The sequence below is a fragment of the Stegodyphus dumicola genome, chromosome 11 (assembly GCF_044657685.1).
Source record: "Stegodyphus dumicola isolate Sdum_Otavi_A_Nest chromosome 11, ASM4465768v1".
Classification (NCBI taxonomy): domain Eukaryota; kingdom Metazoa; phylum Arthropoda; class Arachnida; order Araneae; family Eresidae; genus Stegodyphus; species Stegodyphus dumicola.
Window position 1 is genome coordinate 8802185 of NC_140778.1, and position 144179 is coordinate 8946363.

The following is a 144179-nucleotide window of genomic DNA, read 5'->3' on the forward strand; positions in this document are numbered from 1 at the left end:
TTTTAAAAAAGTTCAAATTTCTATATGAAATGAACCTGTCACGGAAACAGTTTTCGATTTGATGACGCTATGGATTTTCAAAATAATGTTTACTATTTAAGATTCTACATGCTATGAAAAAAAAACTGTAATTTCTTACAAACTAGTTTTTTCGTATACTCCTGCGCTATATGTAGTTTACAAATCACAGAAAGATGTGTCTGACATAGTAATACCGTCTGCTTTCTTAAAAGAAACTCTCTGTTTCCGGGCAGAGCAGTGGATATGTTGTAAATAGTTATTTCTCTGTTATTTCGTCTCATTCCTCTGATGTGGAGGTGATTGGTGATAGTTTAAGGGAATGTATTTAGGTCGTACAGAAGTGAATGACACGAATGCTGCCGCGTAGCGGAATACAATCTATTAACAAAAAACTGATAGTACATCAGTTGGGAATAATTCCCGCACAGGTCAATACACTTCTGCCACCTGGCAAGGGGGTTCCGAAGAGGCTTTGGTAAGTTAATCTGTTACGTGTTAGCGCACCACAAATTGCGCGCAATTCTGCAGAAGATTAAACATGTTGGCCATTGACTGCGTCCTTCATTTTGTCAAACAAGGCGTAGTCCGATGTCCACCCAGTTTGCACGCACATTTGTCATCCCCAAATCACTCGATTGCCTGGAGTGTTCCTTATGCAATCCCTGACTCTTCCTGCATATTGTTGAACGATTTGCCATGATCAAATAGGACACAGCTGCCACATTTGCTGCTGTATGTTATATTGAAAAATATTCGCTGCTGATGTTGCTGGTCGTCCCGCGCTGACACCTTTGACTGACGTCTCCACTCTACTGCTGAACGTTGGCGAGCAACGGGATACGGTACGCCTTAAGGGAATTTTGTTCTCGCACACTGACACCATGCGACGAATGATCTCACTACCCTATGTGCCTTCCTTCCATAGGGAGCAGGCTGTCGAAAGCTGACCGTGATAATCATCTTCCATCATTGTTGCCCAAGCTCTCAATGACGACGGCGAAAGGTACGGGAGCGAACTTATACCGCTCGCTAGCTCCATCTATGCATTCTGAGTAGCTCACGCCTCATTTGTGTCTATTTCTCTTGTTTTTCTTTCGCAAAGTGTGATAGTTTCGTCGTGAGGGCCGTTGTGTCAATCACTTTTGTACGATAAATGTATAATTCTAGTTAAATATATTTGAAAGGCATTAACTCTTCAATTCATAAATCGACATCAGAAGACGAGTTCCGCAATCAAAAATGCCTTTGCTTTAAATTTGCACATACCTATCGGTAACATTCACGAGCGGAGACTACTTCAGCATTGCACTACATACCTCATTACACCCATTTGCTTTCCAGCTTCTTGCCAAGTATAACGCTTTTCCACCACATCAGCACTTCAGTTACAATTTATAGACTGCTTCAAGCTCAAATTCAAGCTATCGGCAAGCTCCTAGGCGGAGGCGACTCAGGTAGAATTCGGATGATGTCCCTTATGTTATTCCACCGACTTAAATGCTATCTGCATTGTTACTATAGAAATGCGACTCCACTGCTGCTTATGATACAAACTCTCTTCAAAATACTATGAACTTCCAACCCTCTACTTATTCATTCTTTGCATATTATCATTTGATCGGAAATCGTAAAACTAACTGTATTAGAATACACTGGTGTGCAAAAATTAAGGACGAGACGGTTTTTTTTCAATATAACTTTGTACAAAAGCTTTCCAAATCAACACATTTAATACCGTAAGATCCCCAATACGTAAGGACATGAATAATGTAAGCAACACTTACTAAAAGAGAAATCAGAGGGATAAAAAGAAGCTTTATTGAAAAAGTAGCATGGAGCGCAATGCGACTGAAGGCCGAAACATCCCTTTGATGGGTGTCCAGCAAGAAACATCCGGTCTTTAATAGGGGATATGATCTCCCCTGACTGCTAGGCAGGTTTCACAGCGTCTGCCCATGCTGAGAATGAGGGTGTCAATGAGTTGTTGAGGCATTGCTGCCCATTCGTCTTGCAGCGCCAATCGAAGCTCCGTTACTGGTGGTAAGGTACGAGCTGCCAAGCGTCTGCCTAGAAAATCCCATACATGCTCGATGGGATTGAGATCCGGAGATCGTGCCGGCCAATCCATACGTTCAATATCTTCACTCTCTAAGAGCTGTTCGGCAGCTACTGTGCGATGTCATGGTGCATTGTCGTCCATGAAAAGGAACTGCGGACCCATAGCGCCTCTAAAAAGACGCACATATGGAAGAAGAATCTCGTTACAATAACGGGTCCCGTTGACTGAACCTGCGACGAAGATGTGAAGGTTTGTACGACTACCAAGCATGATGCCTCCCCAAACGAGAACACCGCCACCTCCATACCTGTCCCTTTCAATGATGTTCGAGGGATGATTGCGGCTTCTCCGCTCTCTCCAGATGAGTATGCGATGAGAATCGCTACTCAGACTGAATCTGCTCTCATCTGTAAAGAGTACTCGTCCCCATTCATTTTCTCTCCAATTCCGGTGTTACCGGCACCACATACAGATCAAAATCGTACATCCTTTTAATTATATTGGGATCCGTAAAATATAGAAGCTTTCTTTCCGTTGGTTCTGAATTTTCTTAGTTACGTTTATTTTTAACTCATTTTGTAAAAATGTTAAATTAGCAATATTAATTTGTCACTATTAAAAATTAAACTACGTTGGTTAACTCATTTCTTTTACACACCCGTTTTTAGCACAGTTATTTAAATCTGGTTACGAAACTTTGATACATTTAAAAAAACAAAGAATGAAGCTGAATCTTTCTTCAGTAAATGAGATGTTTTCAGTAAAAGGAGTTATTTTTATTTAACATATGCGATGTTACGTCCATTGGATAAAAGTTTGGACAATCTTGATGTTGAAAGTGTTGCTGAGAGGTAAATGTTTGAGTAATAATTTAGGGACTGTTTCTACTTCTAGCTTTATTTGCAAGTCAGTCTAGAAAATCTTAATGTTTTTGAAGATTCTTGGCATTATTAATCAGCATTTCAATAACAACTGGCAGGTGTCAATTAAAATGCCGAAATTTGCTCGCACAGTAAATATAAATAGTTCTATCAGAAATCCGAATTCACGTTTGGAAAAAATAAATAATAATAATATCTATTGATATTTAATAGGGCTGTTTGATAAATCAACCCATTTATCGTTTAGTTTTAAATAAATTTCTGAATCAATCGTTACTCAGTTTTATATGCAGCTTAATTTATTTTTTGAAAAATAATGTCTATATTAGTATATTCCGGTAAGTTTTAATTAGCTGAGTTGTCTATTCTAACATTGCAAATTCAAGTTCCGGAATACATCACGGACAAATATAACAGCAAACGCCACCTACACAGGAAGCAAACTATCTTTCTTTACTAAACCAGCACTTTGCCTCAAAGAAGCAGTGCAGTTTTATTTATAAAGTGCTCCACCTAAGCTATTTTCTTTAGTTTTTACAGCTGTTTTTAAGTATTAATACCGCAAAAAAAATACGAAAAAACTGGTGGTCAAGCATGCAACAATTCTTTATATTATCTATTAGGTTAGATAATGTTTCATATTGTTTCATTCTATTCGTGTGAGCTTGCTTTTCTTTCGTTAAATGTTTTCGGTTAAAATATATGTCCTGCTAATTGATCTTCATTTTTTATTTCAGCAAACATGTTGCGGCCACAATCAAGTTGACGCTGTAATTGTACCTATTCCAAGAGTTTTTACATTTTACATATATCTGCATGGAGAAAGAAGCAGACAGCAATTCAGCTAAAACAAAGCGCAGGAAACAAGTACGTAATGTTCAAAATGAAATCTTAATTCAGACTGAGTTAGTTTAGGTTCTCGATGCATTTTGATTGGATAGTTAATATTACTATAAAATTACCATTGGCTGTTAGAGTTTCAATACCATTTACATAATCTGAATTATGTAAGCGTAATATGACATGGATTAATCTAGAATAACGCAGTGCAGAGAAGGGTTGCTATTTTTGGAACTGAAAAGAGAAAGTTACGTTGCTAAGTTAATTTTTTATATATTCTGTATTTTTCTTACATATTTATGATTATAGTGAAAAAGAAGAAGGAAAAAAATTTGAAGGCTTTCAGAATTATTACTACGCCCAAATGGGCGTTTTTTAACGCTTTGTGTATTACCTTTATTTATTAAATATCATGTTGTTTGCATTTAAACCATGAAATTTTATTCTACAACTACATCGCAAAATATTTTAAAAAGCATATCTTTAGAATTTCCGATACACTGTATTGCGCGCTGAAGATAAAAATGTCCCTCCGCCCGCACACTGCCAATGATGCCAATGATTATAAGTTATGGAGTTGTCATTGCTTGCTTTCAAAACGCTGAGTTTCTTAATCAAAAACTACTGAATGCTTTACAAAATAATTACAAATTGTTTCCTATTAAAGGACACTATAGTGAAATTCCATTCCTTAATATCTTGCTAGTTCATAGGGACTTAATATTTTTAAAATACTCTCATGTACAATATATGCAAACATAGCTTTAATAATCAATACTTTAATAATCAATGTACTTTTGATTTTAGCGAAAACTGCCAAGCAAGTCTATTATCTTTATCCTATTTATTTACTTTAACATGAAAAACAACTGTATCTTGGCGTAAAACAAATTTATTACTCTAATTCATATTGGAGTTTAACAAGTGATATTTAAATCGTTCAGCAACTCTTGTTACTATATGGCTTTTGTTAGATTGTCAGACTGAGTTGAATGTTATTGAAAATACCATTCTTTGGTATATTTCTTCCATGTTAAATTGAATAATTCCAAATTGTTAATTAGTTTTTAATACATTACTCTAGAATTTAACAACCTAGTAAAGGCAAACGTTTGCTGATTGATAATTTAAACTTAACGAATGGGTTTCTCAGTTCTTAGTGAAATTTAATGAAATGCCTTAAAATGAATAACGTGTCTGTCTCATATCCATTTTGTATTTCCTATATTACATCATTTTCCAAAATTAATAACGTTAAGTCTACTTTTCATTTGCTTTTATGCAGTATAATTCTCTAAAATTGTTTTTCCACTTTACTATATAATTTCGCATTCATTTCTAAAACATTTAGCTCAGAGATTCCTTAAGTGTCGGCCTCCAGCAAAAAAATATATGTAGCGGTGAGAGGCTTCGAATCTCCTCCTCATTTTGGAAGTACCACAGCGGCCGACCGGCAAAGTCGCTGAACACTGGTGGTTCAGTTCGAGGTTCGAATCCCTCGAACCAGCTGTCTGCATGGGCGTTTTCGTGGGTTTCCCCGTGTGCAACGAGCCAGTTTTCTTAGAAAGTCTGGCCCGATGGCATCCCTTCCCTTAGGCATATATCCCTTTAGGTTTTGCCATAATCACATAAACCAAACCAAATGTTCCCGTTTTGGCAATAATCATACAGATGGGCCAGCCGACCGACAGTAAAATCATTGAAAATTACTGGTTAGATCTGGAAACAAACCTCAGAGAACCTTGTCGCGTTTTTCCTGTTTTTCTCCACGTTTTATCATTAATACGAGCCGTGTTCCTTAGAAAGTCCTTCACGAAGGTATACCTCCTTTTATATTAATGTAACGCGCATAGTCAAATACTTCGCGAACTGGGAAAATACTGCTTCAGTTTGCTGGTAATACCAAAACTCATTCGGGGGGAATCTGGGAAATAAATTCATTACGAATCTTCGAGGTCCGTATTATAGAATATCAAATATTATTATTATAGGATGTCATTGAGTTTGTTAAACAAAAATTCGTTAAAGTGTTACAAAATATGAAATCGATAGTAATAGAAAATTTAAATTCCAAGTCTGGGATTCCAGATTACCATATTCTTTAGAAGATTACGGTATTAAAAATTTGATGGCTCTAGGTACCGCTGTTTTATCCCAATGCGAGAAGCATACATACATTTATGGAGATTCTTCATTATTTATTGTCTTTAACACAGGGCGATAATATTTGGTGGCAACAATGTGAAAAGCAAACCAACATTTATAGTGAAAATGCCAAAACGAAATTAATAGTCCTTCAGGTAAAATTGCCCTTTTGAACTAAAAATAAAAAGTCGTTTGCGATTTCCATGGGAACTTTGTTTTCTTTTTCTTGATCGCGCTGCCACAATAGAAACGCACAACTAAAAGATGTCACAAAACTGTATATTTTCACGAAAATGAGTTTGTCTTGTTGGAATGAAGCTTATGCAGGTTGGGCTGTCAAATACTTTGGGTCTGACAAAGAAGCAGGTTCCCATCCGATGATGCAACCGATATTTAAAATTATATTCACAGTTTGAAATCGTAATTATTATAATAAAAATTATATAAACAATTTGTTACCCACTAGTTTACTCATACTCTATCACGCTTTATGTGCTTTAAATTACAACTTACAATTTCAGGCAGAGCGGTGGCTAGGAATAATATGTTTTTCTTCTATCTACTGCTTTATTTTCTGCTTAAATTGTTTCTTCAGTTTACTTTCCACCGAAAAAGCGTTCAGAAAGGTTATTCAGAAATCTTGATTCTGAACGTGTGTGGCGATGATTCAGAGATGATTGATTATTTTTTATTGAAAAGTAAAATATTCTGCAAAAAGTGCCAATAATTAAATATTAAAGCAATGGAGATTTTTTAAGCCGAGTTTGTTGGTGTACAAGTAAATAAAATGCTTGCACAAATGAATAAAATAATCCTCATAGTTACCATTTCGATGTTTCATATAGAGAAATTTGAGCTGTGACCTAATAATAAATTAGAGTTGCTCTCTCAGTGTAATGTTTGTTTAAACTCTTATAAAATTTGTTTCACACAAATGCTTCCACGAATTGTTACAACATTTAAGCATTTCATCGCCTTAGTCATATTCACGTTCACTTGGCTCGAAAACTCGCTGAAGGACTTCTCACTACAACGCCCACAGTTGGATAATCTGAGGTTACTGGCAAATAATACCTAAACAGCACAAACTCAGTATAATCACATATGTGACAAAGTATGAGTTATCTTTCACTTCATCTGAGCTGGTAAAGCGTAAGACACCAACAATAAAATGATTCACATTGAATTTTCCAATTTTTGGCTATTTTCTCCTTTCTGTTAACTTTTTGAATATCGGATATGGAATGAAACGATCTTTAAAGATAGTAGGTGCTTCGAAATTTATAATCGTCGGTCTTTTGGTATTTAATTAGGAAAATTCTCAAAGCAAGATTCAATGTGGAAGTACTTCAAGTTACTGAGAAGTACTGCTATGTGCAGTACAATTACTTCTGCATCAAGGTCTAAAACCAGCCCTTTAATCGCTCTGTCAAAGTTTTCATATAAACGTGGATTGCAGTTGAAATTCAACTAGTTGCAAAAGAATAAAACTTCCAGCTTTATTTTGCGATGACGTGAAAACAATATGTATGTGGTTTCAAGCCACGTGGACATATGAGGAAATTATGTTCCTGAACACTGGTACTTCGACCTAAGCTCGATTCTAAAAGGACTGATTGCATGGGTGTTTTCATGACAGGTCCTCTGTTTAAGGAATATACTAACTAATTTCGTTTGAAACTCCCTCCAAGAAGGCATACCTCTTTGGCAGACAGCCAACGTTTGCTTTGCTATAATCAAATAATACACTTATTATGTTACATAAATGACCTTGCCAGTGGATATATAGAATAGATGGATAGATAAAAAATAAAAAATAGGTAAACACTTTATTTGGCGCCCTAATACATAAATGTAACCTAGTAATTAAAATGTTCTTTTCAAAAGACTTAGAAAAGGCAACTAAATATAGATTTGTTTACCGGTGTAGTACACTGCTGATCGAAAGTGCATACTGAATGCAAAGTCTGAACTTTAAAAAGTCCTTAAATTTTATTCGTCGAAGCTCAACTGTCATTGCGGAAACTTTTGTGTTTGTGGAAAATGTACAGGAAAAAATGGAGTAACTATTATTTGGATAGGTGATACCTGCCGAAGGAAGGTTATTTGAATGAAACCGGAATAGACGTAAATTCTGAATAATTTTATAAACTGCCGAATAGATTTCTTGAATTCTTGTTATCGTTCACCCCAGATAGGTTGCTTTATTTTCTATATATACAGTCAATAGTCTATATGTCTATTCGATATACGATACAACTTGTTTCTGCCTAGAAACTCTAATTTTAATTGTAAAAATAATTTTTAAAATATTTTAACTGAATGTGGTGTTTTATACTTTTTATATTTTTCAATTTTTAATGAAGGTATTTTGAGGATTTCGTGTATTTTTGCCTTGCAAGAATTGAATTAATTGAATGAGAAATATATCTCTAATGAAATTAGAGGAAAAAAAATTAAATGAAATGCACCACAAAATACGTATAAATTGTATATTCCCTACAAGAAATTCATGTGGTGTACACATCAGATATTTTTTAGCTTCGTGATTTATTGGAGTACGTGGAAAATAAAAAGTTCTTTATTTTATTACAGTGGGGAACTCACTGGAAGCTGAGGGATGAAATTGCTGATCACTAGAATGTTTTATCCAGTTCGAATCAACAAAGGATGTAGCATGGATTTTCGTTGAGACGAAAAAAGAAGAAAATTTGCTGACAAAACTAGATTAATACGTAAAACGTTTAAAATACGTTTGAACATTTGAAAGTTAAGCAAGAAGCCTTTAGTATTTTAAATACTTTAATTTTTTAAATTTTCCGGTGAGGCTATAGAAATATGCTTCTGAGTGAAAAATTATTGAACTTTTTTTTTAAAGCCTTAGTAAGTGTTTTCAAAAAATTTTTAAATCTTCAAACTGTTAATTTTATTTCACTTGAAGAATGTGCATTTACACAAAGGCTTTAGAATGTATCTCTAGAGAAGGTTTTAAGAAGTGTTCTAGGCACACCAGCGGCCGAGCGGTAAAAGACGCTGAACACTGGTAGTTCGGTCCGAAGTTCAAATCCCGCGAACGGGCTGGCTGCATGGGCGTTTTCGTGGTTTATCCCATGTATAACGTGCATACGAGTCAGTTTCCCTTAGAAAGTCCTCCCTCCCTTTAGGCAGATAGCCCTCGCGTGCTTTGCTATGATTAAATAATCCATAATCCAGACCAGAAGTGTTAGAGAGAATAGAATGACCGTCAAACACGCTCTAAATCAAATTTCGTAAACACTACAGCCATAGCTCTGCATAAAAAGGCAAAGCAGCTTAATTTAAACACCTAACGTCCACCGGAATAACTTCATCTAATTTGCAGTTTTAAAATTTATGTAACACATGAGGATATAAAAAAACTGGTAAGCAACATACTGGCTATAAATTGTTTTCTTAATGTAAATAATCTCAATCTAAATTTAATTAAAAAAATATATGGCTTTATCGAATTCAAACTTGTTTCCATGTCAGATACATGTAATGAAGAAATTTGAAATTTTTTTAACTTGAAAAACTAAATTTCCGAAGTATTTGAGAGTCCAACCTATATAAGCTGCCTTCATTTGTTTAAAAGTACGTAAAGGATAACCACAGATCTTAAACATTTATAAAAAAACAAGATAAAAGCTAATTTGATCGATACTAATATTGATCGATACCAATGAACGTTTTCCTTTCAGAGGATAACGGATCATTGGATATACATCTTTGAGAACCTCCTGAGAATTGCAACCACTTCAATCGAAGCAGACATCAATACATTAGTTTCTCAAATGCAAAAATACTAACCTTTCCACCGCCTAACTTATTCCACGGCCTCACCTTGAGCATTCAACTCGCGGCATCGCTCGTAGACGCACCATACTTGACGGCGGCTGGAGCAAATTTGAAAACTACTCGCCGCTTAACGTTGAAACTGAAACCGTTTGAGTGCTATATTAATTTAATGATTCACTGTAATTACAATTAGAATTTAGAATGAAATTTTATGTAAAAAGTTTAAAAGCAAATATTAGAATATTTCTAATTTGTCATTATATTTAATCAAGCATAAATTAATAAAGTTTTTGTGTTTCTGAAACATATTTTACTTTTTTTTTTTTTTTTTTTTTTTGTCATCCGCTATCGTTAGGCAGTGAGGGCACGTCAAATAAATCAAGTAAATCATTGATTCACTTAAATGCTCCATGTATATGTGTTATATTTGCGCTTGTTACATATGGACATATAAATGTAGTGCAAACTGAGCAAATTTGAAATAACGCAGTCTAACCCGTAAAATTGTCTATTACAGGTGAAATTAAAAAATTTCTTTTAAGAGTCAAACGTGAGAAATCCGAGAATTTTCAATGAAATCCATGCAATTATGTGATTTGCTTACTTGGAGATCACGAGTTGCCACTTATAATAGACGAATTTTGTGTCTCAAAATATCTCATCTGCTTTCTAAGGGGCCCAGAGTAGCTAAAATGTTGGACTCATTTACGTTAATGCGACAAAAAGTAAAGATCTATGCTATTGAATCTACGCTGTTGAATGCTTGACTATCAGAAGTTCTTGTTTCTTTGGTTATTTGCTAGAATAAATATACAGCTTCGTGTACTAGTGCAACTCCTGGTAAATTAATGTTGTTAAATCTTTTTTGCTTATAGTGGGGGCCCCACCAGCAGCCGAGGTGTTGTACTTGTGAAAACAGGTAGTTTGATCAGTGTCGAATCACAGAAAGAGATGGGGCGGATCTTCGTGAAGTTAAAAATGTTAAACAAAATTGCTATCAAATCCCTATTAGTGCTAAACACGTTAGATTTACAATACGTTTTAACATTTGAAAATTTAGCAGAAAGCCTTTACTGTTATTTAAAACTTTAAATGTCAAACACTTCCTGTCGGGATTTTGAAAATCGCTCCGGAATGAAACATAATTTCGGTTTTTAAAGCCTAAATTACTTTTTCAAAATTTCCGAGATCTTTAAACTGTTAATTTTATTTCACTTGAAGAATGTGAATTTACGCAAATGCTTGAGAATGCACCTCTAGACAATGTTTTCGGAAGTGTTTTAGAAGTTTAGAGTCATTGTCACACACGCTGTCCTGAAAGGTTTTGTCATGAACAGCAAACTGAACAAAACCATTCAAGTACAAAACAAACATGAAACATAAAAGCACTACAATTAAATTCAAAGCCACCGCTCTGCATAAAACAGGCAAAGCAATTTGATTTAAACAAACGTATTTGACACTCGTATTAGTATTGCTGTTTTGTAATTTTATACCTTGTGTAGCACATGATTATACGAAAAAACTGGTACTGGCTAACAGTTATTTTCCTAATATGTATAATCTCAAACTAAATACAATTTAAAAGTCTGTGGCTTTATCGAATTGAAACATTATTCCATGCCAGATGCATGTAATGAAGAAATTTGAAAGTTTTTGCAACATGAAGAACTAAATTTCCGAAGTATTTGAGAGTGCAACTTGTATAAGCAAGCAGCATTTATTTTTTTAAAAGTACGTAAAGGGTAATCACAGACTTTCTTAAAAAATTATTAAAGATAAATAATGCTAATATTGATCGATACCAATAAACGCTTTATCATCATGTTTTCCTTTCAGATGAATAAACAGCACTTTTTCATCGCGTAAGGAATCTCTACTTTGAATGTTGGAGAAGTAATTTTCAGGCAATAGAAACCCCAAATATAAACAACAGTATCACCAATGGACGAGCGTGTGCCAATGATTTGATATTAAACTCTATGAGTCTAGCATAATTTACCTGACTAAACTAGGTAGGGATAATTGAATCTATTGCAAAAATATTGATCTACATTTCATTAGAAGATTTTGTCTCATATATAGCGATTTCAATCATCAGTATACAAGCTGTAATAAATGTTTAAAAAGCAAATGTGAAAGATTAGGACCATTGGAGGGCGTTAGTTGAATATTTCTTCAATTTTCATGGAATTATCAAAACCATTAATCCTGTTAGTTACCCTTTCAAGTTTTGTTTCTTGGAAGATAAAGTGAAATCTGCAAAAAAGCTTGAACAAAATTATATTCTTTTATACATTCTTTGCAGTTGACAGAATAGGAGAATAACTTCTGGATGCCAAGTTCTTCTTGTTGTATGTACAAACCTTGAAATGTGCCAGAAAAATATTTGATAGCAGCGTACAAGTAAACAAGCCAGCCATTGTGGTAATTGTTAAATATGCTTTACAATTCGCCCTTGCACAAATTATGCACTTCAGACGTATTAAATGGCTTTTTGAGAGCTTTCAGTCGCTTAGCTGATATTTTTAAATAGAGTTTATTCCATTTTGAAACATTAGCATATTTTTAGAACTGAACCAAATTTATTTTCTTGTTTCTTATTACATTTTTCATTTGATATACATGTAAATATGCAATTTCATTAAAATATTAATATCTCAGTTAGCTTTTAATGAACATTTGTACTTGAAAACTCTTTGTAGTGAATTTTTAAATTGCGACGTTTTGATAAATAGTTCTTTTAGAATTACATATCACGTTTAGAATATTCACGACTTGCTGAATACAAGAAATCAACAAATCTTTGCAAATTATTACCCTGGTCAATTACCTGAGTTTAAAAAATTCAGCAGCTTTACTTGTACAATCGCCCATTAGCTGTCCCGTCATCCGATATATTTAGAAGCATGTTCTAAGTATGATTATTAAGTTTACTATCAAATAAAGTAAGATTCAAAGCATGTATCTAATGGACCGAAATCAGACCAAAACTCTTAAGGATAATTTCAAATGTTGGTCAGGATTATAATGAAAATATAGCATTCTCCCATTATGATTATACTGTGACTCCAGGGATAATCTATATATATATATAAATTTTTTCCTTTGAGAACATACAGACTCACCGTGCACCACATATGTACAACACGGGGCTTACAGAAGTAAGTTAACTAGAACATTAAAGGTTACATGTATAAATAAACATTAAAAATTACATGCATAAATAAAGCGAACAAAAGCAGAGAACAGCAGTCTGGACTTCACGAAAACAGATAAGTTCACTGGCCAAGTCACTCCGAACATTTTCAAATCGTTCTGTAAGCATAATCTAGGGCCATCAATAATCTATATATTTATTATCTATAATCTATATATTTATTTCACTTCCTGGACCTCAAAATATCTTTAAAATATTTCTTTTGAGCTCATTTCTGGTATGAAGTTAGGGTTGTCGTTGTAGTCGGTTGCCAACGGTTTGAATTCGTGATCGAATCCTGTAAAAGGCATGGTTCTTTGTTAAGTGTATAGTTCCTATGCGCCATAGAGACACTTAAATTGATGTCCTTTAGTGTGGTTTCGTTTAGTTGTTTACCTCAAAGAAATAAGTTCATATGACTAAGAGGAAGAATGCCTTCGTAGAGGACCTTTTAAAGGAAACTGCCTCGTATAGACGATACACATAGAGAAATCGTCCCCTCAGACAGCCCGTGCGTCTGGAATCGAGTATAGCTGGGGACTACCAGTGCTCAGTAATTTTGACGCTCGGCCACCGGTGACGCGAACTACTATCGAGGATATGACTTATAGACAGAGAAGTAAATCAAGGGCTGGGTGACCTTTAGATCCATCCTCTTAGGTATTCTTTAGCAAACATGGAGCTGAATTTCCTCTTTATCGCGAGTGTGATTCACCCCTTCCGGCGCTCTTTCCATAATTTCTTCCGTTGTAAGACCTCTAAATGACTGATAGGTTTAATCATACTGCCCGAGCCTGTATATGAATGAGTAAGCACCCTTAAAAATTTTGTAGAAGCTGAAAAAAATAAAATCTAGCTAAGAATATCTTTGTGATATGAAATTTACTGCGAACATGCATACTTCATTACCAAAATATTGTTCCGGTTACAGTGAATTATCTTAAGATGATTATTAAAATAAGAACTTTTTTGCAGCAGGAATTCAAGCGTTTATTTTAGTTACCATTTCATCCATTTCTTTTCACTTTATCTCAGCTGCAAAGAGTTTCTAAAAGAAAGGTTAAAAAACGAAAGTTGTTAGAACTGCTAAGTGTATAAAGAATATTCTATGGATCTGAGTTTAAATTGAGATAATCGAGTAAGAAATGAAGAATAATTTGACACAATTGTTTATTAGGTTGATTATCAATTTCGGTTTGAACGAGGAAGTAGCAATTTTAGCTACAGTTCTAGCTCTTTCTCACTCTAAATTAATCTTTAAAATACGTCGTCTTTGAAGATAATATAATAGATAAGACAAGAATTTTACCTACGATGAATCTCAAAAACGCACTTTGAAGCAATTTTATTGAGAAATTCATTCCTCGGCGTATTTCGTAAATTTTAGGAAAATTTAAGAGAATTCGCGAATAAAATTGTTTCCGCGGCTACGAAATAAAATCACAAATTTACGATATATGTCTCATTATTTTTTAATTTTCATTATACATGTTGTCTTAGATTTTATATTTAAATAAACAAACAATTATTTTAATAAAATTTATGAAGATAATGTATATCAAAATTTTTCTACACGAAAATGGAAACTTTAAATTTCCCTTAATTCCTTAAATTCAAAATTTCCCTTACTTTTGAATCACAGAAATTAAGCTTAATTATAAGGTTAAATCCATAATAATATACGTATTTAGATATTTGTAGAAGTCCAAAAAAATTCTAAGAAGTCTAGAGTCTAAGATAAACGTTTACTTCGATTAACTGCGTGTGAATTCTTAAATTTCTCTTATCGAGAAGTAAAAATTAAGCATTCTATTTGCAAATTACAGGCGTAAAGTTGTCACGCTGATATCCCCACTGCGGTTCGTAGTGGGAAAGCCATTGAAGTTTCTGGGGCAGGATCTGTACTTCGGCAGTTTCGGTCACGGGGGTGCAAAATCAGTCTTTAAAAGACAAAATCTTCCATTTATTCGGGGATAGTTCAGGCGCGGCAGGAATCATATGATATTATATTGTCTGTTCTTTGTTAGTGGGGTCGCAACAAGGCTAGGTATGAGGATTTTCTTGGGTCATTTGGCACCATGCTGTCCTCTGCTGACTGACAGACTGAGCAGATGGTCATGATGACCTAAGTGTTGCGGGAACAAAGCACCCTTAAGGCGTGCCGTATCCCATTGGTCGGCCACGTTCAGCAGTGTAGTGGATACCGAAGCCGAAGGCGTAGACGCGGGACGACCAGCAACATCGCATACAACAGCAAATGTGGCAGCTTTGTCGGATTTGATCATGGCGAACATGCGCAAAACGTTCCGCAAGATGCAGGAAGAGACAGGGCTTTCGCTAGGAACATTCCAGGCAATTGTGCATGGTGATTTGGGGATGACAAATGTGCGTGCAAAGTGGGTGGACATCGGACTACGTTTTGCTTGACAACATGAAAGGCGTAGTCAATGGCCAACATGTTCAGTCTTCTTCAATTGCCAATATGTGATGCGCGGACTCCTCAAAAATTGGTTTACCAAAGCCCGTTCTGGACCTCCCAGCCAGAGGGCAGAAGTGTATTGACATGGGCTGTGATTATTTCTAACTGATGTAATACCACTTTTTTGTTAATAAATCGTATTCCGTTCTGCGGTCATGCATTTTTGTACGACCTAAATGTATTTGCTTTAAGTATCCCCGATCAAATCGACATCAGAGCTGCGAGCAGAAATAGGAGAAAAGATGAAGAATTAACTATTTGCCACATATCCACCGCTCTGTGTATTATAAACAAAGTAGTTTCTTTTAAAAACTGGACAGCATTTAACGATTCGTGTAGCTTTCCCGAGATTTTAAACTATATATAGTGCAGGAGTGTGTGAAAAGACTACTGGGTAAAAAATTAGTTACAATTTTATCAAAAGTAGAATCTTAAAAGTGCAAACATAATTTTGAAAATCCATAGCGTCATCAAATCGGAAACTGTTTCCGTGATAGATGCATTTCATATAGAAATGTGAAATATTTTTAATTTGAATGTCTAAATTTACGAAGTATTTGACAGTACAATCGCTATACGCAGCATAATTTTTTTAGTAACGTGTTATGAGAGTTAAGTTAGTAACGTGTTATGAGAGGTTTACTCTTACAGTTAAGAGTGATGAATACAGATGGGTGCTTGACTCATATCGCACTCATTTTCTCTACATTTTAGACACCGTTTGCCGACGGTCTGGATATTATTATGTTAAACACACTTGCGGCAAATGTATCATTGAGCTGGATACATCGCGAAATTACAGCGATTTCTCTGCAATACATGCATGGATGGACGGATAGCAATGAACGAGAATATCATGCGTTTGTTTAGAAATAGAAGCGAAGTACTTGCGAGATTTCCTGCATAACAAATGTCTCAATTTTATTACTTTTATATTAATCTCTAGAAGACTGACATAATTTACTTGTATCTTACAATTACCTTAATAAGGTACGAAAACTTGATACAGACAGTTAAAAAAATTCATCTTCATTTTGTTTAAAGGTTTTCTTTTTAAAATTCTTTTTTTTAAATTACAAGTCTGTAAAAGATTTGCACACTGTTTTAATGAAGGAAGTTCCCGCAGACCTCAATCATCTTCCCACAAACTCTTGTAAAAGTAAAATGTAATTATGAAAATAAAATATTCTAACAACTATTGTAATGTGAAGTCATATAAATAATTAAATGTGTATCATCAAATCTTTGAATATAGATTTTGAGAGGCAATTAATTTAATGGCAATCATAAAAGTGTAAAACTGGGGAAAAATCCCTAACATCTAAATTAACTGCAAATTCTTGTCATAAAAATTAACGTTGTAATAATGCTAATTAATGGAATGGAAAATGTATTCGCTGGCCACGTACGTTTGCTTCAATACCTCTAGATTCAAACAACTACCATTTATGATACGTGTTTTTTTCGTACTATAAAATGCTAATTATTAACAGTGTTTCAGAACCACCAGTGGCGGAACCGTTAAATCGCTGAACACTGGTAATTCCCTCCTGGCCTCGAATCCAGGCGAGCGGTCTAGCTGCATGGGCGTTTCATAACGTTTATGCGAGCCAGTTTTTTTTTTTTTTTCAGAAATTGCACTACGAAGCCGTGCCTTCCCTTAGGCAGACAGCCCTACTGTGCTTGTCACCGTATTGAAATAAACTAAAGAAACTTGATAGAATTTCTTTGGAGAAAATAATAGCTTACATAACATAGACTTATGCAAATGTTTAATTGGTACAAAATTAGGGAATTCAGTCAACAATTAAATTTAATTTCTCTGACTCAAAATTTGGGGGAAGGATGATTGAAGTTAAGGTTCACACTGTGAATTATAGAAAATTTGATATATTGCATCTTCATAAATTTGATCAATATAAGTTTTAGATATATTTAAATATAAAATGTAAGACAACGAGTATAATGGAAATTAAAAAGTAATGAGAAATATATCAGGAATCGTGAATTTATTTGTTAAACGCGAAAAAATTATATTCGCGAAATCTCAGAGTTGCACTGAAATTTTCGGAACATTCCGGAGCACTTTCTTGGTAAAATTACTTCAGAGAAAATTTTTGAGATTATTTCTCCATAAAATTACTGTATTGTCAATTACATTATGCTATAGTTTAATATATTTTAAAGACTTTTTTAGAATGAGACAAAGCTAGAAATTTAATTGAAGCAACGCGCTTGGTAAAATGCTACTGCCTCGTTCAAACTGAGATCGATAATCAACCTGAAAAACGTATACCGAATTATTGCGCAGTCTCTTATCTCAGTTTAACTATAGATTCTTAGAAATATGTTTATAAACCTAGCATTTCCATCTAACTTCGTTTTTTTAATCTCTCTTTTAGAACCCTTTTGCAGCTGACATGAAATGGAATGAAAGAGTGCCTAAAATAATTGTTTTTAATTCCTGCTCGAATATAGTGTCTATTCTAATAATCATCTTAGGAAAGTACACTCTAACTAGAAAACATTTCGGTGCTGAAATACTTATATTCGCCTTAGATGCCATATCAAACAGAGCTTATGTGTTGCTTGGATTTTAATTTTCATGTCTAGCAAAATTTCGAAGGATGCTTACCTCAGCAACTAGGCTCTTTGCTCTGAAAGCAAAGTATGATCGACGCTATTGGTCATTTAGCATCTTATCACCGAGAAAATAATCGAAGAAGCAGCGAGAGGAGCGAATTACACTCGTGGTAAAGGGAGGAATTCCACTTCAGTTTCTCTGATGAGCATCTCACACGACACATCTAAAGGTCCCTCAACTCTTTTCTATCATCGCCCACTTTAGAAGACTTTTGACTTGATAGTATTGTGCAATCACCATCGGTCGGACAGCAAAATTGCTGAATGAGGGTTATTCCGACCGGTCTTCGATTCCAGGCGAACGGGCTGGCTGCATATATGTTTTCGGAGCTTCCCCAATGTGTAACGGTAATACGAGACAATTTTCATTAGAAATCCTGCCACGAAGGTATCCTTAACCTTAGGCATGTAGGCTTAATGTGCTTTGCCCTAAACAACTAAACGAAACCAAACCAAATAACAAAAGTTCAAGCATCTGCATAGCGCAAAGAGACTGTGCACTTATTGAACATATATGCTTTCTTCAGGTTTCGAACTCGAATTCAAGGCTGTGGCAACCGACCATGCCAGAAAGCGGCTGAACAGAAAATATTTTAAATTTCGTTTGATGTCAGTAGGCGAATGAAATTTATAGATTATACATGGAGTTACATATTAATCATGATGGGGTGATGATATTATTACATTATAATCCTTAACAATACTTGACATTATACGTGAACGTTTTGGACAGAGATTTGAAACAATAAGTTTCAAGGTAGAATTAGTAGAATTGAAACAAATACTTAGTTACAACATTCTTATAAATATAGCACAAGACTGCTCCAAATAAGAAGAGTTTGTAGAAGTCAAGTTCCATCACGCGGACTATTTCTAATGTCAGTAACTTGGCCACGTTAGGAATTTGCATTTATGACTTTTTGATTTCTTTTATTCAGTAAGTCAATTAAAATGCTAAAAGTGATCTTTTAATACTAGGACAGCATTTTTTCGGAACGCTGCAAAATAAAAAATTTTCAAATTGAATATTTTACTAAAAACTAGTTGATATGTTCGCATATATAAAAATTGCATATTTACACGTATATGAAATGAAAAATAGATAAAATGTAATAAAAACAAGTAGCTGAATTTGTCTAAAAAATAAACCTTTCAATTTGCTATAATAAATGTTACACAAGAATAGAGCATTGGCGATTTTATTGCAACTTGTTATAGCAAAAAAGTCTTCACTTTTAAAAATATGCAACTGTTTTAAATAGAATAAATTCGGTTTAGAAATAATAGATAAAGTACATTACTGAGAGCTCTCCATAAAACGTTATTGCGTTAGAAGTACATAATTTGTGCAAAGAAAAATTGGAAAGCAATTTCCCCAATAATTAAAATGAGGAAATTTAAGCTGAAATTAGAAATGACAGAAAAGTAGCTTTAAGTAACATTAACTTCTAGAAACGTAGGATAAACCTTACGATAACTATCAGGAAAGTAACAAGATAAAACCATACAAAAACTTCATACCATACAAAAACTGCATTTTCAATTAAATGTCATATAAAACCTTCACACTGGTGTGCAAAAATTAAGGACGATGTCGAAAAATTAGCATATCAGCTGAACGAAGAGGCAGAGCGGACAGAAAGACCAATCAGGAGATTAAGAAAGGTGATGTACGGTAGCACATGTGCAGGTATGCAGATAGACGTAATGGGGGAGTGTCTGAGTAGTATGAAGCATGTTGTCGGTGTAAGATCAGTATTCCTGGCAAAGAGATTGCACGCCGTATAGCAGTTAAAATCACACCGAGTTGCTGCCTCAGCGAGAAATGGCGAATAATCAATCTATTAGACGACATCTGGATGCTTTTACCCGAGGTCGAATCATTGGGAAGTTGGAGGAAGGCCGCAGTGTGACAAGTGTGGCTGCAGAGTTCGGAATTGCTCGCAGCATCGTTTCACGACTTTGGAGACAATTTCAAACTACAGGAACAGCTATCCGGGGGTTTAGTAGTGGTCATCCACGAGGAACCACACCCGTAGATGACCGGTATATTGCCTTACAGGCCAGAAGAAACAGGCGGCAGACAGCGGGAGAAATCGCTAGACACACGACACAGGCGACTGGACGACCGATATCGCGTTTTACCGTGGCCAGAAGACTGCACGGTGGTGGTATGTTTGCACGACGCGCTGTACGGTGTGTACCTCTAACGCCTGCCCATCGGAGAAGGCGTTCTCTGTGGTGCCGGGAACACCGGAATTGGAGAGACAATGAATGGGGACGAGTACTCTTTACAGATGAGAGCAGATTCAGTCTGAGTAGCGATTCTCATCGCATACTCATCTGGAGAGAGCGGGGAAGCCGCAATCATCCCTCGAACATCATTGAAAGGGACAGATATCGAGGTGGCGGTGTTCTCGTCTGGGAAGGCATCATGCTTGGTAGTCGTACAGACCTTCACATCTTCGACGCAGGTTCAGTCAACGGGACCCGTTATTGTATCGAGATTCTTCTTCCATATGTGCGTCTTTTTAGAGGCGCTATGGGTCCGCAGTTCCTTTTCATGGACGACAATGCACCATGTCATCGCACAGTAGCTGCCGAACAGCTCTTAGAGAGTGAGGATATTGAACGTACGGATTGGCCGGCACGATCTCCGGATCTCAATCCCGTCGAGTATGTATGGGATTTTCTAGGCAGACGCTTGGCAGCTCGTACCTTACCACCAGTAACGATTCCGGAGCTTCGATTGGCGCTGCAAGACGAATGGGCAGCAATGCCTCAAGAACTCATTGGCACCCTCATTCTCAGCATGGGCAGACGCTGTGAAACCTGCCTAGCAGTCAGTGGAGATCATATCACCTATTAAAGACCAGATGTTTCTTGCTGGACACCCATCACAGGGATGTTTCGGCCTTCAGTCGCATTGCGCTCTATGCTACTTTTTCAATAAAGCTTCTTTTTATCCCTCTGATTTCTCTTTTAGTAAGTGTTGCTTACATTACTCATGTCCTTACGTATTGGGATCTTACGGTATTAAATGTGTTGATTTGGAAAGCTTTTGTACAATGTTATATTGAAAAAAACGTCTCGTCCTTAATGTTTGCACACCAGTGTATATTAGAACAGGTTCTCACACTGCGCCATGGAGACAAAGAATAATTTTGAAAATTAAATATTTTTACGTATATTCAACTAGAAAGCCAGGCGGTCATACGAAATGACCGCTATTCTAGATATTGTAAATTATAATTAAAATGATTTGTGCAAAGGTGTCTGCTAATTCAAACTGAATTACCCAGGGCAGGCGGTGAGGACGCCCCTTTGCTTACTGCCCCAAGGGGTTTTCCCCTTCTACTTGCTTAATTACTTAAAGTATAGTGCAGTGAAGGAAACCACTGGCGGTACATTTTTTAAGAGCCACCGCTGACTCAATAAATAAAGGTGATTTAAATAATAAAATGTTAATTCCCACGTCAAAAATATGCAATTTTGTGCGCAACATTCTTGTGTAGATCTTCCCGTCGTTTTTAAACTCGCCATGGATTATTTTTAGTTATACGTCTGTTCCTTTACGAATCCTTTACGAAAAAGCAAATAATTTAAAGTGTTATTTAGCTAAAATGAATTTAGAACTGTTTGCTACAGTTGTTTACTAAATTTAAATGTATGAAATCAATTTAGTAAAAAAAATGTAAATGAACGATAGCATTAATTGATTAAAACTTACAATGAAATTATGTTTATGAAATGTTTATGAAATTTATTGCATATTTTGTAGTCACTTTGAAATGAAATATTAAAAGTAATTTTTACCCTTTAAGTGTTACGTAATTTTTGAATAGAAATTAATTTTTTTTGCATTTAAATTTTCCAGTTGTATATATTCCATATTGCTGTACATACCTAAAAGGTGGATATGTAAAACTTTTGATTCAAATTAACATTTTATCTTTTAATCATAATATGCAGAACATTTTTGCATAGATTTATATAAAAAATAAGAGATTAAAATAAGCACATTTTACGAAAAATGCAGTAAATAGGTAATTGGAGATTTATGCAAATTTTTTACCAAAAATGTGCACTTATACACAGTAAAGAGGAGAAGACATCGGACTAAATTTTTACCAAAGTCATTCGCATATACAAAGAAAACATAGGGAAGATATAGGACAATTACTATCAAATATATACGTTTTTGTACCGTAAAATACGGGGAATATTTACGTTAATTTCTATCTAAGGTACAATATAGTTAATTACCGAATTCAGTAAACGACTGTAGTGCAAAAGAAAACATCATACATTTAGATTATTTTAATGAGTATGCTAAATTTTAAAATTGTTATAGACCAGGAGGGATATTTTATAAAACTTACCTTTTCCAATAGTTACTTCCAAGTTGAAATTTGCTTATTTTCCTTGAAGATGAATATTTAATGTCACAAATATTGCATTCATATCTTCAGATACTTACACAAATATATGTATATCCATTTGTTAAAATTATGTTTATCAAAAACATGTTAAAGAAAATATTATTAATTTGCATGTTCGTTAATCGAGTAACTTCTCTTTTAAAAATCTGTTTTAGTTACACACATAATTATGATATGTAAAAATTTTAAATTTATCAGTCAATCTTGCAATGTATTGTAATCTATTATTGTTATCTTTCTCAGTTTAAAATCTTATAAATATATTAGATCAGTACTAAAAATTCACCTCTACAAAAGAAAAGCTTTATCGAAGCATTTTTAAAAAGTTCCCTTTTCCCCCGTAACTGTTAATTTCATAAATACGTTCATAAAATTATGCAAATTCAAAATTACCTAAATATGTTCTTTATTTTATCTTATATACCAGATAAAATTTTAAAAAGTTAATTTGTTTAGGAATACTGAATTTTTTAATATTTATCTCATGTGACTTTTTGTATAACATCATTATAATTGTACATGTTGATGTGGACATACCAATTATTTTTTTTTCATCAAATAGCTTTATGGTATTGAAGGATTTAAAAGGAGGCAACTGGACAAAAGAAAGCAATTAGAAGTTGGCTAATTTTTGATTAATTTGTTGTCAAATGCTGTGCATTTTAGATTATGCTCATATGATGACAATGAGTTATTTAAATTATAAAATTATTATGAAGATATCCCACATAAATTAACAAATATAAAATTTCAAGTTGTTCGAAGTATTGTGAACTGTAATACTTGCAAAAGAAATACACATGAAATTAGTTTAAGAATTAGGTTTATTTTACAGGTATTCGAAAACTGCAATTACTGTTAAACAATAAAAACTAACATTAAATCTGAAGAACATAATTTTTTTCAATAATAAAATTCAACATAGATTTCATTCAGCTTCGCCATATTTGTTCTATAGTTCGTTGTCTTTAATATCCTGCTCCATTTTTGTAAAAGTAAATTCTTTGTCACCCAATGTTTTGAGAACAGCTCCTAAACAAGAAAAAGAAAAATTTGTAATAATTTCACACTTCAGATGTTTTCAGTTTTTAAATATAGTTGAAGTATTAAAAGATGCATATAAAATGCATTGAGCATTTTATATTTAAAAATTTACTTTTCAGTAATTAGAAATTTAAGTTCATACTATCACACAGTAAACTTGAATTACATACCCTATACAATGCCTATAATTTGAAGTAAATACCTAAAGATTTTTTAGAATTGCAAGGTTAAGAAAGTCTTCAATGGCCATGTTTGTATTTATGTACATGCGAAAAACTTAATTTTGTATTAATTATATTGCATTAGCCTTTCCAATTTTACTCGTACATATAGTAAAGAATATTCGCTTTCTTACAGATAACACTTTTCTTAAATAAAGAGTAAGCAGAAAACCAATAACAACACCATATACATATAACAAAATACTTCATAAACATATACATGTCATTAACAGGCTATTTTACACACTTCAATAAACCAGAAACCAATACACAATGAAAAGTACTATCAGTAAATTCCTCCATAATCGGAACACAAATCTTTAATTATGATAACAATGACAACTCAGTTTGCAATATAAAATATTTTAAGTCTCAATTCATGTGCATTCTAGGCAAACAGAAAGTTGAATAACAATAAAATTATAAATACCATAAAAGGTTAAAAGCCAAGTAGAATGATAGCAAGACTAAATGAAGAACAAAATGAACACCTGTTGCTTAAGTTTTGCACATCAGTGTAGATTGAATTCACATAGAACCATGATATTTTGTCATTGGCCAAAGGAAAACTTTGCATTTCTAGAATTTTCTTCAAAAGCACTCATGCGACTCTTCTCAGGATCACAGAGCATGATCAGAAGTTACACTCGAAGCTACTAAAAATGTCAAACACAACGCAGTGCAAAGCGAATCTAAAAGACAATGTTCTGACGCATATCCGAATGCTGCGAAGTCGCTCTGAACTAACAACTGAGAAACTGATACTCTCCCGGGTCTAATACAAATTTTCCTCCGCAGCAGAGAAATCTCTATTACCTTACACTTCTCGAAATTACTGGAAGACATATGAGGGTCACATAAAATTACAGATACATTTGGGGATCAATTAGAGTAATTCAATTAAAATGTCAGTTACAATTATACAGGGACTAGAAAAATATTTCACCAAATGTTTGCCGTTTCTGGCGACTTTGGGTCACTTCTTACCAAATTTGTGTACACTGTCTACAGCATTCTTGAAAGTGATTACCCCAAAAAAGATCTGTTAAGAAGAAAATAAACAAGTAATTAGTAATTGGTTTGAATAAGTTTATTTTTTCAGAAAGATTACAGGTAAAATATTGTCGCTGCATACGCGAGAGGAAGACAGACTTCAAATGCTTTCTCTATATCGGACCTTTCTTCAGTACGATCACATCCATTACATGTTCATCCTTTCTATCTTCTGGATAATTTTATAACATCATTTCAGTCTTTAATGCCTGGAATTAGTTATCAAATTGTACTTCGTATCAGATAAAAATGCATCCCGGAAAATTGGACTGCTGAAAGTACGAAGGACATTTTGTAACATCCCATTGCATTTATAAACGATACTGTGCAAGGTCCGAGAGTAGTACTATTTCCCTTCAGTTCAAAGCTACTGTACTGATTGTATACAGACAAGGAAGTGATAATTTGCTGAAAAACGGGTTTTTCTCAAATTTAAAAAATTGCAAGCGGATCAATCGTATTTTCGGAGCCGTTCTCGTCCTTCCAGATTTGATGCATTCAACTTTTCATGGATGCTGCTGAATCAGTTTAAATTCATTTTTTAAAAAATGCTGTGAATCAAAGAACATGATTCAATAAGTATTATTTTATTTTATTAAGTGCTGTAGAATATTCGAAGTTACTTTTTTAAAGAGAAGATTTTATTTTCCCGCAAAAACAGTAAATAAAGTGAAGAAATAGGATTATTCGATTATAACCATACTGTGCTGTCTTTCCGTGGCATAAATTGGACATTTCGTGCAGGCCGTTGTAATGAAACTCGTTCCCTAACTGGCTGGAAAAACCACTTAAGCGAATAAACAAAATATCTCTTCACTGGGATTTGAATCTGGTCAAACTACCATAGCCTGCCGTGGTATCTACTCGCCCAAATTTGCAAGGAAAAGTTCAGAATAATTTTACGAATTTTTCTTATGTATTAATTAAATTTTCAAAATATTGTTTCAGTTTGTACCAACATTTTTTCAAAATATTCTTATTTGTTGAATTGCATTGAATTTGTTGAATTGTATGTTTAATTTGATATTGCTAAGACATTGTTTACCGAATCCATGATGGAGTATGCGAAAAAAGCTTGGTCTTAAAAACCCAGTTTCTATCTCTAAATTACAGGTCTACAGTTACAGACACAGATTTATTTGGAATTTAGAAAAGAAACCTTCAAGACTAATGTTAGAAATATCTACTCCAATTCATATATTCATATATTCAAATACATTCATATATTCAAAATTTGCGTTTTATTAAAGTCGTAAAGAAATTCATTTCCGGGTTAATGGCCTTAGACACAAGGGTACCTGCAGGCGAGACCCTACCCCTATTCGAATACAATTAAAAATTGGGAATAGATTCCAATATTAACTTAGGTAAAAAATCTTAAAACTCTTTTATACTAATATTTTAGGTAAATATAATAATGTAATTAAAAATACAAAATTTATAGAGAAGACGCATGGAAAGCTGCTCAGCTGGTACATAAAGTACCAACCACTCAATGCCAATAAAAGAGCTTATTACATGAAAAATAATGAATTTACTACAACACAGTATAATAAAAAAATAGATACGATACAGGTTCAATAAATATATTTAAGTTTCAGCGCAATACTGCGCTTTAAAATTGCCTATGGACTCTTATTGTTTTCCGTGCTGCAATAATTATAATTACAAATTCTTATTTCTGAATTAGGAATGCTTCTCATTTTGATATGAAAAATTTTGTTCGGATAGCTGTATAAGCTGTTCACTTTTGAACTCTTCAAGAATTGCAATATTATGGAGATACTACGGTACCTCTGCTCAAAGACAAATTATATTTAAAAACTATTTTATAAATTCTTATATTTTTCTTTGCTGAATATTTAATATACAATATATTTGGCGGAGAACAGAGATCTGAGCTGCTTGTAATATTTTCTAAAGGATTTACACGATTAGGCCTAATAATCACCATTTCAATAACGATTGGCATTTTTTAAGTAAAATGCTGAAATTTGGCTGCGATGAAAATATAAAATTAGAAATTTCAATTTATGTTTAGGAAAAATGTAAACAGGCTTGATTGATAAATCATTGCATTTAGTGTTTAAATTAATTCCTGAATGAAACGTAGCCGTGTTTCACATCTAGAGTAACTTCAGTTTCTGTAAGGACTTCCAAAATTCTCCACTCGCTAATCGTATGTCAAATGAAAACCGTGCTGTTTTAAGAATATTTTTTAAAAAGAACTCTAGATTAGAATTTTGAATTTTGTTGCAATTTCCTTCAATTTCAATTTAAGTGACGAGTCGTCGGTCACATTTCAATTCAAATCTCCAAAATAGATCGCGACCACCATTCTAAAGATAACATAACGATAATGATCTATTCTTTGTTTCATAACCACCGCTTTGCACAGAGACATCGCAGTTTTATTTAAAAACTTCTGATTTTAGAAATGAGAACGTTTAATTTCCAAAGTAATTTCTGGGAATTATGTACCACAAAACATGACGAAAAAACTGGTGGTCAACAACTTTATGTATTACGTGTTACATTTGAGAAGTTCGTTCTTCGTATCAAAGTTTGTTTCTAAAAGTTCGATTTCAAATTTTTTATCCAAACTGAAAATGCAAATCTTAAAATAAAACTCAAACAATAAATTTGTCTAGTTTTAAATTCACGAAATAACGTAAGCTTGCTCCTCCTTCATTAAATATTAATAATTAAAATATATATATATTGCATCTTATATATACATATATGAAAAGTCAGGACAGGATTAACCTGGTGCAAGTTTTCCCGAATGGATTTCGACATCTGCTGCCTCAAACTACCAGTGAATCATCAGATTTGTTTCCGATGTGTGATTTAACGGCATATTTTAAAAGTGCTTTGAAATCATCAAGTATCTGTAAGTTCAAAATTGAAAGTGTTCGGAATCAAGGTCAGTGTCGCCAGCGTAGTGAAATATGGTTAATCGTCTTTGCTCGCTTCGAATATTCACAATGTTTATGCATCTCCGATCATCGCGTAGAAAGGAAATTAAACATCCAAAGTGCTTTGAAGGTCATCAAAGTGAAATATGAAATGCCAAATAGTATTTTGTGCTCTCTTGCATGTTCAGTGCTTTATTCGGCTAATTTTTCATATTCAAAAAATGCAATATTATCAAAAGTCATGAAATGTAATCGTGAAGTGATATTAAGTTCCAAATTGAGTTTATTTCGTTTCGGAAAAGGAAAAAAAAGTTGCATTTTTAAGTTATTGTATTATGATTTATTGATGGTAATATTTTGCTTTAATCATTTTAAGATCAATGTTAATAATTCAAAAATATTATGATTTATTTAAAATGTAGTTTTGTATTTCTGAATTGGGAAAAAGAAATGATTGAATTTGGTAAATAATGATATTGTCCAAATAGATCTTCCCCAATAACAGGACATCTTTGCACGTTCGAATTATTTAAACGCATAAATGAAATTCCACCCCTCTAATATCTAAGCCAACTCCTTAATATCCATTTAGTAAAACAAATGTGTTGAAGTCTTTGTAAGAAACATATTTACAACTGTGGCATATAACACAGAATTTATTCTTTGTTCATTTATCAAGATTTATGCGAAATAAAATAAAATATCAAATTACTAATCTGCTGTTTATAAATTTCAAATTATGCCTTAAATACAAATTTTTGTAGAACATATATACGAAATTCAGCATTTTAAGGAAACGACTTCCGCATTTAATGCATAAGATGAATGATTACAGTTTCACTTAATCAGATATTCTTGCAGGAAACAAAAAACTGCTTTTAAATGTCAAATCAAAGTTTTGACATATCATTGCAAACAATTTTAAGATAATTATTGTTAGACAAAAATATTTTTATTCTTTTCAATCGCACCATATGTTTCAAACCAGTCTGTCTGATATGGTCTGGAACTGTTATAATTTATTTTTAATTTTTTAACCTCCGACATAGTACAGGGCTACAAAAATATATTTAAAATACAAAAATTTTAGAAAAAAGTTAACGTAATAAATACATAAATATAAGCAGATAAGAAAATCTAATAATAAAAATGGTATTGTTTTTCACAAACATACAAAACTCTGATAACACTGAACACTCGACGCAGCAGCCGGCTGTCACTCAGACACCAAAAATTCAAGCACCACCTCCAATTTTCATAAAACCGCGAGCTGATTGGTTCTTTCTCCTCAATCAGCTACGCCGACACGCACCAACTGTTCTTTCCAAACAAAACATTGATTTTCTTAAACTAACAACTACTAATGAAACCGACTATAGAACAGTTGTTAGATTCCTCACAGACAATAATATTGAATTCAAGTCCCACACACTCAAATCAGATAGACCACTTAAAGTGGTCATTAGGGGATTACCCTCAAATACACCTCTCAACGTTGTGCAGACTGCGGTTGAAGTGCTTGGCTTCAAAATTCACAAAATCTCTCAACTAAAGAAATGGAAGACCAAAATGCCAATGTCTCTCTTTTATTTACAAATCTTCAATAGCCTCAAAGCCGAAGAAATCTATTCTATAACTGAACTCCTTGGAACTGAAGTATCCATGGAGCACTTCAAAGGACAGAAGGGTCCCTCCCAATGCTGGCGTTGTCAGGGATTTTTTCATTCATCTGAAGTTTGCACCTTACCAAGACGATGCGTCAGATGCGCTGGGCCGCATCAAGCCAAGGAATGCACTAAACCCTTTGAAGAGCCGAACAAATGTGCAAATTGTTCGGGAAACCATGCTGCTAACTGGCGTTCCTGCCCGAAGTTCCTAGGCTCCAAAAACAGACAACCTCCAAAGCCAAGTACCAAACCCAGTCAGACCGTTGACAACACAAACAAATTTAACTTACAACATAATACATTTCCAGTTCTGCCGGCTGCACACACTCCCAGTGCAAATAATACTCGCCCTGGAGTATCATACTCTGCTGCCCTTACGGGTATGCAACAGACTGCACCCCAAACTCTTCCAAATTTATCGGTCCCCTTAGGAGCAAATTCGACTCTAAATTGTACCGAGATCCTTTTGGCTATAATTTAAATTTCAAATCAGCCTGGCTTTGACCAGAGCAAACTACTTCTGGCATTCAAAAACGCCTTACCGCAGCTCAGAGTGGCTCCATCTGGTGCTGACGCGGCCTACTACATCTTTGAGAGTTATATTACTCTCCAATTCTCTGATTCCCACATTCATTAAAATTCAATACTTTGAAAGGGTTGAAAAATCTTAAACTATGCACCTGGAATGCAAATGGCATTCTTTCCAAATTCCATGAGTTTAGAGACTATGTAGAAGAAAAGGATTTTGATATCATTTCTGTCCAAGAGACCAAACTCCAGCCAGGGAGAGCTCCCAAGCTTGTAGATTATGCACTATATAAAAATGACAGACAAGCTTCAAATACACGTGATGTTTATCATGGTGGCACTTGTATTTACATAAAAAATTCCATCCCGCATCGTAGAATTGACACACCAAATATGAGCAAACTTGAAGCAACAATCATCGAAATTTTTATTCAAAATTCACCATCCCTAGTTATGATCTCTGCCTATCTCCCACCAGGTGGAAATTTTTCTGTGGTAGATTTCAATAAACTGCTCAATTTTTCAAATAATCTTATCATAACTGGTGATTTAAATTGTCACCATCAGCATTGGCGTTGTCATAGATCAAACCCTGCTGGTCGTGGCCTTCTAAAATGGGCTCAGTGCGCCCAAATTAAAATTATTGCGCCGGATTCCCCTACTAGATATGGTTCACGGGGTGCCCCTTCATTCATTGATTTGGCACTCTTTCGAAACATCCCTTTTGGATATCACGTGACTGTTGAAAACTGTTTATCTTCAGATCACAACCCCGTAATCATAGACCTTAACTGTACTACTTTTAATCAAAATTCTCCGGCACTCGTCTCTACAAACTGGGACAATTTTGGTTTCAAACTTAAAAGTAAAAATTTGCCCTCCCTTGAAATTAAATCCAGCCATGATATAGACTCGGCAGTTGATCACTTAACGACCATTCTAACAGATACTTATAAGGAAGTATCAAAACCCACCCTTAGACCCAATTTTCGTAAATTACCTCAAGAAATTAAACTCAAAATTAAAGAAAAGAATAAAGTACGGAGACCTTGGCAAAGAAATAGAAATCCAGGTTTAAAAATTCAACTCCGTGCTCTCCAAAATGAGATCAAGCCATCATGTGACCAGTTCTTCCAATCACAATACACGAATTACATTCAGTCCCTAACGACCAATGATAACAGTCTTTGGCGCGCATCAGCCCGCCTACGCAAACACAAATCTAACATTCCGTCCTTAGCTACGGACGCAGCGGTGGCTCACACAGACGCTGAGAAATCCGAATTAATTGCGGATTCTCTTCAAACTCAATTTACACCACATAATGAAGGAATTTTTGCGAACAGCGCAAGTTCTTTCCCACAAGATGTTGAACGTTTCCTCTCCTCGCCTTTCGCGAGAGATATACACTATACATCCATGAGCGAGGTAAGTGAATACATTACCAAGCTCAAACCCAAAAAAGCCCCTGGTATGGACTCTATTTCTAATCGTATGATTAAAAATTTACCCTCCAACTATCTATTTTTCTTAGTAATGCTTATAAATTTTATGATACAGCATTGCTATTTTCCTCAAAGCTGGAAACAAGCACTTATTGTGCCTATTCCAAAACCAGGTCAAAGCCTTTCTAATCCTCAAAATTATAGACCTATCAGCCTCCTATCCTCGTTATCTAAGATATACGAGTTTGTGTTACTTAAACGCCTGAATGATTTTCTCCGAAATCACAACGTTCTGATTGATGAACAATTTGGATTTCGAGCAAAACACTGCAGCACGCACCAGCTGCTGAGGACAGTGGAGTTCATTCACGAAGGGTTTCGTAACAAAATGCTTACTGGCGCTTTATTTCTTGACATAGCCAAAGCATTTGATAGGACTTGGCATTTAGGAATTATTATCAAGCTCATACGACTTGACGTTTCGGCCCATTTAATTCATATAATTAATTCGTACCTCACTAATAGATCTTTTTCTGTACGAGTTAATTCTTTCATTTCGGCACCCCGTCCTATACTAAGCGGCGTCCCCCAAGGGTCACTTTTAGGCCCAATGTTGTTCAACATTTTCATAAATGACATACCAAAATCACCTAGTATCACTCTTGCACTTTATGCAGATGATACGGCCATCCTAGCTCAACACACACGCCTTGAAAGCTTGGTCCATATCATTCAGAGATATCTCTCTAGCCTTGAGCACTGGCTCATCACTTGGAAAATAAAAATTAATGTTGCTAAATGTGCTGCTATGATATTCAAACGTAGCCCCCTCCCGTACCCTTCCATTAATATTAAATTCTTTGATGACTATGTTCCCTGGTCAAATTCTTACAAGTACCTAGGAGTTGTACTTGATTCAAAATTAACCTGGCGCCTTCACATTGAAAATGTTCTCAACAAAGCGAAAGGTGCCAGAGCCCAACTTTACCCATTTTTAGCTCGAAAGAGCAATCTGTCAATTAAAAACAAAATCCTTCTCTATACATCCATTATAAGACCTGTCTTTATGTATGCATGTACAATCTGGGGTACTGCTGCAAAAACTCATGTGAAAAAACTTCAATCTTTTCAAAGTAAAACCTTACGTATGGCCCTGAATGCAGCCTGGTACGTCCGTACAGATGTGATTCATTCGGACCTAAATATTAAACCTGTAGATTATCATATTAAAAAGCTTAGTCAAAATTTATTCCTCAAAATTGAACAGATTGATAACCGAGCACTTCAGCAGATTCCAGCATACGATCCTGCTATTCGCAGCTCACAGAAGAGACCGAGAGCCGTGATTGGCCGAGAGTTTGGCATCTATCCGCCATCTAAAAGGGCAAGACACGCCCTCTCAACTTCGGAGTTACTGTGAGCTGGTCGCTTGGTGAAGTGTTCCTGATCGATCGTGCGCGTAAGTAATTTTCGAGTTTGGTTTTTGATTTTTGCAAGTGTTTTCGTGATGGACTTGCCTTTCCGTTGGGGACGGTAGGCTTTTTGGACTGTTGCAATGAATCCAAATTTAGAGTACATTCAGACTTTAAACTTAATTAATGATAAAAATGTTATCGAAAACCTTATTGAAAGTGGTTCAGAAGAGGAATTAGATGCTATATCTACCTATTTGCAAATCCAAAAAAATCTTATTGATAGTGGTCAAAAAATAGTTGATCCAGAAGTTGAAAAATTATTTCAGGTTATGGTAGCCAAACTCTTCAGTAAACGGCAATTAAAAAATGTTAAATCTTCAAAGGAAATTGATGAGATTGTAGGAATTGGTCAGATTCTTACCCAACAAAACATGAATAATGTCAATGTGCAAGACAATAACTCTCTTAAGCAGGGCGAAACTTGGATTAAACCCAAAAAAACGCACAAGCGTACTTTAAGTGATAGCAGTAACTCATCTGTTACAACAATAAAAAATAGATATTCTACCCTTAGAATAGATGACAGCATGGAAGTCAATCAAACGCCCAACACAAACCCTCAGGATATGGATCAATCAGAAGAAGGCGAATTCATAGCCCCTAGAAAAACTGCAAACCGTGTACCGCCGATTATAATATCTGATGTTACGTCTTGGGTATGAGATGAAATTAAAAAATTTACCACAGCTATGGAGTGCGTACAAAAAGGTGGAGACATCCACATAAAAGTCAAATCTGACGATGACTATCGCTCAGTCACAAAATTTTTGGATAATAAGGAAATACCTTATCACACTTTTTCCCTACCAAGGGAAGAGCAGTAATAAGCTTCTTTATTACTGCCCATTAGAGCAGTAATAAAGAAGCTTTCAGTGTATACTAAACCTGAAGAAATATTAGAAGAACTCCAACAATTAAAAATTCCAGTTAAAACGGTTAGACAGATAACCAAAAAGATTGACAATGAAATTGTCAAATTGCCAACTTTCCTTGTAGAAGTCCCACGGACTGTTGAAGGAAAAAAGATATTTCAGGTAACACATATCTTGGATCTTGCGGTCAAAATTACCTCTTTCCAACCAACCCCAGGACACAAACAGTGCCATAACTGTCAGAGATATGGACATAGTCGCTCCCACTGTAAACATAAACCAAGATGCTTAAAGTGCGGATTAAACCATATCACCACTAGCTGTACAAAAGATAGAAATCTTCCAGGAAAGTGTTGCCTTTGTGGGGGACCCCACGTCAGTTCCTGCAGGGGTTGCGAAATGCACCCTGACAATATTAAACGTAAGATTGCTGAAAAAGAAAATCAAAGAGATGCCTGGAGAAAGACAAGAACAAATCCTCCAGAAAACAACTTGGAGAACTTCCCCCCATTACCGAGTAGGAGAAACACTAACGAAAATGTTAATGAAGCCAGTCCCTCATCAGTCAACCAGAATGAAGCTCACGAAAGAGAACAATCAGGCTCCGCCCCGGATTTCCTGAAATGGATCAAAAATCTATTTACTCAAGGCAAAGCGCTATTTGAACGCTTTTTTAAAGCCAAGTCAATAATGGAAAAGCTCCAAATAGGGTGGGAAGCCTTTGAACTTTTAGCAAATTTAGATTATGAGTGTTAATATTGTAAATAACTATGCAAGCATCCAACTTACTGCCTCCAGCAGTTTAAATTTCGCCTTCTTTAATGCCAACGGAGTTCGCGGCAAGAACACTGAGATCATAAACTTTCTTAATTGCCATGACATTGATATTTTCTTAATTAACGAGACACATCTTCTAGCTAGTGATAAATTTAACATCCAAGGTTATAGAACCTTTAGAAAAGACAGAGAAAATAACAGGGGTGGTGGCACCCTGATTCTCATCAGAAGACACTTGCAGGCCACCTATTTTAATCTCCCAAGTTCTAGTAATATTGAAACTACTGCCATCATAGCTCACTCTCGCACTAATGAACCTATTGTGATTATTTCTGCTTATAATCCCCCGGGACATAATATCAGCAACAGTGACATGAGCATCTTTAGCGGCATTATGCTTCCCACAATACTAGCCGGAGACTTAAACGCGAAGCATCACTCCTGGAACTCTCGACGTGCAAATGCAAACGGGAACTTCCTTCATAATTATGCCCTTACAAATGATTTAAGTATCTTTGGACCAACGGATCCCACCAGATACAGCCATACTGGCAGCGCTGAAGTTCTTGATATTGTTATCACAAAAAATATTGCACAAATTCCCTTCCTACAAGTTTCACACCAGCTAACTTCCGATCATCTCCCTGTCAGATTTACTTATTACGGCTTTGAAAAAAATATTCCACTTAGAAAAATCACAAACTGGGATAAATTCATTCATTCTCTGGAAAAACTACCAGCGCATCCTGCTTTAGCCGATATTACTGACATTGAGTATCAAATCACTAAGGTCAATAATTGTATAAAAAGTGCTCTTGACAAATCTACTAAATATGAAGAACATAAAAAAGAAAAACTTCCGGATGACATTATTGACAAAATTAAGGACAAAAATCGCACCGCTAAAATTTGGCGCCGTACTGCTGATCCTAATATCAAAAGAATTCTTAACAGAAAAAATAGGAATATTAAAAATCTTCTAAGTGAATACAGATCTGATAGTTGGAATAATTTATTAGACTCAATGGACTTCAACCCTGATACAGTGTGGCGTATTAGGAAAGCGCTCAGTAAAACTCATAGCGACAACATTGGACCGTTGCACACCGATACTGGAATCGCATATTCTGAAAAAGATATGGCAGAAGTTCTTGCAACACACCTTGAAAAAACCTTCACGACAAATAACTCACAAGATGAAGATATAGAAGAGGAAGTTTTTAATTTCATCATTCACCTTCCTGATAGAACAGATGGACAGCATATTGGTTACACCTCGCCCATTGAAATTCAAAACATTATAAAAAATCTGAAAAATAGAAAGGCCCCCGGCTACGACGGGATAACAAATAAAGTGCTCAAAATTCTCCCCAAGGGATATATTGTCCTAATTACCAACATAATTAATGCCTGCATAAGGCTTAACTATTTTCCGCAGCAGTGGAAAATGGCACATATCATTACTTTTGTTAAACCTGGCAAAGATCCAAAAAATGTTAACTCTTATCGCCCAATTAGCCTGCTTCCAAGTCTTAGCAAAGTTTTTGAGCGAGTTCTACAGAAACGGCTGACGAGACACTTGGAAGATAGAGGGATAATTCAAAATGAACAGTTTGGTTTTCGCCCACAGCATAGCACAGTACATCAACTTCTCAATGTTACTGAATTTATTGCCGATTCCTTTTCCAAAAAAAAAATACTATTGCAAGCTGTTTCCTAGATTTAGAAAAGGCATTTGACAAGGTGTGGCATGAGGGACTCCTCTTTAAGCTACACCTTGCTCATCTGCCTATAAATTTTATCAAACTAATGCAAAGTTATCTAAAAAATCGCAATTTTCATGTCAAAATCAATAACACTTTATCCTCAAGAAAAAGAATCAAAAGCGGCGTCGCCCAGGGAAGTGTTTTGGGGCCAATTCTCTTTAATATCTTTACTAATGATATGCCAATCCCACTAAATTCAAAACTTGTGAAATATGCAGATGACACCGCTATTTTTACAAAATCTTTAAAACCACAGTTTGCCGTAGACAAATTAGAAGAAGCAGTTAACATCATCGCACATTACCTCAAATCTTGGAAACTTAAAGTCAATCCGGCTAAATGTCAAATTCTGCTCTTTAGAAGGTATAGAAAATTTACTCCAGTAAACGTAAATATAAAGATAGAAGATCAGCCACTCCCCGTCGTCAATAGTACTAAATACCTGGGTGTCATTTTCGATTCACAACTCCTCTTCAAGGAACAGACTGCATATGCCTTACGGAAAGCTACAGTCGCAAAAATGGCTCTGTACCCTCTCATCAAAACAGACTCAAAATTAAACATTCAATTAAAGAAAAGAGTTTACATGATGCTGATTAGACCGACACTACTTTACGCAATTCCCATATGGGCTACAGTGTTCAAAACGTACAGACAAGTTACAAGTCTTTCAAAACAAGATTCTAAGAGAAATAATTAATTCTCCTTGGTTCATTAGAAATTTGCAAATACACAAAGAATTAAAAATCAGACCAATTGCTGACCAAATTATTTCAACCTGCCACAACTTTTATAGTAAAATTGAACAGTCTCAATATGATCATATTAAGGAACTAATCAATTATGATCCAACACTTGAAAATGCTGCTAAGCGTCCTAGGAGCATTTTTCATAATCCAAGGTGGTGAAACTTGTAAATAGCTGTACATACTGTAAATATTTCCCCACTAGAGACTTTTGTGTTTTTTTTTCAACTTATTTAGGACTTAAAAAAGCTCAGTGGATTACTACTTTATATCATTATTTTCAAGAATTTTATATTTTATTAGTGTTCCTATAAAAAGACTTTGTTAGGGGCACAAAAACTGACTTAATTATGTGTGTTTCACCATCCCGCCTTCTAAACTGTGACTTATGCTGAAATATTGTGTCTTTTAAAATTTCAAGTGTTTCTTAAAAAGTGTGTTTATTCCAGGACTTTGTACAGTGTGAACTGTTTGTGAATACTGTTAATTTATATGACTTTAACATTTCTCGTACGAGAACTCTTGAAATTCACCAGAAATATGTTACTGTTGACTTATTCCTCATTTGAGCCACTCCCACCAGTATAATTACGATCCATTTCATTCTGAACCTGTTTCAAAAGCATACTTAATTTAAATTACTTAATGTTTATTTTTTCAAATGCTTTATTAAGCAAACTTTTCAGCTAGTTATATCTTTCGTCACAGCTCGAACAGCTCCCAGATGCTTTTTCATTCTATATACCTTTGTATTTGCTTCAGCTTCGCCTAGTAGGCGCGGCGTTACACGCCCATTTTTGCAATCATATATACCAACGCCTAAAGGCATTTTTTCAAAAGCGGTGGTTAAAGCAGCAGAGGCTGCTAATTACCTCCTAACCATTCAAAAGACAAGACAAGACAAGACTCTCAACTTCAGTTCCAGCCCCCGCGCCATGAAGGAAGGACGTCTCTTCAGCGAGCTGCCATATAATTGCTTATTTCATCCTCTGCTACTACTATCAAGATCTTCAAGCAAAGTTATCAATCTGTTTACTTAAGAATCACATCTCCCGCAGATTTCAAATCAGCCTATGAATATTTTCATCGCGATCTCAATAATTATTTGCACTCTCCAACACAAGCCACATGCCAATGAGCCTATTAATCGTAAAATCTTTCCTATCCACTTTTTGCTTTAGTGTTTGTACTGTGTATAAAAAACAATAAAAAAACCAAAAAAAAGTATAAAATATAAAATACAAAAAAATTTTAAAAACTTATAAAAAGATTATGATACTTTAGTTTTTATTTCTCATCTCTATCCCTAAACTCTCTTGAGCCTGTGGCTCCCTCTAGTGTGCATCAAGTAAATCACTTATGCAAAATTTTTCCTATTTCTGCTCGCTTTTAGTAATTCTGATGTGGAGGTAGATGGTTTTGAACCATAGGAACTCCGAAATTTTTAAATCATTGGCATTTTATCTCACATTGCATTTATTATTTTTAAACTTCACTTCTAGTACTAAAGTTATAAACTTTTTATCCAGGTGTAAAACGCAATCTACCAAAACAAATTTTAATAAAAAATTGATTTTATTCATGTAAATTTGAGTTATTTTAAATTAAATTTTTATTCAATGCAATTATGAAAATTTGACGAAAATTGAGAGTACTTTAAAATATGAATATCATTCTTTACTTTGTATAAAAAAGCTGATCTGTATACCACATGACTTCCTTGTACGGAATATTAAATTATATGCATTTTATTTAAAATTTATTCGATTGAATTAAATCTAATTCATTGATAGCGCATAAATCACAATAGAATAAATGCACTTTTTAAAATTAACTATATCTGTTTACCATGGCGACACTCTGGCGCTAGATTCACGTAATAGCGTTACATTTCGTTCATAACATAACTCAGAATGCATATAAATTTATATTATTAGAAGAATTATCTAATCGTTGCCACATGTTCTATTATAGTACTATATAAATCTAAAACGATGTATAAAAGAAATTAAGGAAACAAAACAAAAAACAAGCACTTTTTCACAGACGATTAAGTATTTCTCATTCAATTAATTCAGTTTTCATTTCCCGAGAAGGCAAAAATACATAAAAACTCAAAATATCTATATTAAAAATTACAAAGTAAATCTTTTGCACTTATTCCCTCGAATAAATTTCAGAATGGATTAAGCAGGAATTAATTCGCAATAATAAAAGAAGGCGTTATCTTTGTTTATTGGGAAGCTTAGTTTCTCCAGATTTACAACAGTCCGCTATTGTGCCAAGTTTGAAATGTAAACAAGCATGTCTACCATCGCAAAAATAATTAGGGTTAGCTGTACTTAAGCAACTTTTAAATTGTTGATAACTTTACAAGTATTGCATGCAGATTCACTAAAGGCATAAAAAAACTTAACCGTAAGATAAGAACTACCTAATTCAATCATTTTTAAACCGTTCATGACCAGCGTCGCGTATACGTGACGCAACTATTCCACTCCTACCAGCCCAGTGTCCCGTATACACGACGCAACGATTCTGCTATTACGAGCCTAGCGTCGCGTATACGCGACATTAAAACGGAACAATTTATTTGAATTTTTTAAAGCCAGTAAATGGAGCTAAGTGGTAATTGTTTTCACATAGGTTCATTCATACGCCATTTGACCTTCATGTACTGGCATTAGTTTCTGTTTTGTGCTTCTAGTTTTGAAAGATTTATTAAAATAAGCAAACTGAAAATCACGGCTCTTTATAAGTTCGCCTGTGAATTAAAGGGGCACAGGCATTTTTGTCTATTTCGTAGAATTTTTTTTTTTCTTCTATTTAATTTGAAACTCAACATAAGCTTTTTGGTTAACTAAAAAGTAACATTACAACATTATTACAGAAGGAGAAAGATTATCAGCTTTCTCGACGCGTAATGAGTCTTGTTCACATTTCTCAGGAAATAGCCAGCGTTTTTGTTTTATTTCCTCAATTTAATAGGTCATTATATATAATGCCCTGAATGGTCTTTTTATATAATGACACAGGCACACTATTTTGATATATAATGTATTTACATATAATATATAGATTGACGTGATCAGTAATGGATATCCTGCCAGCAGGGGTGTTTCCATGATCACTTTCCGGTCATCGTGGACGCTGTTTTCGATTTAGAAAAACAGGAAGTTTTCTAATAGAAACCTGATGTCACACAGGGTTTGGGGATGAAATATTTCTGAGTGTCTTTTGAAGAAGATTTGGGACATGCTGGGGTTATATTCAGTTTCATTCCGCTAGCCATGCCTAAGAGACCTTACTTAAGAACTTAAAAGTTTGTCCAAAATCACTGGACACTCCACCTTTACGTCTAACTGGAAGACAGATTTCGAAAATTTACGTTGAGGGAAAAGGTAATAAAGGCCCGGAGAAAGATGCGTTGTGTGCGGTAAAACTAAGGAAATGGAAAGCAAACAACGTATTTTGAGTGTGAAGTGTGCAATGTAGGACTATGTGTCAATCCTTGTTTTGAATTATTTCACACACAGCAGAATTTTAAAATTGGAATTTAGTTACCTACAGGTAATTCTTGTTTATTTTTTTTTTTAATTTCTTATTTGTAATTTTTTTCATGTTTATAGTACTTATTTCTGAGTGTATAGTTATGATTTTAGAATTTTGCCTGTTTAATTTATTTCTATTAATGCGATATTCTTTATGTTAATACACATTAAAAACAAGTACATTAAATACGCAAATGCAAAAATTCAAGTCCTAATAACAAAATGCCGATTTTATACGATTTGTGTTGTAAAATTAGGCTTAAATCCTGAAAATACGCGAGCCGGTGGTGGCGATCTACTTTAGCGGGTCCGGTCCCGTGACTGCGCTTCGTTCTCCCGACGCTCGTCCTTGAGTGGTTAAAGCAAAAACTGCACAACTTACAAACATATAAGAGTAAAGAAACTGAATTTACTGAGCCGGGTAACAAAATGGATATATATATATATATATATATACAATATATCAATATATTTATATACGGTTTGTGCGGCCTATTGCAACCCAAATATGAGGTGCAGATCTCCATGTTATAGCAGTCCTATATACAAAATTTAAACGTTCTGATTATACTCGTTTTTGAGTCATGCGAGATACATACGTACGTACAGACGCCACGAAAAATTCTCTTCAGAATTCATTGTAAATCAGTTTTATAATTTTTTTGGGGAAAAGAGTCTTATTTTTTTTCCTTAGGTAGAGATGTCACGCAAAAACATCTTTAAATCGCATTGGATAGCTGTCAAAATGGATATTTTCGTTGAAATGTGATGCCGGAAACTATTCGCCATTACAATACTTCCTTTTTACTTCGTACAAGGAAGTAAAAAAAAATAATATGAAACGTTCAAATGGCATTTTTATAAGTTAATACTTGTATATATTGTACTTCGGAAGAAATATAATAAATATTAATCCTTTTTTTTGTAAATTTTGACGATATAATGATATAAATGATTCATTATTTTGATGATTGATGATATAAATGATTCATTAGTTCACAATTTCATATTTTTTATTTTTTAATTTCTTCATGCTATTTTACTAGATTTAAACTGAAGATTTAATATACGGAAAAGTGCTAAATATGCAATCGCTAAAGTCCCGACGAATCCGGATTGTACTGTATATAATTTCGTGTTTACTTTTTATGTTAGTACGTGTTCATCAAATCATTTTAATTTGGGGAGCTACGTATTTTGCAGCTGTCACTTATATTTCATTCTTTGCATACAAACTGTGTTGCCTGGCGACGAATCTGCTTCTCGAGGGGGAACTTTTATGATCAGTATGGATTTCATCTCACTATGAAATGAATAGAAACCAGAAAGTTTACTTGTAGAGTCTCATAATATATTATAAAAATAGCATCTGCTTGATCTGTGAAAACGCTTTCTGTTATCATTTCCTTAGCCTTGAAACGATACTTTTATTCTGTTTTGCGCTGTTAGAGACGTACGCATCAGTCATGCGATATGAGAATAATCCAGTTGAGATGATCTTCTCTGATATTTCAGTATCCCTTTCTGGAACGGCAGTTGAGTTTCGAAGAATGAAATTCAAGCACAAGGTTTTACTTCAGGTTATGTTTTCAGTGGGAAATTTTGGTCAGCTGTGTATTATACCAATAAACAAATATACACTTAATTGTATTTAGCTGCATAGTGTCTCTTTTAAGGTTTCTGTGGGTATACCATTTGGAGGTGAGCCAGGGAGTGTTGAAAGTTTCTCAAAGAGCGTTGTTTTGCAAAATCTGGATTTGTTCAATGCTTTCGGCAGCATGACCGCAGACTAGACCAGAATAAAACTATGAACAAACTTTTGCAAGTTCTATACATTAGGAAATGCTCTGTTATTCCTTCTTCCAACTAATGGTCGCATTGCTGTAAGTGTTATGTTGAATTTTTGAACAGTTTCTCTTAGCTGTTTGCGAAATGTTACATTTTATCTAGGATAATTCCTAAACATTTAACTTCATCATTCCTGTTTGTATCATTATCAAATACTATTGCTCTTCATGGAATAAAGTTTGAGTGACCTTTTCTAAAAATAATTGCTTTGTATTTTTTAGTATTGACTGCGACCCTTCAGAGAGTAAACCAGTTTCCCAGAAGATTTAGGTAACGCTATAGTTGAAGCAGTACTATTGTAATTGCAGACGCTTGGTCATAATTCAAGTGCATGGACCTTATAAGAAATAAACTAACTCAATGGGCGGTGCTCGCGTCACCGACATGTCCGCAAGAAAGAGTAGGGACGATCTGGTTTACTTTAACACTGAAACCTATGGTTTGTACCCCATAACTGTTTTTAATTATTAAATGTGATACGTTGTATAGTGATGAGATTATGAAAGTCACAGTTTTTTCCAAAAAGGATTTAATAAATCTCATTAAACCATTTTTTACTGCATTTCGCGCATTTTTTTCACGCGTAATTTTTGTACAAACATCTTGACTTTGGTAAAAAGGTAAACACTCTAAACACAAAATTTATGAACTTAATTTTGCGTAAAAATAAAATTAAATAATATTGATAGTATGTGATGCTTTCAAATAAATAAGGTAAAATTAAACAAAATCTGATATTTTTTTTTAAATTTAATTCTATATTTTCAGGTAGTGATTTTCAAAACTATAATAACATTACAAAACGATTATTTATTTGAATATATCATCATTAAATTTATTTTATTTTAGGAATTTATAAAATTCGGAGCATGAAACTTTTCTGAGTGTAATGAAGGGGAAAAAAAAGATAAAATAAAATAGACGCACTCAGATTTTATATTACGTCCAAAAGGAACCTTTTTTTAACGTTTCGTGTGGTACCAATATTAATTGAATATCATGTTCTTCGCCCGTAGACCTAATACATTTGAAAACAGCATATCTTTAGAATTTCCGCACTGGAGATAGAAATGTTATTTTCCGTACAGTGTTACCATTGATCGCTTTGAACTCGTTGAGTTTCTTAATAAAAAATTCATTAAAGTTTTACAGAATATGAAATAGATTAAATCAAATTCAACCGTCCAGATGCCCATGTTCGGGTGGAGGATTACATTATTCAAAATTTGATGGCTCTAGATACCGTCGTTTTTGTCACAGTGCGAGAAACATACATGTATTCATGCAGATTCTTCATTAAATTTCTATAAATGTAATACAAGGCAGTAATATTTGGTAACAACAATTTGCAAGGAGACACGGACATTTATAGTGAAACAGCGCAGAAATGTCGTTTCGAGCTAACAAAGTAAATTAAAAGTAAATAAAATAAAATGAACTAAAATAAACTAAAAAACATAATCATTATAAAATACAAGCAAAATTAATTATAACGGTTAAATACAATTTTAATATTAGAGTTAAGTGCATAAAAATTAAGGAGTCAAAAGTGTTTATCACTTTGATGTATCAGAGATATGATTGAAATAAAAGTCCTTTATAGAGATTGCGCTATAATACTCATCTATAATTTTTAAAAAAGCAGCACAATTTAGAATTTTAAACACAACTTGCAAAAATTCGTTTTTAAATATTTTAGTATTTTTATTTTCTATTTACACCAACAAAAAGCATAAAAATTGCAAGAGAAAATTGTTTGTTTGTAATTTTTTATTAGTTCAGATTTAAAATACTATTTTCTAAAAGAAGTAGTTACAAATTTCCTTCCAGCATAGGAAAAACTAAAAAAATATCCAGCCCTGAAAGCATGCAGTAGCTTTATATTATTTGGAACGTAATTATGCTCGATAAATATGCAAAATGTTTTTAAATCAATTTCAGTTTCAAAAATAAAAATATGGAGAAATTCTAATTTGTGAAATGAGGGGCTACAACCAGCTTTTTTTTTTGACAATTATACACGCTGCAATAGGCAACCACTGTTAAATTTCTGCAAGTCGTCCCTACTCCTCCGGATGTGATCAGGGTGACAGCCGGGAACGCGTAAGACGAGGGAGAAAATCCATTTGGGCTGGTCTATTTCTTATAAGGTCCATGTTCACGTGCCATCCGCGAAAAGAGCAATCGTCATCTGTGGATCATTTGAAATATCATATGCATACATGTTATATAAATAAGGAGAAAGACCAGAGACCTGCGATACACTATCAGACATTTTTCTGGCAGTAGAAACCATATTCACGGATTCTACCGTTGTAACTCTACAGTGCGAACAAAACACTAATCCTGTCAACCAGTGCTCTGAACCAAGACGACGTCCAAGCAATCTTACGCGGCCAGCGAATACATTTTTCTTTCCGTTAACTTACATTATAGTTAAATTAATTTGTCTAGCAAGAATTTGAGGAAAGTTTAAGATTTTAATGGCTTTAAGCCCAATTTTACATATTTGTGATTCCATTAAAAACAAACATGTGTAACGCGTTTGAATATTTGCAAACGGTGATATAATTATTATTTCAAAGATCTGAATGTAGACTTGGTTATTTACATGACTTGGCATTACCATCGTTACTAAAACATTTGTTTTCATAGTTGCATTTTACTTCTTTTGAAGCTTGTATAATAGTGACCGATATCTCAAGGAACTTTCGGCAATAATTCAATACATAAAGAATTAAATTTAAGAAAAAAGGTCTTGTAACAAAAAGCAGATGAATTTTTTCATAGTCTGAATCAATTTTCCGTACATACACGCAAATTATATCAGATTTTTAGATTTAATATAAAAACATTAAATCTGATAATGGGTCGAGCAGCAAATCTCATAAATACTTCCTTTCGTTTTTGAAAAAAATGCATGATATTCGCGACCTTTTAAGAAAATCTGTGGTAATCCTTCACAAACATTTATACAAACGAATGCGCCTTATGCAGGATGGACAGTGAAGTCGTCCCGAAAATTCGTTCTTCAAATTTCAAGGAGTTTAGATTTCTTCATGAAATACATCTGACGTGAAAAGATGTTTCAAATGTAATGGCGCCATGGATTTTCAAAATAATGATTACTGTTGGAAATTATGTTTATTATGGAAAAATTAATAATAAACTTATTAATCAGTAGTTTTTTCGTATACGCTTTCTCTATATGTAATTTATATTATGGTAAGGATGTTAAGGAATCTGCTATCCTGCCTCCACGAGAACTACGTTCGGCATTTCCTTACCTACAGCGCTCCTAGAAGCACCAAAGTTCGATAGCCAGAACACAACCTGCGATTTCGCAGGTTAATCGCGGCAAATAAAGCAAGTTGGAGTTGGAGATGGAGGATGTTAAGGAAATAAAGGATTGATTACTTGTTAAACAAAACTGCGTTGTCTGTATGAGACATTGCGGTGGTTATGTAATAAATTGTAGTTTTTATTTATTTAATTACGAGCGTATTTTTTTTTTTTTTCATTGCAAAAGCTTTTAAAGAACGAACTTCTTCCTTTTGATTTACAGCGTGTGCGAGGCTGATTGAAGACTTAAGTAAAATTAGCAGAATTTTAAAGAAATTCTAAAAATCTTTATATTAAGTTGCATTTTCAAGAAAATACATAAAATCGCATTCTTATAGAGAAAATAATTAACAATTTGGAGATTTTTAAATTTTTGAAAACATTGACCGAGGCTTTAAAAAGTTTAATGTTTCATTCAGAAGCATATTTCTATAGCCTCACTTCCGTAAGTTTTAATAATTGGAGTATTTAAAATACTGTAAAGGCTTTTTGCTAAATTTTCAAATGTTAAAATGTATTTTAAATGTGTTACGTAGTAATCTAGTTTTGTCAGCAAATTTTCTTCTTTTTTTGTCTCCACGAAAATCCATCCTACATCCTGTGTTGATTCGAGCTGGATCAAACCTCTAGCGATCAGCAATATCATCCCTCGGCTGCCAGTGAGAGCCCCACTGTAATCAAAAAAAGAATTTTTAATTGTCCATGTACTCCAATAAATCACGAAGCTGCATATCTATCCAATAAATAATAAAAAAATATCTCACCACATGAATTCCTTGTAGGAAATATCCAATTTTACGTATTCTGTGCTGCATTTCATTTAAACGTTTTTCCTCGAATTTCACTATTACATTTTATTATACTCTCGCTTTCTGAATTATGTCTTGCGTTCACAGTCTAATTTTAAATTCAAATTTTCGATGTGTGGAAAGTTTTTTAGAAATTATAAACAACGAAAAATTTACATATTGTGTATAATTTGTTTGGTCCATATCCACAGAAATTTTCTTCTCTAGCAGTCCGTGGCGAGTAATCAAAATAAAGTATAAACATAAATGCTAAATAATTCTGAATGAATTTTATTTAATAATAACTCTGTTTATAATTTAAATAGTAATACCTAATGACAAATATGCCACGAAAATTAATGAACATATAAACAATAAATGAGAAAAGTATTGATTGTTAAAAAGGTCTATTCTAAATTTGCATTTTTGATTGAAGGTGTCTTGAGGAATTCTTCTAAGAATTAATGAAACTATCATTTCAGATGAAAAACGAATTATTTTAAAAACGAATTACGCATTCTAAATTACATAAAGATTTTAGTTTTATTGTCGCATTTTTATAAAGGAATCTTTACTTATGTTGAAAAACATTCAAAATTCTTTTAATTAAGAAGTTTAGAATATCAATGGATTTTAGAAGCCTGGTCTGTTTAACATGAAATTAAGAGTATATTTATATCGAGTCTTTTATTTGGCGAGACATTCGAGAAACGTTTGATTTAAGATTATGCATTATATTTATATATTCATACAAATGTGATACAGTGTTTGTGATATATTGTATATCGTTTAAAATTCACAGTTTTACTTCTTTAAAGGCTGTTAATCTCGCTTTTTTATTTAAATGCTTTTGATTTAATTCGGTATTTATTTCATTTAAGAAAAGGTAATTTTAAAAGAACTCGATATATTTGTTAACTACTAAAGACAGGAAATTAGACTCTAATCAAACAGTTGAAAACTGTAACTGAATCTGATAGCCATTTACCTTGGTGTTTACGAGACACCTCTATAATCTTAATTTTTCCGCAAAGCTTCGTCTCCTGAGGCATTTCTTGTTAAATTATAGAAAATATACTACTGTTTCACATATAGTTTAACTTAAATTATTTACATATATGCAAAATTCGCAAAAGTATATTTCCTCCCTCTTGCCATCATTAAGAAATGCATGCCCGGACAATGCATTCGTGAATCAGATATTGTCTTTTCTATTTACAAAATGTTCGTTCACCGAGTATAAATAAGGAGATGAATCTTCAGTCATTTTGCTTAGAAGTACTAATCAATGTTTTACCAATACAATCATAAAGGGAACGGCATTGATTTCGTCCATGATCAGTCTAACGTAAAATATAATGGGATTATAATATAAGTTAATACATATTTTGATTACATAAAATTGAGCATTTATTAAGTGTTTGTCACCCCGATATAAAAATTATTATTTCTCTGCCGTGAATTACTGAACATTTCAATTAAAATATTAAATTTTGTTGAATACCTCCACTGAAAGACGTATCTTAATCTTGAAAACGTGCGTACCATGAGTTTTTTAAAAAAAAAAAAAAAAAAAAAAAAACAGATGTTATGTTCTAAAAGTACGTTTTAATTTGAAAGTATTTTCTTAAAAGTTCCAAGAAAGTTCTTAACGTATTGCTGTTCATAATATTTTGCAAGTCAAAAAAATTTAAATTGTCCGAAAACTCAGAAATTTTATTTTTCGTGATCCAAGAAATGCACATTACAGATCCAAGAAGGCAAATCAGCACTTAGATGAAATAAATTAGTGTTACTTGAGGGAGTGTTACTTGAGGGGAATTAGTGTTTTCATTAGTACTGGGTTCTGGAAAATATAAAAGTTATCTTTCTGTTGCTTCTGCTTATTTTGCAGCTAAGTTTATGTTTAACTCATTACTAAAAATACAAATGAGTAATATAATTTGTCACAATTAAGTAAACGGAACCATATTCGTTTAATTCATTTTATATACACATCCATTATTAATAGAGTTATGTAAATATTGTGTGTAAACTATTGATTTATTCCAAAACGTAAAGATGTGTGTCTTTCTTCAGCAAATGAAATACTTCCAGAAAGGGAAATTATTATTTTTTTTCCAAATACAATATTACCTCCATTGGATTAAGGTTTGCAGAGTACTTGATATTGAAAGTGACTTTGAGAGATAATTTTTTGTAATTACTTATGTATGCTTCTAGCTATAAATGTAGCACTAGTCTCGAGAATTTAAATCCTACCGATGATTCCTAAAATTATCATTCATCATTTCAGAAATGATTGGCAGTTGTTAATTGATATACCGAAATTAGCCTTCAAAGTAAACATAGAAAACTGTATTAAAAATCCCAATTTATATTCGAAAACATGAATAGTAATTGCTACTGTTATTTAACAGGGTTGGTTGATAAATCACTCTGTTTTTTAGCTTTAAAAAACTTCCTGAATGATACGTATCTCTATTTCATACCTAGCCTATTCTCGTTTTTCGTAAAAGCTTCCAAAACCCTGAAATTCGTAATTTTAAGTCAGTTCAAAAACCGTGCTGGTTTAAGCATATTATGTTTTTAAAGAAAAGTCAAGACGAAAATTTTTGAATTTGTTATGATTTTCGCCAATTTCAAATTAATTGAATTTTTGTCACTGAGGTTGGAAATCAGTGTTCCGAGAGTTATTGCGAACATATCTGACAGTGAGGAAAAATTCAGGAAAGGCTTCTCAAACTACAGAAGACAACAGATATTCATGAACAATGAGTCCCGGAGCACTGCGACATCACAGTAAATGAACAGGCGGGTAGTATCTACAAGGATGGAATGTTCAATGCCTCAAGCCAACGCAACCTCTAATGCAGAGAACCATATGCAACAAAATGACATCGACAGTTAAGAAGACCATAAACTACTCAGGGTAGAAGATGGGCAACGATAATAAAAAGATCCATTCCCAACAATCTGCGCCACGATTCCCTTCTGACCCATTTCCATAAATCCAGTATTGTGAGCTCCCCCTCATGCCCTCTGTATAACTCAGGAGATGGAACGTTGATCAGCTCCTCACCAGCAGCTCTCTGGAGGTAAAAATCCGAGAAGATACAATAGAAGCTTTCGCACGAATGGTGTAGTGTAAAATAGCTGACCTGCAAAGACGAGTGTTGTCTGAAGAACACATTTGGCAGCTAAAAACATTCAAAAGACAACCCAGCTACAAAATAAACAATGATCTAATACAACGATGGTGAACCGTTTTGAGAAGTATGCCAAATTGTTTACAATTGCCTTTTGTATGGATATAAGAAAAGTGAATTGGATTATTTGCACTTTTAAATTGACTAAACTTCTCTTTAAAACCTTGCTTTACTTCCCCTATAATGATTCAACGTTTATTAATTGCATTTTCTGGAAAGTCAAGTGTACTTTTAAAATCTATTGTGTTTTGAAAATGGTTTACTTTCGTCCATGGCTAACGAATAAAATTTTAAATTGATGCATTTGCTATTTAAAGACTTTTTCAACTGAATTCCCCGTCTCTTAAATTTCTGTGGCTATAGTTTGGTGTGATAAACTGATTTTAGAAAATTCCAACTTTTTTTTAGGGAAAATTATGTTTGCTAATCTTTCCAAACATTCTTTTATAAATTCACCATCAATAAACGGTTTTATATTTTTCGCTATTAAATTTGCTACGACATAACTTCCTTTTGGAATGTAATTGAGTAGCTGTCTTTCTCAACAAATTTTGTTTGTTCAGACGATAGCTCTTTCTTTAGCTCTGTTATTTTATCTTTACTGCAAATGCCAAGATATACATCACATGTTGCGGCACGCTTTTGATTATAATGTCGTTTCAAATTGTAGTCTTAAAAAACTGGCACGAAGTTCCTACAAACCAAGTAAAGTGATTTACTATTCTCCTCAATAATAAACTATTTCTCCATCCAGTTTTCATTAAAACTAGTTTTTCATCTATAGCTTTTCTGTTTTTATATTCGTCTTGTTTTTTTAATTGCATGGAGGCCATCTCAAATATATATATAAATTTTGCCTTCTATAGAGGTCAAAACCTATGCACAAAGACACTTATAGAAGGTAAGATCCAAATACACTATCGCTTCGCAGATGCTCCTACAGTTCCGGAATTTTGAAAATAATCTGGACATGAACCCAAATTCGAGCTTTATTTTTTGAGAATACAGCTGTAATGATAGAAATCTGCAATAAATAATAAATATAAGAGAGCGTTTATATGATTCTCTGTAAGTGTTATTTGTATACGAGCGTTTCCCATTAGAAAAATCCTCCACTAAGACATCCCCCCCCTCATACAAAGAACTCCTGCGCGCTCTTCCGAAATAAATAAAACCAACTAAGTCAATATCAGCATCATCCATATTTTAATCTTAAATCTGTATCTATGCAGAAACGGTCACTCTAAATTTACATTCAGTATTTTCTTACCTTCAACCCACTAACCAAATATCGCCACATTAAAATCTCCAGTAAAAAAACGCAAGCTGAGTTAAGTTTATTTATTTATTTTAGAGAAAGTTTTAGTTATTTATTTTTGTATATAGGAACCTCGCCTAAAACAAGAACATAACATTCGCAGAGTATTCGTAAATGTCTAACTCTCTCTAGTGCTGTAACTGGATGTCCAGCAAAATTTATTTGTAAAACCTTGTAAAGCTTGCAAAGTGTTAACTCTGTAACGTGCTGTTTTCGTAAAGTGAATTAGTAATACAAAGAGATTTGGAGTATCTGAAATTAAATTATGGAGAATAATGCCCTGAGGCAGAATGGTAAAAATAGCTTGTATATGGTTATTTGATGTAAAAACTTGTGTTTCCAAATGCTAAATATGCTGGATGCGAGACAATAGCACTCAAACTGTAGGAGACTGAATTTCTCTTCGCTTACCTGTAACTGTTACCTGTATATATGAAAAGGAAAGACTGGAAAAAATAGTTTGCTGTCACAAATTACATAAGGTACATCGCGCTGTTTTGTATATGTACCACCAAAAACAGAAGAATATCTGAGCATGCGCATAGAAAGACATTTCTGTTTTTTCGTAGAAAATTTGGTTTATGAATTCATTACAAAGGAGCTCTAAAGGTAAATTCGTTCAATTCAAAATTAAATTTATTTCAGATAATAATTTAGATGCTTTTATAGTTTGCTAAAATACGAAGGAAAAAAAACATGTAAAATCTTGTTCACTAGCCATTGTCAAAACAGGAAACATCTCTACTCTCTTCCGATTGTACAGAAGTGCATGTTAAATAATTGCTGTGTTTGTAAAATGATCATCATGCTATTTAAAATGTTTTCTCTTTAGATTAATTCAATTGGATAAATAATGTATATTAAAATAATTTATAAATATTTAAGTATTTTCGAAAGAAGAGAAAAAAAGCAATTCAGTTTTCGAAAATTTGCTCATATGTTTCTGTTCTACAAATTCAGCTTGATTTATTGCATCTTTCTGTATTATAAAGTAATTCTTTTTATTGAAAATACTACAACTTAAGTGTAATTTCATTGTAGCAAAAAACTACATATCTAAGAGATTATTATATGGAATTTAGGATGTAATAACTGTTGTTGTAAAGAGCGTAGAGTCAGAAATGTTAACATCTGAATATCGTTTTCTCTTCTTGAAGGGATGCTTCATAATGATTTTAATACTTTTATTGGTCCAAAAGATATTGAAAATTCTATAATTACAATTATCCAAATTTTTATAATAATATAATAATACCTTGGCATAAAATTCAAAAATCTACTACCTATGTCGGAAATTTTGGAAGGTTTCTTTTTACAAGTTACAAACTGTCTTTATAAGGGTAGGAAAATCCTTTTATAAGAACATCCTCATGAAAATTTCAAACAGTGGCCGTCTTGCATAAAGGGGTTGTCACCATTATGAGCTGTTCCTTCTCATATATTAAAGAGTCTGCATTAGTATTAAGTAACCTTTGACTAAGAGACTAATAATCTAAGGCGTCTAAAATATCCTTAGAATAAAAGAATCGAGGAATTAGTGTTGAAAGAGGGATTACGTGGAAAATATTTTAGAGCATATTATTAATTATTTTCATTTAACAATATAACTCGCAACACTTAAAAAATTGAATGTTTAATCCCATTACCTGAACTGACAATGAGAAATGAACGTTTCTTTGTTAATTAATTATTGACATTGTTATGAAAGGGACAAATTGTACCAGAGTATTATTTATTGGCATATGTAGCACAAAGATTACATTCAGATTGCTACAGTTTTCATTACTGCTATAAACTTGCTTATACCAGTTTTGCTTTCGGAATTTGAATTTAATATTTATTACTTTATTTAGTAGAATTGAAATTAAAAGTGAAAAAAAAAACATATAGCACTTTAAGACCTTTAATATTTTGATAATGTTCAGTTTACTAATGGCTGTCTTCAGTTACGTTTTGGAAGCTAAATTTGGAAAAATAAATTAAGTTTTCTGTTGCTTTCATATATTTGCGAGGACATCTAAAATTTTTAATTTTAATGTAAAATTAGATAATTAAAATAATGTGTATTATTATCATGACTTTATCAGTTTGATTTTTATAGTCATTTTCCGAATTCGATAAGAAAAATAAGCTGTAAAGATATTTTCTTTTTATAAGCAATGGGGAATGCTACTAACTCATTATAGAAACACATTTAATATGTCAACAATCAATCATTAAATTATAAATTAATGCTTTCCAAAAGTCTTAGGAGTAAGTCTAAGATCACAACGTAGATAATGTTTACTAAATGGTGTTCCGTATGATTAAAATTTATTTTTAAGCAATTAAAGATAGCCTTCATAAATGAAACACTGATTTATGAAGGATTAAGAACATAAAATCACTGCTGTTTAGTGTTTCTTTCAAGTTTTCCTTTTGTATTTATTAACGTTTCGAAACCAAATTTAATGATGCATTAGATATTACAATTTCTGTTTAAAATAATGTTTTACTTTCGGTTGCCTACAACAAGTGAAACTTTATTGAAGAGAAATGTAAATGGCATATTAAATTTTATGATTAAGGTTTATTATTATCATTATTATTATTGATAATGAATTGAAAAGAGAATTCCTCCGCCCTTTCAAGGTAAGAAGGGTAAAGACTCTGCCCAAGATGCATTTTAGCTTCTGTTGAATGGCATTTAAATTTCATTATTAAAATCTTTTGTTTTAGCTTAACTACTTTCAATTTATTTAGTCTTTGTTATTATTGATTTTAATTGGCTGTTCAATTAACATGAGATGCATGAAATTAAAATACTGAAAACTGCAATATATACTATATGAATTAGTGCGCATTGTTTTTTCAGCGGGTGAAACGTTTATAACATTAAAACATTAGCTTTACAAACGTACTTTTAAAATCACTTAAATAGAAACATAAAATGTTTAGAAATATAGAATGTTTGATAAGATCCAGCTTATACTGAACACACTATAAATGGATCCTAATAGCTGTTCGAAAACCACTGCTTTGCTTCAAGAAGCGATACAGGTTTATTTAAAAAACAAAAAAAGTTGTCCTAATGCTTAGACGCTCAAGCTTTTCCACATTTTTATACCAGAAAAGGTGAAGAAAATACTGGTGGTGAGAACTTTATCAATCATTCATATTACGTTTAAGACAGAACTATTTTGATTTTAAACTTTATTACTTCTTCGAATCATACTTTGTGTCTATAAATTCGATTACAAAATGAAATCATAGAAACTAGAAATTCAATATTCACTAAATAAGTTTGCTCAGTTTTGCATTTACCAAATAGTGCAAGCTTGTTTCTTTTTCATTAAATAGTAACAATACAATATCTATCTTACATGTTATTGTTTCAAAAGAATAAATTAAATAAATACATTGAATAAATACAAATTTCATTAATTTTTAACAAACATGTAAATACGTAAAAAAGCAAATTTAAAGCTAAAGTAATGTGCAAACATATAAAAGAATTAATTTTCGAACTAATCTACAATATCATTTAAATTCAGATAGCATAAGTAAATCAAGTGCAAAACCAAAGCATGAAAATAAATTCACCAATTTAGCAAAGTAAAATTAATCTAAAAAATTTTTTTTAAAAATGCATAAGTGAATGACTATTGAGCAGGCAGGAGACAGACTTATCAAGGGGAAGTTGCCTCCTAACGTAACTCTTCAATCATTCAATTCGTGTTTCGTCATTCATGCAAGCAAGGGTAAAAGTGAAAACCAAAAGTAGTGAAGAATGTCCAAAAAAATACCAACTAGTGGTACCTTGAGTAATTAGCAATTAAAATTAAAGGTCTAAAGGAAAATACCAACAATGAAGTATTTTGAGAAATAAGCAAGGAAAAGTTTAGTATTAAACTTACATGTTATATATAAAGCTATAATTTAAAATTAGAAGAAAAAGATACCACGAAAAAATTTAAAATTAATTTAAATATAAAAATTGTAAATATGGAACTTCAAAATTTTAGAACAAAGTAAAATGTAAATAAATTGAAACGTTAACATATTTTTACGTTTTTAACAAAGATCTTAAAACAAATAAAAAAAAATTTAACTAATAAAAAACTAAATGAACATTATACGAAAATGCAAATTAAAATATTTTGAACTAATAAAAACTAAATGAACCCCATACGAAAATGCAAATTAATTATTTAATTTTAATGCTTCAAATCGACTCGTAAAGGGCTAATGATTTAAAACATTAAAATTAGAGCTAAAAAACAGTACTGCCTCTAGTTTCGTCCCACTTGATTTTTTTTGACCACCAACAAATTTAAAAATAAATATAAAAATAATAATATTAATAAGATATATATATATATGTCATAATAAAAGCAAAGGAAAAACGGAACACTGTAGATGCGTAGTTATCCTATATTGAAGAGGAAGTAATCTGATTGCGTCGTAAGCTAATGTGTTGACTTCGTAAATAAAACTTGGCAGTAGAAGCGATTTTAATTCCATTTTTATTTCCAATTGATATTTGTGGCCACAATCACTTGGCACTCTAGTCGTGCCTTTCCACAGAAGATTTACATTTTTGATATTGTTGGGATAGAAAGCAAGCCAGCGAAATCACATCTTAGCACAGTAGCGAGCAAAAGCTGAAGTGCGTAGTTATGAAAGAAGGAAGCACGCGAAGAGAAAAGTTTAGGTTTACAAGGACAGTTTCAGTTCTTAATTATTACGTCATCAGAGCTGCGCCGATCATAGGGTGATCTAGAAATGACGCAATGCAGAGAAGTTATTACGATTTTAGAATAGAGAGGAAGAATTAATGTTTATAGTTATTCTGATTCATACATTTTTATCTTACATATATATATATATAGATTGATAGATAGATAGATAGATAGATAGACTGATACACAGACGGCAATGCAGGCGTGAATCTCGAGTACATGCAAGATTAGTTACAAGTGAAAATAGCACACGCATGAATAGGTATTAAGATTAAAAGTCGGAATATTCGTCGTTTAACTAAGAAGCTAACTACGTCAAACAAAAGGAAACTTTTAGAATTTTAAAAACTCTTCTCCTTTTGGAACAGTAAGCAAATAAGAGACTTATAAGTCTTCGTTAAACATGTTTCGTGGGTAACACAAGTCGTAGTAAAGACGTTGCAATTGCCAAGAGAGATTTTTAATTACTGGTATAAGCCGATACGATTGAAAGCCTGGAAACTATCCAATATTATCCCTTTCAATAATGAAAATCTATGAGGTGTTTTCTTAGAAATATTTCTACTGTTTGTTTTCTTTTCTTTCTTTTTTTTTTTTTTTTTTTTTTTGTAGCGAGGGAAAATTTCCGGTTTGCGGATTGAGAGACAGTCGGAATTCTTTTTACCAAATGATGTAGCGAATGAAAAAGCGCAATGAAATAATAATTTTGCACTTTGATTTAGATTAATTTCGCATGAATGTAAATACTTTCGTAAACATTTTTTTGGTATCGTATGTAGAACACCAGGGCAATGTTTCGATATCAGGGAAAATATGACAGATGTCAACGATAGCAAATACAGAGCTAAGTGATTTTGTTAAAGGACATGGGTTTACCAGCGACGTCTATTATTTGTACACAACTTCCATTCACACAATACCAATTTATTTTCTGTCACGCCACCTCCAACCCATTTCAAGATGCTTCGTCATGGCTTGGATACCCTGCGCGATCATTTAAAGCAGGGCATGACAAAAGCTTTTCAGTCGCGACCCTTTTTTATCATTGAGATTTTATCGAGAACTCAGGACCCCATAATATTTAAGAAAATTAATTTAAGAAAATTTTGTGGGACCTTATAAGGATTTCTCATATCCGACACACGCGTGAATGAAGCTGTCAGTTTCTACCCTTTTAGTGTAATATACTATTGCAGTTTTAGGTCATTAACTTTAATTTCTAATTTTAAGATATAGAACAATGTGAACATTTTAAACAAGTAACAGACAAAATGACAGCGTCGCGTGAAAAGTAAGTAAAATGAATTTTTAGATTATAGAAAGAATGCGTCGAAACGTTTTCGTTTTTTTCTTTGTTTGTATCGTCTTATATTCATATGTTTTCAGATACACTGTGTAAAACTATTTTGTATATGTAATATTATTATAGTTAGTTAAGGAAATATCAGAGCTGATAAAAATTTTGCGTCTCCTGCTGCAGGTCCTGCGACGCGACCCACAGTTCAAGGAACTCTGATCTGATTTAAAAGCTGAACGTTTCGGAGGGGCATGTTCAAACAGGAAATTTCTTACATCAGTTGCTAATTTATTTAAAACAAAACTGGCGGCAAAGTTTTCTGACGTTTAAGATAATGGAGGTAAAAAGTAAACGGTTTACTAGTTAACCATTCTAAGTCTCCTCTTACCACAGAAGACATCCACCTTTTGTCCGGAATTTATGCAGAGCGCTTGCTGCTCAGTTCTAAGCGTGTGTATGATTATGGCAAAGTCTCGTGAACTATCTGCCTAAGTTAAGTGTGTGTGTGTGTGTGAGTATGGCAAAGCCTCGAGGGCTATCTGCCTAAGAGGAGGGATGCCTTCGTGGAGGACTTTCTAAGGGAAACTGGCTCGTATACACGTTATACATGGGGAAAACCACGAAAACGCCCAAGCAGCCAGCCCGTTCGCGGGATTCGAACCTCGGACCGAACTACCAGTGTTCAGCGACTTTACCGCTCGGCCGCTGGTGGGCCCCCTAAGGGAAGAGATGCCTTCATGAAGGACGTTCTAAGGGAAACTCGCTCGTATACACGTTACACATTGGGAAAACCAGAAAAACGCCCATGCAGTCAACCCGTTCGCGGGATTCGAACCTCGGACCGAACTACCAGTGTTCAGCGACTTTACCGATCGGCGGCTGGTGGGCGCTCGGTTGTAAGCAATTTAATGTTTTCATTCTTGTGTCCGACTGTGTGCCTGATATTCGAAATAGGTGCTTTCCGTTTCTGTTGTGAAAAAAAAAAGTAATCAGGAATAGTTTTGTACCAGTATGCTGGATAATTTTCCTTCAATAAATAAAAATCAACCCCCAAAATTAAAAATACCAAGTTTCTTTTAAACTTCAAAGTGCATTTTAATAAGTTAAAATTATAAATTTATGCCTAATAAGTAAATCTAAATTCTGAAGAGTAAGTTTTGAAGAGTTAACTTGCATACATCAGTACTAATAAGTAAATCTAAATTCTGAAGAGTAAGTTTTGAAGAGTTAACTTGCATACATCAGTAAAAGATGATTAATAACCTCATCTATGAACATTATACGAAATAGAATAAATGAGTGGGCGGGATATACTGTCCCCACATGTAGGGAATCTATCCTGTGATGTATAAATAATTACGCTAGTTGATATCAGTATTCCATAGGACAGTCAAACACAATATCACATACAAAATAATAACAATAATAAAACTAATATTTATAATAAAAATAATAACAAAATAATAATCTGAGAGTTTACATATGTTATATTGCGCCCAAAGAGGTGTTTTTTTTTTTTTTTTTTTTGTTTTTTTGTTTTTGTTTGTTTGTTTCATTTACACTCTCATAATCATTCCGAGAGCATTGGGCTAAATTTGCGATAGACAGTCTTGGGCAGTGGAGATAAAAATGTTTTAATAAGTCCTGTCTAGTACTAATACTAGTGACAGTCAGGCTACTAATACTCATTTCGCGCAGTTGCAGTTTCATGGGTTATTACAGGATACACTACTTAAAATATTCATTTTAAACTATGGATCCAGAAAGTAACATTTCTGTTCTTGCTGGTATCGGGATATCGCCTTGAGCTATGATTTGGTGTCGCTACAACTGTTGTCAGCTTGACGATATCTGGCCAGTTTAGCGAAATAAGCATTTATCTCAGTGGTAAATGGACTTGATCCTGTAACCTTAATTTTTGTACTGGTCTTCGTCTCTTTCAACGCTTTCTTGTTCCATTATATGAAAAATACTAAAATCTCACATTTGACTAAAACTATTTAACTATATTCAAAATTCGTAACAATATATGTATGTGCATATATGCACTTAATTACTCTGATTTATTATACAAAATTTTGTTTAGAACAATGAAAATTTGATTAAAATAATGAAAATTTCTATTCAGTGCGCATCTTAGGGTTTCCTTCATTACCAAGAGTTTTTCGCGTAAGATACACATGGCCTGTGTCTCGCTGTTCGTCTGTTCCGAACATGGCTGACAAACTACAGCGTGTCTAAACTCTTGCAGTAATTACGTAATACTACTATAGAATAGAGAGAGTTTATATGTGTGGTTCGTAATTTATAGTAGGATCGTAAAGTGAATAAAAGTTCTAAAATCTGAATTGATTGCATATAACTAAGCGCCGAGTCTCCAGTTGTGGTAGTGAAATAGTTAGTTGTGTCTTTTGCATTTTTCGGAGGTCAGATTGCCATAAAGTTTGAATACGACTGGCTTAAAATATTTTATATAGGCTAATTTGCAATGCGCTAATTGGGTTTAAAATTTTGGTATAGTTTACAATTTTGATATTTATTTCGCGAATTAATTAATTTTTTAAGACACGTTTAGATTATCAGTAGAAAACATTTAATTCTGTAAATTTTTAATTTCATTTAACGTATAATGAGATTTATAGACTAACGTGGTCTTTGTTTGTCTGTTGCATCAGAATGCACATGCATTATATAGAGCAGTGTTTCTAAACCGCCGGTCCGCAAGAAATATTTGCCGATCCGCGAATTTGCTGGTTATTTTTGTCTTCATGATTTATTCATGAAATCGGCTCGGTTTAAAAAGAGTCTGAAAATACCATTTTTTTTTTTCAGTTTTCAATATGCAAATAAAATGTATCAAAATGTTTAGTATATTACCGAACGATCTTATTGTTAAACTATTAACGTAAAATATTAAGTTCGTGGTTCAATAGCAAGCGCGCAGAATTGTGCTGAACGTCAAAACTAATGACGGAGCGTAAAAGACAGCACTGAGAACGCGACCGCAAGCAATAAAATTGCTATTCAAAAAATTATCGTGAAAGTTTTGGGTAAATATTAAAAGTCCGCCACATCGTTGATGTAATATTTTACTATCGACATGCAAGCTTGACGTTCAAGATGGACGGCCTGGCTATTTGACACACAAATGGATTGAAATAAATTGCTCTCTGAATGGGAAGTTAAAGCAAGCTCAAATAAATGCATACAACTGTTTACATTTCAACAACCTAGACAAATATAACTAAAAAAATATGCAGCCTTACTTTTGTGTTTGATAAAAGAATATGAAAATATATTCTAAGATTTTCGGAAAAGAAATCCAAAATATTTGTATTTTTGGGATTCGTTTTACAGCTGATATAGATATTGTCAATAAATTATCAAATAGAATACACATATTTGCAATCTGATATTAAGGTCAGAGAAAATTTTATAATATGTCCTTGTTGAAATTTTATAAATCATGCCTACCGAAAGATAAATATGCTCCACTATACAGTGATGCGTAACTGGTTGTCATCATGATTTGGCAATACGTGCATTTGTGAACAAATGTTTTAATAATGAAGCATACTAAAAGTAAAATTAGCGCCAGAACACTGAAGAAACTTCTCGAGAACTCGCTGAGAATTACAACCCCTTCAATAGAACTAGATTTTAAGGAATTAGTTTCGCAATATTTAGTAATTATTACTTCTGTGGTTCTACGAATTATTTATTTAGTTAGGAACAGTTAGGTTATCAGGAATAGTTTCGCAAGTTTTATGCTGAATATGATATTAATTTTATGATTTGCTGTAATTAAAACTAAAATTTACAATGAAATTTTATGTATCAAATGTCAAATAAAATGTTAAGATACTTCTCGATTGCTGTCACTATATTAAAAGAATAATAAATTAATAATTTTTTTATTTACTTTTATATATATATTAGCTAATTTTTGTCATCACCTATCGCTAGTGTTAGTTGGTGAAGGCTGGACGTATGAATCAAGAAAACTATTGATACACTTAAATTTTCTATATATGCGCTTTCTTATGTATATAGTACACTCTAAGTAAATTTGAAATAACGCAGTCAAACCCGTATGTTTCTCTCGAAGAGGTGAAATTCAAAAATTAAAAATTTGTTTCCGCAATCAAACCTATGCAATTATGTGATTTGCTTATTTGAGAGTTTCCACAGATAATAGAAATTATTAGGGTAGCAGAAAAAAATCTCGTCTGCTTCCAGTGTAGCTAAAAGGTTGGACTCCTCTTCACGAAAGCATCAAACAGAATATAGAGCCTCTGCGCTATGTATGCTGAATGCCTGTATTCAAGCGAGTATCCAAATAAGAGAGGTTTCTGATTATTTAATTATTTGCCAGATTATATATGAAGTTTTTTGTTTTATTGGAGCAAGCAAACTTTAAATGTAAGGGCATTTTTTGCTTATAGTGGGTGATTTGCCAGCAGCCAAGTGTTTAAAATTGCTGAATTTCACTGGTAGTTTGGTCCGTGCCTGATAATACGACGATCTTTGTGAAGTTAAAAATATAGTTACTTTGCTGCCAAATTAAATTACTCCTTAAAACGTTAGACTTACAAGATGTTTTAATATTTAAAAATTTATCAGAAAGCCTTTACTGTGATTTCAATACTTATAAAAGCTTCAGGCGGCGCTTGGAAAACCGCTCCTGAATAAAATATAATTGAAATTATTAAAGCATAAATCGATTTTTTTTAAAGTTTCGAAACTGCTGATTTTGTTTCACTCGACGAGTATGGCATTCCCCTTAATATTGAGAAAGTATCTCTAGATAAGGATTTTAAAATTTCTTTGAAATTTATTCAAGTTCACGCCAAATGTTGAATAGACGTCAGACAAGCTTTAAATCAAATATCTGACGGAAAAGCTAACGGCCTGATAGCTTTTTCGAGTAATATCACAACTAAGAATATGAGTACTTAAATGCTAAATCGAGCAGATGAAATAAATGCAGACGAATTTATTTGAAAGTCACCGCTACGCCAAACAGGGCATCGCAGTTTTATTTGAGTATTCGGTCGCTAAAACCTCAATATACATTTTAAAAGAGCTCAAAATTTTACGGAAGTGGTCAGTAACGAATAGTTATAATTTATTTTTTCGAAATAAGTATCTTCTCAAACTGCAAACATTACTTTAAAAGTCCATGGAATCGAAACCTGTTTCCATGTCAGATGCATTTCTTGAAGAAATCTGAAATTTGTGTAAACATAAAGAACTAAATTTTTGAAGTATTTCACAGTACAAACTGTATAAGATGAATTTCTTTGTTTACGAGTTAGTAAACGGTTATCAGAGATTTTTCAAAAACGTTATCAGAGATAAATGCTAGTATTGATTCATAGGAATGAACGAGAAATTCATGCATTTGTTTAGAAACAGAAACGAAGTATTTGTGGAATTTCCTTCGTGACAAAATTTCAGTTTTTAAATTTTTTTATCTAAGTCTACATGTGTGACATAATTTACGTGAATGAACTCGGCGCGGAAAATTTATTCTGACTGACGAAAAAATTGATCTGCATTGTGTTACAAGATTTTGTTTACTTAAATTTATTTTTTTTTAAATCTACATGTCTGCAATCAATTTGTGCACCAGATTTCAATTATCATTACACAAGGTGCAATAAAACTAAAACTTAATTATGAAACTAAAATCTGCTAACAGAGGCTTTAATGCCAAGTCTTCTAAATAATCCATTCTTCATCTTCAACTTTTGAAGGAGATTTCTGCCAGAGTTTTTAAATTTTCATAGGTGTTGTCCATGTTCATTTTTAATGCAAATCAAACTAATATAAAACTGAACTCAAAACCATTAAAATATTAAAACTTCTCTAAACATTTGATAAAAATTAGTGTCATAATACTGCAAATTAACTGAACGTAAAAATGTGTTCGCCGACCAAGTAACATTACTTCGACGGTCTCTTGTTTCAGACCGCTGAGTTACAGGATTAGTGTTTTTGTCGTTTGAAATGCTAATTCGTAACAGACTTTCAGTTTAATACATCATGGATTTTGATGAGAAATCCCATTTCTTTTGTTAGCTCAAAGATAGCGCAAACCGCACGGGAAACTGGTTTACAAACTGAGCTCTCGAGTTGGGTAAAACTTATTACAAATTTGAGTTACCTGTAAGCACTCTATCGAACGACGAACATACGAAATAGTTTTATTATTATTTTAAATTATAGCTGCCCCTAATTCTAATATAATCTTTAAAATATGTTGAACCAGAGGACAATCTAACAAATAAAAGAACAAATTTATTGGAAAAAAAAATTCCAAATTCTCTCCAAAGCAATTTAAAATTTCAGGAGAATTCCTAAGGTTTCGCAGACTAAATTCTTTCAGTGGATACCCAGTGAATTAACAAATTTCAGATATACGAGGGGTGATCCAAAAAAAAGTTTACAAGGCAAATGAAAAAGTATTTATTAACAATAGAAACAAGATACAAATGGGAATCATGAGACACATCTGGCCTTCACTTTTCCACATAGTCGCCAAACCTGTTTAGGCATTTGTCGGAACGTTCGACCAACTTGTTTATCCCGTCTTGGTCGTAATCAGGGCCCTGCTCATTGAGCCATTTCTCGGCAGCTGTTTTCACTGCATCGTCTGAGGTGAACCGTGTTCCGGATAAGTATCGCTTCAACGCCGGAAAAATAAAATAGTCACTTCGGGCCAAATCGGGATTGTATGGGGGGTGATTCCGGACCTCCCACTTGAACCTTTGCAGCAGGCTTTACGCAATTTCGTCAAGGTGGCACAATAACGATCGCCCTTAATGGTATGGCCACGCTCCAAATACTCGATTAGGATAACACCAGTCGTATCCCAGAAAACGGTTGCCATCACTTTACCGGCAGAGGTTGTGACCTAACTTCTTCCTGATCCAGCGTGTTTCCACTTCATCGTGGCTCTTTTGGATGTGGGGGTGAAGTGATGAGGCCATGTTTCATCACCGGTAACAATGCGATCAATGAAGTGTTGGCCGTCTGAATGGTATCGCTGAAGAAATGTGAGGCTGCACATCATTCGAGTGGCCTTATGCTCCGCGAACAACGCACGTGGAACCCAGCGGGCACAAACTTTGGGAATATCGCAAATCATCGGTTACGATACGCTGAATGTTACCATAACTCAGGTCCAACTCTGAGGAAATTTCACACACGGTTACTCGTCGATCCCCTTGGATGGTTTCTTCCACACGTGCCGTGTTGATATCCGTCCTTGAAGAACTTGAACGGCCGCTCGCTTCCATATTGTCATTTTCCACATGCTCCCTGCTCGCTTGATAAGAATGACACCATTTCGCTACCTGTTGTATACTTATTGCTTCGTCCCCGTATACCTCAACGATTTGTCTGTGAATTTCGGATGCGGCCACATTCTTGGCTCATAAGAATCGAATTACGGCTCGCACCTCTATGCGAGACCACTTTTCTAGACATCGTGCCATTACTGTCGCTCTTAAGTGTCTGCGTACTGACGCTACTTACTCGTAGAACCGCTGTAGGACAACTAGCGCCATCTGTCAACCACCCTGGGTGGAAATATTCGCTCCACAATTAATACGTTTCAAATGCTTCTGCTTGTAAACGTTTTTTTGGTTCAACCTACGTACTTTTACTTATTTTTTAATTTCCGCTACACATGGTGCCTAATGATTCATGTTCTAAAATATTTATATGTTATCTAAATTTACAGGTATAATATATTTCAATGTCTTTCTACTCCAGTCTGAGCCTTAAATGTGATCAAACATTATTCAACTTCGCAGAAACGAAACTCTACTTACCTTAACTCTGAGCAACCTCTACTTTATTAATGGATAACAAAATTTATGTTGAATAGTTAAACGAACTCCATAATTTTATACGTACTTAGACATTTGTCTAAGTAATTATTATGCGACTCATTACGTCTTCAAAGAAGTGAAATCTAAGTAGAACGTTTACTTCGATTGCCTGGGAGTGAAGTCTGTTAGGAGACGTATCTGTCCATTTTTTGACGAATAAAAGGCTAAGAATTCTTTCAGCAAATTAAAGATGTAAATCTTGTTATGTAGATAACAAATTCTATATCGTTACTGATTGAAGTCCTTGAGCTTTTTAAATAACAGTAAAGATTCCTTTATTTCCAGTTGAAACTGTTAAATTGCTTAAGTTCACGCCGGGAAATAATGTTATGAATCTTACTTCACGGCACCAATGTTATATAGAAGAAAGTTTCGACCCCAACGTTAAATAGCTTTACTTCAAGGTACCATGTTATATCTGAAATTCCTATATTGTTAAATGTTAAATATGAAACTACTTGCCGTGAAAGGTAGTGATCGTATAGTGAAACGTGTACAGCATTTTTGCGTTGTGAAAAAAATGCATCCCGGGACCGCGCCGTGAGAGGATCGAAAACATAAGAAAAACATATACAAGAAATATAGCAAAAAACATATTAAATATATAAAGAAAACATACTGTAAGAGGTTCCAGATTAAATGTCAGTTTATTCAATTACATCACAATAAGAAAAATCTTAACCTCATCTGAGAGTCTTTTCATTTAAATTCATAAAAAAAACTTAAGGTTTGTCTGGTAATTTAAAAGAAAGGAAAGGGAAACAATTTAAGGCATGAGAGTTAAATTTTAGATTCGACGTTGTTTTTTACTGCTAAGGACGTTTTTGAAAAGCTTGCCTAAAGTTCAAACACACCAAAAAAAAAAATAAAACTTATCTTGAGGGGACATCTTGAAGTGGAGGACTCTTATCTTATCAAGCGTTGATGTCGGCCGGGCTCATCTTGACACTGGTTCTAAAAATGTAGACTCCACTTCACCACTGTAGAACAGAAACAGGAGCACTGCTGCCCAGGACGGCTATCCGCTTGGTCCTGAAAGTCCTATGTCAACACGCAGGTAACTCGTTCAAATTTCGCCTCTTTACCAGCACACCGCAAGGAAGAGGGTTTTCAGCCTCAGGTCAGAAACGTTGTTTCTAGGCAATTACGGCTCGCCTGTTCTTACTCATCCCAAGAGCAAGCTTCACGAGTAACGTCCCAAGTAAGTTCCACCCGCCAGTCAGTAAGAGAGAGAATCCAACTCGAATTTCCTTCAAGCCAGTTTTCAAGAGCAACGTCCACAAGTCCAGCAAACCCGAAAGTCAGCGAATCCAAGCGTGAGTGCGTAAGCGAGTGAATCCAACTCGAATTTCCTTCGTCTCCTTCACAACGCGGGCTCCCACTATGGCTTCACTTATCGCCCCCTTAATTAAGCCAAAATCTTCGTTTTCAACTCCAGAATGCGGAAATAAGGGTGATCGCGCATGCGCGCCCTTCTTCACTTAGCCAACAACCGGACCCTTAATCGCCAAAAACCTGAATGACTTACATTGAAAGACAAGTAGCAACCTTTGACCTTTCTGTCACGTACTTTCCTCTCTTAAGGTCAACTAACAATGAAAATTCTTTCCCGAACATTCTAAAGGACAAAGCGCGCGAAATCCTGACTTGGCAAAAATTGCCTCCCTTTCCCTGCTTCTTTCACAATGAATAAAAGTTTGTACAAGATTTGCAAATAAAAGAAAATAAATAATATTCATTTAAACTAAATAATATTTCAAGAAGCATCTGTTTTTCCCCAAAATTAAAGCCTTAAAATAAATAATTCATAATTAAGACACAATAACACGCCGAATAAATACTAATTCAGAAGTCAAACAACAAAAATCAGCGTTAATTTACAAAATTTTCACAGGACTAGTTTCGATGGTTTTACCGAACCATCATCTTCAGCTGCAAAACCGCAAATGAACAAGATAGGAAATAATGTTTAGATAAGATAAGAAAGCCTGGACAAGAATAAGCAAGTGGCGCCATCTGTTGGCGAAACCAGAACTAAAACATAATTTCTCTAAAAGCCGAAGGCAAATTTGGATTGGAATTAGGATCGTTAACTAGAACAGAAAGATTTTTATGAATGTGAAATTCCTCTAGAAAATCCAGTTCTCCAATGGAAGATGTTTTTTGAATAATTTTGGCAGCAGAAAAATTGAAAGTGTGATTTTCGGACCAACAATGTTGAGCAACAGAAGACTTCTGTGTTTCCTTTTTTCTAACATATGCCTCATGTTCTTTGACGCGAAATTTTAAGGCTCTCTTAGTTTGGCCAATGTAAATTAAACCGCACTGGCAAGGAATCCTATAAATACCCCAGGAATTCATATCCGGAATGGGGTCCTTGAGTATAGAAGTTGGAATTTTATTGATGGGAGAGTAAACAACCCGAAATTTAAATTTCTGCAAAATATGTGCAACTTTATAGCTAATTGATTTAAATAGAGTTCTTTCAACAATGAATTCTATTGATCCTGCTATTCAGTTCACTTTTGAACTTGAGACTTGCAATTCTCTTCCGTTTCTCGACATTCTGGTCACACGTAACACATCCAACTTCAGTACTACAGTTTACCGTAAACCTTCATCGGTTTGCCTTCCACCACACTTTAAATCATGTCATCCGACTAAACAAAAGTTAGCTTCATTTTATTCCTATGTTTTCCGTGCTCTTCAAGTTTGCTCCTCCAAACTAACCCTTGATGAAGAACTAAATTATTTAAAAGCAATAGCTATTGACAGGGGCTTTTCACCCAACATTATTAATCAAGCAGTTAAAAAATTCTCATCTCAACACACTAAAAGCCACACTCTTATTTTAGGAGATTATAAAAATTCTGTTGTCATTCCCTTCTTTCCATCAATTAGCTATAAAGTTGCACATATTTTGCAGAAATTTAACTTTCGGGTTGTTTACTCTCCCATCAATAAAATTCCAACTTCTATACTCAAGGACCCCATTCCGGATATGAATTCCTGGGGTATTTATAGGATTCCTTGCCAGTGCGGTTTAATTTACATTGGCCAAACTAAGAGAGCCTTAAAATTTCGCGTCAAAGAACATGAGGCATATGTTAGAAAAAAGGAAACACAGAAGTCTTCTGTTGCTCAACATTGTTGGTCCGAAAATCACACTTTCAATTTTTCTGCTGCCAAAATTATTCAAAAAACATCTTCCATTGAAGAACTGGATTTTTTAGAGGCATTTCACATTCATAAAAATCTTTCTGTTCTAGTTAACGATCCTAATTCCAATCCAAATTTGCCTTCGGCTTTTAGAGAAATTATGTTTTAGTTCTGGTTTCGCCAACAGATGGCGCCACTTGCTTATTCCTGTCCAGGCTTTCTTATCTTATCTAAACATTATTTCCTATCTTGTTCATTTGCGGTTTTGCAGCTGAAGATGATGGTTCGGTAAAACCATCGAAACTAGTCCTGTGAAAATTTTGTAAATTAACGCTGATTTTTGTTGTTTGACTTCTGAATTAAATAATTCATAATCAAATAAAAATTAAGATTTCCATAAATCATAAAATCATTCACCTAATTTTTATAACGCTATCAGATAATTTCTCTACATAACAAAACCTTGCGTTGAAAATTGAAAACTAATTTTAAGTTTCGGAAGCGGATAAAAGAATTTCACATTTAGGAAGTTTGAGACAACTATTTATTTATATGTATCACTAACACATACATTTCGATGTACGCAATTCTACGTTAACGCCACAATTTTTGTTCAGATGAGAAAGTTTTAATATTTAAATGACATGCGGCATTTAAACTACACGCGGCAAAAGTTAGAATTTAGCTCGGTAATGGGGTGTTCGTCACTAACTCAGTAAAATGTAGTTAAAGCTAAATCCATTTGAGGGCCAAAAAATAGTTGCACTGCTAACTGGTAAGCTAACGCAAAGAGTTAAAAGTAGTGTAAACCTATAATATGTTAATCTTTCAGTTAAGCTTTGCGTTTATAATATTTCAAACTCAACTGCAAGCGAAAACAAACTCATCCTTGTCATATTACTTTTATTATGAGTCAGCGTGTTTGATTTGTGTTGTATTTTCGGTTATAAACCAGAAAAATGGCTTAATAATGTTTTATTTGATTTTTCACCAAACTTACTTACATTACATTTAGTAGTTGTTAAATTGACTAATATTTCAAAAGTTAGGATAATTCTGAATTTTAACCCGTCATGTTGTGTGTTCACAGTTTTACAGTTTTTTTTTCATTGTGAAAAGATTTACCCAACTCAGTTTGCAATTATGCTCCCTTACATTTCCTGCTATCTGAGGTTAAAAACAGAAAGTAATTTCTGAGTTGATGATACAATATATTAGACTGAAACTTTCTTAAAAATTAGCATTTCATAGAACGAAAAAACACAAAAACTAAAAGCTAGTGGTCTTAATCTAGAGGCCGTTGGTGAAATTTTCACGACCAGCCAACACGTTTTCCGTTCAGTTAATTCCCATTATTAACATATTAAGTATTATGACAATGAATTGTAGAAATTTTAAGATTTTAATGGTTTTCTGTCCTCTTTCACATTAGTTTGATTATCATTAAAAATGAACACGAGTAACGCCTCTTCAAAATATGCACCTTGTATAAGATTACAATCAGAGTTATAAATCTTATTTAAAGATATGAAACCACCTGTTTGATTATTTATACGACCTAGCATTATAGTCGTTTCTAGAATACTTCCTTTTCACAATTATATTTTATTTTTCGTTAGCTTGTATAATGATGATTGAAGTTTCAGTGCTTTTCCAGTATTAAATCGGTGCGCACATTGATTACAGACATGCTGTTTAAAAAAATGAAATTTAAAGAAAATAAACGTTGTAAGAAAATGCAGATCAATTTTTTTTCCATAGTGTGACTGAATTTTCCATGCATGTTTGAGTCACCTAAAATATGTCTGAATTGTAGCGGAATGCAGCTTATACAAGTTCGACTCTCAGATACTTCGGAAATTGTGTTCTTAAAATTATTAAATATATTTCATATTTCTTGATGAAATGCGGCAGACGTGGAAACAGGTTTCCATTGGATGATGCCATCGATATTAAAAAATGTATTTACTGTTTGAGATCATAATTATTATGATAAAAATGCAACCAATTCGTTACTCACTAGTTTTCTCATATATCCGTGCGCTTTATGTAATTTAAAATTACAAACGGATGCGTAATATTTTTTATTTTTCGAACCTTTTTTTTATGAAGCTGCTTTGCCTATTTAAGGCAGAGCGGTGACTATGGAATAAAAGATCTTACATCTACTGATTTGTGTTTTTTAGGTTGTTATTCTTCGCAAAATCTTTCAGGAAGTTAGTTTAGAACGTGTGCGACGATGGTGCTGCTCTTGATATAAATTCGAGGGAATTTTAAAGAAATTCTATAAGTTCTTTCCTAAGGATGCATTCTCACAATTAAGCGTAAATGGACATACTTCAAGCAAAACAAAATTAGAAATTAGCAGTTTCAAGATTCTAAAATATTAAAAAAACGCATTTAGGCTTTAAAACTATGTTTCAATCAGGACAGCTTTTCAAAATCTTCACAAGAAGGATTTATTAATTAAAGTTTTAAATAACCGTAAATCCTTTCTACTAAACTTTCGAATGACTAAGCGTATATATTAATCATTAATAAAGTTTCCCCAGGAAAATTTCTAGATTTTTTAATTTCACTAAAATCCGCCTGATTCCTTTTTTCCCCCCGACCTGGATCAAACTTGACGTATTCAGCAACTTTATTCCTTGCCTGATGGTGGGTTCCCCACTAGAAGCAAAACAGAGGTAATCTTCAATTTTTCACCTGATCCAATAATAGATAAAACTGCATATTAATCTGGCAAATAATTAAAGCGGCAGAAATTCTCATAAACTGATACTCGCCTTAATTCAGAAGTGTCCAACGTTTCAGCTTGACTGCTGAAAGAATCTTTTTCTTAATTCCTCTATAAGAGATAAATTCACGGGGTTCACTGCATTATTTCAAATTTGCACAATGTGTACTATATGTAAAAATCACACATATAGAAAATTTAAGTGACTCAGTAAAGTACTTGACTTATCTGGCGAGATGTATTAAATCGGCTCTATTACCTAAGACGTATTAAACCTTCCTCTAAAAATGGGCGCTGACAAAAAATAGCTTAAAAATATATTGAAATATTTTTAAAACTTTATTAATTTATTATTCTTTTAATGTAATGATAGCAACATAGAATTATTTGGACATTTTATTTTATATTGTATACATAAAATTTAATTGAAAATTTTGTTTGTCGTTGTGAGAAATAAAATGTATGTAATTTTCTCTTTAAATTTGTGAATACCTGGTTTGATTGAAGTGTTTGCAATTCTCAGGGAGTTTTCAAGATGTTCGTTCTGTTCTCTAAATCTGATTTCCTTCTTAGTATGCTTTACTATCGAAAATATGTTTTCTCAAATGTACTATCTTCCAAATAATGATGACGATAAATAACATATGACTATGAGGCATATTTTGTTCTCGTTAGGCATGATTTATAAAATTCCATTCAAAGGACATCATCAGTTTTCTCTGAGCTGAAAGTCACATAGCAATTCTGTGTATTCTGTTGAAAATGTGTTGGCAATATCTATATCGACTGTAAATACAGTCTCAAATGTGCATAAAATATTTTTTTTCCGAAAATATTGAAATGTATTTTCATATTTTTGTGTCAAACCAAAAAGTAATTCTGCCTATTTTTTTCCCGTTTTTAGGGCTATATGCACCGCACGGTTGAAATGTAAATAATTATATGTATTTATTTGGGCTTCCTTTATATCCTCATTCAGCAGGCGATTTATTTTATTCCAAATCTGAGGGCCAAACAGAACTGTGTGCGTGTTGAAGGCCAATTTTACGATCGCCAAACGTAAAATATGTCATCGGGGGTGGATTCTTGTTACATCTCTGACGCTTCTTCCTTCGCTTCTTGGGTCGCACTGATACTTGATTAGAGCCGCGCTTTGGTCAGAGACTCATTGTTATATACCATCAATTAAGACTTTTTAGGACTTTTATTCACTTTGCGATCTTGCTCGAAATTTTCGAATGGAAGTAAAATTAAGTCCGAATGTGATCGCGAACCGTGGTTTGTATACCACTGTTTTAAATCATTTGCAATTGCAACTTCAACAAAGGTGAACCCAGCGATCAGTAAAGTAGTTTCATAATGCAGTTATGTTATTCGCATAACTGCATTATGCATAACTGCATTATTATATAAATTATTATTCCAGATTTACTTTTAATAAAATTTTAAAATATGGGCGATAAAGTAACTTTAGTCACAGATAAAAAATTGGGAAATTAATTTAGGATACGAAGAGTCCGTTCGTATTTTCAAACAACTACGATTCTGGTATTCGGCAGTTTGCGTTCATTTCTGTTATGAATGAAAATTCATATTTGCTGTAATGAAATATTTAAACAAAAACATCATTTATATATATTCATAATCATCTGTTCTTAGACTATTTTATTTTTATCACTAGGATTACTTTTAACGCAGATTAAGAAAAAAGGTTAAAAGGTCATTAAAATCTGAAATTATATGGCAGAAAATATATTGTGAGAGGTTTGTGAATTTTGGTTAAATTTAAAAGTGCAGAATTAAAAGCGTGTATTTGCTACCATTCTATACCTACATTACCAAAAGTGGCTCTTTTAGGTATAACTAATAATATCTCCGTTAGTTTTAATTTCATTCGATTTATATTTGGTATTATTAATTTTCGACATATTTTAGGAAAATACCAAAATTTGTGACTTCTTAAAATAAAGGGTTTTTAAGGAATCCAAAGTCAAATGACGAAAGCAGTCAAGATGACTGCTCTGGCGCTTCTAGTGCTAAGCGCCAAGCACTCATCTGTATTATCACTCTTAACTGTAAGAGTAAACCTCTCATAACACTTTACTAACTTTTAAGCAAACGTAAGCAGCGTAGAGCGATAGTACTGTCAAATACTTCGTAAATTTATACGTTCAAATTTTAAAAGAATTTAACTTTCTTTATGCAATGCATCTGTCACTGAAAAAGTTTTCGATTCGATGATTTCGATTAAGATTCTACTTGTTATAAAAAAAAATTTAACTAATTTCTTATATACTAGTTTTTTCGTATACTCTTGCGCTACATGTAATTTAAAATCACTCAAATATTGCTGGAGCCATATGTTTCCAATCCTATTAAAACAAACTGCTTTGCTTATAATAGGCGGAGCGGTGAATATGTAGCAAATGGTTAAGTCTCTGAACTTTTTATATTATTTTTGTCCGCTGCTGGAAAGGAGCAACAGTCACCGCACCTGATGGATCCTACTTGGCTGTAGGATTGAATGTTTTCAACAACCTTACAGAACTTTATAATGATGTAAATATGAAATTGCAAATAGAGGGGGAAACTGTAAATAGACTCATATCGTAAGATCCTTTAGTATTAACTTCATGTATTCTTTAAAGATATTGAAGAAGTTTAAAGATTTTTCCGCGCTTAAAAGACACTCCAAATTGATGCCCAGGTTTGTCGATAAATTATGTTCCAAAGACAGGGAAAATATTTTAAGAGGCCATTTGGGTATTTTAGAGAATTCGAAGGAAATATTATCAGCACGATTTTATCAGTTTCGGAATTTCGAGAAAAAAATTGCAGATTCTTTCAAACATTCACTTTTCTAAAATGGATTTTTGAGTGATGCGACATTTTTGAGTGGGTAAGTGTTAAAAATTTGAAATGGAATTGACAGAATGTCAAGAAATTTCTACAGGGGGGAACAAAAGTTGGTAAAGGGTTAGAAGTGATATTCTAGATTCCAAATCGTGCATCTAAATGTCCAAAAACATAATCCTTGAACAATAGAATGATCTTCCACAAAAGAGCGTTGGCCATGGAAAAATCTGCCATAGCACTGTTTATGACATATGGGTGATCATAATGCTTGGGAAGAGGTGGTTTCGTTAACGAACTCTAAAATCCACTGTAAGAAACCGCCCTAGTTTATATTTGACTGGATCTTGTGTGTTGTTAAAGACAGCAAGTTAAAATAAATGCCAAAATTATATGGCTCAGCAACAGGTGTCGCAGTAAAAGGAGTTAAATTGCATGTAGGCTTTGAATGTAACACTGTAACATGTGTATATTATTGAGTGAATATATTTTGAAAAGTAAAAATTATATTAAGTGTCTTAAAGAGGACACCATTTTTTAAGTGAAAAATGAAGGCAATCGATAATACATTTTGAATTGTATTCATATACCTAATTTTCCGTACTGTAAAAAATTTAAAACCCCTAACATTAATTACTTTTATTTTATTTTTTTCACCTATAATAAAGAATTTCTGCTTAATAATAAACTGTAATATTTTTAAAATATATTTTATTCAGTTTACATTTGGTGTAAGTAAATAGCTAAGCAGAAAATATAGTTACAGAATATAATTCAATAGTTTAGAATCAAAGCAGGATTTTAAAGATAACTTTTAAAAAGAAATATTACAATAAGTTCCTCACTGGGTACCTCAACATAATAAACCGTAATTTAGCTGGCACACAGATCAGAAAAAGCTCCTCCATCCTTAATCTAGCTTGTTGTGCGCATTCTAAATTGATGTTATCGATAGAACATGCATTTGTTTAAGTAGAACAACCGAAAATCCAAAACGTAACGTAAAATATTTGCAACGCCAAGTAACATCCAAGTTAAAGTTTGAGGTGCTATAATATTTGAGTTTAAAGCAATCAGACTAATTTTAGAAATACATATCATATAATTCTATTATCTTTCTTTAGTATATGCGATCTGATACTTTAAGTAAAGTGACTTTCTTTTCCTGCTATTATATTACAATGAAACCTCATTTTAGATTGAGACAACCTATTTTTTTCAATATTTGTGTAATGTTTATATAATCACCGCTTAGTGCGTAAAATTTTAATAATTATTAATTCTCATTGTTATCAAATAAATGTTCTTGCTGTAATTACGGTAATCTCCATCACGTAAAACGCAGTCACAAACTACTGAATGCGTCAGTCTTCTAGATCAGAAAAAATTGGCCAAGCTTCAGGGTATCATTTCCTTGTTGTGTTTTATGTGTTTGAGCACCGTGTTCAATGATAGTTTTGATTGTCTGAATTCGGCAAACATATGAGCGTTATTAGCATAGGAAAATGCGAGAAGTTTTCTTCAGTCGTTCCGAAGAACAAAGTAATTTTTTCACTTTCTGGGATTAAATATTGAATTTATTTTACAAACCGCGTAAGGATATTAGTGGGATAATTATTGTAATTCGATTCATCTGAAAATCAGCTGTTGGTTAACTGTGTCGAACTCATCTCTGACTTAGTCTATCCGATGTTAGTGGGATGGTATCGAATCTATTAACACACATTTCGCCGCGTTATTAAAGATGGTAAGATAACTTGGGTTTCGCAATATATACATCATGGTTACGTTCCAGTTAAACACATTTCTGCTTATGCAACAATTCACCGAAACTACCAAACTACAAGGTTTGATCTTCCGCGACGTCCCTCGGTTTAAGCCAAAAGCATTCGCAATTATGGGCTACCCATGTAAAGTCGCCAACCCGGTATAACTGCGTTGACGATTATCTAATGCATGTGAGTTTCGTATCAATAGCACCAGGTTAAGATGAGTAGGATGATGATGCAGCAAATAATTGTCATATCATAAATTCGAGGTTGCGGAATGAAAAACTCTTCCTAACTTCAGCAATTGAAGATGGCATAAAAGCGACAAGCTACTCCTAAGTGCCACTAGTCACGTCTGGCTAGGAAAATCTAGGAGCGTTCGTGGAAAAAAGGGTGTGCGATCAGCCAGTGAAAAGCAGAGTTTAAAACGTAATGTCAATAATTGAAAGAAACAAGTTTCTCACAATTAATCATACTGTTCTTACAGTAGCAATCAATGTTCGTAATGGACTCAGTGTCGGATCATAAACTATTCTCTTATCAACTGAACTTCAGCAGTGAAATAACTTCAATCATGCGCTTCAACATCGCCTTCAGCTCCAGTAAAAAAACTCATTAGTTCAATAAAACAAGAATATCACAATGAAATTATTTCTGCACATAATAGTAAAGAAGGAAATGACTTCACTGAAAAATTTATTGAAGAAATCCAAGATCATAGCAACATTTCATTTACAATAAAAGACCCCCAATAAAAAAATAACAATTAATTGATGGACTAAGGAGCTGAGAACGAAGAGGAAGAAGACTAGAGCATTGTATCGTAAAATGAATAAACCTCCGTCCCAAGGAACAAGAAATAGAGCTGAAATTTTTTCCTGAGAACAGAAGACCTTATATAAATAGAAAATACTGACAGCCAAGAATAATACTAATTGGAAAATATACTGCACAATTAAGACACATATGGTGTTATATATAAAATCTGAACAAACAAGGTCTTCAACCCCACCCAATTTAGAGTCCCAATGACAAGACAAAACAGTTCATCACAAGATGACACCACGATAATGGAAATAATGGACAACGTTTCCATTTCGGATGATTCATCACAAGATAATGAAGACCAACAGTTTTTGATAAACGATAAAAGAATGCCTAATACTCTAAAAGGTATCCCATCCACAATAAACGAAATTACAAATACAAAAATAATTTCCCTATGCAAAGCACCAGGCCCAGATGAGATCAACAGCAAATTAATTCAAATAATTCATAAATCGAGCAGAATTAATTTCATAAACCCATGCAATAAATGCTTAAAGCTAGGAACGTTTCCAAACTGCTTCAAAATATGACAAGTAATCCTTTTCAGCAAGCCAAATCAAGATCCAGAAACTCATATAGGCAAATAAACCTTCTACCAACAATTGCAAATGATCTAGAAAGAGCAATAGCAAGGCTCCTTACGTCATCATCTAACAAAAAACAAGATTATAAGTGAAAACTAGTCTTGATTCTTCCCTAGAAAGACTACAACAAACGCAATTGACAACGAACTGGCTCAAATACAGAAAAACAGAGCTCAAGGTTTACACTCAGCATTAATTTTCCTGGATTTGAAAAAGGGCATTCGATTCTGTGTGGTGGCGCGCAGTTATGCAGGCCCTCAGGGACGCGAAATGCTCGAAAAATATATTCATCATATTACAGAATTTTCTACAAAATAAGAAAAGCATAATTATTCATAATTTTAGAATAAATGAAAGGTACCAAGAAAGAGGTTCCGCTCAAGGTTCATGCCTAAGTGCGGATTTATGGAACTTAACTCTAAATTCTATCACCAACTATATTTGGTCAATCCATTCGAAAGGAATAGCGTTTGCGCATGACGCTGCATTTACCATAGCAGGAAGAACCAGAATTTTATTAAAATTCTTTGAAACATATTTGAAACTCTCCAAATCTTTGCCATAAAATATGTTTGCCAAATAGTAGTGTTTGGGGACTCTGCTGTATTGTATCATCAGCTCGGAAAAAGCGTAAACCGGAAGGGAGCCTAATTTTCAAACTATGTTCGCTTGAGTAAATCTGATTACAAAGCTGAACCATCTGTGAAAACTCCGCGTATATCTAACAGTCCTCAAAGACGCGCCGTCCATGTGGGCAATGTCAAGCTACGGCAAGGCCTTCAATGCTCCTGGTTAATTTTATTATCAACTAGCCGCTACGCGACATTCTCGGTCTGGCTTTTAAATGTACCGGATAAACGACTAGAAGGAACGCGAAACATTCAATTAAAAACTTCATAGTTTTACTCTGCAGAACAACTTTATCAAAAAAAAAAAAAAAAAAAAAAAAAAAAAAAAAAATCAGATTTTAAATTGCGTCTAAAGGGGCGTTTTCTTAACGTTTTGTGTGTTACCTTTATTTATTAAATATCATGTTCTTTGCACTTAAACCATAAAATTCAGTTCAATATCAATGTCTCAAAATTATTTTAAAATGAGCATATCTTTAGAATTTCAGATACACAGTTACGGGCGCTGGAGATAAACAGTCCCCCCCCCGTTGAGTGTTGTCAGTGCTTGCTTTGAAATCCTTGAGTTTGTTAATCAAAAATTCGGTTAAGTTTTACAAAATATTAAATCGATAATAAATCAAATTCCAAATTTCATATTTGGCTCATAATCGAAGCAGGATTACGTCATTCAAAATTCGATGGTTCTATGTACCATCGAATTTTGAATATGTTTTAACACAATGCGAGAACTATGCATACATTTATGCAGATTTTTCATTATTTAATTTCTTCAGATATAATGCAGCACTCTTAACATTTGTTGGCAACAGCTTGAAAAGTGAAACGGACATTTATAGTGATTCAACGCAAAATCGCAAAACAAAAACAATAGTCCTTCAGGGACAAAGTCCCTTTAAACTAATAAATCTGTATTATATATAAAAAGAAATTACAATGAAATAAGCAATATTCCTTAATACAAATATTAATTATCCTAACAAATAAATTAACAAACTTCCCGATGCAAAATCTTAAGAATTTAAATGGTATAAGAGAAGTTCCAAACTTTGTTTCATCATGCAAAACTGTCCACTATCTTAAAAACAGTGAAATAAGCAATAAATAACATGAAAGAAACACAAAATCAAAAACTTCTGAAAAGGAAAGTATAATGCATACATATATATATATATATATATAAAGAAGAATGTCAGTTTGTTCTCTATAAAAACTCAGTCTTTACTATAACTATCTTTAGCAAACTTTCTACAATTCTTTTCTGGGTCCTGGAAAAGGTCGACGTCCACTTTTTTCCAAAAAAAAAAAAAAAAAAAAAAAAAAAGCTAAAATTAGATATATTTATTAAAAACTCGGAAAAATTATAATTTTCGCCCGCATTTTTCTGAATGGGAGCAGTTTCGCATGCTAGAGATGAAAATCTGTTTTATTTCGAAAGTTGTTGCTGTTGCCACTCCTCGCTTTCAAATCCTAGAGTCTGTGAAAAAAAAATTTCCAAGTTTTACGCTGAAATAAAAAAAAAACATTGCCAAAAATTAAATACATTATTCCCTATTCCAAAAAATTCGTGAGAATCTATTTCGACTATTCCCATCTTTGTACGACTTTAATAGACTACTACAAGAACTACATTACATTTTGTTACAAGAATTATCCTTAATTACTTTTTTTATTTATTTTTTTTATGAACACGCCTATAATCAATGTGTGTATTGATTTAATGCTGAAACTTCTGTGTGACTTCGATTATCATTATACAACTTCCAATAATAGTAAAACATAATTATGAAAGTAAATATTCTAGCAATTATTTTAATTCTAAGTCACATAAATAATCAAATCTGTACCTTTAAATCTTTGAATAAGATTTGTATCACAGTCTAGATTTTTAGAGGCGGTACTCATGTTTGTTCTTAATGGTAATCAAAATAGTGTGAAACTGACCTCCAAACCAATAAAATCTTAACATTTCCTCAAAATATTCGCCATAAAAATAATTTTCTAATAATGCTAATTAATTGAATGAAAAACACATTCTCTAGCCACATAACTTTAACGACCTCTAATTTCAGACCACTAGCTTATAAGATTAGTATTTTTTCGTAGTGCAGGTATAGAATAATAGCAAAAACACGTTTTCAATTCTGGACTTTTTAAATTAAACCGAAATTCAAAAACGTAATATTTTCTGCCATATAATTTCAGATTTTTAATGGCCATTAAATCTTTTTTTTTTTTTTTTTTTTTTTAAATCTGCGTTAAAAGTAATCCTACTGATAAAATTATAATATTCTAAGAACAGATGATTATAAATATACATAAATGACTTTCTTTTTTAAAAAATATTTCATTACAGCAAATGTGAATTTTCATTCCTACCAAAAATGAATGCAAACTGCCGAATACAAGAATCTTAGTTGTTTGAAAATACGAACGGACTCTTCGTATCCTAATTTAATTTCCCAATTTTTTATCTGTGACTAAAGTTCCTTTATTTACTTTTGCATACTTAAAAAAGGTTGCTTTTAATATATATGGTTATTTACAAGTATGAGATTGTAAAGAAATTACACACAGTTAGTTGGAAAATTATGCCAATATCAAAGAGAACTGGGGCTAAACTTCTGACACAACAGAAGTTATATCATCGATTTTAAAGTTATGCGAATACAATATATACATGATTCGTTAAAATTTCTTGAAATTTTAATCGGCTAGTTCAGAGAAATCACTCATACAGGTATGAAATTTAGATTTTTTATGAAATTTAAATGGAAATTGGAATTATTTTACAATCTTGTCAACAGCTTACTCCCATAAAATTAATATGTCATGTGTAACAGTGTATTTGTATAAAACTGTACATGAAAACATTTTATGTATTACTTTATAAAAAAAGTTTATTAAATTAAATTAAAGTATCAAACTAAAGTTATTAATTTAAATCAATATAATTTGGCAAAATATAATATAGTCGTGTAAAGAAATATATCTCTTGATGGCGAAACGTCCCGACTGCGAAATGGTCCCATTCCCATCAGAGAAACGTCAGAGAAATATCAAGAACCCGCCTCCGATGACATATTTTACCTTTGCGATCAGGATTTTAGGTTGACCTTCAACAAGAGCAAAGTTCTGTTTGACGCTCCGAGCTGCAGTGAAATAAAATATGTGCTGAATGGGGGATAAAGCTCACTGAATAAATATATTCCCAAATAAATGCATATATTTACTCACATTTTAAACATGTGGGGGCACATAACCCTAAAAATGGGGATTTAAATCGGCAGAATTACTTTTTGGTTTGACACAAAAATATGAAAATACATTTCAATACTTTCGGAAAGAAATAAGATTTTTTGCACTTTTGCGACTCTATTTACAGTCGATATAGATATTGCCAACACTTTTTTAATAGAATACACAGAATTGCTATGTGACAATCAGCTCAGATAAAACTGATAATGACTTTCTTCTGGAATTTTATAAATCATGACTGACTAACGAGAAATAACTATGCCTCATAGTCATGTGTTATTTATCGTTATCATTATTTGGAAGCTCGAATATTTGAGAAAAAATATTTTCAACAGTAAAGCATACTAAGAGTGAAATCAGAACCAGAGCACAGGACGAACATCTTAAGAACTCCCAAAAAAGTGCAAAAACTTAAATCAAACGAGATAATCTCAAATTTAAAGGGAAAATTATATTAATTTTATTTCCTGCATGGACAAACACAATTTTCAACTACATTTTATGTATACAATGTAAAATAAAATGTCAAAATAATTCTATGTTGCTATCATTACATTAAAAGAATAATAAATTAATAAAGTTTTAAAATTATTTTAATATATTTTTAAGTAATTTTTTGTCAGCACTCATCCTTAGAGTAAGGCAGTTACGTCTCGTCAGATAAGTCAAGTAAGTCACTGATTCACTTAAATTTTCTATATGTATGTTAATATTATTATTATGTATGTTATGTTATTATTTTCTATATGTATGTTATTATTCAAATTTGAAATAATGCTGGCAACCTCGTAAATTTATCTCTAACAGGGGAATTTAAAAAATTTCTTTCTGCAGTCAAACCAGAAAAAAATCGGAGAATTTTTAGTTAATATTATGCTAATATGTGATTTGCTTATTCGGGAGGTCATGAGTAGCTAGTGACATTAGGAATTCTTTGTGTAGTCCAAAATAGTATCTTTTTTTCCAGTGTGGTCCAGGAAAGCTGAAACGTTGGACTGCTCTGAATTAAAGCGTCAAACAGATATTCTCTATAATATAGCTGCTGAATGCTGTATTAAGGCGAGTATCAGTTTATCAGAATTTCTGCCCCTTTGATTATTTACCAGATTACGAAAAGCAGCTTTGTCTATTATTGGAACACGTGCGAAATTGAAGGTTACCTCTCTATTTTGCTTATAGCAGGAGACTCACCATCAGCCAAAGAATAAAACTGCTGAAGACTACAAGTTTGATCCAGCTCGAAACAAAAGAAGCAATCAGGCGGATCTTCGTGAAATTAAAAAATCTAGACCTTTTCTTGAGGAAACTATATTAATGATGAACATATACGCTTTATTATTTGAAAGTTTAGCAAAAGGATTTAGGGTTATTTAAAACTTTAAATGGTAAATCCTTTTTGTGAAGATTTTGAAACGTTGTGAATGAAACATAATTCAGCTTTTTAAAGCCTAAATGAGCTTTTTTAAATATTTCAAAATCTTGAACCTGCTAATTTCGTAATTTTGTTTTGCTTGAAGTATGTGCATTTATTTTAGGAAAGAACTTTTAGATTTTCTTTAAAATTCTCTCGACTTCATATCAAGCGCAGAACCATCGTCGCACGCGTTCTACTTGAGATGTCTAAAGTACATTTCTGAAAGTTTTTGCGGGAAATAGCAAACTGAAGTAACAACTTTTTAAGCACAAAACAAAGCAGTATGTATAAGATATAGTATTCCAAAGCCACCGCTTTGCCTCAAACAGACAAAGCAGTTTCATCGAAAAAATATATTGATATCCAGTGCAATTCAATTTTAAAATACATAAAGCCCAAAACTATACGAGAAAACTAGTGAGAAACAAACTAGGAGGTTATATTTTTTATTATAATAATCTCAAACTGTAAATACATTTTTGAACATCGATGCCATCATCGAATGGAACCCTGTTTTCATGTTAGACGCATTTCATGAAGAAATATGAAATATTTTTATTAATTTAAGAATACAATTATTAAATAAGTTTAAATAGTATTTGAGGGCCCAACTTGTATAAGCCGCATTCATTTATTTAAAAGCTAGTAAAGGGTTGTCACAGATTTTCATAAAATGTTATCAGAAATAAATGCTAATATTGATTATAAGCAATGAACGACAATATAATACAGAAACGTTCTAGAAACAGAGGCGAAGTATTTGCGAGAATTTCTGCCTGGTCAAATCTTAGTTTTAATATTTTAATACTAATCGCTACAAGTCTGACATAATTTACGTGACTCAAATAGGCATGGAAATTGAGTCACACTGTGAAAAAAATGATCTGCATTTTCTTGCAAGGCCTTTTTTCCCTCAAATTTTATTTTTTAAACAACATGTCTGTAATCAATATGCGAACCAATTTAATACTGAAAAAAAATATTAAATCTTCAATCACCATTATACAAGCTAGCGAAAAATAAAATATAATTGTCAAAATAAGGTGTTCTAAAAACGACTATAATGTAAATAAAGTCATATAAATAATCAAACCTGTAGCTTCATATCTTAAATAAGATTTATAGCTCTTAATAATCTTATTCAAAGATTAAATCCTTGAATAAGGTGAAAATTTTCAAAGGCGTTACTCATGTTAATTTTTAATGGTAATCAATGTAATGTGAAAGAAGACTCAAAACAAAAGAAATCTTAAAATTCCTACAAATCATTGTCTTAATATTTAATGTCATAATAATGCGAATTAACTAAACGCAAAATGTATTCGGTGGTGGTGAAAATTTTCCCAATTTTTCCTACTAGCTTTTAGGCTCCGTATTTTTTCGTCCTGTGAAATGCAAATTCTTTAGAATGTTTCAGTCTAATATGTTGTATCATCACCTCGGAAATCACATTCTATTTTTTACCTCAAAAAGCAGAAAATATAAGGGAGCCTATTTGCAAGCAACGTTCGCCTGAGTTGGGTGAACCTTTTTACAATGCAAAAAAAAAAAAAAAAAAAAAAAAAAAAAAAAAAAAAAAAAAAAAAACCGTAAACCTGAACGTACAACATAACGGGTTAAAATTCAAAATTATCCTAACCTTTTGAAATATTAGTCAAATTAACAACTACTGAATGTAATCACAAAAGTAAGTTAAGTGAAAATCCAAATAAAAAATGATTAAGCCATTCCTTTATTTTTAACCAAAAATGTAACACAAATCTAAAACGATGAATGGTAGTAAAAGTAATATAACAAGGATGATGTTGTTTTCGTTTGTAATTTTTAAGTTCCAAATATTTATAAACACAAAGCTTAACTGAAAGTTTAACATATTATAGGTTTACACATTACACTTAACTCTTGAGTAGCTTACGACTAGCAGTGCAACTTTCTTTTTTGGCCCTCAAATGGATTTAGCATGAACTACGTTTTACTGAGGTAGGGGAGAACACACCATCACCGAGCTAAATTCTAACTTTTGAGCTCTGCGGCATTTAGTTTAAATATTTAAAACTTTCCGATCTGAGCAAAAATTGTGACGTGAGAAAAGAATTGCCTGCATCAAAATGTAAGTGTCAGTTGTCGCAAACTTCCAAAATGTGAAATTCTTTTATCCGCTTCCGAAACTCATAATTAGTTCTAATATTGCAACGCAAGGTTTCAGCTGGAAATAAACGATTGTGTTTTTCTTATTTAAAAATCTCATTGTCTTAAATCAGTCACGGATATGCTTCGAAGAAATTTTTATCTACGTAACAAGATTTACACCATTAATTTGCTAAACGAATGCTTAACTTTTATTCGTCAACAAATGAACAGATCCACCTTCTAACAGACTTCACTCGCGGGCAAAATCGAAGTAAACTTTCTACCTAGTCTTCACGTCTTTGCAAAAGCAATGGATCGCATAATATGGACAAATGTCTAAATATGTATGAAATTATGGAGTTCCTTTAACTAATCAACATAATTTTTGTTATTCAAAATTAGAGGTTAATCAGAGTTAAGGCGAGTAGAATTTAATTTCTGTGATTCAAAGTTAAGTTAATGTTTGATCACATTTAAGGCTCAGACTGGAGCAGAAAGAGTTTGATATAGAGTATCCGCGTAAATTTGATGTTTATTAAGTATGGTCAAGTTGATTAACTTGGAAAACAAACTTGATTAACTTGATAAACAACTTGATTAACTTGATAAACAACTTGATTAACTTAGAAATAGAATAAACTTAGAAAACATATTTGAATAGATTTTTAATGAAAAAAAGCTGAGGACAAACTTACAGGTTGGTCACTCGCGATATGCTTCGAAGAAATTTGTAGCTGCATGACAAGAGCTACGTCTTTAATTTGCAAAACGAATGCTTAATATTTATTCCTCCAAAAGTGTACATATCTCTCCTTAGTAAGACTTCACTAGCAAGCAATCGGAATAATCGCTCTTCTTAGACACAAGTTCTTCGATAAAGTAACGGCTCGCACAATATGAAATTAAAATGCCTAAATGGGTATAATGAAGCTGCCCTTAAAGTAATCACCTTAAGGAGGTTCATTGTAAAGGAACAATATTTCTATGCATGTATTATATTTGTTTTCAAGAGATTCAAATCAAAGAGTGATTCTTTGCTGGACATTACCTTTCTTTCATGTTTTGCAAAATTTCAAAGGGAACTTAAGGAACCATGCACTTTGTTTTTTAAACGTTCAAGGACTGTGGTCGAACCTATTTGTAATCTTGTGGTCTTCACCAAGAGCATTGTCGAAGGAGTACCAGAAGTGGAGAATTACACTCGCAATAAAGGAAACGTTCGACTACAGTTTTGTTAAGGACATCTTAGTTGACGCATCCAAATGTCTGACATCCCCTTGCTTACTATTAGACTTTCTAGAAGACTTTCGACTCGATAGTAGTTCGCGTCCGCAAGCGGACGAGATATAAATCGTTAAACACTGGTAGTTCCGACCTGGGATAGATTCCAGGTGATCGGGCTGCCCGCGTGGACCTTTTTCCCCCATGTATAACGTATGTACGAGGCAGTTTCACTTAGAACGTCTTACACATATGGCATCCTTTGGCAGATAGTTTTATTGTGCTTGGACATAATCAAGTAAGCAAAATCAAACCAAACCATACAAGTGTTTCCACGGCGCAAATAGACTATACACTTAATGACCGCCTAATGCCTTCTTCAGGATTCGAGCCCGTGACAACCGCTTCCCATTTCAGTGCCAGAAAACTACTGAACAGAAAGTATTTATAACCATTTTTAGGTCAGTAGGCGAAAAAAATTTATAGATTATCCCTGGAGTTGTACTATAATAAGAATGGGACGTTAATATAATTAAGTTGTAAACATAACCATTATTTGAAATTATCCTTCAATGTTTTGGCTTGCGTTACTCTATACAGTTTGAAAGCAGCAATGTTGTCATTGAAGGATTCTTTACAATAAATTAATAAGAACATTCTTGTAAATGACTGCGTAACTAAAAATAAATTGGAGAGGTTAAATTCTATGATGCTTACTTTTCCTAAGGTCCGTAACTTCACCAGGGTAAAAATTTGCATTTGAGAGTTGATTTCTCTTATTCAGAAAGACGCGATTATTCAAAACGTGATCTTCTAATATTACAACAACAATTTATTGAAGTGTCGCATAATAGAAATTCACAACAAAGAATTTTGAAGCATCAATTTTTATTAAAAACTGAGTGATATATTTATATTGTAATGAAATTGGATATTTACACGTGTATGAAATGAAAAATAGGCAAAATGTAATGAAAACAAGTAAGCAAATTTAGCCCCAAAAATAAACCTTTCAGTTTACTACAATAAATTTCTGCACAAAAATAAAGCGTTAATATTACAACTTATTGCAGCAAAGAAAGTCTTCAAATCTAAATCCATAAATATTTCAAAAAAAGAATAAATTACATATATTTAGGAGTATTAGAAAAAAGCTCTCAAAAAAGAACCTAACACGTTTGAAATATTTCATTTGTACAGACACAAACTGTAAAACATTTTTTCTATTTACTACAGTGTCTGGCTTGATTACACTTAGTTGTGCATTGCATAAAATGTTTCCATGGGATATTTGACGGGCTGGAAGTGCAACAGCGTGAACCTGGGGTCTAGAAGGTATCATCAGAAATCGTTCCTCTGCCGTCAATGGCAAGCAATGTAGTGAGAGAATAAAACTGCGTATACGACATTTTTGAACATTTGACTTTGGCATCAAAGAAACAAAACATTAATGAGTTCATGATTGAAAGAATGATTTTGGTAACTGCATGAAAATTAAAACACTAAATATTCATTAAAGCCCTCCAACCGTTGTTTGGCTCTCAAAATCCTAAAGCTTCCAAAAATGCCATCGAAAGATCATAATTCCAAACTGCAGCTTCTATTCCTCTAGATTTCTAGCTCGCTATTCTTCGAGCTCACTATTGTTCCTTTCTAATAAATAAACATTTTTCATGGTTTAGCCACATTTACGATTCACATTCACGATAATGTTTAAATGTTTCGGTAAAACTGTTCTTGGATTTATGCATACACTCCGATGAGTTTAAAGATTTTAATTTTTTCGAATTAGTCTAAATTATGTTATTCAATATTGCGCATACTGTTCCGGAAACCATAATATCAAAGACTGTGGGGTAAGAAGAGCAACCTGCATTAACTGCGCAGACTTTAACTATCTCCAACATAAATAGCAGAATTTCAAGCGAACACCCAGCATATGCAGATTTCATTCACGATTCATGAGATTCACGTTCACGATAATATTTAAATGCTTCGGTTAAAATGTTCTTGGATTTATGCATACAGCCCGGCCAGTTTGAGGATTTTAATTTTTTCGAATTCTTCTAAATTATGTAGCGGCTGTTTCCTATTAAAAATTGTATGAGATAAAGATATTTAGCAAAACAATGATACAGCTGTGTATTAGGAAGAATTTCAAACATTTAATGAAACTGTAACATCTGGTTTAGTTAAATTGGCAGATTAACATTTTCTATCGTTTTCACAATTTTGGATAGATGTTTTAAAGCATGAAATAAAGACAGCTAAACATATTCGTATGCTAGAATTCTGTTTGTTGATGAACATTCCAAGCCTAATTCATATATCTGAGAATTTATATTATAGTGTGAAGTAAATCATGCTGGATATTATATTAATTGGCATGATATAATCACCGTCGAAGAAAACTTGATTTTTCTGGAATGTTATTACAGGTGAGGTGGCATGGATAATACAATATAATTCTGAATCGAAATGCCTGCTTCGAAATCAAAATTATCAGATTCTCTTAAGAATCTGAACTGAAAACAATCATAAATCAAGTGTCAATGTTTTCTATGAAAGCAAAGGAATCGTTTGATCACACAAAAAAGATATACGTTCAAATATGAGGGACCTAAATCTGATTACATCTAGTAACTCGGTCGAGGCAGGATTTGATAGGCTAATTGAAAATTGTAAAGTATTTATTTATTTTAATTAAACATTTATTTCATAATAAGCTTTTTTGCTACAAGTTCTCCCTTTCCGTATTCCTGCCAGAGTGTAAATTTTAGCACGCAAGTATCTCAATGAGGTAGAAGGAAATAATATTTGAAGGAAGATATTAGACTGTTTACTCAAAGCGTGTTCCGCCTGCTAAAGTTCACGTTACTAGTTTAATTTCTGCATTAGCTGTTTGCTTCAGAGTTGCTTTATTACTGCCGTTAGTGCTTGTCGTGCCGATACAGGTTTCAGCCAATTTGCGTGCTAATCATCACTATGTAGCCTCCAGGCTAGTTTAAAATTTAGCTTACTGTTAATTTGCAATTTCATTATTTTGTGTTAAGACATTGTTTTGTAAGCAGAAGAAATGTCTGTTATTCAAATGTATTAAGCTACTAAATGTTTTTTGCTACTTTTACTACTTAAATGTCTTTTGTTCAAATGTATTAAGTTAAAAGGGGCATTTACATTCTTCTTACGTTTCTAGCCTTTATATAGCGATAATTTGCTTGAAACTAACTGTAATTTTCTGTTACATTACTGAGAAGAAAATGCATACTAAACATTAGTTTATCATAGCAAGAAATACAGGTGCAGTATATGTACCTGATTATACAATTGAGAATATTAAGATTTAACATGCAGATAACGCAAACCTGCAAAATCTTAAAGGTAGGATTTAATGCATTGTTTAAAATAAACATAGCTAAACTATCAGCATCATTCTGCCATTTTAAAAGGGCTATATTATTTTATACAATAATATTTTCCTTCTCATTTACATTAACTGCATATCAATTTCGTATACCTAAGTGTTTTTTAATTCTGAAATGCGTTAGTTTAATATTCAGTACGACATTTTGGGACTGTATATGGGTTGAGGTGTAGGACATCCAGGGAGTAGACAGAATCCAATACTGTAATCGTACGATTTTCGATCAGATGAGTACATTAAAAGAATGAAGAAGTAGAGGGTGAAAGTTCAAAGTATTTTGAAGAGAGATCCTATAATAAGCAGCAATGGAATAGCATTTCATGAACACGTCAGTGATTAGGAGCCGGTGGAAAAATTGTAGATAGAGTTGAAGTCACTGGAATAACATTATCAAATCATCCGACCTTTTACCTGAGTCGCCTCCGCCTAGGAGCTTGCAGATAGCAATATGGTTTGAGAAGCAGCCGCTTAATTTTATCAAGTGCTCAGTCATCGAAACTCACCTTCTCAATGAAATTTTAGAAGTATTTCGTACAACACTTTGCGGTGAATAACAACATAAAAAAGAATCCAGTAAAAACAACAAAATTCAATTTATTTGAATGTCACCGCTCTGCGTAAAATTCGCAGAACAGTTTGATTTAACAACTTTTGGTCTGTGAACAAATCTTGTCGGACTTGGAAGTTTCAAAATATGTAAAGCACAAAAGTGTATGAAAACACTAGTGAGTAACAAATTGGTTGCACTTTACTATGTATTAATTGTTATTATTTTCAAGCTTGTATTTGCTTACTTTATTCATTTTTATCAGTAATTGAAGTTTTTAATTTTTGCTTTAGTTGTTTAAAGTTGGTTGTAAGTTTAAACTGTAACTTTTGGTAAACTTTAAATTTAGGTTTGGTTGCTTTAAAAGTTTACTTAAGTTGTTTAATTTTAATTTAGGGAGTTAAGTTTACATACTTTTTGTTTTTGACCCTGAAGGTTGTTTATTTATTTTAAAGCCTTGTGCTGCACTTTTGGTGTGTTAATTTTTAGTTTAACTTAAGCTAACTTCGTTTTTACCCCTCTTTCTATTAAAGTTTATCGAATGCATATTTTCTGACTGGTAAGGTAAATTAATTGTAATTGAAACTCGATCTGGATAATGAGTGTGTATAATTAATTTCTGCGAAAAAACAATTGATATTGTGTTGACATTTTAATGAATTTAATTGCTAAGTAATACTTTAATTTTTAATGTCCTGAATTTGTTTACGGTATTGAAAACTATTGATTGGTTATGTAATTTTTCACATCCGAAGGTCGGCTGAGAATTTTGTTTCTCAGAATTCCTTATCTGGGGATTACTGCACCCCTAAATTCTTTCGCCAAGCGTTTTAACACATGTTCTGATGACTGCACCATCTGGAGTTTTTACTTAAACAGGACCCTGTTTGCTGTGACATGTCTAACGGGAAAGTGTTCTACGGAGAGTTTGTTTATGAGAGTGAAAAGTCGTTGGATAGGATGCTTGCAATGTTGGAGCTGCAACTCGAGACGAGGCTAGTGTTTCTCCCCTCCTTTCCATCAGCGGAGAGGAGGTTGACCCAGCGGCGTGGCCTTGAAAGCCGTATGGTTGAACCGCGATAGTTGACGTCTTCTGGTAGTCGGGAAGTCCCTTCCCGTGAAGATTTATCTGTTTGAGTTGCTGTGCTTGGCGTTCTTCCGAATATCTTACTTCGCCAATTTGTTCAAGTTCTCGCCAGGTACTAAAGTGGCTGCTCAGTGGAGACGAGGAGGAGACGGACAAAAAAAAATTCAGATAGACCTTTTTTTGATGGAGCTGCAGCGACGAAAAGCTACCTTATTCTATCCTCTGCATGGCGGACCCCACAGAGCTTCAGGGAAATCGGACGGACCCCATAAATTGAGTCGTGCTGAATAAGAAGTCCGGATCCTTGTTCCACGCAGAAAATGGCTTCTGGAAGGTTAGACGTTCAAAACTATCCTGATGGGATTGCTGCCTTGGACGGACCTCGTCTTTGATGTTATCTTTTGTTGATTTTATTTTTTCGCTTAGCCCTTTCTTTTCATTTCAACAGATATGCTGAAAGCCTTTGTAAGGAAGTCTATCACTCTCTGCCTAGAACTAACTACAATGCATTTTCAAGATTTTGTGTGAATAGTTTCATTTTACTCCAGTAAGGTTGTGGGGCCCCCATTGGCAAATGTTTTTAAATGTTTTTTTTTTTTTTTTTTTTTTTTTTTTTTTTTTTTCCTTTCTAGCGGTACTTCTCCAAAATATGTTAACCAGCCACCTCTTAATAATTGTAATGAAAATTTTGATTATCATGACGCTATCGATATCGTAACCTAATCTCTTTATCACCATGAATAAACTTTACTTTGATTTTACTTACCTTGTATTGTATTTAAATTTAGTTATTTTACACTGGACCTTAGTCATACAATGGGTTTTAGGTGGTCACACAACGCAAACACTTTTTTGCAATTTAGAATTGTTTTATTGTTTATGCTTCACTCTGATCATTACACGAATTGTTATTTAATGTGATTGACACAGTATTGGTTGAAAACATGGTTACTGATGTTGAACATATTTACACAGCTTCTAAAGACCATATTAGCTAAAAACATGAAAGTTTTCTATTACACAGTGATGATGTTTAGTAGTACCTATTGTAATATCTTATGTTATAGTGTTCTATACTTAATACAGAACAACTTATAACATAAATATTGTAATCTGAAAGTCTAAATATAATTTTAAAGATCCATGGCACCATCGAATCGAAAGCTGTTGTCACGTCAGATGTATTTCAAAAGAAAGCTGAAATGTTTTGGAATCCGAAGAACTAAATTTCCGAAATGCCCAACCTATATAAGTTGCCTTCATTTTTCAAAAGTAAGTAAATTGTTATCACAGAATTTCTTGAAAATTTATCTCAGATAAATACTGATATTAATCAATAGCATAGTTATGTACGCATATACATAAGTAAAAGTATATTACTTATGTATATGCATACATAATCCTTTACTTATGTATATGCATACTTACATTTACCATTATAACGAATTATGTGGATTAATATTAGTTATTTTACGACACGTTATGTCGCGAGGTCATAATTAATGAGAACTTCTGACGTACCACTGTGCATTTACACCTGCTCGCAGAGTAGTCATCTGAATCAAGTAAATCATTGATTAACTTAAATTTTCTGGATATGCACTTTCTTATTTATGAGAACACTTTGAGAAAATGTGGAATAATGTTGTCAAACACTTAAATTTATTTCAGAAATCAAACCTCAGCCAATCCGAGAATTTTAAAAGAAACGTTCACAATTTCGTTATTAGCTTAATTGGGAGCTCACGAGTTGCCACTACAGTTTGAAAATAGTTGTGTAGTCAAAAGCATCTCATCTTAATTAGTATATCGCGCAGCGAAGGTAAAAGGTTGCGCTCGTTTGGATTAAAGCTTCAAAGAAAAACCAGCTGCTTGATATAACTGCTTAAACTTACATTCAAGTGAGTATCTGAGTGTTTCTGTTTCTTTGATTGTTTGGCACAGTTTGATTGGTTTGTCCATGTATTATTTGAGCAAGTGGAAAATTAAATGTTACTTCTTCTTTTGTTTTGTAGTATCAAGATCGGAGGGGTAAATTGCTGAACACCCGTATTTTGATCCAGGTTGAAGCAGAAAAAGAATAAGGACGGATCTTCGGCAATGTAAAACTTGTAGAAAATTTGCTAGAACAACTATATTGATTGATGATACGTAGGCTTAGAACAAGTTTTCATATTTGAAAGTTTAGCAGCAAGTCTAAACTCTTATTGAAATACTTGAATTAATAACAACTTCCTGAGAGGGCTTTAGGAAAGATGTTTTGAATGAAACATTAATGAATGCATCCCTAGATAAGAATTGTTTAAAATTCTGTAAATTTTACGTCAAGTGCTCAGTCATCTAAACTCACGTTCTCAATGAAATTTCTGAAGTACTTCCTACAATACTTTGCGACGAATAACAGAATAAAAAATTAACAGAGTTAAATTTATTTGAAAACCACCGCTCTGCCTAAAATTCGCAGAACAGCTTGATTTAACAATTGTGAGTTTATACGAAACGTTTTTATCGACCTCTTCCCTTTTAAAATGCATAAAGCAGAAGGGTATATGAAAACACTAGTGAGTAACAAATTGGTTGCACTTCTAACATAAATATTGTAATTTGAAAGTCTAAATATAATTTTAAAGATCCATGGCACATCGAATCGAAAGCTGTTGTCACGTCAGATGTATTTCAAAAGAAGCTGAAATACTTTGGAATCCGAAGGACTAAATTTTCGAAATGCCCAACCTATATAAGTTGCATTCATTTTTCAAAAGTAAGTAAATTGTTATCACAGTGTTTCTTGAAATTTTATCACCGATAAATACTGATATTAATCAATAGCTATGAACGAGAATATGTTAAAGAACTGAAACAAAGGACTTCGGAGATTTCCTGAGACCAAATTACAATTATAACGTTTTAATATTAATCTCTACAAGTTTGACATAATTCACGTGTCTCAACTAGGAATGAAAAATTGTTTCTGAGAGTTAAATTTGATCTGCGTTTTGTTACAAGACTTTTCCTTGAATTTAAGTTTTTAATCAACTTGTCTGTAATCAATGTTTGCACTGATCTAATGCCGAAAAAACCCTGAAGCTTCAATCATCATTATACAAGCTGCAATAAAAGTAAAACATAATTACGAAAATAAGATACACTAATAACGATTGGATGCCAAATCATATCAGAGGCTGTTCGCACATTTCTTAGACGACGTATATTGTATTCACAAAACTAAATTACATAAAATTCTTGTGTTTTAAATGTTCTATTTGACATCCCTTATTCTGAACTACCTTTCGGCACCGCAATTTCCAGTATAATAATGACTTTTGAAGTGGCAGAACAGGTATTCGATCCTATTCCTCCCGAACAGTTTTCCAGAGTTCTGTTAGGGTTTTGGGACAACGTTTGGACAACAGTTTTTAAAAGTTCGAAAGCACAAAAATCCATAGGTGGCACATCGGAAGATTTAGTAGGGATATCAGTGAAGGGTATGGCCTTGATACCAGTTTTTTGTTCCATTTATTTTAGGAAATTTACAGTGGATTTTGATGTGTGACTGCTAGCTTTGTCCTGATGGAGTCTCACAGATTGATGACACTGTGGGTAAAGCGATGGTATTTCATTCAGAAACATTGGCGTTAAAATATGTTCCTGATAGTATTTGACATGTTAATCTTGACATATTTTTGCACTCTCTTTATTATTAACTTGCCATTGTAAGAAAAACCAGCAACAATCATGAATCCCTTAGAAAAACTTTCTTTCGATTCTTTGAACCATGTACTTAAATTTTCTTCTCCCCTTTTATGAAAATAAATGGTTCTTTTTTGTTACAATCATTTAAATACACCCATGCTTCATCTATTGTGACAATTGTTTTCCATTTTTCTTTGGATAAGTGTTTCTCATATAGAATTCTGCAGCGTGTCCTGCGTTGAGCGATATGCTTTGGAAAAAGACGAAGCACATTGCGTTTTTTCGCTTTCTTAAGATTTAAATCAACGTTTATCATTTTGTTTACAGTAGACACTGAGCATTTTAATGATTTTGCAACTGTCCTTCGACTAGGGGAATTTTCTTTTAACATTAAACAACGTACCTGTGCACTAGTCGAAAGATGTCCGTTTTTTCCTTGGATACTTGTTTGGAATTTTTGTTCCATTTGAGGCTCCAATTTGACTTTTTTTTTACTTTCTTGTTGATGATATTACCTATCGACGCTTTAGATATCACAAAACCATGACTCTCACATCGTTTTTGGATAACGGAGTTTTTGGATGCATATTCCTCATCGGAAAGAGCGTAAATGTAGCCTTCGAAACACTGCTTTGTTAAATTTGCCATTTTAAATAAAAACAAAACTTTCAAGCCACAGACGATAATTTTGACTTTTAAAAACATAGTACAATTGCAATTACTTCTTTTGCAGCAAGCGAGTTTTTATTACCGCTTACCAAAATCGTCTAAAAAATGTGCGAACAACCTCTGTATGAATAATCAAAACACTATCTTCAAATCTTTCAATAAGATGTATATCACAGCTTGTAGATTTTGATTGACGTTACTCAGGTTCGTTTTCAATGAAATTCAACATAATGTAAAACTTGATACAAACCATTAAACTGTTAAAGTTTCTAGAAATCATTGCCATTAATGTCCGATTAATGCTAATTAACTGAAGGGAAAATGTATTCGTCTGCCGCGTAAGATTGTTACAACGGTTGTCTACTTCCAGACAACTGTCTTATGGGTTTAGTGGTTTTTTCGCATTATGAAATATGAAAGGAGATTCAATGTAATACAACATAGACTCTACGAATGTTTGTATCATCAATTGGGAAATCATATTCGCTTTGTTAGACTGAAATAGCACAAACAATATTGGAACCTAATTTAAAAACTGCGCTCGCTTGAATTGGTTAAAACTTATTACAAAGCTTCTGTAAACACCCATCCTAACAACTAGCATTCAAAATTAGCTAAACGTTTGACAAATTAGTGCCCTTAAAATTTATTTAACTTGTAAGGATTATGTTAATTTTATTAACAGTTAAATTTTGTGTTAAAATTCCTTTCCTATCGCTTCTTAATTTCAACTTACCACTTCCGGCCAGAAGGTAGTTTTAGAATCACGTTTGGATGCAAAATGAGGAAGAGCGGTATTTAACCGCGAAGTTCTACTGTCTTAGTGCAGAGAGAACCAGAGATTCTGGCTAGCACGCGTCCGCCTTTTTAGGCTACTCTCTCTTAAGCTATTTTTACGCTCGGCCGTACTTTAGGCCCTTAACAGCTTCGCAGTCAATTAGCGTTCAGGGGCCAACTCCGTTAAAATCTTGATAGCTTCGGCTATATCTTTTTAGTTAAGATTAGTTAAGTTTTAATTCTTAGTTTCTTAAGTTCAAGCCCCAGTGTCGGCTTTATTATAAAACTCCAAGACGGTGTTCTGTTAAATCTTATTCGAATAATAAAGGGTCTTTTAACACTTTCCGAGTTTTATTTACAGTCTCACGAACTCAAGCGATTATTCGCTTACTAGTTCTTGAGATTCTTCACATTCAACTTAACTTAATATACACAGTAGAGAATCTTACAAACGTCAATATCACAAAGCAAGTTTGGTGAAAATCCAAATTAAGGTTTATTAAGCCATTCTTCTGGTTTATAACCGAAAATACAACACAAATATAAAACGGAGACTTGTTGTAATAAAAGTAGTATGACAAGGAAAAGGCTGATTTCCTTTTCTAGATTTTTTTAAATATTTATAAACATAAAATTGAATTAAAATTTAAATACCCGATAGGTTTACGCGACTCTTACGCAGCTTGCCAGTAGCGCAACCACTATCTAATTTTTTCTCTGAGTTGAATCTAGCAGGAGCTACCTTTTTATTGAGGCAGTGGCCAACACCCCACTAACTGAACTGTGCCACATTGAGTTTACTTTTGTATGACTTTCTGATCTAAGCAAAAAATGATGGCAAGGAGTATTGCCTACATTAATATGTAAGTGTTAGTGAAACATATAAATAGTTGTCGCAAACTTCCCATACGGTGAAATTCTTTTATTTGCTTCCGAAGCTTGAAATTAGTTTTAATATTTGAATGCAAGCTTGCGGCTGGAAATAAACGAATAATTTTTGTTATTTAAAAAGCTTAAGGACTTAAATCAGTCATGATATGCTTCGAAGAAATTTTTATCTACATGATGAGATTTACGTCTTTAATTTGCTCAAAGAATGCTTAGGCTTATTCGTCAACAAATGAACAGACCGCCTACTAATAGACTTCGCTCGCAGGCAATCGAAGTAAACATTCTACTTAGAATCCAGTTCTTTGAAAAGGCAGTGGGTCTCACAACATGGACTTTGACAAATATCTAAATAGGTATAAAAGTATGAGATTCGTTTAACTGTTCAGCACAATTTTTGTTATCAGTGTTAAAGTAAAGTTTGATTAATGTAGGAAATGTAGGAAAGACATTTTTATTCGTATTCACAACGATAGCAATTTAACTTTAAAAGTGTTAATATGTGCATACAAGCTTAAATCTTTCATTGCAGCTCTTTATTGAAAGTATTCAACTGACCATTTGTGTAAACAAATTTCCTGTCGTAGTCCCATGCTCTGGAATACAAACATACAATGACAATGCTTAATTATATTCATTCCATTTCATTTCTCTTCAACAACAGTCGTGCATCTAAACTCTCCGTATCTCCATGTCTCAAAATATACGAACACCCTATTTAAATGAAATACGAAATCCAAATGTATTCGTAGACCCGGTAAAATTGCTTAGGGTTCCAGATGTGACCTACGAGCGGCCACTAGTCACGAACCGCATGTTCTATTGTGAAGTCATTACATTTCCAATTGTTTAATTTTTGTATTTGCGTATAGATGTTTTTGTTATTTCACGTACCACTTAAATTAATATTTTTATTTCTTTTAATATTTCAATTAAGTAAGTTTTCTTATGTACAAAAAAGCATTCAAATTATTTATTCATCGCTTTATCAGTTTTTGTTAAATTAATTAAATATTAAGGAATAGTAAAACCTGATGAAAGCTTCTACTGTGAAGGTCATAGACTTGTCTGCTTCTTTCTGCTTCTCTAGAAGGTCTTCAGCCTCATTTGAGAAGATTACTTTTGTCTAGGTATCACAAAATATACAAAGCATCTAAAAAGCATGGGACAACAGAACAAGAGTTTTGGTACCAGACTCACTCAGAGGAACTTAACACTGCTGAAGTTAATGAAATTTCTAGTCCTCGTGTCACATTTAAGGCTGCACAGGCAAATACTGCCTCACAAAAGAATGAACTCATAGCAGCAATCAAGGCTAGTTTAATAACATGTTAACAAGAAAACATTGTTATTTTAACTAACATGTTATGTAAATTAGAAACGCAAGTACAATCATGCTCTAGAACTGCAGCTAAAACTAGAAAGGTCGGACCTCGTTGTTATAGATGTAATCGTTTGGGTCATGTAGCCCGGAATTGTTTGCTGAATATCTCTGAAGGTCATAATAACAATGTTAGATCGAGACAGTTTGCACGAATCAATGCTAGTCAGACTGTAACACAAGAGCACCTAGCATTTAACAAAAGTTGCAGAGTATACTAAGTATAATAATACCACACAATTAAACCCTTAAATTCTGCTTTTAATCAGTATTTAAACTAGTTAGATGGTGAGGAGAATGACACCTTTAGTTCATCCCAACAAGCCCTTTTGATGGTACTTTCAGTGTACTCAGTTGCCTTAGGTGAAGCAGCTCTTTCAATAGTGCACGGCTCAATTTTTGAAAATAAACTTAAATTTTTTTTCGACTCAGTGGCTACGGTTAACTTATTAAATACTTGTTACATTCAATGTTTTGTCAAGAAGATAATAATTGAAACTTGTGAAATTTATTTAAAAGTTACTTCGAACAATAAAGTCTTATTCAACAAGGAAGCTACTCTACCTGTTTGATTTCAGGCTCAGGTTTTTGATACTGAATTTTTAATTATTGAGAATCTGTCTGCTCAATATGCAGCACATTTAGGAACGAAAATTCTATGAGAAAACCAACTTTGCACTAACAATAATTCTGCAAATTTATTACGTCCTCACACATTAGTGCCTTTGCACCTTCACAAGGCTGCGACATAATGTTCTTACTTTTAATAAATTGTACTTCATCTCCTTTTAACTCTTCTAAAGATATATTCTGCTATATTGTTAAGAAGCATAAGCTTTTCCCTTTCTCTGAGAATAATGAAAAGTGTGAACTCCTCTTTTAACATTTTCACAATCTTCAATACTCATCAACCAACATGCCTTCCTTAGCATCAACATTCAAAACTTAAATACCAACCAGGGTAATAATGCATTTTTCGTGAAAGTTGTTAATATTCTTCTGAGATGTTCTCATAAAGCAGTATAAAAATACAGTGATTCAGAATAAAATTTTTCAAATTATGCCAAAACAAATCAGTTAAGTTCTACCATGAAAATGATTAAAAATATAGAGTTATAAATGTTCGACTAGCGTGAAGTTATCAATGTTTCTCAACATTATCCAACTCAAACCCTACCAAATATGTAAAGAATTGAATGGAAAACAGAAAAAGGAAATATAATAGTATTACTTATAAAGTTAAACTGAAAGTAATTATGATGAAGAGATGAAATAAAATAGCCTTGTACTACATGGAAACATTTTATGAATATATGGCAAAATATATGCAAAATGTAATTAAATAAAGAACACTGAATTAAATATTAAATGATCTGTTGTTTGCAAATTTTGTTAACTGTCAATCATGTGTTTTATGTATCCAAACACTTAACCCTTTATTATTAATTAGGTATCTTTTAGAATTTCATTTATAAATCTGGCAACTTCAAAATAAACTCGTCCCCATTGTTATCAGTTTACCTAGACCAAACAAATTAATTTTTTCTATCCCACCTAGATCCAACGTGTATGCACTATAAGTATTTGAAAGTGAAACAATTTATAGTTCAACCAAATCGTTAGATAGTGGATATCTATTTATGTTACAATCTCTGCAAAGCCTATGTATAGCGGGGTCATCAAAAGGAAGTAATATACATGATTGCGGTCAAGACTTTGAAGAAAACTTAGTGGTATGTTTAATGAAACCCAAAGTAACGTGAAAGATTCAAACAATATTTCTGAGAAAGTATGCATTGAATTTGAACAATGTAGTGAATAAAACTTCTCGGAAAATACTGACAGCAGCAAAAGTGAAAATTCTAGAAAAAAAAAGCAGATTTAGATAAAGTGTACTGTGGGGCGTGTAAAAACATTAGTTTTAAAAGGAAGAGTTTGAGAGGTGGAAGAAAACCCAGATTTCTTTTATGTATGGCAGCTGTTACATCGTATATCAGAGCTAAAAGAAAAATTTAGAAGGAAAGGAAAAGTCTATATTTAAGAAATCATTAAAATCTGAACCATACAAGATGACACCGAATGTCAGCTAAAGAATTCTTGATAATCTCATGAACTGTATTTCACAGCAAATTTTAATCTCAACCAAACAATTAGTATCACTTTATGATAATTTAGTACTTCAAAAGTATAAAATGTATTTTGTTGTGTGTGTGACAGGATGACAATATTACTAGGAAACCAACATACCTATAGTGTTCTAAAATTGAATGTAAACACTGTATGTGAAACTGAGATTTAGAACGTGCACCAGTTAAAATTTTCAAGAACTTTTATTTTTTTTCTTAAGAATAAATTTATTGAACTACCTACTTCTAAATTAAGCTTAAATATAACAGTTTCAAAAGGCATTGTACTCTTTTCTATTTAGCAATGTTCATGTAATTTTTATGTTTAATGTGCTTACGTTGTTTTCTGTTGCAGTGCCTGAAAATGTGCACCTCTTTACTGTATCAGTAGAGACGAATAAATGCTTAAGTTTTAATTCTAGTCGGTTGAAAAAACCTCTTGGTAATATTTCCCTTTTTATATGTTTTAAAATGAACACATTCACATACAACATACTACCTTCTATGTAACAAAAGTTCACAGGATCGGTTTAACTAAAACGACTTTTAGAAAAATATGTATGAAAATTAAATAACGTGCATGATTTCAGAAGTAAAAAGTCAAAAAATTTTAATTCATAAATCTGAGATCAAATATCCTCAGCATGTTTGACATCGGAAGTCCTCCGGAAAATGCTTTACTAATATACTCATGATGTGACATTGGTGAAGCCATCAGGACGTTTGGAAGTGAACATCTTCAGAACATTCTCACATATCACATAACGACTTAAACAAGACTTCCTCAGAATGTTAACTTGCGATGTCTTTAGGACATTAAGAATCAACTACTCAGAATAGCCTAAATATGTCCCGGAGTATTAACAGTTAAACAGAACAACCTAAAGATATTCTGAGCTATGGAGCAAATTCGAGGTCGAATATTATATTAATTCTATGACTTCTTGCAATAAAAACCAAAATTTAAATGAAATCTTATGTACAAAATGTCAAAATAATTCTATATTTCTGCCATTACAACAAAAAAAGATAAATCAATAAAGATTAAATTACTTAAATATGTTTTTAAATTATTTTTGGTCGTCAGCCATCGTTAGTGTTCGGCAATAACTGCTCGCCGTATGAATGAAGTAAATCCCTGATTCACATAAATTTTCTGGATATGCACTTTCGTGTATAAAATGCACACTGAGACAATTTGAAATAGCGCAGTCAAATTCGCACACCTCTCCTGATGGCAAAGTTCAAAAACTTATTTCAGCTGTCAAACTTGAAAACTTCAAGAATTTTCCATGAAATCTGCTCAGCTATGTGATTTGTTTATATTTGACGTAACCAGTTGCCATTGATATTAGAAATTATTCGCATCGTCCCAAAATATCTCATCTTTTCCCGCAGTGGCGTAGGGAAGCTGAATGGTTGTAGGCCCCACCATTAAAGCATCAAACAGAAATCCTCTACACCAGGGGTTCTCAGCCGGTTGTTCGCTTACTTCTGGTGGTACGGAAGAGAAAAATGTGGTACGCAAAGAAGCAAAGTATTTTTAACTATCAAATTCAAAAATTAAAACTCCAAAATCTTTACCGAATTTCTTTTTAACACTCGCAAATTTGTGTGATCTGAGCTTTGTTCAAGAGTGGTGGTGGTAATAGTACTTTGTAGTAGTGGTACTAAAGGTCTTCAATTTTTTTTAAATGGTACGCGTTAATCAAAAAATGTTGAGAACCGCTGGTTTACAGTGTAGCTGCTAAACGCCTGTATTGAAGAGAGTATGGTGTAAGTTTCTGTTTTTTGATTATTTGCCGGGTAAATATGGAGCTTCGTGTATTCCTTGAGTATATGGAAAATTAAATGTTATATCCTTTCGGTTACAGTGAAGGCCCCACCAGAAGCTGAGAGGTACTGGTCGTTTGATTCAGTTCGATTCATTAAAGTAAATACCGTCAAAAAATATAGAAAATCTCCTTACAAAACTATATTAATACTTAACACGATAGAATTGCAATAAGTTTTTAACACTTAAAAATTGAGCATAAAGCCTTTACTCTTATTTAGTAAATACTTTGATTTATAAATTTCGGTGAAGATTTAGAAAAGCTTTAATGAATGTGCCTTTACGTATATTCTCGAGAACGGAACTCTAGATAAGTATTTTAGAATTTTTCTTTAAATTCCACCAGTTTAACAACAGCTGTTAAATCGTAGTCAAGCACGCCGTAAATTAAATTTCAAAATTGCGTTCTTAAACGCAATTGAGTTAGTTCATCAGCAAAACGGAGAAACAAGTTAAGCACAAAACTAAACTGTAGAAACAACACAACTACAATTTATTACAAAGCCACTGCTCTGCCTACAACAGACAAGGCAGTTTTGCTGAAATAAACTAAGCGGATATGGAGATTAATACTCAGCTTTCTGTAATTTTAAAATATATATAGGGCAGGATTATACAGAAAAAACTAGTAAGTAACATATTGGTTATAATTATTTTCATAATAAGTATAATCTCAAACAGCATTTACAATTCAAAAATCCAGAGCGTCATAGAATCGAAACCTGTTTTCATGTGAGATGCACAGGGTGAAAGTTGCGATTTCAAAACGCTCTAACTTTAAAACTACTCATCAGAATGACTTGATATTTTATTAGAGCAATCGTGAGGCAATGTAATTTTGTTTACTCAAGGAAAAAATAGTTTCAAAATATACCGATAGATGGCGCTGTCAGGGCTCACATTGCTGTTGTTATGCAAATTACTAAGACATAACATGCGCAGTGCAGACATGGCTGAGATAAAAATGCAGATCACTAATGATATATATATAATATTTTGCTTGAGTGATTTATCATGGTTCTGATAAGGATTATGCTTTTGTCGTGAAACTTTCGTATCAGAATGGTGACTGAGCGTTAAAAGCTATCAATAAGTTTCCGACATTAAGAAGCATAAAATCAGGCCCAATGGCTACATATGGCCTGCGGAAAATGATAGACAGATTTAATTCTGCTGACATGGAAATAAGTGAATGGTTTGCACTACAATTCCTTTCCCGGATGGAAGTGGATAATGAATGTTTCAGTTAATATCGCTGATTGTATGAGCACCATGAGGCATACATATTTATAAATAGGGCTTCTCCCCCTCAAGGTACAGGAGGAACGCTTGTGAGATGGATGCTAAAATAAATGTATCACTTTATATTCCAAAACCTGTCTCATTCCTGTTGCCCCGGCTGCCCAACACAAATAATGTATGAGATTTTACATTTCATATATATATATACTAAATAATATTGATTATATTATCTCCTAAGACTAGTTATAGTAGAATTATCTGAAAAGAGTGAATACGTATTTAGTAAGTTCTATTTCGAAAGATGTTTTGAAGTAACTTGAATGTAAATTGTTAAAAATGTTTAACGGGGACTTGAATTAAATCATGATTAAAAAAAATTTCAATTGCAAAAGGAATAAATTAAAAGCAAGTAATTAAATGCAAGTAATCATTGCCATTGAAGGAAATTAGTTGACTTTTAAAGGGGAACAAACCAACTCCCGTTCAATGAACAATAATTAAGAAATAAATACGAAGGTGTTTCGTCCTTTATTTGAGCAATAAAGCGATGCCAAACCAGCCATTCAAGCTAGGCCAAACATTTCCGTGAACAGAAGGTATTAAGAATCAATGCAGAGAACGGAAGTTCTCATTCCGATTAAGCATTTTAGCTAATTCAATTCTGAGTAAAAAGCAATTTCTGCAGTAAAATTGATATCGCTTGAGTAACTGTACCCCGACACCCTCGTGTTTATGCATTTTAGTACAATATTATTTGTAAAAATTAAACAGTGGAAATTGTCATTATGAAAGAGAATTCAAAATAGTTGAAATAAACATTAGAAAATTACAAAATATAAGAAATATAATGTAATCTTTGTAAAAACTAATCATAAAATATTTTTTTTTTAAATATATATAATAAGAAATGTGAATGTACTGTGCCCACTCCTCACTAGAAAGAACGTAAGTTAATTAATGCTCTTTCTGGCCTTTACATCTTCATGTACATTCACTTTTCTTGTTATATATATATTTTTTAAAGTTTTATTTTTTATTTTATTAGAATTAATCGGTTCAGTGGTCATTATGTCACATTTTCAGTATTACTCACAATGAGTAATAATAAAATATATTTAATTAAGAATCCACATATTACCATCTGATACCTACGCCTCTCCTCTGTCATATCTACAATTATATTGTTGTTATACAGTCTTTTATACGTTAATAGGTTACTGCATTTTATGGCTAATTTGACGACTTGTTCTGTGCCATAATTGAAATTACTTGCACTTAATGCTGTCAAATCAAACCGTGCGAGATTTTGCACCTCATTTTTCAGAAAATCATTTATTTAAAAAAGAGCAAAGTTAATTTATGAAAGTTACCAAGAATTACTGCAAATTCATTATATTTTTCTCTCTTTTACGGAGAAGAATTTTTAATACATTACTCCAAGTAATGCTCCTTTGTTTCTATTGTTCTTTAAGTTTATTTATTTCAACGAAAACATAAAGAAATGCATCGATTTAGATCGCGCCGATGAAACATTTCACACCATTTTGCCATTTTTTGGTCGGGAGTAAGAAGTCGAGAGAAGTACCTTATAAATGTTGCTTAATATGCCTTACCTCAGTAGCCATTGCTAAAAAGGTTAATCTGGAGAGACATTTTTTAGCCTTACATAGCAAGTGTCAAACAGATCATCCATCAAAGTTTGAACTGAAAAAACATAAAGTTAAAGATCTTAAAACTCATTTAACAAATCAACAAAGCGTTTTTAAGAAGCCATGTTTGAAGTCACAAGCAGTAACTACTGCACTGTTCAAAGAAAGCTATCTCTTAGGAAAAGCTTTTGAAGTGAATTTGTAAAAGAATTTTTTTTAGAAATGTCAGGTTCAATTTTCAGAACAAGAGTGAAATTTTTGCTGCAGTTTAAGGTCTACAATTGTCTCAAAACAGAGTGATGCGACGGATATAAAAGATGAGTGGAAGTGCAAAAGAGCAGCTATATAACGATATTAATACATGTTCTTGTTTTCCTTTCATTGTGATGAATCGACAGATATAAGTGACACGGCACAATTACTTGTTATCGTTCGTATGGTTTTTAAGGATTTACATCTAAAGAATTGTTGGATATGATTTCTTTGAAGGAAAGGACTAGAGGTGTAGACATATTCAAAGCTCAATGATTTAAAACTTTAAAAACTTGCTCAATGATTTGAAAGTACCACTTTTTAAATTAGTCTCAATAACAATGGATGGCGCATCTTCAATGATAAGTAGCATAAATGGCTTTATAGCCCTATTTCAAAAAGAAGATGAATTCCCGGACTTTTAAAGCTAACACTGCTTAATTCACTAGCAAGTGTTAGCTAGCAGGAGACTAAGCAGAAAAGAAGTAATGGACATAGCATTTAAAATTGTTTATTCAAATCGAAAAAGTTCCCTCAAACGGCGTCTCTTCCAACTGCAGCTCGATGAAGGACAACCTGAATTATGACTACATACCGATGTCAGATGGCTAATCAAAGGTAAATTTTTTCAACGATTTTGTGATTTATTGCTTGAAATTATATATTTTCTTCACGAACAAATGGAAGCTGTGAAAATTTAAGTGATGAAACTTGACTTAGTGACTTAACATTTCTTGCTGATTTTACTTCAATATTAAGTTATTTAAATTTAGAATTTCAAGGTCAAAATGAAACCGTAATTGATATGATCAGTGCATAGACGCATATAAAACAAAAATTTATTTTGCTAATAGAAGATCTGCAGGAAAATAATGGGAATCATTTTCCTAATATGGCGGATAACCTACAAAAACATAAAAGTATTAATTATAAGATCTACAAATATGTCGCGGAAATCCAAACCTAATTGTAGATTTTGAGATAAGATTCCAGGAATTTGAAAAAATTGCAGAAATTGTTGAATTCATATCATTTTATTTTAAAAATGATTTAAGTGTGAAACACATTAGCCAAAAAATTTCAGACATAACTCATATGGATCAAAAGGCATTAGAAAAGGAAATTATAATTTTACAAACTGAATCTTACAAGCCCGAAAATTTGAAGAAGATTTTTGGAAATATGTTAACCCAGTATCACCAAAGGTAGCGAATATAGTTTCGGATCTACATACCTAAGCTTATTATCTTTGTCAGGATATACACCTAATTCTCATTCCTTGGTTAGGGACATGTAAACTCAGTCTTCCCATTGATGTTAAGGCAACAAAGTAAATTCTAAATCTCTCTTTATCTCTAGCTACATTGAATTAATAAATATTGTTAATAATTATCAATGATCCCTTTTTTCCTTTGACATGAGTGTTTGAGATCTTTAAATAATTACTGTTGTTGGTTGTTGTCTTTTAGTAGGTTTATAATCTATATTTCAGTACGAGGTATGCTCAGGGAGCTATTGATAGATTAGCAAAACATAAGCCATGTTATTCTTTCATGATAAATTCTCCTGGCCCAAAAAATGCGAAAGTGAAATATCGATATCAAGTTATCAGCCATACTGTGTATTTTTATAACAACGTTTTCATATTAACGAACAATAGTGCAACAACTAATGCATGGAGATAGATTAAAAAATTAAATTGCATTTTAAGTTAGTAAAAATGTAACTTGAAGAAGTGTAGGAAAATTGAATTTTTCAGGTACCACATGTACTGAATGCTGCTGTTAAAAGCTGGGTCTAAAAATTTATTTTCTTTCATGATCCTTTATCTCGAAAACTTAATAAGTGGTTCAAAAGATAAAAAATAGTTTCGAACATATATTTTACTTATCTACCCATACCTCGCTGGAATGCACTTTATACTGAAACACAGTGCATAAACATTGTACGTATTCTACACCTTTATCCCCCCTTCGACTACATCTATGTCAACAAGTCGATTGCGAACACTTTTAAGATAAAAAGTATATCTTATATACAAAATGTTGGCCATCCCTGACCTATGACACCGTTAAATGAAGCAGATATGCCCTCTTATTCATGGCCTTATATTATAAAAATAGCATTGGCTTAATCTGTTAAAACGTTACACACTTTTTTTTTGCGTTTACATTTCTTAGCTTTTAAACAATACTTTTATCCTATTTTGGGCTGTCAGATGACGTACTTTGCTGTCGTGGAAAATTTCAAGATGCACCATGATTTAACTCATCTATTTAAATCAAGAAAGCATATTAGCATTCTGCTTGGAATGCTGTTGCTCTGCAATTGTGAAGAATAAGCCAGTTGAGCTGAAGTACAAGTTCAAATTGAAGTACAAGTTTTAAGTTCAGAATATACATAGCCTGTGAACTTTTGATCAGCAGTATACAAATAAACAAATGTTTACTCAATTATATTTAGTTGAAAAAAGTTTCTTGGAGAGAACACTTTACTTACAGGGTATACATTCTACGTTATTGCTACAAATAATGAGTTTGTCTATTCTTTCAACTTATATCTTCAATCCAAATACATTTTTTTGCAAAACAAATCGAAGCACCAAGAAGGACCTTTGGGATCGTGACGTAATTTCGTACGCAAAAAGAACATGATCGAACATGCGAATGATAAAAGTTTCAAGGCAAATGAACAGGAATTGCGATCATAGCCCGCATTTCTAGTGCGCAATTTGCAAAGTATAGATCCAATAACAGAGGCGTAAAATTTATCTTTTTTATTGCTCCCATTTTAATTCCGTAATAAAGCAATTAAAGATGCCATTTCGACGATATCGAAGACCTTACAGACAACTAAATGACTTCGAACGTGGTAGCATTGTAAGGTTGCGTGAAGCTGAGTGGTCATACCGAGCAGTAGGCCGCAACCTGCAGCGTACAGACACTGCTGTGGAACGATGTTGACAGCAATGGTTGCTGCAAGGAAATTGCTGATGAAATGAAGGCTCTGGAAGGCAAAGTAGCGCAAATGTGAGGCAAGGTAGGATGATTGATCGCCAGCCCCGAACCGCCCCACCGGTATTATTGTCGACTCTGCAATGCACTGCAGCCACGTCTCTACCTCCCGTGGTATCATCCACTATCTCACGGCGCTTGTCTGAGGCGGGGATTACGCTCACAGAGGCCTTTGAGACTTTTGCCTTTGACCCCACAACATCGGCGTAGTCGTCTGGAGTCTCCGGGTGGTTGATACTCTTGCTTGGACAGCAAAGTCTTCAGAGATTTTACCAATCGAGCATGTCTGAGATATAGTAGACAGTGAGATTCAGGTACCACAAAATATCGCAGATCTGGAGCGACAACTGATAAATGCCTGGCATAATGTGTCGCAGGATGATATAAGGAACCTCTATCACTCCTTGTCTCGACGAATTTAAGCATGCATTGCCGCCAGAACGGTTCGACCAACTACTAATTTCAACACTCAATGGGTGATTGTGAGCTTTGAACAAGTACTATGACCTTGATTTTTTAATCATTTTCTTATCTGTGTATAAGCTATACGCATAGTCATTTTCATCAAAAACAAACACTTCCTTCATGGTGCTTTGATTTTCTTTTTGCGAAAGAGTGTATATACCCACTGTCAAGACAATTTATGTAGCATAATAAGCGTGTTATTTGATTATCGCAAAGCACGCGTGAGCTGTCTGCCTAAGAGGGAATGCCTTCTTGGAAGGAATTTTAAGGGAAACAGTTAATATATTCCTTAAACGGAGGACATATGAAAATGTCCATGCAGTCAGCCCATCTGTCTAGAACGATTTCACGTCGAAGTACCACTGTTCAGCAACATTATTGCTCGGCCGCTCATAGGTACATCTAGCTTGATAACACATCGGCACTGTTTTCCCACCATCTCAAAATAAATTATGAAGATTTATGATTTTGCAACTACCTGAATTTCAACAGAAATACACGTTCATATGAAACTGTTGAAGCTATTTTAAAGGGCCGGTTTCATACCCTTATGCAAATGTAATTCTACCGCATATAGCAGTACTTCCCTGTTAGCTGAATTACTTTCACACTGAGTCTTCCAATGAGAATTTTCCTAATTAAATACCAAAGGATCGTGGATTATAAATTTCAAAGCACCTACTATCTTAAAGATCGTTTCACTCAAAATCAAATATTCGAAAAGTGAGCAGAAAGGGCAAAATAGGCAATAGCTAAAAATGGGAACATTGAATGTGAACATAGCACTTTATTGCTGGTCTGCTGCGCTTTACCAGCTAAGATAGTACTTGCCAGAAACCGAAGATTATCCAACTGTGGGCATTGTGGTAAGAAGTCCTTTACTGAGTTCTCCAGCCGAGTGAACGTGAATACGATTAACGGGGAATGCTTGAGAACCTATTGTAATAATTTTGTGGAAGCATTTATTTGGAAGAACGTTTATAAAAGTATAAAGAAACATTACAATGAGAGAGAAAATATAAATTATTATCAGGTTTTAGTCAAAATATCTGTATATGAAACGTCGAAATGGTAATATGAGAAGCATTTTATTCATTTGTGCAAGCATTTTGTTTGGTTGCATACCAAAGAGTTCTGACGAAAATTCTGCATAGATTTATTACCTAATTATTGGCACTTGCCTGATTACATCTTATTTGCGTAATCAGAAAATAATCAAACATCTGAATGAATCACCAATCAGTCATGAACACGCACATTCTAAATCAGATCTCTGAATTACTCTTCTGAAAGCGTTTACGGTGCAAAGAAAACTGAAGAAACGTTTTAAACACAGAACAAAGCAACAGCAGTACGTGTTACTATAAAGCCACCACTCTGCCAGTAAATGACAAGGTAGTTTGATTAAATAAATACCTAAAGGCAAGAATAAACATGTAGCTGTTTGTAATTTTAAATTACATAAAGCGCAGGAGTATATGAGAAAACTAGTGAGTAACACATTGGTTACAATTTTTATTATAACAATCTGAAACTGTGAATATAATTTCAAGCATCGGTGGCATCATCGAATGGAGACCTGCTTCAGTGTCAGACGCATTTCTTTAAAAGATATGAAATATTTTTAAACGTTTAAGAACACAATTTCTGACGTACTTGACAGCTCACCCTGTATAAGCTTCATTCGTTTGTTTAAAAGTCGGTAAATGGTTATCACAGATTTTCTTAAAAGGTTATCAGAGATAAATACTGGTATTGATCAATGATAACAACAATAACATACATTGTTATGGAAAGAGAGACGAAGTACTTGTGAGACTTTCTGAACGACCGAGTCTTAGTTTTAATATTTTAATATTAATCTCTACAAGTCTGACCTAACTGACACTACTGAAATAGTTACGGAAAACGGAATCACACTGTTCAAAAATTGATTTGCATTATCTTACAAGGTTTTTTTTTTTTTTTTTCCTTAAATTTTATTTTTTTAAACATGTCTGTAATCAATGTGCGCACCGCATTCATGCTGGTAAAACATTAAAACTTGCATTATCGTTATACAAGTTCAAAAAACAATATGTAATTGTGAAAATAAAATATTCTAACGACTATAATGATAAGTCATGAATATAATCAAATCTGTAGCTGCAAACCTTTAAACAAGATTTATATTTCTGATTGTGCCGCTCAGAGTTATAGTGGTTAGGGAAGACTGAGTGTGATACCGAAGTTCCCGGGTTCGAGTACCGGACAAGGCATGGATTTAAAATTGTCTATGCCTTCATAGGAGAAAATGGTGGCCCACCTATTAGGTGCCTCCATGATAAAGAGACTACCGATCTGACCTTAGGACAGGACGATGCCGACATAGGCAAATGCCAACCATTAGAAAAAAAAAATTCTGATTGTAATCTTATTCAAAGATTCGTGATATTAAGACGTAAATTTTTAGACACCTTTCTCATGTTCGCTTTTAATGGTAATCAAACTAATGTGAAAGGGGACTCAAAAGTCATTTTTAAATGAACTCCATAATCTTATAAGTCTCTGGATATTTGCATAAATCCATACTGGGCCAGGTATTATTTTGTCGAAGGACTAACTAAAATTTACTTAGTTGAATTCATTTCGTTAATTTTGATTTACGCCAGAAATGCTGGCTGATTCTGTATGAACAAGCTGTGCACTCTGTTAATTTGTCTGAGTCTATAAAAGGGTTTTTAACACCTATTACGAACCTCTGTTGTAATTTCCAAAACATAACGAGAAGTCGCTTAAGTTTTCCAGAGTTCTCACACAGTATATATTGCCAAAGTGGGTAAAACTCGTATAAGGTGTAAGAAAGATCAAAAGGAGATTTATTAAATCAAGAAAAGTAATCGGTGGAAAGGGCATTTAATCTTAATAATGAAAAATCGAATTTTACACCAAATATTCAAAATTTTGTAAACGTTTTATATTTAATTAGCGAGAGTTAGAAATAAAAATTACCTTTATATTCATACTATAGGTTACATTCTGTTAATTTCCCATAAATAAACATAAAGAATACATTGACAAAAGTATTGTACTAAGCTATTTTGGTAAAATAAAATCTACTATTTTCATTGTACTTCAAATTTAGGTTGTTTTCATGAGATTCCTTTATTAAACATTAACTTATACTTGATAATCAATCTTCAAGTTAGAAAATCAGTTAAATATGTTTGTTTTATACATTTGTTTTATGATCAAATATTTTATTTGGCATTTGAGCATTTCTAATGGCATTTCTTTTTCTGTTTGACATCTCTGCTCTGTTAAGGTTATAACCAGTTAAATTGTTACTGTGTCTCTGAAAAATCAACAGCATTCTTAAACACCATTTTAAAAATATTTCTGTGTGTAGTATTTCATCAGTAGAATTTTTTCTGAATAAATACAGAAGTTGTTATGAAAACATTTGAAAGTACAAATCTTAAAAGAGAAACAGTATTCGCAATGTTTAGTCAATTATGATATATTAACAGCTATCATAACTTTGCATGCATTGTTGCATGCATTATATATATACGCATAAAGAACCAATTTTGGCAGTAAGTAGAGCTTTTACAAAATAATCACAAAGTCTAATAGAACATACTCGTCACATATACTGGGGAGGGAATCAAATTTATGTAAGTATTTGCCAGTCTTAAAAAAAATTTTTTTGGGGGGGGATGACAAATGTACCAATTTCTTATTATTATAAAATCACTTGTTAATATTAAAGAAAAATTTATTTCTTAACTTACTAAGCCAGCTAAATCATAGACCGAAATATGTGTTTCTGCAGATATTCAAAAAGTACGAATACATTCACAGTTACAAAATATGTAAAATATATTTCTTTTAAATGATTGGAATATTCGGAAAAATATCTAAATTCAAAGAAATGGTAAAATATGTTTCACTTGCAGATTCTTTGTTATTTATTTGATTATATCTCCATTAATAATAATGTTCACCCCCAGAATAAAAAAGTTTTGGTTTGCTTCCTTTGACAAGTCAATTAATCTATCATCAATGACAATATCTACCTTTTAAATACTTTTAATTTTGCTACTTAAAATTTTTACATTTCAAAATAATATTTCTACGCAGCTTCTAAATAATTTTTAATGCAACAGAAATCTAAATAACATATTTTCCACTGCCAAAATCTAAATAACTTCAAGTACTGATTAAAATTCATTTCAACAATTCATCGCTTTAAATTTCTGTTCCTTGCAGATGATACAGTGATACAGGAAAAACCTTTTCTAATAATATATTTCTAATCCTACCAGGAATTATTTATAAATAACCCGATGAAAAAATTGATACAGGCATAGATGGAGGAGATGTATATAATTATTACGAAATAATGTGAAGCAGTGTTTGCATTAAAAATGTAAGGTGTTGTACTTATGAAATTCTGCACATTCCTTTGGAACTGTACGAATTTTCGCTCGGAAAAAGACTGAAATTTAGGATATATTAGTTGAAAATTTATTCATTATACTTTTAAGGAATATAAACAATTCAGAATTTACCATACGTTCCATTCGTACATACGTAAAGAAACACGGACATACTTACATACGTAAAGAATATAGCAAGTGTTTGTAAATAACATTGAAGAAATTTTACAATTATTTAATGCTGTTTATTTAATTCTTTGAAATAAGAAAATAAAAGCGCGAAAATACGTTAACAAACTAAGCGGGAAAATCCAGTTTACGTTACTGAATTATAACATGTAAACAAATTACATCTAAGTAACGAATTATTAAGCAGAATATATGTTAACAATTATTAAATGCACTGTTAGACAAATTAAAATGAAACACATATCAGAAAAATAAGCAAGGGCAATCGGTATGAACGTTAAAATAACTAATAAACAATGTTCCACAACATTGCAGTTGTAAACATCACTCGACCACACTCGACAGCCATGGAGATCACGAATAAGCTAGCGGAGGGTTGCTTTTAGTCGCCAATATTTCTATAATATTGTCGCCAATATATTGTCAAAGGTGTACCATCAAGCATGCGGAGTAAGAGAAATTCACTTAACACTGTTCAACTCAATGTGCGGTCTGCTATTACGCGTGGCGGACACTTCACTAACTAAGCTAAATTAGTACTTTTGATTTACGCCACATTGAGTTTAATTTTATATGACTTGCCTACATCAAAATGTAAGTGTTAGTGAAACTTATAAATAGTTGTCGTAAACTAACTTCCTAAATGTGAAATCCTTTTATCCGCTTCCGATACTCAAAATTATTTTGAAGTTTCCAACGCAAGGTTTGAGCTGGAAGTAAACCAGTGTTTTTTGTTATTAAAAAAGCTCAAGGACTTAAATCGGTCACGTTATGCTTCGAAGAGGTTTTTATGTACGCGACAAGATTTACATCTTTAATTTGCTAAAAGAATGCTTAGCTTTTATTCGTCAACAAATGAGCAGATCCGCCTTCTAACGGATTTCACGTGCAGGCAATCAAATTAAACGTTCTACTTAGCATCCAGTTCTTTGAAAAAGAAATGGGTCGCGCAAAATGGACATAGAATTCAACGCAGTTTTTGTTATCCAAAATTAAAGCATAGGTTGATCAAAGTTAAATAATATTTAATAGCTCTGATTCATTGTTAAGGTAATGTTTGGTCACATTTAAGGCTCAGACTGGAGAAGAAAGACTTTGAAATATATTATCCCCGCACATTTAATTAATATAACTTATAAATATATTAAAAAATGAATCATTACGCACCATGTGTAACGGAAGTTAAAAAATCAGTTTCCCTGAAATTTGTTAATTCACTCGCTAACCACTAAGAAGTTAAATTCGCGAAACCTCAGGAATTCTACTGATATCCCCAATTGCTTTGCAGAGAATTGGGAATTTTTTCCCCAATAACAACTGTTCTTTTATTTCTTACATTATCCTCTAGTTCAACATATTTTAAAGATTTATATTAAAAGTAGATGCAGATAGAATTTAAAATAAAGCCACATCAACCCGACATGGACATGGTCCAATCAGAGCTGCATAGATTCCTGATGCAAAAGCAGCGTTAGCAGCGAAGAATCAAAACAAGGGCGTGAAATTGGCGGACCAAAGCAAGTATGAAAGAGACCTAAGCGAAGCTGGAGGGAAATATTAATTTTCCAAATTACTCTGTCTTCATAGCGCAACGTGAGAATCACTGCCCTAATATAAGGGTTTTATGTGACATTTAATTGAAAATCCAGTTTTTGTATGCTATAGAAGCCTTTTATCTTGTCACTCTTCCTAATTGTTATCGTAAGGTTTATCCTAAGTTTATAACAGTTAATTTTAGTTAAAGATACTTTCCTGTCCTTCCTAATTTTAACTTACAATTTCCTGCCAGAATGTGTTTTTAGAATTGCGTTTAATGCAAACGAGTAAGAGAGTTATTTAAGTCGAAATTCCACTCACTTCGTTACAAAGCCCCAGAGTTTGACTTGCAAGGTTCGCTCTTTGGCTACGTCTCTCTCTAAGCTGTTACTATGTTCAGCCGTATTGCAGGCCCTTTAGTACTTCGCCAGCTTATTAGGCATTTCGGGGCCAACTAATTAGAATTTTAATAGTTTCGGCTATGTGTTTTTAGTTAAGTTTTATTTCTGATTACTTTGAGTTTGAGCCCAAGTAGAGGCTTTGTTGTACGCTCTGAGAAAGGAGCTGATTGTACACTCATATTTTGAAGAATAAAGGGTAATTAACCCTTCTTGAGTTTACGTCTCTTTTCATGAACTAAAGCGATTATTCTCTTAGCTGTTCACGAGGTTCCTACACATTTAGCTGTTAGCCAAAAGAGAGGAACATCACATTATGCTTAGAAAATCAAGTTATCTGAATTGAAGATGAGGCGCTAGCGTTCATAAGTGATCTCATACGCGAAACATCATTCCGTTATATCTCCGAATATCCGGTTTGTTGCGTAGTCAAATCGTCATACATACATATTCAAATTTAAGTAACCGAAACCGAGTCAATTATTATATTATATTAATAATTATTAACACACCGAGTCAATTATTATATCAGTATTGTAGAGAATAATATTTTAGTAATACACTGAGTCTTAGTCATGCAGGAAATCTCGCAAATACTTTGCTTCTGAAGAAAAATGCATGATATTCTCGTCCATTGCTGTTCATCCTTCCACGCATATATTGCCTGGAAATCGCTGTAATCTTGTGATGCATCCTGCCCAATGATATATTTCCTGCAAGGGCGCATAACATAATAATAGCCGGACCGGTGGCAAACGGGATCTAAAATGGAAAAAAATGGGTGACTATGCATCAAGCAGCCATCAGCATTTATCACTGATGATCACTAAATATAATAGCAAACTTGTCATAACACTTTACTAACTTATAAAGAAATGAATACAGCGTATAACGATTGCACTGTCAATTACGTCGGGAATTTAGACCTTCAAAGTAATAAAAAAAATATCAAAACTCTATATGAAATGCATTTGCCATGGAAACAATTTTCGATTTGATGACACTGTGGATTTTCAAAATTATGTTTACTGTTCGTTATCAAAAAATTGTAATTAATTACTTGCCCACTAGTTTTTTCGTACACATCTGCGTTATATGTAGTTTAAAATCAGGGAAAACTTAAACTACAAATTTAGGCATGTTGCATTTTCTTAAAAAAAACTGCTTTGCTTATAATAGACAGAGCGGTGGCTATGTAGTAAATAATTAATTCCTATTTCTAATTCATTGCTTTGAGGCGCAGGTGATCGGTGATATTTAAATCACATATACTTACGTCGTACAGAAATGAATGGCGCAAATGCTGCCGCTGAGCGGAATACAATTTATTAAGAAAACCTAATAGTTCATCAGTTAGAAATAGTATTCCCCTCCCATGTGAATACAATTCAGCCATCTGGCTGGGAGGTACCGAAGGAGCTTTGGTAAACCACACATATGGAGAAGTGCATGTAATTCGGCAGAAGATTCAACATGTTGGCCATTGATTGCATCCTTCATTTTCTCAAGCAAGGCGTAATCCGAGGTCCACCGACTTTGCACGCACATTTGTCATCTTTAAATCACCATGCACAATTGCCTGCAATGTTCCTTGCGCAAGCCCTGTCTCTTCCTGCATCTTGCTGAATGTTTTGCGCCTGTTCGCCATGATCAAATCCGACACAGCTGCCACATTTGCTGCTGTATGCGATGCTGCAGGTTGTCCGAAGCTGGCTGTCCTTTTTCATCATTGCTGCCCAAGTTCTCAATGACGACGGCGAAAGGGACGGGCTCTGACTTATACCTTTCGCTTACAGCCAGCTCCATCTATGCATTCTGAGTAGGTCACGCCCCCTTGTGTCTATTTCACTTGTTTTCTCTTTGCATACGGCCTACCAGCGGCCGAGCGGTAAAGTCGCGGAGCACTGGTAGTTCGGTCCGAGGTTCGAATCCCGCGAACGTTCTGGCTGCATGGGTGGTTTCGTGGTTTTCTCATTGTGTAACGTTTATACGAGCCATTTTACCTTAGAAAGTCCTCCACGAAGGCGTCCCTTAGGCAGATAGCCCTCGAGATTTTGCCGTAATTAAATAGCTTAACCTAACCTAACAATTCGCATACTGCAACAGTTTCGTTGTGAGAGTCGATGTGTCAATCATTTCTGCACGATGCATATATAATTCTACTTAAATAGATTTTAAGGGCACTAACTCCTCAATTGATAAATCGACATCAAAAGACAAGTTCCGCAAACAAAAATGCATTTGCTTTAAATTTGAACAAACCAATCGTTAACTTCGACGGGCGGAGGCTACTTCAACATTGCATTATGTTCCTCGATTACAACCATTTGCTTTCCTTCCGCCTGCCATGTAGGACGCTTCCCCACCAGCTCAGCAGTTTCATTTACAATTCATCGACTGCTTCTCGAACCATATTGCTATCGGCAAGCTCCTAGGCGGAAGCGACTCAGATATAGTTCGAATGATGTCGCTTATGTTATTCTCCTGACTTCAAGGCTATCTGCACTTTTACTACCGTCTCCTAATTACTGACGTCTTCACGAAATGCTACCTCAGTGGTGCTTATGATATGAACTCTCTTCAAAATACTAAGAACTTCCCCCTCTACTTATTCATTCTTTTCATGTCATCATCTGATAGAAAAATCGTACAACTAACTATTAGATTAAGTCTACTGCCCCAGTATCCGCACGTCAACACGTATCCTGTCGAAACATATCGTACTGAATATTAACGCATTTAAGAATTAAAGAACAAATAGATATAAGAAATTGATATGTAGCTAAAGTAAAGAAGAAGAAAAATATTATTATATATGTGGGGAAAGGCAACGACCATAGTTGATAACACACATTTATTACTATTTACAAATATAGATTACATTAAGATTACAATTAATGAAAATGGTATACGAGCGATCGAGCGACGTCTGCTCCGCTCGCCAGCTAAACCTCGTCTTCTTCCGAAGGCGGGAAACACATGCTGACGCAATGCATACGTCACACAGTAGGAGATTAGGGAATATCATGACATAACGTTTCCCACAAAACTACCAACAGCCGAGACTACGGCATCCAAGGTCCGTAAAGTAAAAAGGTTTGCGCATGCGGTCTTGTCTAAATGTCTGAGATCACAGGAAGACCAGAGTCCAAGGAAAACGCCAACGTCAAGCCATTGCTTTCGATTGCTAATTCCTATGAGGTCCGGTCAGTGAGAATCATTTCTTCAAGGTTAGTAAATTTTAATTGTTTTGTTTTATTTTAATGTCCATAATATTCACGTCTGTTTTATACCATCAAACATTTTATTTTCAGTACGAATTGTAAAATAATAAGCTTAAGTTCGAGCTTGTTTATAGAAAATTCTGTATCTATTTGTGCTAAAACAGCTTTACTAACAAACTTAAATTACAGAATAAAGATTACAAAAATGTATATATATATATATATATATTAATGTAATATGATATATTTTTATATGGAAAGGTGAAAATATATGCTCATTATTTTTATATTGTATTATGGAATACTTCTAATACATAAAAACATATTTTAAAGTTCTTTCTTTTGTTCAATTTTTATTAGAACCTGGAATGCGATGCGCCGTTGCTCTTTCCAACAACAGTTTACAAAAAAACTAAAAATTTATCTGAGGGCCTATTTTATCGCAGACTTCTAAATGATCCTACATTAAAAAGGAGGTGGAACAGTCGTTGTCGTCGAGAAGATAAATCAAATGCAACCTCTTCTAGGATACGTTCTGCCCATTTTACTGCAGATTCCTATAAGAGAGATTTACGAGCAGATTTACTGGGCTTGCCAGATAAAAAGGTAAGTAATTTGTATTTCTTTAGGTATCTGTTTAGTTAATTGATGCATAACTTTGTTAGTCTTTTGCTAATTGCATTTGGAAGTCTATTTATTTATGCATTAATTTAGATTCAGCTTTTATATCTTTATATTAACCGAAAGACCGAAATTACCAATTTGAGACCAAAATTTCGTTCTTTTAAATTTTTAACTTCATTTGAATCAAAAATTATTATCTTCAATTATTGTTTTCAAAAACGCACTCAGAAGTTGTAATTTAAAATACTAAAATAACTGAAAATCATTTAGCCAATAAATATTAGACATTTTAGACAATATTAGAAATCATTTCCTACCTGGATGTACAGAAAGTAAACGTAGAACAAAAAAATTAAGTCAGCAATTTACCTAAACTTTAAAAATCCGCCAATGATACAACTTGCAATTGAGGAAACAATTAGTGCATTTGAAAAAGGAAGTGACTGAGTTGAGAAAAGGGACATTTAAAAATGACATTAAATATAAAAATTTTTCCAGTGCAACAACAGTAAAAGAACTTTTACTAAATCACAGAAAAACTTACTAATTGATCTGAAAAACAAAGTGAGATGGAATGATGAAACATTGGCAATTGCGTTCACGTTACGCTATTTAAGTAGAAAGACATATCTCTGTCTTCAGAAACATCTAAAGTATACTTTTCCACATTTAGCTGCACTTAGACATTGGGTATCATTCTTTTAACTGCGGCAAGGTACGAGGGCCATCCAGGAAGTAGATTACGTTTCCGTCTGTGTCCGCTAGGGGCGGGGCTAGCGCGGCCATCTTGGGGTCAGAGCGTTGCGCAGCTCAGTCTGCATCTAGCCGTGCTAGTGAGAGGTTCGTGCTGTGCTCCGTTCAGATACTGTGACGGTTTGAAATATCTGCGTTAATTGAAAATCCCGCGAGGTGCGCTCAGTAATAAGGTTTCTGACTGCAAAAAACTGTAAACCGATAGAAATCTATCGGCAGCTTCGTGAAGTGTATGGGGACAACATTATCACTGAAGGTGGAGTGCGTCAGTGGGTCATAAGATTTCAAAATGGCCGAACCAATGTTCACGACGAAGATCGAAGTGGGAGACCCAGCATAGTGACCGCCGAACTTCTCGAAAAAGTCGATGCTAAAGTCCGTGAAAATCGAAATTTCACAATAACGGAACTTTCTTTGAGTTTTCCACAAATTTCGCGAAGTTTGTTGCACGAAATCATCAGCGAAAAGCTTGGTTACCACAAGTTTTGTGCAAGATGGAAGGCAAGAAGAGGTAACGAAGTGGTTGAAGGCGCAGGCGGCCGAATTTTTCGACGAAGGAATTTCCAAGCTCGTACATCGCTACGATAAATGCCTTAATTTGTATGGTGACTATGTAGAAAAGTAGTATTTGAGTGTGGCTTTCATCTGTATATAATAAAATTTGTTTCCTATACTTTGTTTATTTTTTTATTCCAAAACGTAATCTACTTTCTGGATAGCCCTCGTATTTTAGACGATGATTTAAAAAGAATGAAAATAGTTAGAGAAGGTAAGAAAGATTTTCACTGTCTCATAGTTTTGTCGTTTGATGAAATGGAAATAAAACTACATATGAATATGATACGAACCACGACAAAATTATTGGCCCACATTTGCAAATGCAAATGCTACTAGGAGGCCTTTTCGATAACTGGAAGCAACCACTGTTCTAAGACTTCGGTAAATGGATGGCAGATGCAATTCTTTTTGAAGTGATTTCAAAATTACATAAAATTGGGTTTAAAGTAGGGTTACTGTAGGAAGTCATATGAGTGAATCTACAGACACAGATAGCACCTCTATCAGATCAGTAGTGAAATCCTGGGCAATAAGATGCCTTTAGTAATTATTTCGGTTGCAGCCTCGACGGTCTCTCCAATGGACAAAGAGATAAAAGAAGTCTTTTCATCAGGGTCAGGGGATGGACATTTTTGTTATGTACGAGAAAAGGAACCTTTCCCCTCCAGGAGTTCAACGCAAGTAAGCAAACTGAGATATAAAGGGTGGTTTCCTGAGAAAAGAGAGAATTTTCTTGCTGGAGCTAGGGGCATGTTGGCCCGATAGAACTATCTCTCCTCGAGTATAATGAGAGAGAACACTTTTCCTGGTAATAAAACTCTGAAATTACGGAACTAAATATATCCAAGTCCCATACTGTCGAGAATCGCAAATGTTAAAGATTTTATTTTATTAAAATGTAGGTATTGTTATAACTTGAGTTATAAGCTCATTTCAACCCTGTATTACAACCCGGTGTTTGTGTAGCGGTTTCGGTCACTACATCACAGTATTATAATGAATGAAACACCCGTGCAATTACTAATAATGGAAAAGGGGAAAGAATGCTTCTGCAATATCTATGGGACCTTCGATACTAAATTCTAGAAACAGTTATTATATGATATTCATTTTAAAATACAGTCTGCTTGTTTTAAACTCTAATATCGACATCACTCCAACTTTGAAACTTGCATATCATTACTTTGGTAATGATTTACATTAAGTGTTGGACTTCAGATCGCTATACATAAACACAGAAATGTTTCCTCCAGTTAAACATTTTCGAACATCTGTCGCAGGACTAATTGTAACATGTGTCAATTTTGCATTCCCTGAAAGCAGACAATAATATCTTTAAAACGTACGCTGTTAAAAATGTGAAGAACATTAAAGTATTATAATGCAAAAACAATGTAACATTTTGCTCATTGGAATGCAAGACATTACATTTTTCTTTAAGGAGGAAACGTGTATTCCGCAGCTTATTTCGTTAACCTTCGAAGAACTATTAACGATTTCCTTTTTCTTTTTTATATTAACTATTCTAGGAGGTTAGCCGCACGAGACTAAAATTATCTTTACTGATTCTAAGGCATTTCAGTTAATGTAGCACACTACGCTGCTCCTTACTCTTCTAATTTGATCGAGATTATTATTTTTTGCAGACTGTTTTGCAGATTATTACGGCAATTTTATAAAAATTAAGCTTGAACTTTCGATTATGTCGAAAAGAGTTTCCAATTTTGGAGCTGCCTAAGGATATGAAAAGAGAAACCATGTTTCTATGTCCATTAAACAAAAAGTGGAATTGCTGCAGAAAATGGATAAAGGCATATCTGTCTTAAAATTATGGGAGGAGTATTTCATTAGAAAGCCAACTGTATATGACATAAAGAAAAAAAGAACTTTTTGAATTTTTTGTGGAAGCAACTTAAATAACTTACATTTAAAGAAATGTTTAATAAACAAATAAATATTAAGGTTTTTTTTAAATTTTGATATCCTTTAGATCAAGGATGTCAAACTCGCGGCCCGCGGGCCGCATGCGGCCCACAACAAATATTTTTGCGGCCCGGCCAATATATCGGCAAATAATAATATATAATAATAAAATAACATATCGACGAAGAAAAAAATGAAATGTTTACAGCTAAGTAATTAACGATAATTTATTCAGTGTTGTTAGATTACTCACAGCGAGCTGACACACACACTACTTAAATTACGAATGTGTGAGTAGCTTGCGTTCAGCTACCTTCGGTTTTTGGAAGACACGTGCACTCAGAACTTGTACGCATCCCCCGATAGCCGAATGGGGCCGAACTCAGGGTCTCAGTTTTCCAATCATAGTTTTGTACGATATATTGGTGCATGCATGTGCATGCACTTTGCTTTATTATTAATTATTACTTAATTCATATTGTTACGGATTTCATAGTTACTTAGTTAGTTAGTTTTTTTATTTAGAATTGTAATTAGATTTGCTTCATGTTGCCTTAGCAACGTAGACGATTTTTGAAAATATCTGCGTTGGAAGGTTAAATATAGAACAGCGCGTGCATTTAATACCTAATAAATAAATATCTCGTAATTGCTGTTGCCATCCACAAAAATCCAGATATTTATAGATGTTTCCAGTATATTCTAGAAATTAATTATAAAGCTTATAAAAGCGAGAACAAACAACTCTTCTCAGTAGTAGCTGTAGTTCGAGCGAACTGTTTGTTTACTTAATGCTGTGATTGATTTGTAGCGATTTCGCTGTGAGATAGAATTAGTTTCTCTGTTTTGAATTGATTTTTGCTAAACGTTTGACATTTTGTGATATTGTTAGAATATTTTTGAAGAAATATTTCAGCATTTTGATTTATCTCTTGTGGAAAGAATAAATTTTTGTTAACTTTTTACCGTTAACTGTGTTTATTCCAGCCCTTTGTATTCAGTATGTCTATATCAAAACTAAGTGGTAGTAAAATTAAACGAAAAATCGCTGACGAACATAGAATATTCCAAGTAAAATGGGAATTAGAATATTTTTGCTGTGAAATAAAAGATAAAATAATCTGCTTGATATGTAATAATACTATTAATGTACCAAAATTATATAATATTAAACGTCATTACGAACAACACAAATCGAAATATAACAATTACGAAGGATTAATGAGAGAAGAAAAGTTGTAAGAGCTCAAGTTAGGAGTGAAAAAGCAACAGTCCATGTTTAGTAAAGTATTGCAAGAAAGTGAAGCGGCGGTACATGCAAGCTACGTCTTGTCCGAGTTGATAGCTAAACATTCGAAGCCTTTTACTGACGGTGATTTCATCAAGGAATGCCTAATGAAAGCTGGAGAAATTGTTTGTCCTGGAAATGTGAAGACTTTTCAATCAATTTCATTGTCTCGAAATACAGGTTCGGAAAGAGTTACTGATTTAGCCGCGAATTTAAGTGATCAGATCAGAGCAAAATCATCTAGTTTCGAAAGTTTCTCCATTGCCTGTGACGAGAGCACGGACATTAGTGGCAAAGCTCAATTAGCAGTGTTTCTTCGTTCTTGTGACAAGAATTTTAACATTTTTGAGGAATTACTGGAACTAATGCCGATGCCTGGTACTACCACATGCGACATGCGACGGAGGACGTGGGCACCACCCCTCTACCAATATGGTTAATCGGTATAGCGCCACGTCGACCTTTATCTAGATAACCGTACGTGTTCATTGTGCTAATATACTAATACATAAACATACATACAAATTTGGGACTTAATACAGTGGCGTTAAAGCTAATTAACGTTAGACACTGGATAATACATTGCCATGTTACAACGTGTATGCAAAACCATGGATACGGTAGCATATATACATAATGTGTGTACTCATATGTTGAGTACACTATGATCCTTTGAAGCATTATCGTTAGATTACAGAAGACATGTACATACTGAAATATTAGGTGCGCAATGTTAGGCTGGAATAAGTAATTGGTACAGTGAATTAAAAGCTAGACCCTAGATTAGTACTGTGTGGTACAGTGTGTTACTACTGAATTATTTGTACTGTTTCCTACGTACATTAACCCATGTGCAAAGGTATTAAAACACGTGTATTAGGTACACAGTAATTAGTGGATACCCAAGCGTTAGGTAAGTGCTACTTTAACATACATTAACAATAGGTACTTAATACAATGCTGAACAGATAATTAGTGCAATTAATTTTAGAGTGGGGCTCTAGTTAGATCTTTGCGATACGGTGCCGTGTTACAGGATTAAATGTGCAGATGCATAGTTACATTATCAGATATATACAGAACATAAATTCATATACATATATACAGACATTTTGTGTACAGACACATTAGGTACATGATTATTCAGTACCTAATAGATGTATATTAACTATACAGTGCCAAGATATGTGATAACACTAGTAGATACATGGGTACAATTACATATAAACAAGGACATACACAATTGCATATAGACAAAAGCGTATATACGCTTATATTTGGTACATAATAGTCATTGGTAACATAAAAATTTGGTACTTACTTCATATACTTACATAAATTCTAGATCCATAAAATAATGTTATAACTAGTAATAGGTGCTTATTAATTTCATAATAGGACACTAGGTTGATATTTTGCCTTACTGTGTCACGTTACGTAGAAATGTGTGCGGGTGCATGGGAGCAGCTTCCTATTTACAATGCTATACCGTTTTCCTATTTACAATGCTATACATATTTACAATTATTATATCATTCGATTTCATAATCAATAGGTACATGGCACATTTATATACATGAGCAGATGGTACATTGTAGAGTGCCGTTGAGGATAATTGATGCAATTAATTGTATAGTATGTTAAAAATAATGTATTTATACGCAATTATAAGGTGCATAATTGTCATTGGGTACATATACATTAGGCGCATAATACATATACATATTCATATATTAGTTTCTTAATACAATGCTAGGGCAAGTAATTGGTGCAGTTATTTTTACATGTTACATGATGCTGTAGGCGATTGGATGGATAAACTAATATATATATACTAATAATATACATATACACAACTTTTAGGCACATAATAATCACTAGATTCTCAGACATTAGGTACATGATATACATACACATATATAAACAGATGGTTCCTAATACAGTGCTATAGAAAGTAATAAATGCAGTTAATTTTATAGTAAGATTCTAGTTTAACACTATGCGAAACGGCTTCATGTTACACAGTGTTAAATACTGACGCATGAATACAGTAATATTTCTACTTGTTAATACTATATATATATAAATATACAAATATTTAGGTGCATAATTAACATAAGATACATAATTATTAGATGCACTATGCATATACGTACATAATGCATAAGATACTTAGTACAATGATGGAACAATTCATTGGTGCTGTTAGTTTTAGTGTAAGATCCTAGTTTAACGCTGTGTGGTACAGTGCCATGCTTCAGGATGATATGCGCGGAGCCATGGATTCAGTTATATACATACTAAAACACGTATACACATTATTAGGCACGCAGGCACGCAGTAATCATTGGATTTATAAGCATTATATACATGGTACATATACAGACGATACATAATATATAAACAAATATACATATAATATATATAATAATAATGCTATAGAAATTAGTTAATGCAATGGATTTTTTAGAATTAAGACTTTAGATTAACACTATGTGGTAAAGTGTCATGTTGCGAGATGTTATATTCGGATGCATGGTTACATTATCATACATACGAGGATATATATGCATAGTATTAGGCACATAGTAATCATTGGGCTCACAATCTTAATGCACATAGTACCTTAGTCTCTTAGTCTCGTAGACTTGAAAGTACGTAATAAGGTTCAATTGGTGCTATTAATTTGATGATGTTAAATAATATTAATACAATAATGCAGCAATGATTAATACAGTTAATGATTAATACAGTAACATTTATACTAGAACATATATATACAAATACAAGGCGCATAATTACATTGAGTATAGAATCATTGGGTACATTATACATATACATACATAAAACATAACTACATGGTGATGGTACTTAAGATACTTTTATAAACAGGTACAGATGGTCCTTGTTTACTTATTGCGGTACAGATAATAGACATAATTCGTTTGGTTGGCATAATGCAAATTGATTAAATAGTTGATTCTTGCTATATTACTAGTAGTGTTGGATACTCCTTACGATAATTTTCACAGTTATTTTGTGGTGTTGGTAGTTGGTGCTAGACACTGAATTACTATTCGTCTATATGACTGACTATGTATGGCACAGGTCTGTGTCAAGGTCGGCCAGTTTATCCATTAGAAGCCCTATTTTTCTAACCAAGTGCCTCTGTTTTATCAAAAACTTACAGAAAGCTTGTCGATTGGTCGACGAAAGCTTGATGTGTAGCCCTTCTGTAAGGGGACAGGAGGTCAGATAATGCTCTGGAGACCCAGTCTGTCCACAGGCGCACTGGCTAGTGTTACTTATCCCGCGTTTGTTAAAGTACTCGGGAAATGGTCCGTGACCCGTAATGTATCTTACCAATTGCATGTTTGCAAAATTTTTGGTAGTGTCCACGTAGCTGACATCGTAATAAGTCCGTCGGCCGGTATCGCTGTTATCACATGTCTGCTGCCATTTGCCGACTGCCTTTAAGCGTAATGTTCTTTTCAGGTAAGACACTGGCCATGCGATGTTGATTTGTTGAAATGTTGCTCCTGTGGCAGCTTCTTTGGCTAGATGGTCAGCCACAGGAGAAGATATATTTACTTGTGTTTTTGGACTTCTGCAGAAATACAATCTACCTTTGGCAAAATTAAATTCTGTAGCTACAGATTGCGCTCCATCAATGACCGGGAAAAACAAGGGCTTCGTAGCATTTCTAAGAAAAAAACTTAGTAAAATTCACGGTTCAAACATTCATCATATGCATTGTATTATACATCAAGATGTTCTATGCACGAAAGTAATAAATATGGAGAATGTTTTGTCATATATAAAAAAAGTTATAAATTTTATAAGATCTCGAGGTTTAAATCAGCGTCAATTCACTGCTTTCTTAAGTGAGTTAGATAGTGAATATTCGGGTTTGTCCTACTATACCGAGGTACGTTGGTTTTCTTGCTCCAAGATTCTCAAGCAATTCTGGAATTTTAAAGAAGAAATATGCCAGTTTTTAAAAACGAAAAATCAAGACGTAAGTTTGTTTTACGATCCAATATGGATACAAGATTTATCTTTCTTGGTTGATATAACCAAACACTTAACCGATTTAAACTTATCGTTACAAGAAGATAATATCATTACGAACATGTTTAACATAATTAAAGCATTCAAATGTCAACTAGTTCTTTGGGAAAAACAACTTAAAAATGAAGATTTGACGCACTTCCCGATGTGCAGCATGAACAAATCAAGTTTAGATGATACTTGTTCGTATCAAAAATACGCAGAAAAAATTGCAAATTTAACAACTGAATTTGAAACAAGGTTTAATGATTTTAGTTCCCTCGAAGACAATTTTTTTTTTTTTTTTTTTTTTTTTTTTTTTGTTTTCTTCGATTTTTCTCAATAAGTGTTGACCCAGTACCCAGCCATATGCAAATGGAGGTGATCGAGATTCAATGCAACTCAAATTTGAAAGCAAAATTCATTGAAGTGGGCGTGCCTGAATTTTACAAATATTTACCAGCCAGGTTTGAAAATACTCGAAAATTCGCATATGAAATTATTTCCATGTTTGGTAGCACTTATCGGTGCGAGCAGTTATTTTCAGTCATGAAAGGTAATATTAGAAACCGTATTAATGATGCTCACCTTGGGTCAGCGTTGAAAGTTATCACTGCAAACAAAATTTGCCCCGAAATAGGAAAGATAATAGCAGAGAAAAGATGTTAAGTATCAGGACGTAAACATTAAATTTTTCTTGTTCTTTTCTATATAAATATATATATATATTTATTATTGTATTATTCGAAATACATCTACGTTTCTATGAATATTGATTTTTTTTTTTTTTTTTTTTTTTTTTTTTCGGCCCGCCTAAAGTTAAACCTTGTTTGTTTGGCCCAAGTGTACCTATGAGTTTGGCATCCCTGCTTTAGATCATAATCGTTCTTTATTTCATAAATTACGATTTCATATTTTTAATTGTATAATTTCTGCATGCCATCTTACCAGATTTAAATTAATGATCTAATATCAAGAAAAATCCCAAATCCGGAATCGCCGAAGTCCCGACGAGTCCGGATTTCGGATTTTGTACTGTATATACAAGATGCTATATATATATATATATATATATATATATATATATAATTTAATAATATTTAATTAACGAGGCGCAAGCTTACGTTATTTCGTGAATTCAAAACTGGGCAAATTTATTCTTTGAATTTAAATTTAAGGTTTGCATTTTCAGTTTGAATGAAAATTCTGAAATCGAACTTTTCGAAACAAACTTTGATACGAAGAATTAAACTTATCAAATGTAACTTAATACGAAAAGTTACTGACCACCAGTTTTTTGGTCCCGTTTTGTGTTTTCGAGGTAAGTCTGAAAAACTACCTCGAAAATCGTACAAGTGCACGAATAACTTTGGAAGTTTTTTCAATAAAACTGCGATGTCTTTTTGAGGCCAAACGGTGGTTATGAAACAATAAATTGATGGTTATGGCTACGGTGTGGTTGCGATGTATTTCGGAGATTTCGACTGAGTGAAGACTGTTCACTTAAATTGAAATTGAAGGAAATTGCAACAAAATTCTAATCCAAGGTGCTTTTTTTTAAAAAAAAAATGCGCTTAAAACAGCACGGTTTTCATTTGACATACGGTTAGCAAGTGGAGAATTTCGGAAGTCTCTACAGAAACTGAAGTTAGCCTAGATGTAAAACAGAGTTACGTTTTATTCAGGAATTAATTTAAACACTAAACGCAATGATTTATCAATCAAGCCTGTTTAAATTTTTCCTAAATATAAATTGGAATTTCTAATTCTATATAGTCATCGCAGGCAAATTTCGGCATTTTAGTTAAAAAAATGCCAATCGTTATTGAAATGGTGATGACTGGGTCTAGTCGTGTAATTCCTTTAGAAACACATTACAAACAGAGCAGAACTCTGTTCTCCACCAAATATATTATGAATTAAATATTTCAAAAAAGAAAAATATAGGAAATAATAAAATAGTTTTTAAATATAATTTGGCGGAGAGAAGATGAGCGCGATATTGCAATTCATGAAGAGTTGGAAAGTGAACAGCTTCGCACCTTCTACAGCCATCCTTTCAAATATTTTATTATCGAAATGAGGGACATTCCTAACCCAGAATTAAGAATTTATAATTATAGTTATTACAGCACTGAAAGCAATAAGAGACCATTGGCAATTTTAAATCGCAGTATTGTGCCTGAAACTTAAATATATTTAATTGCACCTGTATCGTATCTATTATTTTATTATACTGTATTGTAGTAAATTAATTATTTTTCATGTAATAAGCTCTTTTATTGGCATTGGGTGATTGGAGCTTTACCTTTATGTACCATACCAGCTGAACAGCTTTCCATGCGCTAGACGGTCATCTCTATACATTTTGTACTTTTAATTACATTATCATATTTACATAAGATAGTAGTGAGTGAGTGAGTGAGCGCCACCAAGGAAGACCACTGACCTGGCCTTAGCCTCACAGTGTGTTATCTTCCTGGCAGAAACTATCTACTCTCTGCTCCATCCTGCTATCCAGCCGAATAGACGGCTAAGAGCCTCATAAAGTCTACATATAAGCTTGGATGTTGTTGTACGGGGAAAGAGTATCCTGTTAGGAACTACTTAAAATTAAGCAAAGAAGCAATCAAAAGACTGTTAAGAATCGCTGTTAGAATAGACAGAAACTTGTGTTAGATAAAGTAAAGATAGAAGGACTTTGCCTGAAAAATTAACTGCCGTGGATTTTCTGGACTTGCTAAATGTCTACATGCGGGTGCTTATCATGACACAACCGTCATATCTTTATGGGGCTTCTGTGAAATCGTTGGTCCTGCATGGAGGAAAGTTGTAACCTATTAAATTATTGCACATAGTAAACTTAAAAAAAATAAATAAAAAATAAAAAAACAATAAAGAGAGAGATTAAAAGATGATTAAAAAAATCCTAGCGCCCAAACATAATTTAACGCAGTTTACTTTCCATGTGCCTGACTCTTATGTAAGAACATTTAAAAGATTGTGTACCTGTTATCACTAAGATAACAAATTCCTGCATAATTTAGTTCTTTGCACATACTTAAACTGTAGTTGTTTTACAAATTGAACCATTCACCTACATTTTCTTTCGTAGTACTTGCAGACAGGATAATACATACATAAGTACAAAACTGAATATTAAAGTGAAAAACTAACATGATACTGAGTACAGAAATACAGAAAGCTGATTCCTAATGCCTGCATACATAACACTTAAAAATGCATACATAATACATGAAAACTAAAAATAAAACTGATAAGCATAATACATAAAACTGATCATTAAGTACTGCTATGTAGTCTAAATCCTAGCCAAGTACGAACTGACCTTCATAGTACATGCTGAGAAGGAATAAATACAGACTTGAGTACTTTAAAGTGAACATAAACAGAAACGTACAGCACCATACTCAGTAAAACTGATATCTGATTCCAAACACTTGAATACATAATACTGATACATAATTACAAAGAGAAACTTACCTACATTAATTCCATAGTTAGTTTTATCACCTTAGAACATGCACATAATTTATACAAAACATAATTAAGCACGTAATGCTGATCACTAGGGAAGAGATTCAAACATGCAATTGATCACATAAATACAGATATTTCTTCCCTAAAATTTGCATAAAAAGTTGAATATTTATTAAAATTAAGAAGGCAAAAATGCCATACCAATAATAATATCATTCATAAACTTGAGGTGATAACATAAGTTGACCTTGCCCTTCTTGAACCTATTTATCACAAACTTGTAATTTAAATACACGATTAGTAAGTGTAGGAAAAACTCATTGCTGTTGAAGATTTTACTGGCACGATCTGGTCTTGCGAGTCCTAAACCTGTACATTAATTGCAAAAGTAAACATTATAAAGAATATAGGCAGGTTGTTGCCATAGTCCTAATTATCTAAGTTAGTCTTGGGTTGAGAGGTTCGAGGTGTGTGCCCAGATTGATTTAGTGTGATTTATACATTTTATGATTCAGAGCGCTAAGCACTTGATTATTTCTATTTGGGGACACTTATCGTCGTATTAGAGAATACTTTCTCTGACAATGGCTGATTACCGCTTGTAGCTTTTTATTTGCTGTTTTGTTTGTTCTCATATTTGCCGCCCATTGTGGCCAGTAAGCTTGACTTGGCTTTCTTATATGGTACTGTGCCGTGTTTGTGCAGTGGAAGACGTAGTGGTCTGGATCCCCCACCTCTCCACATTGACATCTTTCTGTGTCACTCAGACTGAATCTATGCAGATAGGTCAGGAATGGGCCATGACCTGTATAAAACTGTGTCTGACTACCACTATTGCAGTTTAACTCTAGCGTTGTTTTTGGGAAGAACATATACGTTCTCCTTCCTGTATCTGCTGTGTCCCATCTGGCTTGCCATCTGTCTATCAGTTGTTTTAGAGTGATCTTTTTGAGATGAGACCTAGGTAATTTATCTGGCAGTTCTGTTCTTGAGACATCCTTTGCCGCTTCTTTTGCCAGGGTGTCTGCTTCCTCATTGCCTTTAATGCCCACGTGAGCCGGAACCCACGTGAGGCATGGCCTTTCTGATGGTGGAAGACTGAGGAGGATTTTTCTAATTTCTTGGACATACTGGCTTCTACTTTTGTAACCTTTGATTGCGTCAAGGCTAGAGGCAGAATCACTGTAAATAGTAATGTGGAGAAGTCTGTTCCTCTTCACATAATTAATTGCTGCTTTAAGTGCTGCCAGCTCAGCTTGGAATACTGAGTTCCTACTGCCAAGTTTTCTTTTCCATCTATACACAGCTGTTATTCATTTATTATTTATTTTAAATATGCGTAAGAAATATCAACATATTTTAACATTTCAATTTACAAGTTACTTCGTTCTAAAATTTAACAGTGGCATGAGTTTTATATTTAAACTCTTTTCGAATTTTTCCCTACGATTTTATATTCTTTTTTCCTTCTACTTTTAAATTTTAGTTTTTATATATAGCTAAAAGGTGTAATATATATGTTTTAATTATTAGTACTTAACGAAAGAGAAACAAAGTTACATTGTGTAGTAAATGTAAAACTGGGCAAACTTATTCTTTGTGTTTTAAACTAATATATGCTCTTCCAGTTTGGATGATTTCAGCGGGAAATAGATAGAAGCTTTGATTCAAAGAAGTAATGGATTTTAAAGTCAAAATAATCCACTGTAATACTTAATATGAATAATTGCTAAATAACTGACCACCAGTATTTTATTCCTTTCTTCTGATATAAAAATTTACAAAAGCGCATGGTTCTATGTATTAAATAAGACTGCATTGCCGCTTACAGGCAAAGAGGTGGTTACTAAAGTTTTCAAGCTATATTGAAACTTTTCGAACATTTTATTTTTTCCGAAGTGATTTTAAAAGTACGTTTGTTAAGGTGATTCTTTAATATTTTTAGTCGTTCGCCCGCTGAAAAAAACAATTGCACGGTAAAATTTGTATAGCAAAAGCTCTTAATAATAGAATTTAAATGCCATTCAACAGAACATAAAATGCATCTTGGATATGGCCTTTATCCTTCTTATTTTGGAAGGAATGAGAAATTATCTTTTAAATTAGTTATCAATGATAATAATGATAGCAATAACAATAATAACTGTTTATCCTAAAATATAATATGCCATTTGCATTTCTGTTCAATTAAATTTCGTTTCTTTTAGGTAGCCTAGCGCAAAACATTATTTTAAGCAGAAATTGGGATATCTAATGCATGGATAGATTAGGCTTTGAAAACGTAAATAAATACAGAAGGACAAACTTAAAAGAAGCACTAAAGACGAGTAATTTTATATTATTATTTTTTATAAATAAATCAGCATTTCATTGGTTAAGGCTAGCTTTAATTATATAAAAATAAATTTTAATGACACAAAACATTGTTTAGTAAAACTGACCTGCATTATGAGATCAGATTTACTCCTAAGACTTTCAGAAAGGAATAATTTATAATTCATGATTAATTGTTGATATATTAAATGTGTTTTTAATTAGTCAGTAGCATTTCCCATTGCTTATTTTTACATCTTATTTTCTTATCGAATTCGAAAATGCCTATAAAAATCATAATGATGAAGTCATGATAATGACATTATTTAACATTAAATTCCAAAATTTTACAAATCCTCCGAAATATATAAAAGCAATAAAAAACTGAATTCCTTTTTTCCAAATTTAGCTTCCTAAAATTAAGTGAAGACAACAATAATTAAAATGAACATTTTTTTTATTTCTAATTTCAATAATACCAATTTACGTATTAAGTATTAAATTCAAATACTGAAAGCAAAATTAGCATAAGCAAGTTTATAGGAGTAGAAAAAAATGTAGGGAGTTAAATCTAATCTTTATGCTACACATGCCAATAAATAATACTCTGGTATAATTTGTCCCTTTCATAAGAATTTAAACAATTACTTAACAACAAAAATTTCATTTCTCATTGTCCGTTCATGTAACGGGATTAAACATTCAAATTTTTAAGTGTTACGAATTATATTGTTAAATGAAAATAATTAGTAATATGCTCTAAAATAGTTTCCACGTAATCCCTCTTTCAACAATAATTTCTCTATTCTTTTATCCGAAGCATATTTTAGATGCCCTAGAGTATCAGACGCTTAATCAAAGATTACTTAATACTAATTCACACTACTTAATATATGAAAAGGAACAGCTTCACAATTGTGGCAATACCTTTATGCAAGATGGCCACTGTTTGAAATACAGATATGTTTATAAGTGTACTCTTGTAAAAAGGTTTTGCTACTCTTTCGAAGACCAGTTTGTAACTTGTAAAAAGAAACCTTCAAAATTTTCCAACCAAGGTAGTAGATTTTTGAATTTTATGCTAAAGTATTATTATAAAAAGTTGCATAATTTTAATTACAGAATTTTCAATATCTTTTGGCCCAGTAAAAGTACTGACATCATTAAGAAGCATTTCTTCAAGAAGAGAAAATGGTATTCAAATTCCAACATTTGGTATTCTACGCTCTCTACAACATCAGTTATTAAATCCTAAATTCCATATAATAATCTCTTATATATTTATTTTTATTGTACAATCAAATTGTACTTAATTTGTAGTATTAAAAATAAAAAGGATTACTTTATAATACAGAATGATGCAATAAATCAAGCTGAATTCGTAGAGCAGAAACAAATGAGCAAATTTTCTAAATCTGAATGCCTTTTTTTTACTCCATTTGGAAATACTTAAATATTAATAAGTTATTTTAAAATACCTTATCCAATTGAATTGATCTGAAGAGGGACCTTTTTTTAGCATTATAATCATTTTACAAAAACAGGAATCATTTAACATGGAAATTCTGTGCAGTCGGAAGTGAGCACAGATGTTCCCGTTTTGTCAATGGTTAGCGAACACGATTTACATCGCATTTTGTTTCCTTGGTATTTAAACAAACTATAAAAGTTTCTAAATTAGCATCGGAAATAAATTTATTTTTGCGTATAATAAATTTTCCTTTAGTGGGCCTCTGTAATGAATTCATAAATCAAATTTTCTATGAAAAAATAAAAGTGTCTTTCCATGCGCCTGCACAAATATAGTTCTGTTTCTGGTGGTACATATACAAAACAGCTCGCTGTATCCTATGTAATCTGTGACAGCTAACAGTTTTTTTTTTCAGCCTTTCCTTTTCATATATACAAGTAAGAGTTAACCAACAAACTTAAAAATAAAAGTGAGTATATTTTCTCCCAATTGCTGACCCAAACCGTCCACAGACGTTGGCCACTATAAAGTGCCAGAAGTGGCGGTTACTTTATTATGGAGGCACCTAATAGGTCGGCACTATGAGGGGTAGGTAGGTAGGTAGGTAGGTTACGGAGGACTGGAACGCCTGGTGTCTAACAGAGGTAAACAGGCATGTGTTCCACGCCTTCCTCTAACTACCGTAAAAGCCTCTTGGAGCGACACGAGGCTGCACCAGGAGATTATTGAGGTTGTCAAAGGGAAGTACATGGCCTTATAAGAGCATTAGTAGGACTGTATTACGGATTGAAGAGGCAAGCTGTGGTGTTACAGATAGTAGGTAGTTAAACTAAAAATACTTGGATAATAAGAAGTACGTATAAAAAGACATAAAAATGCATAGGCAACAATACATAAAGCACAATGCGTAAAATGCATAAACAGAGAGCACAAAAAAATAAAAAACACATACATACACATAGTCACTTAAGGCACAAAAACACAAATGGAGTACATGAAGTCACATGAAAGCTGGAGCACAATGTTAGTGTAAGGCAGTTCTGTTGTATAAAAATACAGGTACATCTTGAATGATGAATGATGAGTTCATGAATACTCATGTGTGCAAAGAGTGCAGTTAGATTGCTAAGACGTTGATTATTGTAGCGTCGCTAGGAACATATATTAAAAAAAACACTATTAAAAAGGCACGAGGATGTTGTAGCACTAATTATTGGGCAGTGCCCCAACAATGAATGCACCGTGAGGCACACAAGCGTTCACTAACACTGCATAAGAAGATGCCTGTTCACATGCTGTTGAAGGGATTACACACGTATCATTATGGAGGCATAACACATCTCACTAAGGAGATGCGACGCATTTACGAATTGTTAGTATTGCCACTTTAGATTGGTGGGCACGGGAGCTTAAACACACAGTTGTGGTGAAGCCCAGATATTGTAAAATCCATTGGACTACTCTTAGAGCTTATCGTCAGTACACCAGAGGGTCATTTTAGCACTGTAGGCAAAGGTCTGTGCGCAATGCCGCGATGGTATTCATGATGCTGGAGATTGAATTAACCGTTCCTTTATGCGTTATAAGGAACCGGTGATAGGCGTTCCTATTATTTGTAGGTAGCGGGAGATGGTGTGCAGCCGTCAAAGGACATTCAAATACATAATGGTCTGGTGACCCTTCTGATCCACAGACACAGATATCGGTATTTGAAATGCCGTGGCGATTGTAATAGCTGGGAAACGGGCCGTGACCCGTGATGAAGTAGGTGAGAGGTGCTACGACAAAGATTCGATCGGTGGAAACTTTCGGGAGGTGGGTGAAAGTCCGTCTGCCTGTCTCGCATTCGGTCCACTCACGTTGCCATTGGTGCATTCCTTGCTCTCGTAGGAGCCCTTTAGATAAGAGGAGGGCGCAGGTACGGTGATGGGTTGGGCTGTCGGGTTGGAAATTGCATCTTTGGCCAACGTGTCAGCAGCCTCGTTACCCTCATTATTCGCATGGGCTTTAACCCAAACTAGATTGAGACGGTAATGAGGGTGTTGCATAAGGAGATGTTGGAGACTGAGTATGAGCGGTGAGACATGATAATGGTTCTCAAGTGCAAGTAAGTCGAAAGGCTATCGGTATAGATATTTGCTAATGGGATCTGGTAATCTATGAGATGTTGCACTGCTGCCGTAATTCCCAGTACTTCCGCCTGGAAGATGCTATTGTGAGTGCGAAGTTGTCCTTGCCAGTCGTGTACAATTTTGCCATTCTCATAGTGCACAAAAGCATTGCCTACACCATTCTCCTGCTTTGAACCGTCTGTACAGATCTGGTCCCCATCCCGTGGTGCATGTGTCGGGGTGTGAGTCTGTTGCTTGTCAATTTTGATGTGGATTCCACTTCCTCTGAGAGCTGGATGAGTGTGAGTAGAAGTGGAGGGACGTTTGAACTGAACTGGAACTGTATCTGGTATTTGCGAAAGTTGCATCTTTGCGTAGGTGTATCAATTTAGTGAAAGTTGCCTCCATCTCTGCTTTTATATAGAGTGGTAATATGCCGACTAGAACTGTTGCTGCGCTGGTGGCGGTTGTGCGGTAGGCTTTGCTTAATTGCAGGGCAAAGGGGCGTTGTAGGGTTGTAAGTTGCCTGATCTTGCGAGTTCCCATTGGCTGCGCCCAAATCACTGCAGCGTATAAAGCTATTTTTTCTACAACTGTCAGGTATAGCACGTTTTGGATATGGGGGTTTTGGCCCCAGTTGCGACCTTGAAATTCTCTTGCTATGCGGGCGATAATTGACGTTTTGTTTCTGGTTTCCATGATATGTGGAATCCAGGTGAGACCTTGGTCCCATACTACCCCTAAATACTTGAGATTCCGCACAATTTTGATGTTTCGGCCTAGGAGTTTTATGCATGGACGACGAGTTGGATTGGTACCTCGTCTGGGAATTATTATTGCTGACGATTTTCCTATGGAGATCGTGAGCTTTAGTTTGTTGCATGCGGTAGTAAATAATGTGCAGGTCTCTGTGCTGTTGCGTTCCAGTTATTTCCTGGTGCGTCCTCTTACGAGCAGGGCTACGTCGTCTGCATAAGCAGTGATGTTTGTATGCTGTGGCCAGTTGGTTTCAAGGACTGAATTGAAGGTGAGGTTCCATAGTGTCGGTCCCGCACAGGACCCCTGCGGACAATCTTTTTCTTGTATCTTGGATGTCGTACCGTCGTTATTTACAAACGGATATGGCGGTCGTGGAGGTAGCTGTTGAAGATGTTGAATAGGTTGGAAAGGCAGTGGGCTCCTCTGAGAGCCTGCTTAATTGCTGGCCACCAGAGGGTGTCGAATGCACTCTTTAGGTCTATAGAAATGAAGGCTGTGTGCATGTTGCTATTTTTATTGCGTAGTATAGTATCCTGAATATTGTAAAGGACATGTGTCGTGGAAACTCCTGTGAGGAATCCATACTGCCGGGGGCTGAGATGGTTAATTCTGTGCAGGTGTTGCTTGAACCTGTTAACGAGGAGTTTTTCATAAATCTTGCCTAATGCAGAGAGGAGGCAGATGGGCCGGTAAGAACTTAAGTTTTGTGGGTTCTTATTCTTTTTAAGAAAGACAACTACATGTCCTCTTTTGAAGGCTGCTGGAAAGATTTGTTGATGAAGAAGGTGATTGAAGTAGGTCTTAAAGAAGGAGAGGCGTGCTTTATAAGCTGTATGGATGATTGAATAATCTAAGCCGTCAGGTCCTGGCGCTTTTTTCCGAGGAAGGTGACGGAACAGCTGTTTGACTTCTTTATCGCTAAAGGGTACATCGGGAGGTGTCGCAGGAATAGTGGTGTTATTGCGAAACTTTCGTTGTTCTATTGTGTCCTCTTCTGGGTCATCGTTTCAGAAGACGGTGTCCAGAATGGTGGAAGCTGTGCTCTGCACGATGTTGGTGGTAAAATCCATGGTGGGTTGTGCGTGGATCTGGGCCGGGTGAAAAATCTTATTCGACGAAATTTTATGTAGGATCCCGTAAGGATTGTTGTTGTTGGTACGGAAGGTGCGCCAGCTGTTGACCGTGATGATGTTCTTTTTGTATGCTGCGCGCTCTTTACGGTATGTCATGAGTAGGTGTGCCTTTTCTTCTTCGTTAATAGTGGGGCGGAGACGTCGTCGAAGGGCTCTGCATTTTTGCCTTTGCTGCCTCAGCTCTTTGATCCACCAGCTGACACCCTGTATTTTCTTGGCAACTTCGTGTTGAAGGACTCTAGCTTAACAAAACTGAGAATTGTTTTCGATACGAGTGCTAAAACAACCACAGATGTTTCTTTAAATGATACGCTAATGATAGGCCCAAAAATACAAGATGACTTAATTTGTATTTTACTAAGATTTAGACTTCATAACATTGCAATAACCGCTGATATTAAAATGACGTACAGACAGATAAAGGTTCATGAAAAAGATAGAGATTTTCAGAGAATATTATGGAGAGATAGCCTTATAAACAAATACAAGTTTGTCGTTTGAAAACAGTTACATATGGAACTGCAGTTGTTCCATATCATGCAACCAAAGTTTTGAGTCAGTTAGCGATTGATGAAGGATTGAACTTTTCAGAGGCAAAGAATATAGTTTTAAGAGATTTTTATGTTGATGATATGTTAACTGGTGTTAAAGATAGTTCGGAAGGTATTGCATTGATAGACGAATTGCAACATCTGCTAAAAAGTGGTGGCTTTGAGCTTCACAAATGGTCGACAAGTGAACCGTCATTGTTAAAAACCTCTGGCTTAACAAACACAGATAGTAACAATATTCATCGTGTAATAGAGGTCAAAACATTGAAAGTTCTGGGATTGGAATGACTCCCGGACAATGATGAATTTAAATGTAATATCGGTATAATAGAGTATCAAAGTGTTCCGACTAAAAGGATTATTTTGTCATTCGTAGCAAAGCTATTCGATCCATTGGGGTGGATAGCTCCGTTTGTAATTCTCGCTAAAATGATCCTTCAGCAATTGGGGAAATTACAATTATAATGGGATGATCCTGTAACAGAAGAGATTGATCGAAATTGGAGAAATCTATGTAGAGAAGTTAAACTTTTGAATTCTATAAATATACCTAGGAAAATTCTGCTACCTGATTATTTTCGATGTGAACTTCACGGATTTTGTGATGCGTCTGAAAGGGTTTATGCAGCAGTTATTTATATCAAAACTTGCAATAACTCTGACATTAATGTTAAACTTGTAACAGCTAAAAATCGTGTAGCACCATTAAAATCTATTACGATTCCAAGACTGGAATTATGTGCAGCAGTGTTATTGGCACGCTTGATTCAGTCTGTAAAAGCTGCATTAGTGATAAATTTTGTTTTAGTGCAAGCTTGGAGTGTTTCACAAATCGTGTTGTCATGGCTAAGGTCAGATACTAAAAAAATGACAAGTATTTGTATCCAATAGAGTTTCTGAAATACAATCCATTTACCACCTGAGAACTGGAGTCATGTTGATGGAAAAGAAAATCCAGCTGATTGTGCTTCACGTGGGTTATTTTCTGCAGAACTATTATCTCATCAATTGTGGTGGAATGGCCCTTCTTGGTTAAAGTGCAGTGAGATTGCCTTGTCTAAAACTATTCTTATAGATGAAGAGGCATTATCAGATGCACGTAAAACAGTCTCATTTGTAGTTTCGGAACCTATACAAGAACTTGCTATTATATCAAATATATCTTCATTTCCAAAGTTACAACGCACATTTGCTTCGATATTAAGATTCATATCGAATTCTAAAGTAGCATATCTAGAAAGAAATACGTCTTTTTTTTATCTAGTAATGAAATTCAAACTGCAACTTTCTGCATTATCCGAATAATACAGCGTTTTTACTTTTTTTAAGGAATTCAATGTTTGGAGTTGGGAGAGGACTTACCTACAAACAGCAACCTCCTTAGCTTGTGTCCAATTTTAGATGACAACAAAGTGTTGCGTGTAGGAGGAAGACTGAAAAATGCGCAACTATCAGAAAATGAAAAACATCCAATCTTATTACCTTCAAAACACAATCTGACAGAAATCATAATTAGACACTTTCATGTCAAATATCTGCATGCAGCACCAGAACTTCTTCTATCTTTAATTAGACAGCAATTTTGGATTATAGCTGCTAGATCTGCTATCCGAAAAGTAGTAAGATCTTGTATCACATGTTGCAAACTTAGAGCTAAAACTGCAAATCAAATAATGGCTGATCCACCGGAATTTAGAGTAACACAATCGCGACCATTTCATCGAACTGGAAGAGAATTTTCTGGAGCGTTCGTGATTAAACATCGTGCAGGACGCGGGCAAAAATCATTTAAATATTACATATGCTTATTTGTGTGATTTGTAATCAAGGCAGTACATCTTGAAGTGGTATAAGATTTGTCAACAAAGACATTTTTAAGTGCATTGAAACGATTTATTGCAAGACGAGGGAAACCATTTGAGATTTATAGTGACTGCGGTACTAACTTTAAAGGTGCAGACAAAGAAATCAGAAAATGTTTTTTGCAATGTAAGCAAAATCAAGAAATTCACAAATTTTTGTCTTTAGAGGAAATAAAATGGATATTCAACCCGCCATCATCTCCCCATTTTGGTGGACTATGGGAATCGGCAGTAAACTCAATGAAATTACATCTAAAAAGGACTGTTGGTGACACTGTGCTGACCTATCTGGAATTTCAGACCTTGATAGCGCAGGTTGAGGCTTGTCTCTACTCTAGGCCATTGTGTCGAACATCGGCTGTTCAAATGATTTAACTGCATTAACACCTGGTCATTTCCTAATAGGAACGTCTTTAACTGCCATACCTGAACCTGACCTAAATTATAGTTCTTTCAACCACTTTGACAGATGGCAAGTGAGACAGTTTATTTTTCAGCACTTCTGGAAAAGATGGAGTCGAGAATACCTGTCTCAGCTTCAGTAAGACCTAAATGGTAAAAACGTCAAAACAATTTAGAAGTCAATGACTTAGTCCTCATCAAAGAAGACAATCTTCCGCCTCTTAAATGGAGATTAGGGAGAATAATTGCTGTTGATCCGGGCTCAGATCATAGAGTCAGAGTTGTTAGTATTAAAACTGGTCATGGTGTCATAAAACGGCCAGTCGTGAAATTGTGTTCTCTTCCTATTCAGACTAAAAACTATGAACTGCTTTGCATATAATATTTTGTATTATCTTTTTTATGTTTAGCTTTTATTACAGACTAAGAAGTTTCAAAATGCTCAAACTGTTGAAATCCCCTGGGATTTCAACGAGGGCCAGGATGTTTATGTGAATATCGTTTGCTTCATTTTATTGTTGTAAACAGCGTATTTTTTTGTTTGTTTTTCTTTAGTTTTGAACTTTATGTGTGGCAACAAGATAATTGATTGATAGAATTGTGTTTGTGACAGCCATGTAGAATGGCTCGCTTATTTTGTATCAAATATTTCGCATCGCTGACATCTTATTTATAATTAGTGTAATGAAATAAAAGTGAAGGAATACAGTCCATGTGTTACGTATTTACTGTTTGTGAAACATATTAAGTAAAGAACACCAAGTGTTATGAAGACAAATGTCTCCCCTAGAGGCTTGTGAGAAATTGTTACAAGAAATAGATGAAAACAAACCAATAAATTGTAACAAGATCAGGGTTAACTTGATTGCCTTCATTTTTGAATCCAAGGTTGCTGATGAAAAAAAAATATTATTTAAAAACCTCAAGGACTTAAATTACAATATGTTTTAAGAAATTCGTTTCATTATGAAAAGATTTATCCCTTTAATATACAAATGCTCAAATTTTATTCATTAGCAAATTAATGGACGGTTACAGGCGAAAGGATCGCCGGAAAAATTTCGTCGAAAAGCTTTCCGGCAACACAAGGCGACAACTTCGTTGTAGAAAACATCGTGGGAGAAAAGAAAATGAGGGGGAAATATCGCAGTTCTAGGACACTGCGGTACAAAACATCGTCGAAGCAAATATTGTCCTAAAAAAAGTAACCTTCAACTCAGCGCCTGACGTTAGCACCGCAAACGTATATTTTCAGCCTTTTAAAAGTTGCTAATGCTTATTGGCGGATTGATTGGTGAGCACGAGTAAGAATGAGGAATATTTTTAGTTCTACATTTCATAAATTTGGATTTATTAGAATTTTTTTTCGCTAAAAATGCAAGAAAGAAACTTTTGCATTCGTAAGCTGAAAAGGAGTAGAAAATTCCTGCTATGTACGAGTACGTACTTGATGCGTTCTTAAAAGAATTTTTAATTTATGTACTTAACTATGAAAAATAATTATTTAATTAATTTCTTTTATAAAGTTGTATAGGCAGTTCTTCATGCAAATTATATTCTGAAAAATAGAAAAGGGAAGATGAGTAATGTAATTACATTACCTATATTAAATTGTTTATGAAATAATCAAATTGTTAATATGATATTTTTTGAGTAAAAATTTTCTTTTTGTTTCTGTCCATTCGTCTACTTAAAAGCGCAATTAATCCTTTTATGTACAACCCCGTTTGGATGTTTCGATTCGTTTGTTATGGTAAAACATGTCAGTTGGAATCTACGTAATATTTCAGCACGGGATTTGGAAATCAAATTAGTGGAAAGGAGTGGGAAGCCTTTGTAGAGGAAGTTCTCAAGAAATGCCTTGTACTCACATTATATATTACGAAAACCACAAAAATCTGAAGTGAGTTCGTGACCTAGGGAAAACGACCAGCTTTCAGTGATTATTCCCATTTGAATAGATTACTAACAGAAACACATTCATTTCACAATATTTATTGAGAAAGCTCAAGTTTAAAATTAGATCTAGAAAATATAAACACAGTTTAAAAAAAAAATACAATAGCAATGAATCCTTTTGTCGTCTATCCGCCTAAGATGACCAATGTTTCTGAGAATAGAATATATAATAGAATAGATATTAAGCAAAGCCTCTCCAAGATGACCACATCCATGGCAGACGAGATATGGAATCGTCAATAGTCGCTTTAAACAAGATGTTTTATATTTAGTTATTTTTATAAATAATTTAAAAATATTATTAAAATTTATCAGAGACATTTCATTCGTAATTGTTTTAATTATTACTTGACCTTTTACAATGAAGTGCTCAGTTAGCCATTTTTCTTTTTTTCTACCACGTCTTCAAACGCACCAGTATAACGATAAAATTTTGGCATTAAATTTCATATTTTTAAGATTTCCATCTACTGGAAATCTTCCCTACTGCCTCGTGCGAAGTAAAGGAAGT